We start from the raw sequence: 144,179 nt of genomic DNA, 5'->3' as shown, positions 1-144,179 counted from the left end.
ACAAGAAAGTCTGCAAGTTCTGCATCACAGCCCCCTTCTTCCCCTGCCCAGCTGATGGCAACACCCGACACACACTGAGACTGTTCCTTGTTTTAGTAAGAAAATACTTCCTTGTTGCCCTGAGGCACATTTAGCCTATACTATATATAATTTGACAGTAACTTCTCCTGCAAGTTGTACAAACAACTTCCAGTTCACATTGTGTTTATTTCCTGCCACAGCTATCTGTTGCTCATGGAAGCTAATGTTTCTTTGCGAGTTGTACAGCTGCTTGGTTTGGATACTTGGCAAGCTTGGCTATATTTTCTAATTTCATAAATCTCCTTTCCAGCCTTCTGTCTCCCCTGCAGCATTTATCTCTCTCCCTTATCCCTACAACTAGCTCACTAATCTCACCCATTCATTTCCAAATCAATATCAAAATCCCCATCCTTCCATGCATTTAACCCCTCTAGGGACTCTCTTCCCCTACACACTGGGCTCTGTTATGCTCTCTCCCTCACCCTGCTCCTCCTGCCCTAGCAGTACCAGCCTGCTCTCTGCACCCAAGCACAATCTCCCCTTGTTGAAGCAGCCACTGCTGGCTCGCCCACCCAAGCCATCTGGACCTGCAGCCCTCTGCTTCTCTGAATCCCATGGCTCTAGGAACTCATCTGCATGCCCTTCCCCTGACAATTAATTTCTTTCTGCCATCCACTGCTTTTCGGGCTGTAAATCAAAGATTACTATTGCTCTCTGTGAAGCATTTTAGGGAAGCAAGCTGGATTAGGCAGTCCGCAGATTGAGGTGAAATAATGTATTTTGTTGTCTTAAGAAGCATTTCACAAGCAGGTACTATATTCTGTACTAAGGGAACAGCTGATCAAACGGCAGATGTTATAAATATACACACAACACACAAGTGTCTAGAAAAGTTGGTATTTACAAGGGTTAAATCACAGCTATGTAAGACATAATTATTTATTTCCTCATATTATTTCCTTATTTTATGTACTTGAGATTTGCAAAGAGGAAATAAAAATGGCTGCTTCTCAATTTTGGGTAAATATTAACAAAACTCCTGTTTCTAAGGGTGATTATTATATGTAGGTGGTTTACTACAGTAAAAGTTCACAGCAGATAGTGCAGAGCAAATTCCTTTCAATACAAGAAAAAGAAATAAAGATCAAGGGAAGAGATAAAAGCAAGCAGCACAGAGACTTAAAGAAACAGGTTTATTATCACAAAGCACTGAAATCCTATTAGCAGCCTTGGGAGGTGACAGCAATAACATTGGACCCCAGCTTGTCATTTTGCCATTAGTTCTTTTTTATTTTTTAAGGTGCATTGGTCAAAAAGCTACTTTATCCTGACTTCCTGCAGGTCTGTGGTTTTTGTCTCCTAAATGCTCCACCAACTACCAAAGCAAACCAGTTTCCCCCAGGCTTGTGTGCATCCTCATCAGTTCAGAGCACACACAGCACTTGGTCCAAGCTGGGCCTGGCACAGGTTGGTGTACACCAGCCAGAGTGGTGGTGGAACATCACTGCTGTGCTAACCAGCTGCTGCCAACTGCTCAAGGTCACTTCTTCTGTTTTAATCCCTAGATGAATCACTAATTTTGTTCTCTATTCTACCTAGATGCTCACTTCCACAAAAATGGTAAGTTCATCTTTAGGACTTCCACTCCTCTTCCATGTGATGCTGCAACTAAACAATGGGCTTAAAACTTACTAAGCAGAAGCTGGCAGGAAAATGGACAGAAGGTGTTAACAAGATCCCCAAGGCCTTGTTCTGGCAGGAGGCCATTGTGCCACTTGGATGGCATCACTGCCTCGTGTTAATTTTAGTTCTCCCTGAGGAGGTCTGACACTGCAGTAGTTGTACCGTCCCTCTAATTTCCTTCCCTTCCATATACTCTGATTGTTCAATCAGAGTATATGGGAGGGAAGGAAATTAGAGGATCTTGGTTTGTGCTGCAAAGCAAACTACTGGAAGCCATATCTGGGTCTTGGCTCTCGTGCTGGATCCAAAAAATTACTTGCATTTAAAAAAATATGTAGGAGGACTTTACTCCCACATTGCAGTCCAATTCCTGCCTAGTAATTTTAAACTGGACAGGATCCCCCCAGCACATCTGCCATTTGCACAGACACTAGCAAATGTACCTGAATGGCATTTCTCAGCCCAGCTGACCTGAATACCAAAAGCTACATCCGTTCTAGGAAAACTTCCCACTTCTGGAACACTGGTGGAGGACCCAGCCCCATCTCTTTGCATTACTGACGTGAGACCTGGTCAGCCCCAAACCCTGCAAAGAGAACCAGAATGTATGCCAGAGCTGGGAGGTACATTACTCCTCAGCTAGATGTCCAGAACTGGGATTGGAGTTCCTCTCCAGGAACACAGTGTAGCATAAAACCTGGAGACACTGTGTGCTTCCTTAGATTGGCAGTTTGACCACTCTTTCCTCTCATCACCCTTGATATAATGCAGATGTTAACAATGCTTCTGACTTGACACTTCTTTGTCATCCAGAAAACAGCAGGGACTGCCCCTAGGCCTGTTTTGGCTGTACCTTGGCAACATTTCAGACTTTCACATGTAACATAAATAAAAAAGCATAGAAATATTATATGTTGCTAGTGACAGAAAAGCATCTGCATGGAGAGCAGGGACTCAAACCCCACATCCTACTCTGAAACCCAATGACGTAGCTGTGCCTTGTGCAATTCCAAGCAGCATCACTTTTCTGGCATTGACAAGAAGGAGGTTGTTTGCCAAAGCCCAATGGCAAAGTGGGCTAAACCTTGATGAAAGGCTAGGCAGACTCCCTGCTGATCCCTTTTTGTCACAGTCACGGAAAATCCGATAAGTAAATCGCCAACAACATGGACATTCGTTCCTTTGGTCTTTCCCAAGAACCAGTTCATCTACACAAAGCGCCAGGAAGCAGACAGTGATATTCCCCTGCCACATGGGAGTCAGCGCTGCATGTATCCAGCCTGCTCGCCACTTATTTGCTGCCTGAGAATATATAGTAATCCTAGCTGCTGTGTACTTGATCTTCTTCCAGGACTATTTACAGAGTAACAGAATTAGATCGCCAGTGTGCTTCAAGCACCAACTTCAGCAGTTATTTTCTGAGACTGCTGGCCTACTAGAATTTATATCCAAGACAAATCCTGCCAGTAAACTGGACAGAAGTATAGAATGTCATGTAAGTGATTTGCACACCACCTGCACAAAGGCCAAGAATGGGTTTCTCATTTACTCAGAGAGAAGGCTCATGAAAAGTTCCATTTCCTATTAATACTACACTTATGGGTGATTTTCAGTGACAGCTTTAGGCTCCCTGTTAGGCTGTTGGGTAGTGCATAAAAAACCCTGAAGAGCTTAGAGCACTCATTTGAAGCCACAGCTGCAAGGGTGAGTGAGAGATAGCAGCCTGATAGGGACACAGGGATCTCTCACATATCCTTATGTTATTTTCCTTGAAATTAAAATAAGTAGTTGTCCTAGTTAATAAGGTTTGAGTCAAACTTTCCTTTCGCCATAATGAAAGAACACTGCCATTAATCAGCTACTCATGTAACCATCACTGAAACCCTGGAAATTAGATCTGAAATAAGAAACAACCCTTATCAGAGTGCAGCTGTATTTTACTTTCCTGCAATGTAAATGCATTTTTTACAAATATGTTCCTGTATAATCCAAGTTTTACTTGTAAGGACTTCCTTCTGAAGTAATCAAACTTACATTCAAAGCAGATTTAAAAGGCTTCCAGAACACAAGCTGGGAAAATTCGAGCAAGACTAAAGCAGAAAGTATATGCATCATGTAAAATGATTTAAGGAAATGAAACAAGCTGTGCTAGAAAAACTACGACTAAGCAAGCTTTGTCCTTTAAGGATGTTTATGTGCTGCTCCATAACTTTCTCCTCAAACAGTTTCAGTGAAATAAACCCAGCTCCCTCCATACTCCTCATCTGCCTAATCCTCCACACCATGAGGGACAGCAAGCGGTGTAACCCAGACAGCCAGTGCTGAAAGCAATATTTGAGTGGAACTCTGCTCACCATTCCCACCATGGGGTACTCATTTGATACTCTCTACCACCCAGCACCTGATTTTCAGAAATGTTGTAGAACTGCCCTCAGCTTTTCAGATGTCTCCTTTTGTGCTGCTCTTTCTTGAAATCTGCAAACAGTTATTGGAATGGGAGAAATAGAAGTGCCATTAAAAATAGACAGGCATAGAACCAATGAGAGTGAAAATATCATTCTCCATTCAAAGATCTGGTTTAAAACTGAGCAAAAGATTGGTTATTTATGAGACAGGACAAGATAGGCACTCCCTCAGGTAAGAGACATTTTCAAAACACATGAAGAACAAGATCAGTGTTGCTGCTTAGCTTATTATTTTATGGACTGTACGGTGACCCCTCTTGTTTTCCTTTCCTTGACCTGGAAAACTGATATGATGATTATAGGATTATTCAAGGGCTTTGAATGTAAAGTAGCTTTTGAGGTTAGTGGGGAAGGAAGGAAGGTTATTTCCATGTATTGAACAGCTAGCTGCTGATAGATTTTCATTCATATGCCTAGCTACCTTAGAATTAATTTCTTGTGTGTATTTGCAGTCTTATGAGCTACTTGCAGCTTTTGCAGTACTAAGCTAAAGATGGGCCACAAGTATTGCATTCCAGAGAAATAGCCCCTGTGATATTTAGCAGCCAGAGTAGTTGTGTTGCCAGGCATGCTCTGTAGTGAAGTGATAGGCACATAACAAGCTGGCTGTCTGGCTGTTACATGCCACAGATTAGTTGTCATGCCTCGGTCAAAATAACAAAGTATGAAATACTTCTCTCTTTACTGAAAATACAACACATCGCAATGAAAGACCAACTTTTCTCCACTCTTACATCAGCAACTTCCATTATATGTTTTGCTTAGGAAACAGGCCTAACCATCTAACGATTTCTGCAGTATCTTATGTTGATAATTTTTTTTTTAAGTTGCATGAATTAAGGATGACACTTATATCTCTTCCATCACAATAAAAATTACCACAGATGAATGCTACCCATTCACTTTTATGAACTTAATGGCTAAGAGAGTTTCATCAATGTCACCTCATGCTGTAATTTGCATTTGGATATATTTGAGCTGAAATAGCGCTAAAATCATGAGTAACTAGGCAACTCCTCTTCATATTCTGGGGGTCTTTTTATTTCAGAACACATATACAGGATGATGCTAGTAGGCATACAACTGTAACAGAAAGACAGCTAGCCCCTTTTCAGATTCTATGAATGTGGCATCTCCTTAATTCAGCCTCAGAAACACACACTATTCTGCACCTTCTATCCAGATTTTTAGAAAATTGAATTAGGTGTGTAAAAATCAGTCTGTGGGTAAAATTCTCAAAGGTTGTTTTGAGATGCTTGGAGGAAACAAAATATCTACAGCATTAAAAAGACTGTTTACATTAGTTCTTTAAAATGTCCAAAATTTTCTCTTAAACTCCTGGAAACACAGGCATTTTTCCTCTTTGGATACATTGTACCTGAATTGCAAGATCAGTTAAAAGACTGTAATCAGTTAGAAATTGTATGAAAAGTAAATGAATTTTTCACAAACAAAATACCAAAACAAAACCAACCACAACAAAATCCAGAGGATACATTTAAGTTCACTGAATCCATTCTCTATGTGAGTTGTGAGCCACTTTTTTACTAAATCCATCATAAAAGGCTTTCAAAGTTTTTAAGTCATTATTGTGACACAGTTTTCCTGTTCACTTACGGTGCAAATATACCACAAATACTTTCGTTATATAGCTTGAACAATACAATACTATAATGGAGCCTTGTTTTGGGCATCTTGAGGTGGCTATCACTTCTTATCTACTGAGTCACTTTCCAGGTTATTAAAAGGTGAGTCACCAAGGAGTGCCTTGCAAAGACCTGAATTTTCTGTCACTGGTGGAAAGCCCTTTCCAATACCTGTCACAGTGGCAATTACAGAGTTGCAGCTGCAGAGACTGAGGACATAAGTTAAGAGAGGTCTATGAGAAGAGAGAGAACTTCTTTTTACAGGTCAATTACTACAGCTAGGAAAAACTTGACTGAGCCTGCAAAGCCCATATCCCTCAGGTCAGAAATTTAGGAACTAAATTAAATTCTAAATGCTGATCAGATATGAGGAAGATGCTGCCTAGTCAGTAGCAAAGGTTATTATTCTTATTGGTTTTATCCTCATAGTTGATGGAAGTAAAAAGGAACAGCCCAAACACAAGGAATAACTTTCCAGCTCTGGTTCCTGCTAGGTCTTGCACCCATACATTCTTCCTAGGACTAACTCTGAACTCAATGGAGTTCACCCACTATCCCAGTTCAGTGGGAATTCACCCACCATCCAGTCTAAAGCTGAATTAATATCTGAGCCTGCCACTATCTGCATCTACCCGTATTCCAGCAGGAGTGTATCTTCCTGTTAAAACTGGATTTCTACTTAGTTTTATGCATCTTTTTTATTAAGCTTAGTTGCAAACTTGCAAGGAAATTTTGTTACCTAGAGAACAGTGAGCATGAACCACAACAACCACTCAGTAAAAACAAACAATTTTAAATGGCAATTGTGCATGTTAAATTTACTTCATGTGTGGAAATTTTTGAGGCTGGCTTGACTTTTCACACACTCAAAGCTAAACTACACAGTGACATACTTGGGTAAAGAAATACCTCAAAGCTCCCACCTAGAAGTGCACTCACAGTCCCTCTGCCACTTAACCAAACTGTTCTTCAAAGAGTTGGGAAGGTAAATAGAAGACAGACACATTAAAGTGTTGGGATGAGATGCAGCCCCTCAGTTTTCAATGCCACTTTTCATGTTAACTGGGGTCTCCAAAATGGGGGTGAAGAGATTAGTTTCTCTCAAATTCACTGGCCCTTGTTTTTTCTGATTTTTCATCGGGTTTGGGGTTTTTCTGCATGTGGTTGGTTTTGGTTTATTTTGGGTTTTTTTTTGTTCTTTTTTCCCCCTCAGAACAACAGAGACTAGAGGTTATAGAAAACCCTTAAAAGATGCCCAAGTCTTCAGATTAGTTTTACTTAGTGATGAGAGATGTTTGACTGAAGGACAAGAGTGTTTGCTCAAGCACATCAGATCCACCACCCCCTGGAAATGAAAACAGCCAGTGATGGATTATGATTCTGCAAAATAAAATATCAGTAAAAGAATCTCTCTTCTGCTAGCATTTATTTACCAGCTCCTATGTTTTTGTTTCTGATGATGATGTGACAATGGAAAGCACACAAAACCCAAGCAGAATTGCTTCTTCAAAGCTTCCTGTTATGATGACATAAAATTCTACCTTGGTTGTAGGATGAAACTGGAAGGTGTTAATGCTGTAGGTAAAAGAAAAAGAGGCATGAATTACAGATAATGTGAAAAGAAGCCTATGAAATATTTAGCTCCAAAATGAAAAGTTCCATACTGATAGACAATTATTAAAGGATTGATGACAGTTCAGTTGTCAAAAGAAAGAAAAATCTGACATTTCATAAATGATACTCAAGCACATCCCCAGCCCAAAAATCTGTCATGTACACTACCAGATCACAGCAAAAATCTTTGAAAAGTATTTGTATTGGTTTGTATTAGTCTCCTTGAACTGGCAGCCTTACCAATGAATAGTTACATCCTTCTGCCATTCCATGGGATTTGAGTAATCACTAGAAGTGCTTTAGGAAGAACCCCTGAGGGGCAATGTAAAGGGTGTAACTTTTTCCCCAGCCTAAGAGGTACTTGCAGGAAGATTACAAAGACATTCTCCAGAGTACATGGTTTTCAGTTCACTAAGAACAGCAAAAAGAGAGAAGCTGCTGTCCCATATTAGGCAGAAGGGGCTGGAAAGTGCAGCATTTCAGGAGCATAGTTTGATGATGTGAAATTTCACAAAGGGCACAGATCCAATTTAAAAGTGATCATCCACTGGGACGAAACAAAATCGATTTGACATTTACCAGCTGCACCATAAAATTGACTGTTACTGGGACAGTTCACTTTAACAAAGTTAACCATCAACAGATTGCTATATCTGAAGGCCCTGGTGTACAGAGAGTAGTGTGCTTTTGTTGTATTTTTTTTAATACAATGAAATTTAAAGTAGCACAATAAACATGCATTTTGAATAAATGTTAATGCAGAGAACAGTGGATGACTTCTTCTCATGGAAAACTGTGTTATCCTTAATCATGATACGTAATTGAATTCTATTGGTTTCTCCTCTTAAAAAAAAAATGTAACTAGAATCAAGTGTGAAATAACGGCAACCTACATTGAAGCTTACCTGTATTGTGGCTTAAGAACAAACTTAACAGTAACATTCAGAACAAACTTAACAGTAACATTCAGTGAGTACTTACTACCAATATTTTAAAGAAAGCAGGAAAAAATGAAACAAACAAAGAAAAAGCCACTGGAGTTATAACTAGCATGCTGGCTGATTCAGCTTCCTCAGAAAATGCAGAAAGACTGGGGTTTTTTCATTTTATTTATTCAGCACAGGTCATGTCAATGAGACATTCTCTTGAACCAGAGAAACTGCAAGATAAAAGGAAACTATACTTCTTCAAAACATGGTGTGGGAGTCAGGAATCTACTAAATCCACCATTTGAAAGAATGTAGATTCTATTCCGCAAATGTTCAAAGCAATAAACTATTTATGGCTTCTAGAAAGAAATTAGAAACCTGAAGAGGAGTTAAAAGCTGAGTATTTAATTAATCCAGTTCTATAATGTTTCCTCTATTTACAAAATTGTTCCGCTTTAAATGCAGAAACTAAATAACCTTTTAAATGAAATCTTGATGTGGAAAGAAATGTTGAATGGCTCAGATGACAGTGCATTACAAAACCCATCTAGAGGGTCTTCACAGCTTTCCTGGGAAAATGGAGGGTCACAGTTCTGAAATCCTGGATGGAACATTAACACATTTGCCTTCAATAAAGACATGTTTCTAAAAAGAGCCGGGGTAAATGTATTATGGTGACAGGTAGAAAGCTAGGTATACTGGAGGAATAGCAAAGAGAAAGTGAAGGGATTTACCCCTCAGGTAAATGATATAGGAAAATATGTTTGGTGGCAAGGCTGCATAACTATGCATAAACCTGCCTAAACACTTGGTTAACATTACAAAGACAATGTTCCTTCTTAGTATTACAGGTGAGAGAGAATGAGTTTCTCTTTGACTTCTTAAATTTTTCCCATCTTAGAAGTAAAAAGCTGTGTGACAGCATACTGTAATTTTGATGCAGAGCAGTCTGACACATAAGACAGGCTATGATTCAAAATGTTCAGAGATATGAGCAGCTCATCTGTGGTCAAAGCTGTCCAGCATCATTTTCTCTCAGTGTGGACTTCAGCCTTCCATCTCTCAGACAATGTGAGTGTGACTTGCCCTATGTACTTTACAACAAATACCAAGTTGCATGTTCCATGTCCCATGCCATGAGTGTAGGCATATTATGCCCATCACCCTCAAGTAGTTTATTAGTTACCTCACCCATCAGAAGAAGAAAGAGATGCAGAGTGTGATGAAGTTAATTGGTGCTCATTTGGCAATAGTTACAAATTTTGCATCTCTAAACATTCAGCTAACATGATGATGAATGCAGGGAAAGAGTTTGTGAATATTCCATATTTTACCACTTAAAAAATACATACAATGTAATATTGCTTCTACTATAGACATAACCATTGTTGAAATGGATGAAAAATTCCTAAGTCTCCAACGTCAACACACCACAGGAAAACAAAGCAAATACGACTTCCATTAGGAAAGCTTCAGTGTCATTTATTTGCTTCAGTAAAATTAACATAAGATTTAATCAAGCAGACTTTGAAAGTAAACAGATGACAAATACGCAGCTCCTGTTCCTTGTTAAGCTGAATGTATTTTCATTGCTCCATTCAGATGACAAGCAGCTTTGATTTTCTCCTGATAAGCAAATGGCCACCTCTTGGAAAGAACACAGTTTTAAAGATTAATAGCTCACACACATATCTGATCTACTTTGAATTGATTATGTGTAGTTTCTTCAAAAACATATTTAAAGCTGAGAAAATATTAAGGTGAACATAATTGTACAAGCCAGAAGTGATGTTGATCAGCAAAGTCTCAGCAAAGTCAGAGATGTTAAATAAAATGCTTTGAGCCTCTTCAGCCTATTTTGAAAGAGTGAACTGAGTCACCCTGATAGAAGCAGAGTATTTTCAATGCTGTTTAAACAGAATTGATGGAACATCTCTGTGTTTTGAATGTGGGTGGAGTTATCTTCAATCTGTATTTAACTTTAATGCATTAAGATGATCTCTCATTCATACTCATCAAGAAAAAGAATGTAGCTGTCAGTCAGAAATCCCCAGAACAACAGGGAGAAGGCTGATCAAAACCAGATATTTCCCTTAAAACTAAACAAGGAACAATGGTAGCACATTCTGAATGGCTCTGAAAGGATGAGGGTTCTAAGGCATACATAGTAGTACGCCTTAGAACACTCATCTTCAGTGCAAAAATCACAATTTTTTTCTTAATAAGCAGCACTTCATGCCATTTGAATTTTTAGTTTTATTAAGCAGTGACTTAATACAAATAAAACTAATCTGTGGAGAGTTACTACAATTAGCCATCACCATTTTCCATTATAAGTGTTTGTAGGATTATCCATTCTTACCACTCTGGCTAGAGGCCAACTACCAAAGACAAATGCATTCAAGACAAGAAAATCCTAAGATATTAGTCCTTAGTAGTGCCTATTCCCACAGAACTTGATGTCCCACCAGGACTTTGGCTTCTAGCAATGAGGACATTACATAACATTCATTAACATCTTTCATTTTACTTAGAAAAGGTTGCTTCCTGCGTCTTTCCTAGCAGTATAGGACAGGTTTAGTATCATGACAGTTTGGACTTTGAAAATGCTTTATAATCTAAATTTATATTACAGGCAACTGCTAGATATCACTGGGGGGGGGGGTGGGGGCAAAGAGAGCCCATTCTTTCTAGACTGTTTTGCTCACAAATTCTTCTTCTCTTCAACCTTTCTCTGTTTTGTCAAGTTGTGCAAAAGACATTTTATACTCTCTCCCGTGTTCACTGTTCTGATCAGACAGAGTTCTGTATCCTATGGCCTCCTCACCAACCTGCTTCTGCAAGGATGTCCGGGCTTTAGCAGTTCTACCATATTTAAGCTCAGAAAATTATTTCCTGGGTGATTTATTTAAAACAGGCTTAAGCAGCATAGACTTGTCCCTTACTGACAGCGTCTCCTTTCTCTTGGCCAGCACTGCTGTCAGTTCCCCCATCCCCAGATTATTTTCTACCCTTTATTTTACTCCTCTCTTCTATTTCTCTTCAAGATAAACCAGTTTAGTTTTCAGTCTTTCTTCTCTTGTATTTTCCTCCTTAAGCATGTACCAGTGCTGTCACGATTCCATTTCCCACGCCACTGAATACCTTCTTTAATTTCATCAGTGGCTTTTCTTCCCCCCTCTTTTCTATAGGTTTGAAGCATCCTCTCCACCTGCACTCTTCTCTGTCTCTTCATGTCCTATTTCCCTTCATGGTTAGTAGAATGTTTTATCTGTTACAAAGCACCACAAACACTCAAGCTGCCATATAAATTACACAATGTGCCAATGAAAATAAAGGAAAGAAAATACTGCAGGCTGAATAGTCACTGCTCAGCTGCCAGAACTTTCCTTGTTCTTTTAGAGCTGTCGCAAATGCTGACTCCCATTTATACCCACTTGACTGACCTCCTGGCACTGCCAAAATGGTCTAATGTGGTTTAGACATAAATCTGAGTCAGGCCATAGTTTTCTGCAGTGCAATGCTCTCTCTGAACAGAGTCCTATTCAATGGGCTTGCGGCACGTGGGATCAGTGAGAGGGCTATCCACCAAAAGAGTAGGGCTGCACCTCTGTGTTGCACTGGCAGTTGCATGGATAGGATGGCTGTGTCTGGTCTGGGCCAGGAGCTGTTCTCCTGCAAGTTCTCAGAAGCTCTGCTACTTGTCTTGGAGATGGCAAAACTGTACAGCAGCATATGTCATATCAACCACAGCTCCCTAACAGACAGATTTTTTTGTTTTCTAACTTACAACTCACTACCATAGAGAATCATCTCTTCCAGCCTCCCCCTCTCAAGCCTTAATATTTCATCAAGCAAAAGATCTCCTGCATCCATCCTTCCAGTGTCCAGCAACAATGCCTTCTCACACTGCAGCAACTCAAGAGCTTGGGCAGATTGAAAGACTTCAGTGGATAGAGCCACTAACACCTCAAAACACGACTAACAGGACCCCAGCTAAAGAGTACATGGCCCAGACCGATAAAACCATGCTTGTGATTTATATTTTCTTTGAAATGTATCCAAAAAACTCTCAAAAGAAAACATGCTGTACAAAAATAGTACACATTTTGCTATGCAAAAATGGCATGCTCTACTTCCTATTTTAATGCTATTGGAAATCATCCCAGCTCAGCAACTCATCTCACAGGATAGAGATAGTGGGAAGGAGTCTTTGCCATGAGATTCCTTGTGAGGCCAGCTTTTCAGGCTGCAGAAAAGAACTGCACATTTGAATGTGAAATAAGGGTCTCCACAGCTGAGGTGTCCAGTGCTCTAGCTCTAACAGTCCCAGGGAAGCTACAAATGGAATACTTTTCTGAGCCTTGTCTTTGGGGTGCCCTTCTCATTTGGCTTGCAATTCTATGCCTTAACCTTTCCTAGTTAAAGCTCTTTTCCCAGATCTGTTTTCTTTCTATGCAGTCACTTAATATCTACCTGAATCTGAGTCCTGTTTACTTAGTTCTACAATAAAATGTATCCACTGCATCTTAAAGTGTGTGTCACCATAGCACAAAGGGGGAATTGCCATTGTTTTACCATAGGGGCAAAATTCTTCTTTCACAAGGAATAGCTTTTTCTTTTTTTTTTTTCCTTTTTTGTCTTTTCTTTTTCTGCTGCATAAAGCTAGACTTTTATTCCCTTAACTGACCATTAGGAGCATGCAGATTTATGGGATATACATCATGTATTTTTTACCTCTTGAGAGACCTCTTAAAGTCTCCATGATTATTAAGAACTAGAGGCTATATGAAATCACATCTCTTTCACACCTGAAAACACATCTCTTTCACACCTACTGTTGTCTTGTCCTTTTCAGAACACTTTGTGAATCCTAAAAATAACCAGAAATAAATGTCACAGGAATAAAGGTTTAGGGAACCTATCTGCCAGTGCAGTAAAGCTTGCTGCCAGTACTTGTTTGTAATGTAACCCTTCATTTTACTATTGTATTCACATCCTTACTTCTGATCCGTAAAAAATTATTCTAAATAATACTTAGAGCAACTGCATAAACTCCAGAGTACATCCAGCCATTCTTGTGAAGCCGTAATTCCTGAGATTAGCACTGCAGTAGTTACTTTTGCTCTGGGACAGGCACAGCCCTTGCAGCTTTACCAGAACTGGATGGATGTGAGCTGTTGCTTGAACCCTAAGCTGCTAGTTAACACTGCTCACCTGAAACAGTGAGCATGAACATTTCTTTCTCCTTTCAATCTGAAGTCAAAGAGATTACTTAACACACAACAGGGAGGCAGTGTGAATTAACCTGACTGCCTTGCCCCCAGATGGATTAGGCTCACTCACAAGATCAGCTGTAGAGACTATGAAGACGGTCTCTCCCCTTCTGCTCTCTGCCTCTCTGTACTCATCTTAGCTTGTATCTCCATGTGATTTGCATAGACCCCATCTGTTGTCTAGACAGCACCCAGGAGCTCAGAGCTGCCCAGCAGAGTGGTCTCTCTCCTAGCCCTTGGCTTCCAGAAAGTCTCACGAATTGGTAAGGTTGAGCGTTAAATAAGTGTCAAAGCCAAACGTGACTGAGGAGTTAGAAATCTGGGTTGGTTGTAAGCTGTGCTTAAGAAGGTGAATAAACTTGATAGGCAGTATTGTCACAAATTCACACCCAGCTTTTTATAACCTCATAAAATCTCTGCAAGATACGACTTTACCGTAAGACCGTAAAAGTGCCTAGATTCTGCATTCATCAGACAGTAAACTAAGACTTCCATAGGTTTGAGGTAACTTCCCAGACTTTTGGTGCTTAAAATTAACAGCACCTCAACACTAAGCTGCATGCAGTGCTGTGGAAGGACCATCATTCTCACCCACATTTCTGTCAAGGGAGACAATAAAATCTATGTGCCTGTCTAAACCACACAGTGAAACACAGTGCAAAGATTTTCAAAATAGCTTTAGGCATAATAACTGTAAGGCAAGACCTGTAGTCACTTCAGCACCTTATGTCAAGCATAGAAAATATCTTGGGTCCAGAACTACTTTTGGTAACTGCACTGGCATTTTTTTCTCAGCTCTGAACTGCTTGCACAGTGCCCATTGCACTGCTGCTGAGTGTGGACATTTTAGTGAAGACAGATGTGCCCCTTCCTTTAAGAGTGAGCTCCCATAGCAAGCACACCATCACCAATGACACCATGAAATGTGGCAGTCACCACTGTCACAAGCCTGTGATAATCCCCTGGTGATGCCACACTTTGGCTTACTGCGGTTCTGCCGGGTGACATAGATTATATTTACACTAATGGATTCAGACTTAGATTTGTAGTGAACTGATCCAAACTCATGAGTTCTAAATTTCCATCTGGCATTGCTGAAATGGAGGGCTCTGATGGAGTCAAAAGCAGGATGTCTACTGCTCTTATCAAGGTTTGCTTACCTGCTGCTCTTACCAAAGTGTTGATCACAGTTATTTGAGAGCTATACTGTCTTGCAAAGAGGTTAGATGCCCCTCTGAATTATCCCAGCAGGATCCTGAAAGTTACCCCACACCCCACTGATACCTGCATCATTAAATTCACCCTAGTATTCAGTCTAGTGGAAATGCAGCAACTTACATGCTGATGTAGTCAGTGAAGTAGACATTAATAATGCAGGGATTTTAGTTGGCATAACCATACCTTAACTTCCACAATATGTTGAATTCCCTGGAATTTTTTGACTTAAATTTTTACTAAGGTTCAGCCCCCAAAGAATAAATCATCTAAAAAAGATAAATCTCTGAATCTCCTTTTGTGCTTCAGGAAGTGTAGGGACCACCCCATCAATCTGTTACTGAGGAACAGTGAGCAAGACTACAGCCCCACTGCTGCTCAGGTGGAAGAGCCTGGCAACATCAGGTGTTAAGGAAAGGATTTTTTCTTTCTCTCCCTTCAAGGAAAAATCCATGCCTGATTGCTCATGAGTAAGTACCATCTGTCCTTACCCCCACTCTAATGCCATAGCTTCGTGCTGTGTCAAATAGAGCACTGCTCAATTGCCTGTTCACAGCAAGAGTATCAATATCATTAAAAGGTCTGCAATGGCCTTTTAAGCTCAGCACCAGACTGACAATCTATACCCTGGATTAATAACGTGCACAGATTTCAACATATGTCAACAGGTGGCAGATTTTATTGTTTCCAGATCTTCCTCATGATGGAGAGTAATTATTATGATTACATGTCAGAGATACAGCAGCATGGAGAGACACTATATCTGTGAGTCACTCACAGCAGTAGAGTTAGCAGAGGAACAGCCAGGATAACAGGATTAGCAAGGCAAGACAGATACATGCCTTGGGAGTTCACACACATGTTGTACACTCATTAGATGTCAAAATAGATAATAAAGGATTACATTGTATTAGAAAGATCAAGTAGGACTTAGGGTGCATTCATGTCAGCTGCACTGGTAAATTGATCACAGCACCCAGAAAGTACTTTCCTCTCTCCCCTAAAAAATGCATTTTTGCTGTAGTATAGTTAACTGAAAAGCCACAATGTCAAAGAGAGCAGCTTAGGCAAAAAAATTTATCGGGGTACATTTCTTGATGTCATGGAATTATTCAAGACTATTGGAGTGTATTAATACAGAAACATATTAGGGCTGTGCTACACATTTCCTACCTTCCATTTCCTAAAAGCTGGTATGAAAAAACTTTCCTTTCTTTTTTTTTTCTCTGTCTTGGAAAAGTTATTTTTCCTGTTAATAATTGTATGCCCAAATGAGGAGGGAATCAATGTGACTGAGGGGTCAGGAATCCCTCATGGCATCAGCAGACTGGAATCACTAACCATGCAAAGCAAATTCCTGAGAGAGGGAGAGGAATATGCATCAGAGTGCTTATTTTTTTTTGACATATACACCAAATGGCAGCTATGACAGGGCACTCAAAAATTTTCAGTCTCTGTTTCGTTTTTTCTTTTCTTTCAGTATGGCTGTGAATTGCACAGACTGCATGCTAGAACTGAACTACAGTTCCCTCAGGTTTTTCTCCAGTTCTGTTTTACAAGTCTCCTTTATGTTAATTGTGCTCTTTGATCATCTTTGCTGTATCTTCCTCTTGCAATTAGAAGCAAAGTGATACGACTAAGTCTATCACCATAATTATATTAATATTACACAACAAAATAATTGCTGTATTATAGTCAAACCAAATATGTGTATACAGTTCGCATCTCCCTGTTTTCTATCTGTTACATATCCCACTGCTGTGCTCCGCTGTAGTTCAGAGGCCATAAAATGGAAGCAGCACTGGTCAGAGACTTTGCCTTTGTGGAGAATGAAAAGGAAGTTTGAATAATATCAAACAAAACCAGCCTACAGTAACGCTCTGTCCCCAATGTCAGAGCACAATTCTTTGTGCTTTCTCCAAATAGTTTTAGAAATACATGATAGTGTTATTTGGTACATAAAATGTATGTTCTCAGCTAACACCCATAGAGCTTTCATGTCATGCATTTCTTATGTGCTGAGTATTCAGCTGAGAAGCGTGTGGTGTCCGTACCAGCTGGGACTACATGATTGTTGGTGCTCTAACTCAAAGCAATCTCATTAACTTTTCATCTCATCAAGAACTGCTCTGCACCCACATATTTCCTGTAACATGAACAATTCCAGTAGTTCTGATTCTAATGAGAAATATAACAAGAAGGGACAAGCTTTTTTCCTCCTAAAGCAGGAGGTGAGCAAATACATCCTCTCAGGAGCTTTGGCGATGTACTAGGAGGTTGCTCCTCCTCTGCGGACCACCTTATCCTCAACACAGAGTGAAATGTGTGAAATTAATTCAGTGCTCGTGCTATCTTTCACTCACACAGATAAAGTGGGAGTGACTCCACTGAAGATTTGCAGTTATAACATTAAAATAGAGAGGCGAGTTATTCCTTGGTTTGCACACTGCCCTGTGCTCTCTGTGGGAGAAACTGCTGGCCTGTACTGTCATGCAAACAGAATGCCAGCATGTCTGGTGGTTTTGCTGTCTGCCAGAGGCAGAGGCTGCATGATGAGGTACCTTTCACTGCACACCATCACTACCACTGGCTTGTGCAGAGAAGGATGAGGAGGAGAAAGACAACAACAATGACAAGGAACAGAAGAGAGAAAGAGAAGAAGGGGAGTAGGAATGGGAGAGAGAGAGCGGGAGGGCCTTTGCACACAACCTTTCTAAAATGTCACTGGGTAGGTTTCAACTGAACAGCACAAAAATAATCTAATTTCACTCCCACTCTAAGAGTACAGCATATATTATTCTCTCTCTTCATCTATTTTCCCTGAAAGCTTTCTGCACCCAATTGCATTAATGAATGCTGAACCGATGATGATGCAGATCAGATCAATATGGATGTATGTAGAATTAGGTCATTCTGATGGAGAGCAGGTCCAGATGCTCCAAAAGCACTCTGCCAGATGAGAGGCAGCAAGCTGAGCCCTTGTCCTTCACTTTCACTTACAAGAATTATTTTGAAGAGACAAACTTTTCCCGAAACTGAGCTTAAAACATCAGCACCTGGTACACCAACATGCCAGTTCTTGGCCCCTATCTGTAGCTGTTAAGACCTCTGGTGTCTAGGTAGGTGCTTCTCCTTACAAGCAAGGAAGAGGGGCAGTTTTGGGGAAAGGAAATATCTGTTCATACCCCTATGTGGGGAAGCAGCAAGCCTTCAAGACTGGGAGAAAAGCAGGAGTGAAGCTAAGGGGATCTGTCCCTGGACAGGTTCCCTGTTGCATCCTGTCTCCTGACCTCAGAGGGGTGGCTGCAAGGGAGTGCCAAAGGCTCAGCTATTGTAGAAAAAGATGTTTTAAACAGAGCCATCTCAGAGCAGAGCCATTGGGAGCAAGCAGGGATTGAAGAGCTTAGCTGAGGTGAACCTTGCTTCATTACATTTCTGTGCTAGTATTCTGTGCTTCATTATATTTCTGTGCTAGTATTTCAGGCACCTATCAGCCCAAGTTTTGATATTAAAGGCTATTAGGGTAGTCTCACTTCAGTGCCTGGTAAAGTAATGCAGAAGTTTATTCTAAGAGGTATTGAAAACACCAGAAAGTCAGCACAGTCTTTGGTCACGGCCAGCACCGCTTCATGAGAGGAAATTCCTGCTTATCAAACCTGAATTCTTTTTATGACAAGGTAATCTGCCTGGCAGATCAGGGGATATGATCTTTCGAATTTCAGTAAAGCTTTCAGTACTGTCTCTCACAGTGTCCTGCTGGACAAAATGTCTGGCACACAGCTGGATAAACAACCACATCCTGTGATGGGAGAGCAGCTGGTTCATGGGTCAGGCAAAAGGGGAATGGGGCAGGCAGTGAATGAGGTGACATGAGGGTGGTGACATGGCTAGGGGGGTTCCACCTTAGCTCTGAGCTCTTCAACATCTTCAGAAATGATTGGGTGCAGGACTGGGAGGGATATGAAGTTCACGGATGATACAAAACTGGGACTGTTGACTCTGGCCAGGAGGCCCTGCAGGGAGGGCAGGGCAGTCACCAACCCTATGAAGTTCAAGAGTAAGGGAAGGTGCCAGGTTCTGCACCTGGTGTGGGGCAGCCCTGGATGTACAGACAGACTGGGGAATGGGAGGCTGGAGAGCAGGGCCATGGAGAGGGCCCTGGGGTTCTGGTCCATGGCAAGTTGAACATGAGCTGGCGGTGCCCTGGCAGCCAGGAGGGCCACCCGTGTCCTGTGGGCATCAGGGACAGCATCAGCAGCTGGGCAAGGGAGGGGATTGTCCTGCTCTGCTCGGCACTGGGGCAGCCTCACCTCGAGTGCTGGGGGCAGTTTTGGGTGCTCCAGTGTAAGAAGGACAGTACTGAAGAGTGTCCAGTGAGGGCATGGAGGTGGTGAAGGGCCTTGAGGAGGAGCTGTATGAGGAGGGGCTGAGGTCACTTGGTCTGTTCAGCCTGGAGGCTGAGGGGAGACCTCCCTGCAGTCACAACTTCCTCGTGAGGGGAAGAGGAGGTGCAGGCACTGATCTCTTATCTCTTGGAGCAGTGACAGGACCTAAGGGAATTGCCTGAAATTGTATCAGGGGGTTTAGGCTGGATATTAAAAAAAAAGGTTTTGCACCCAGAGGGTGGCTGGGCACTGGAATAAGCTCCCCAGGGAAGTGGACGCAGCCCCAGCCTGAGAGAGTTCAACAAGTGTTTGGACAATGTACTCAGGCACATGGTTTGATCCTCAGGAATGGTCCTGGGTAGGGCTAGGCCTTGGACTTGATAATCCTTGTGGGTCCCTTCTAATTCAGCATCCTGTCATTCTGTGATTCTGTGAATATTTGAAATTTCTACCCCATCTAAACTCTCAGCAATGCAGACCAAATGGAAAGATGATACTACCAACAAGGGCTACCAGGTCACCACTTATTCAGGCCATGAACTTTGTTCTTACAAAACTAAGCAAATTTAATCTTGCTTTTGCTGGTGGAATATTAATTATCATACTATTTCACATCCCTATTTAAACAAACTCAGGCAAAGTTGTCCTGAAATTAAGAATGAGAATGTGAACTGCACATTGAATGAGTAGATGAAACCAGCAGAGACATGCATGATGGCATGATGGCTTTAAAAACAAACAGCAAAACATTCCTGCCTGTCTGGGGTGAGCAACGCAGCTTACAAAGTATTAGGTGGTCAGTATGAGACTGAAATTTGGTTCTAAAAATGCCTGTGCTAAGGAGGCATGAGTGGGCTGGGATTTTTCATTTTTAAATAGATCTTTTCCCCATTTGTAGGTTGGTCTCATTTTGCAGCAGCTATATTCTGCACCAACATGTGGTAGACCAAAGATTGTCTCAAATTCCCAGACACTGGGTTAGAAGAGGCCAAGATTGTCACAGAAGTGACAAGATTAGTGTCAGAAGATGAGGATTTGGTTGCCATACTTTTCAGCACCCCTTGTTACTTGAATCTTTTAAGAATGCTAGCATTTGTAAAAGCAGCTAATTCTCACCTCTTTTCCATAGCAATTAACTCCCAGGGAGAGGATCAGCTAAAAAGAGCCATGTCATTTTTTCTCAAATAGTTCTGGCTTACACCCTCCTGCTGGCAACATTAATGTCATCATTTGCTTTTTTATGAAGTGGTCAGGACTTCATCAGAGTGCCAGACTTTGAAGGAGGAAACTATGAAAATAAATGCTACAGTTATCAGACTGAGTTCAAATATGTGCCAGGTAGTCATTCAAGTGCTTCATGAAATGAATGCAATGTTTTAAAATCACTTCTAACATATGTGTCTGAACTTGTTCTGACAGCAGAGAAAAAGACTACGTGCATTTTTAAGACCAAAATCTTGCCCAACGTTAGCAAATACAAAGTGGTTGTATAAAAATATAAGATCAAAAGATAACAGCTACACTACAATGTGAAGGGCATTTCAGGGACATTATGCATCCCATATATGCTCTCTAGATATTTGATGGGAATCACAGCCTGCAGCATGGGCAAAGACAGCTCTCAAAGTAGTACCTAAGCTTATCTAATGACTTAGTACATTGCAACTACAGTTTTTGGTAGTTGCACAAAATTTCTGCTGCCTACAAGAAAACAAAATGTAAGGACACACATGAATGTGGAGATCACACTGTTCTTCTGGATGTTCCTGGGATCACACCATAACTGCAGGGAAGACAGAAACCTCCAGACTGTTTAGGGCATTTTTTCAGCTATCATTAAAACAATATCTATTTCTCAATATCAGTCTTGTTCTTTAATCCACATTTTCAACCTTAGCTCAAAACTTCTAAGCTTCAGCTTTTTTACTGCTTATATGGAATCTGGAAACTCCAAACTCACTCATTTTTATCTTCCAGTGTCCCTGGATGGAATACTATCTCCAGGTCAGTTCAGGGGTTTCTGATAATGTGTTTTGTGCTCAGAAGTGAAGGTCTGAGGTATGTACTGGCTAAGAGATTACTTCAAACCACTTTGGCAGAAAACCAAGTTCAGGTCTGAAAAAGGAATGTAAGATCCTTTCCAAGTATGTTTTTCCTGGATTGACATACTCTAGAATATCTGTAGAACCAAAAGTCAGCCTTAGATCTCATAGGAAATGCCAGAGGAACGAGTCCAGTGGATCTTAGCCTTTTCCAAATTATGTACCTTTTACTTTTAAAATTTAAATGTAACAGCAGAAAATACCACCTAATTTCACTCACATCTCTGAATGGGAATTTACATTTTATTCAAAAGAAATGCTTTACCCCAATAAGAGATCAACAGTATCTCGGAAACCCAAACTTAACAGAAGTCACAATAAATTCCATCCACTCTTCAGGCCTGCATTTTTTTTCCAAATCATTACATAATCCAAGTACCGATGCATCCGCCCTTTTCTTCTTATACTCACCAGTGGTCTCTCCCATCTGCAACAGCCACTCCAGTCCACACCATTTATCCCATCCTTCAGGTGTCACTTCTGTGCTCACTGTGCACACTGGGCTGCTGCCTTCCAGGAAGGTTCTAGTTACTGCCATTATTTCAGGCTACTGTCAGCATCAGATTTGTAGAAGCCTATCTTATACCACCATTTGGGATGCTCTGATCTTTACTGGAGACTGCAGATAGCAAAAGTGCAGCATACAGAAAGCCCTCTGACTGTCCCTGTAACAAGCCATGGCACAGCAATGGCTAGATATGAACCTCTGTTTCAAAGTAGGGTCAAAAGTAAAAGTTAACTTTGCTAGCTGCTTCTGTAGCTCCCTTAAGGCCTAACCTAAACACCAGTGGAGGTAATGGAAAACTTCTCATTGTTAGCATTTCTACAAATAAAAAACCACTTGCCATAACTACCTGTCTCTGTTCTCATATTGACTATGCATGGGCTATCATAAAATGACCACCACACTGCAGCACCTGACAGTTTATGTTTGTATTTCACATGTGAATTGTGAACATACTAAAACTGTGAACAAACTAAAACTTCTCCAGTTCATTCTCTTTGTAGCATTCTTCTTTGGTTCTGTACTTGTTGTGTTAGCCTATAGGTATTTGTTGTTTGCATATTTGTGTGACAGTTGCCATTAAAATCTTGGGCTCCTGTGGTTTAACAAGTAGGTCATGATCATTGATAACCTCTATCTTATTTAGGGAATAGGATCTTATTTTGCTTTTTTAATTAATCAGTAAAATAAATTATGAGTTGTGAATATCAAGAAAATATAAAAATAATGAATGCGTGAATGTCAAGGAAATGCAAAAATGACAATGCATTTATTTTGTATCAAATGTGATTTCCTGTTCTAATGACATTTACTTTTCTCCAGTCCAACACCACAATTAACTTTTGAACACAAGAAGAAGCAGGTGTATCAGAAGTATCCCAGGGTTTACTAAAAGAAAGGGGGAAAAATGCAGTTCTGCATGATTTAACAAGGTTGATGTGGACATAGCTATCATCTAGCTTTTGCTTTTTCTTCTGTGCTGACTTGTTCTTTTGCACAGTTTTACTGAATTTGCACTAAGTTTTGCATGTCAGCATGTTCCCACTTTGCATTAAAAAAGAGAAGCATTATGGGAGAATATCAGATGCGGAGTTGGATAAAACTTTTTTAGCCAAAATGTTTTTCCTGAATAACAGTGATTCAAATTTGTTTGTTTGTGTTTGTTTTGTGTTTTGTTGTTGTTGTTGGGTTTTGTGTTTTGGTTTTTGTGTATGCTGTTTAAGGAAAAAAAGTCTCAAAACTGAAAAAATGTCAGCATTTCAGTTTTGAGATTTTATTTTTAGTTTTCAGCAGTTGGAAATCAGCTTTAGTTTTACGAAAGAATGAATGAGGAAAAATAGTCCCTCCCAAAACCTAAAACTTGTTGTCAATAAAACATTATTATTTTTCCTACTTTTCATTTGTCTGTACATTTCATTCCAGGTTCATGCAAAATGAGCCCTGCAAATCAATAAATTCCCCAGATCTAGATACAGAAATTTAGTTAGCAGCATTTCTTTGCCAAAAACACCAGTTGTAGTTTGTGTGAGCATCAAACTCCTAGGTCATTTTCAGATAAATTAATGGTATTCTTCCAAACACTCTCTCTCTTTGTTCTTTGCATGCATCAGAATTTTCTTTCACATTGAAAATGTACATTAATTCAACTTGTGGTCATGAAATTGTGCAAAAAATTATGCTGATACAAGGCCAGAAAAGGAATGTAAGACTTTGAATCTACAGCAATGCAAATCTGAAGGTCTTGGTTGCTAAAAAAGGATGCTAGAATCATCTATTTTACTATTTCAAACCCTGGATCCAGCTCCTCATATCATAAAGGGTGAATGGAAGAATTTGCAAATAAAATTTGTTGGGATTCCCATGATAATATTGGTTGAAATAAAAATCATAATTAGGTGTCAGAGATGTATGAACATCTTTGTTTCATAAAATTCTTTTTTTTCCACCAAGGTATCAGCTGGAGATGTGAACGCTCTCCTTCTCTAAAAATAAGGACAAACCCTTGCACAACGATGATGGCTCATTGCAGGTCTATGTAAAGCCCTTTTGCTTTTCCAGGGCAGCGTGAGGGGTTCATGAACAGTGAAGGGGGAAATACCACCTATCTATACTGGCCACATCTAAGGTCAGCATCTGTGAGAGGCAAGTCACTTTGTGAAGGTGAGAAATTGTGACCCTTTGTGAAAGTTAAGAAGAGTCTGGACAATTTCCAAAGTTGCCTTTTTGTGAAAAATGTTGTCAATGCTTTGAGCATTACTCAATTTGTGGCAGCACAGAAGATGGCAAAGGCTGTTGAGATATTAAGGGTGAAAGGAAAAAGAAGTTCAGGTCAAGGTTCTGGTATTCAGTGCAATGATGGCAAAAATCCAGTCTTACTACATTCACACCAAAGTTATTTTTCCAAGGTATTTTTTGGTCCCATTTCTCCAAGTGAAACGAAAATGAACAGAAAAAAACCAAACCAAGCAAAAAAGCCCCCCAAAAACCAAACCAAGCAAACAATCTCCCCAAAAAAAAACTCATAAAAACTCACAAACAAACCACCACCCCCCCCAAAACAAACAATACCCCAAAAGATAACAACAAGAAAAAAGAAAAAGCAACAAAACCAAACTAAAGAACCCAACAGCAAACAAACAAAAACAAGACCAAACAAAAACCCCAAAACAAAACAAAAAATCCCCTGCACCAAGCCACAAAACAATATACAGGAGGTAATTCAAAGACAGGCACAGGCAAATGAGTGATAAAAAGTGGTAAAAAAAGATTATGTAAATCATAGAGTCATAGAATGATTTGCGTTGGAAAGGACCTTAAAGACCACCTATTTCCAATTCACTCACCATGGGCAGAGACACCTTTCACCAGACCTGATTGCTCAGAGCTCCAACCTAGCCTTGAACACTCCAAAATACGGGGCATCCAAACTTCTCTAGGCAATTTGTTCCAGTGTCTCACACTCCACATCTCAGTGAAGAATTTCTTCTTAATATGTAATCTAAACCTACCCACTTTCAGTTTGAAGCTATTCTCCCTTGTCATATCACTACATGCTCTTGTAGAAAGGTCCTCTACAGCTTTCTTGTAGCCCCCCTTAGGTGCTGCAAGACATGCAAGATGACTTGAGAAAAAGTGAATGCAGATATGTCAAATAAATGACAGCAAAGTACCTCAAGACACTAGAGGCTGGAGCAGCCCATGCTTTGCAGCGGAAAGGGTGAAGCATGAGCTGGCCTGATCCAGCTCAGTTGTGTGGCCGGGTGAGCTGGAGCTGTGATCTCAGAGCTGTCCTCGCTCTCGTGCCATTTAGACAGCAGGATTACTGGAAGTTTCTGCAGAGTGGCCAGGGAAGGGATCTTCACTCTCTGCACAGTCCTAAGCAGCCTAACACAAACTCTATGTACCAGCCACACAGACCCTACTCCACAATATGCACAATATGCAAGGGAAATTTTTCTCCTAAATGACTTTGAGCAACTGAACAACGATTCTTCTTTTCCCTCTCTTCATTCCTTTTTCTGTTTGGTTTTCTTTTTTGTGAATTAATGCTAGATTTATTGCCTTGGGTGAGTTTTTCAAAGCATGCACAGTTGGCCTAATCCTGTTGCTGTTGAAGCCACTGGGACTTTTGCCAATGCTTTTAACAAGAGCAGAGTTAGGCCAGTGCTGTCAGCTTTGAAGCCCCCGCTTTGTGTGTACTCATGTGAAGGTGGGGAACAGGGCGCAGATAAAATGAGAACTAGTCTAAACCTGGATCCAGCAAAGGAAAATAATGCAAACAAAACCCTTCCTGTGTTTCAAAGAAATTTCTTCATTTATTTCTTGCATCAGTCCCAAAAAGCATCAAATTGATTTTGTAATCAGCACCTGAACTGTGGGAATGTTTCCCTCTGTGGGGTTATAGCTTGTTTTAAGCTGATTTAATTTACCTTTTGAAGATAGCTATATTTCTGTGGAAAAGTGTGCAGAATACACCTTTTTTCTTCAAGTGGACCTATGAATAGTCTACTAGAAATTCATACTTAGTCAGGAACTTTAAAACCAGAAGGGATGGTCACATAGTTACACTGTCAGCATAAAACAGTGTATAAAGGTACAGCCAACAATTTCAATATTCACCCACAGCTTCTGTGTGAGTTATAGTAACTTATAGAATATTTAAGTGTGTGTGTTTTCAGAGCTATAAATAGGGAAATATATACATGATCTACTGGACTGGGTGTACCACAAAGAGAGAAAGCATTATCCAGACTGAAACAGGAAAATTATTGTGAAAGACAAATTAAAATGAAAGAGGAATTTCCCTGTTGTTGTTTTATTTCTGAACTTCAGTAATGTATTCTTGTTGCCTTTAAATTGATAGATTTTTTTTTTAAGTATTGATTTGATCTGTTACCATAGCTAGATTGGACAAAGATTATACTAATAAACACAAAATGTTTTCATAAGCTAAACTTCTTCATCTGCATCCAAGAGTAATACAAGAGGAGCATTTCTCCAGATAGTTTACTACATTGCCTTGATTTAGGCTGTGCCAAGAGAGATGATAAACATGCCTTAACTTGACTGAAACACTCTTGTGTTAACACTTGTGTGTTAACACTTCATTCAATACAGCAATGACAGTTTTTACAAAATGAAAAAAAAAACCCAACAAAAAACTCTAAAAATTTTTGGTTTTTATAAGCTACCAAATACAGGTGACTAAAAGATATTTGTTTTAAAAGCCCTCAAGAATCTTTGGTTAAAAAAAAAAAAAGAAAGAAAAAAAGCACAAGGCTGGATAATAAGCTTCTGAATCCTGGTCCTATGCTCTGTGTCTTTTTCAATGTCCAAATCTCATGATAGTTTGGTCATCTTCCTAAGCCTTTGCTGCTAAACTTAAATGACTGCTTAAGAAATACACTTTTTAGGCCAACAAAATAAAAAAACTGTGGTCTTCCTGGCAGTGGAATATATATCTTTTCAAAAAACTCTCCAGGTTTACCATTGAACAAGCAGTTAAAGTCTATTTTTTTTCTTCTTTTTTTTTTCTTTTAATCTTTCCCAAATCCCAGCAGGGGTGTAAATAGGGCTGGAGTATAATTTATACATATTTAGGCAAATCAAAGTTCATGCTCAGTTTCTTGTAATCATGGGCAAGTTTTCATGTTGTAGGAGCTATTAAACAGAGGTAAACAATCTATACCTCAGAAAACCCCTGAGGACAAAGTATTTGGGCACAAGAGGTATCATTCCCTAAGTGCTTATATTCCTGCTCCCATATCCTCAGCCAAAGAAATAGTGTGCAAATATTTCTTGTGGACACTATGCTATGTGGACCTTCACTTGACTCAGATGGTACATCACTGCAACTAAACACAAGAGGCCCAAAGTTTTTGGAAGGAGGACCGGGGACTAAGTGACATCATGAAGAATGTGCTATGCCAGAGTGGATTTTTAGAGGCTGAAGCTCAGGGTAATCTGAGTGTAGAAAGGAGGTATGTAAGTATATAAGAGGATGCATAGCCTGACAGGATTGCTTTGGAGGGTGGTGTACTGCAGTGGGAGCCAACTCTGATGCAACACCTGCACTGTGGGTTGGTGGGAATGTTCCCTGAAGATACCTGTCCCTAGAACCAAGACTAGCTTCATCTCAGACAAGGTCAGCCAAGTAGAGCAGAGAGGTGAATCAGTAGTCAATCTGTCTCAGCTATCTGGAATCCAAGGCTCTTGTTTGCTGCCTGGCCCCTGTTTATGTAATAATGTAAATGTAGCCAATATCATTATTGTGACTTTTGGGAAGAGCATTTAATTAGCAATTACATCATACTCTAGCATTGTACAGAAGTACTTAGTGTCATGCAAAATTTAAAAAAAAATATATTTCCTAAAAATCTTTCTTAGAATCACTTTCATGGTGTTTAATTGTATTACTGTCAAGACCATTCTCAGCCCTAGCTCTCAGATATCTTCTCTAACATCATTCAAGAGCCTTGAAGGGTGTCTCTTCGGAATGTGTTTCCTAGTCTATTTTAAACCACATTTTCACTTCTGCTTTAAATTTAGTATTTGACTGTGTTTCTTTAAAGGTTTTTTTTTTATGTGCTCTTCCTGTTAGAGCTTTGAATGTGCCTCTGAAAACCACTAAACAACAAAGTTGTTGTTGCCATTGCTGCTTGATCTGTCTGGGAGGCCAGTCCCACACAAACCTCCTTCTCTCTCCAGAATGCTGCATATTGTAAATACAACAACAACTTTCAGTTTAGTCAGAGGAGAAAAATGCAGTAGCTTTCTCTTCTTTCAGATCATGAATTAATTTTTTGTTTTGTGTACACCAGTTTCAATAGCTGCACAGTCATTTACGTTAACCAAAAGTCTTCAGCTATAACAAAAAACACACGGGATGTGGTGAGATGGCTTTTAAAACTTGCCTTTCTGGAACTGAACAGAGCATTATATTTATTGTGTTCCCAGCTTTTCATTCCTTTTTACACTTTTAAAGCTCTGCATGTAATCCCAGATATTTAGTAGAGAAATTATATTAAAAGGATATTTTGATCATGTAGCAGGAAGATGTATGTTTTCTGTCTGAGTCAGTGAACTCTGACACTTCACACCGTAATAAGTCTAGCTCTATTCATGTGACTGAAAAGAAACTCAGGGAAAGACAAACTAAACGAAGAGGAAAGAACAATATTATTCGTATTATAACTGCTCTCCAAATCTAAATCAAAAAGTATCCTTCCATTCCATAGGAGTTTTTGAGATATTGCAACATTTTTTCCCATGCTGAAATGGGAGGAAGAATTGAAGCGTTGGAAAATATAAAAAAATTAACAGCAAAAAATTAATCCAAATCTGGAAAAACAAGAGGGCAGGCAGTTCCAATTGTATCTGCCAGTCTGATATTACTTCTTGTTTCTGCTCAACTAATTGTTGCCAGCTGTCTTAATGTATGCTTAGAAGGTAACAATGTTTTAGCACAAAAGATATCTAACAGAGATGTTGGTGATGTTATTTCAGTTTTTTCAGCTCCAACTCAACTAGGCAATTAAACATGTTTTCAGTATGTTATCTCTTCATGCCAGAAAGGGCTGCAAATCAGAACTTCCCCCATGTACTTCTCTGATAATGCAAGTGAAAGCATTTTCACCAAGAAAAACTGCAGCTCTGAGGAGGGCAGAAAAAGATCTCTTGGACTTTGTGTTTGTGGAGGCAGTGGAATGGATGGATGGATGGATGGATGGATGGATGGATGGATGGATGGATGGATGGATGGATGGATGGATGGATGGATGGATGGAGAGAGGAAGGTAAGCAAACTACAGTTTATGTAGTTTCTGTAATGTGTTACTGTCTGAGGCTCTACATTGGGATGACCTCATGTCTTCCCATTCTCTAGTCAGGTAGAGAACTTTCTTTTAAACTGTGGTCAGGAACAGTCCTTATCCAAAACATTTGACAGAAATATAATTGGATATAATTCAGAGATGGGATTTTCGAATAATTCAGACTTTCAGAGAACGTCCTTCCAGTACATGCAATCAGATCCTGAAGACATGGGCTGGCCCTGACAGGATCCAGCATGTGCCAGGGGAGTGGCCCTGCAGGGAAGCTGGACAGCCCTTGCAACAGAACTTCCTTGCTACTAGGAATTTCAGGGCCTAGAGTCTCTTAACTGAGAGCCAAAATGTAGAAATCCAGGGCTTCTAGTGTCAGCAGCTATACGCCAGCTCAAACGTTTAGACTGAAGACATGTCCAGCCTGTCATGTAGCTTACCCCACTTATCACTGAAAGATCTCTTCAGTTTTTCAAATTAAAATGAAATGAAATTACTTTTAAAACAAGAAAGAAGAAAAGAGTCAGATCACCTGTACTCAACCACACTTCCTGCTTCCATAAAAAAGGCTTTTGGTGAAAAAACTTCCATCATTACTTCTAAGAAGAAGTGATGGGCTGTCTGCCCATGTGCAGTAAAGCTTTAATTCATGTTGTCATTCTTTCATCCTTTTTTGTGGGTAGATTTCTAAACCTGAGAGGTCTATCATCTACTATACTTGTGAGTCTAGATATTTTTTGAAGTCTGAGTATTGGATATCCAATCATCACTGATCAAATCCTGATAACATAGAGATCTGATTCTTTATTGTATATTGGCTTGGAATCAAAATAAAGGCGAAAAGGTGTATTTATTGTTACAGAGAATACACAATGAAGTGCAGTACTTAGAGGGAAACAGAATTAAAATCTTGAAGAGCCAATAGAATAGAGATGTAAATCACTGCCTCTCAGTACAGCCAGGCAATGCACAAGTATGGCTGCTAACAAAGCCCTAAAGAAAAATGTTTTCCTTTCGCACAAAAAATGCTTATGCCCAGTCAAGGCGCTTGGGCAGGGGAAGAAAAAAAAGGAATTGAAAGTTTCAAGTAAAAAGAAATTTCAAGCCAGAGTGGAAAATTTTTTGTCTGATAATTTAAAAATTTCCATGAGAAACAGATTTCACTGAAAAAAATTCCAAATCCACTCCCATTTCCCTGTTTGGTCTTCATAGCAAGCCATGCTGGAATTGACCTCCTAGGAGCTGAACCCCAGACTTCTCTAACTGCATGCACAGTAGTCTGCACCAGTTTAGGGTGATTTGCTCCTTTGTCCTGTTTGAAATGACTCTGTAATTTAAAGCTGTGAGCTATGGCTATGCTTGAATTTCTGCCAGCATAAACTGCTGTTATATACGACTCTTCTTCCTCCTTGCTTTAGAAAATGAACATATTCCTTCATAGTTTGTGTTTTTACAATGTAAAGCAAACTAGACTATTCTAGTGTCTTGTAACATATAATTTCTTCTTTCTCCTCTGTTCCTCTCCCACTATAATCCAAACTAACCTTTCCCAAATACAACATCCAAGTTTGAAATTAATTGTACAAAAGATGTTTCATCATAGAATTATAAAAAGGTGTGGGCTGGAAGGGACAAAGACTACCTAGATCCAACCCTCCTGACCTGGGCAGGAACACCTCCTATTAGACCTGGCTGCTAAAAGCCTCATCCCGCCTGGCCTTTAACACTTCCAGGTATGGGGCATTCATGACTTCTCTCAACAACCTGTTCCAGTGTCTTGCCTTTCTCACAATAAAGAATTTCTTCCTAATATCCAATCTAAACCTGCCTCCTTTCAGTTTAAAGCCATTAACCCTTATCCTCTCACTACACTCCCTTCTAAAAAGTCCATCTTCATCTTTCTTGTAAGCCTCCTTTAGAAAGGCTGCTGAGAGGAGTCTCCAAAATCTTTTTTTTCTCCCAGTCTGAATAAACCCAAACCCCTCAGTCTGTCTTCATAGGACAGGTCTCAATCCTTCTGATTATATTCATGCCCTCCTCTGGACCTGCTTCAATGAGTCCATTCCCTTTGCATGTTGAGGGTCTGTTACACAAAGGCTAAGCAATTTGGCCAGGACATAAAGCAGTTTGGCCAGGACATAAACCCCCTTGCATTCCACCTGGTCCTCAGACATCAAAGAGGTTGGGCGTGAATAGGCTTAACCTCTGATTATAACCCATTTGGTACTAGAAGTCTCACCATGTTCAATAAGAACTTGCGGCATCATAGACTCATGAATGGCAAGATTAATCAGTAAGAAACTTTGGATCCAGTCTCTTCAGTAAGAACTTTGCAACCACAGATTCACAAATACTGTGGTTTATTGAAGCAACAGACATACAGATTCAGCATTGTCGCTGCTGAATGCACTAGCTGCAATAGAGTCCTAATAACAATAATGCTGTGCTATTGGGTAATAGGAACAAACATCCTACTCAGAAGCTTAGGAAAAAGGTGGTGTTCCTTGGGAGGAGGGAGAGGAAGGTTGCCAGTCAGCTGTTGTTTAGGTGATTTTAAGTTTTTCTCCTAACTTAGGTGAAATTCCTACCCATATATACAACCCAGTCTTATCCCCTCCTTCTCTGGAGGGGATACAGCATGATCTAAGCAGACAGTTTGGGTAGTATGGTTATACAGATGGTAGTATGTACTTCACAATACTTACTAGTATTTGCAGGTTGTGTGTTTAAATGCTTAAATTCAAGGCAAGAGAAAATGGCCTCAAGCTGCACCATTGTCAAGCACTTGGACAAACTGTCCATGCAAGTGCTGGAGTCACCATCCCTGGAAGTAGTCAAGAAACAGCTGGACATGGCACTTAGTGCTATGGTTTAGTTGCCATGGTGATGATCAGTCAAAGGCCTGGATGATTTTGGAGGTCTTTTCCAGCCTGAGTCATTCTATGACTTTATGATTCTAAAAGTTACATTTTTGGTGATGGTGCCCTTCGAAGTTCCGATCACATGACTGTTGCATTCTGTGCACTTCATCAGAGCCATTGCCAAGCCTCTCTGCACAGGGCGTTCTCCTTCAGCCAGCCCATCCTTTCTTGATGTGCATTATGCAGTCTCCATCCCCAAAGATAACGTAGCAGGTACACAGTGTAGGCCATAGCCAGCAAGCCCTGGGCCTTGCTGGATCTTTCACCATCATTCCACGGGGTGCAGTGCTCCAGGTGGGGGTCTCACAAGTGACAAGTAGAGGGGCCTGACTCTAACACCATTCCATTTCTGATGGAGGTACTTCTAAGACACACCAGTAGTGTGTTTGCCCTTATGTCTGAGTGCATCACGTTGCACGCCTATAGCTCCTCTTTGCTCAACTTCACATTAAGCTGTTACTTTTCACAGGTCATTTTCAATGGATCTTTTTGTTATAGTCATTACAGGGTCAAATTCTTCATAATCCAAGTACAAACAAATTATTTTTCTTCTAAAAATGTGGAGTAGTTTGATCACAGTGTTTCTGATGGCATGAGGTGCTAAGAAATTTTAGCATGGAGTGATTTCCTGTGCTCTGAAAAGTACTCTGTGCCTTTTCCACATCTAGAAATCTTGAACAGTTGTGCCCAAAAAAAGTCTGTTGCAGATCACGTAATTTTTATTACTAGCTTCATATAATTCCTTTGGATCTTTTTGCGTCTGAGTCAGCTCCAAAAAATATTAAGGACATTTTGAAAAATATCTAATTTAAACTAACAAGGAATTATAGTAATTTCAGAAGGATCTCTTGAAATTTAACTTCTTAAATGTGAAAATCTTACAGTAAATTGACAAAACCTTTGCTTGCCCTTGCCACTGATTCTTCATCCTCATTCTGGTCTTTCTGGTGATTGGCATGAGACTTGCTAAAAACTTCATGGAATTGCCTTGCCTAATGCAGAGAAAACTTGGGTGCATTACCTCTTTCTCATCAACCAACACAACCTCTACAATTGCATTTTTAAAACCACAGCACTGAGAGGTCACTTTGCCAAAGGAGAATGACTGAGGTATTTGTCTAGGTTTCAGAATTGCCTGCAGTTAAACAATCTTTAATCAAAAAATACCATTCCAAGGAAAATGGCACTACCTAACATTAGGCATATAAGAATACAGAAAACATAGATGTATTTTGTAAACAGAAAATGAAATTTATGTATTTAAACTTATTAAACCTTTTGCATTTCTCTGTGAACTGAAAACTGTTCTTACTTTAAGTATGTATTTTATCTTGTTGCAGAAATGGTGTATCCCTATACATTTACTTACCAAAATCCACCTGTACTTATCACCTTCTGTCTCTCCACCAGATATATAATAAAATAATGAATCTTATGCAGTAAAATGCAAACAGTTCCAGAAACATGCTTATGTGCAAGTAATCTGGGCATTTAAATTTTACTAGATGATTATTTTTTCACTTCTAAAACTAGAGAACTGGAATGGATTTAGAATTTCTTCTCATGGAGTAGCATCAGGTGTTTGCACTGGTGAGGCCATACCTTGAGTACTGTGTCCAGCTCTGGGCCCTCACTACAAGGACATTGAGGTGGTGAAGATGTTGAAGGGTCTGCAGTAAAAATCTTATGAGAAGGGCTTGAGGGAACCTGGAGAGAAGGAGGCTCGGTAGTGACCTTATCACTGTCTACAACTGCCTGAAATTGTAGCTGGGAGGGTCAGTCTCTTCTCCTAGGCAACCAGGTGCAGGGCAAGAGGACATCAGCTCAACCTGCACCAGGGGTGGTGCTGCTTGTTAGGCTGGACATCAGTGAGAATTTCTTCATGGGAAGGATTGTTAAGCATTGGAATGGACTGCCATCCAAACAGTGGACTCGCCATCCCTGGAGGTGATCAAGAAAGAACAGGCTGGACATGGCACTTAATGCCATGGTCTAGTTAAGAGGGTGGTATTTTTAGAGATGGGACTTGATAATCCTGGAGGTCTTTTACAGCCTAAATGTTTCTCTGGTTCTGTGATTGTGTTGCCAACCCTGAGTGATCAAAGAAGGAGAAAAAGGGTGGGGGGGAAAATCCTGATCACAAAAAGCTGAAGGTGTTGGTAAAAACAATGAGAATTAAACAAAAATGCATGCTGAGAGCTGCTTATTTACCTAGAGATGTTTGGATTTGAGTGTTCCTCTTTCATGTTCTGTGCAATAGGCCAGTTTGTGGAGTTGTATTTATTTATGTACATATTTTTTAGTGAAAGATGTGATTTTGATGTAGTCATTAGCTCCTTAAGAGATATGTTAAACTGTGAGAACTGTCAAAATGGTGTCTAATTATCATTGATGTGAGGAACTTCTGACATAGAGAGTAGATTTTGGAACACATATTGAGGAACTTCTGACATTTAGAGTAGATTTTTGAAAGTACAGTAACAATTGCCTCTGAAACTTGTAGTGCCAGATTTAGAAAGACATATACGCAAAAATACCCGTGAAGTAGAACACTGAGACTGTTATGGAATGTGATGTGTAACTAGAAATTATGTACCTAGTGGCTCAATATGATGTCATGCTTTTCCTCCTAATAGCAGTAAGGTTGTCATGCATATGGGAAACTGAATGGGCTTCAGAAAAATTACCTCCACTGTTGACATGGAATAATTATTTATGGAGGTTGAAAAGCATGTCATTGAAGAAAACAGAGCTTATGAAACAAGCAGAGTAGTCCAACAAAATCCAAAGAGTCATACTATGATAGAGTCATAGTTTAGCTTTTGTCTTCTACATCTCCATGGTTTGGTAATCCCAAGATGTATTTCAAGTCATTCAGAACCACACAAATAAATTTCTGGATAATTATTATTAATTCTGAAATATAATTAATAAAATCAGGAAAAATGACAATGTTAAGAAAACTATATTCACACTCTACTTCATAGAACTGGGCCACCTTAGATTTAAAAATCAGTTTTGCAGCAAGAGCTAACTAGAAATATCAGCACAGTCTTCTCAGAGACAAACTACTGATTAACACTGAGTCCAGGATATTTAAATTATACTGGGTACTGGCACTTTGCCAGTACAAAACTGTGTCACTTGCAACACATATGTTTCATATTTCGTATATAGCCATTGGACAGGTGGTTATTTTAGTCTCACCTGAAAAATACTTAGAAGTAAAGACAATTCATTGCATGTGTTTCCCTGAATTCTGCCTGAGGGACAGAACAAGGAGTGCTGCACTGGCAAGCCTTTTTCAGCCCTCACCCTCAAACTCATTGACACTAATCAAGGAAGGGCAGCAAGGAGACAGATGATGAAAGATGTTCCCAGGCTCCTTCAAACTGATTTGGTTTAGAAACCACTTCAAAGGATGTGGTCAGGAGCACAGCTCTTGGTTTTACATCTGTGGAGCTGCATCTGTGAGGTCTCTCCTCCTCATTTTCTCCACTCTGTCCTGGGCTGTCTGATGAATATTGAACTTGGCTGCGTGGTTTTCTCTTTTACAGAAAAGGCACAATTACACTTTTTCTGTTTTTTTCCCTAAGTACCATCACAAGAATATTCTACCTGGCATTAAGTATGACATTCCAAACACAAAGCCAGCCACTTACAGCATTAATTTAGAACTTGTAATACTAGAACTTCAAAGGGAATTCCCATCCATTACAACTAATGAATGGGAACCACACTCTTTTGATAGCTCAGCGAGCTATATGTGGTTTTATCCCATAACCTTCCAATTGGATGCAGACTTCTTCATTTGGAATAAAAACCCAAGTATGAATCTTCAGGACATGTGAGACAGACTAAATCTCCTGTTGCAACTTCACTCTGCAGGGTCTGTTTTGCACACACTTTTGGGATTTTCATATCTCTGAAAGACCTGAATACTTAAGGGTTGCAACAATTTCGAATTCAGCTGGAGTCTGATATAGCTCTTTAGTTGAATGCTAAGCATTTTTGTCATCTGTGGGAAGGGTTGGTCTCAGAAAATCGACAGAGATGGAAAAAAATAAACTGAGATTCATTTATAGAGTTCTATTTTGGTAAAAGCCAGAAAGGATTCTATATTTCACCTTGTTTAGACTAGTTAATTTATAGGATATGGTGATCAAAAAGCAAGGTCTTGGATCACGGCATCATGCTCCACCTTCAGCTGCTGACAGTTTCGTCTGAGCAAGAACAGCATGGCATGGTGCAGAATAACAGCAGAAATGTCTGTGAGAGCTGGTCACATTTCTGCATGCATAGACACTAACCAGAACTGTACACATAGTGTGTTTAATTGTCACTGTGCTGCATGGTAACAGCTGATACTACTCAGACCTTCCCCTCCTCTTTTTGGGAATTTCCCTCGAGTGCACGGAATCGAATGCAATGGCCAAATACAGCTCAACTGTGTCTAACTCTGGTGTGGGTTAGTGACAATAATATTCAGGATATAAATATCCTAATTCTGGCTTAACCTTGGGCCACCAGACTGCATGACAAGTATGCAGAAGACCAAATATATGCTTGGAGGACGGTAACTTACAGCTGCCACAGTTGACAGGCATTCCCATTCAGAAAGCCCCTAGGGATTCACACATAGCTATCACACTACCTTCTGAAATACTGCTGGCAAGGACTTCAATTTTATGACCCCTGGTCTTTCTCAGGACAGTTGCACATCTGTCTTGGTATTTTTTTTTCCCACCATTGCTTGCCCTTTCTACTGCATGGTACTTTAAACTGTCAGTATTGAAGTCCTTTAAAAGCCACCTATAATTTGCAGCAGAACACAGGAGCTTTTCACAGGATTAATGACTTGAAAACTGTTAATGAATCTCATTAATAATTAGCTGGAAAATAATCCTGATATCATTGCCTGATTCCAGAAGAAAAGAGAAATTATACTTTGCTTTGTAGCGAGGAAGCTAGGTGAGGGAAACTGGTGAGGGAATTACTGGACTCCGCGAACACCTGCTGTTCCATCTGACAAGAAATATCAGAAGTACATGGATATTTATGAAGAAACATATAGAGTGTCATAGCAGGACTTAGAAAATTGATCAATTCTTTTTCATCACTCATTTTAGGCACACTAATAGTTATCTCACTCTCACTAGAACTGCAGCTGAAAATTTGTAGCAAGGAGGAATATCCTGCAAATGTTGGAGAGCAAGAACTGTTTTAGCTCTAGAAAAAGCAGCAGATGGAATGCACTGCATGAATGTGGCCAATAGATGCAAACCAAACCTTACAAATCAAACTAAGTATAAATAGTGCTTAAGAAATGGCACACACAGGGACTCTTCACAAATACTTCTCTAATTCTGGAAACCCCACAAGCACGTCCACAAAAAATAAACACTGAATGATTATTAGGAAAAACTCATCTCTCAATGAATTTATTTGCAAAGATCAGGCTGCATTGTCTGTCTTACAAATCTACTCATTACTTCATTCTGATAATATAATTATAAGGTTTTATGGTATTGGACAAGGTTAAATAGCTCTCACTTTATTTCAATCTACAAGCTGAAGTCAATCAACATGCCTTGATATGACTCCTCGAAATTCTTGATAGAACTGAATAATAAAGCAGAGGTAAATCAAACCTAACTACTTTAGCTCCAGCCAGTCTGTCTCCACTCAAAGCATCCATTCAGCTGGGAAGTACATCAAAATTTATAGCACAGACATTTACCGTGAAAGGCTTTAACACTAGGAGGAATCTTATACTCGTGCCTTGAAAGCCAATGATATGACACAGAGCCTATATTTGCACTGTCCTAGAGTAGTGCTCAGTACAGTGACTACAGCAGCAAGCAAAAGTATTTTTTAGGCTGTGAATGTTATTTCATCTGCGTACATTGATACTGGATTTGCTTTCCTCAAAGCTGAAAACAACAAAGCATCAGAAATGGTAACAGCTCTAGCCTTTTTTCTCTCTCCAACTGAGAGTACAGAATCCCAGAATACTGATGTCGTTCTCCATCAAAAAATTGGGCAACACATTCCTATTTCCAATATCATGAATGAGTGACACAGAGCAGAAAAATTCTTGCAGAGGGAATCCAGAGCAAATCTATTTCCCTAGACAATGAGAGTTCATGAAAATAATTGAGATTGTAAACATTTATGTTGTATGCAACCTCATTATTTAATTCTCAATATTATCAGTGATAATATGAAAGAGATGAGCATCTGAATTACTCTCTTAACGTGAAAAAATAATCATCTTCTTTGGACAAACTCTCACAGCTTCTTAGAAAGACACTTCTTTAGTGTATCAGAGAACAGAAATAAACCTCTGTTTCCTCTTTCAACCATAAGTCTAGTTACATTGCATTTTCCTGGTAGAAATGTACATGGCTAAAGCCATGCATAGGACATCGATATTCCACTGTGTTTTTCTTTATGTTTGGACAAGTGGAAATCAGGCAAATTAGTTCCACACTATTTTTTTCAGATTGGGGTCCAGATGTAGAAGACAATTGCCCAGCTGAGATTGGAATGCATTACCTTTTCAACATTTGTTTTGCTAACAATTTGTATGACAAAGCCTGAATGTAAGTAAGAGGGGAATCTATCCAAGACTCTCCATCCTCAATGAACATGCAAACAGGTAAACAACTTTACATTAATGTAGCAGAAATCTTCATGCATTCCTTAGTAATCAGCTGTCCTCATTGTTAAGCCAAAACAACAGCATATAGCATGTTTGAAATGTATTGTATGGTTTCACCACAAAGAAATACAATAGTTTTCCACTATCCTAGTCAAAATATTATTATTATAAGGATGTTATGACTGATTATATTACATCTTTCAGTGAGGGAGTTCTAGTTGTATTTATGTTGACCTAGCATTTCACTATTTAAAGGTTCTCTATGTAGAAACTCTTCTTGTTTTCTCAGGGCTTTTTTTTAATAACTAATTTAATTATTTATAATATTCATCTCTTTACTCTTCCCATCCAGAACAGTTCAGCATTTCAAAATCTCCTTGCCTTTTTCTCTCTAAGTTTGCTTCAGCAAATCTTGGAAATAAAGTTATGCTGAGAACTTAAAAGAGGTACCAGCTATAATGGACAGAAAGTTTCAGCTTGAGAGACCATCCTTTCAAAAGCAACTTCCCTTTCTGGCCTATATTTACTCTGAATAATTCACATTTTCCCTACCCTGGTGCCTTTGTCTTCTCTTATGTTTCCTAATTGCTGGCCAATGGCTATGCATTCACTTTTTGGGAGGGCTTTTAATCTGACATGACCAATGCATATTAAGAAAACAAGAAGTGAAAAGCTGAAACACAACACCATAAGGCAAGCTATGTGAAGTTGAGCATGGCCAGAATTGCTAAAATGGACAAGTTTATATTTTGATACAACTCCATTTCTTTGCTGAAGCAAGTGAGTGGGGGACTGGTTTTTATTTTCTTATAAAGCTTCTAGAGCTGAGAAAAATAAGAATTTCTTCTCTATTAGGTATTACAAAGTTGGAAGAAAATTATATTGCATGTTACCCCAAAATGTCTTCAGAAGTTTCAACATTTCTTTGGAAAGGGAAAATTCATACTGGATTTCATTCTGAAATGAGCTTTCATTTCAGATATTTAACTCAATTCCCAACAACAACAGAAGTAACCGCAGCTCTTAAGTGCTGCTCTGTGGGACCTAGCAAAGTTGAAAACCCTCCTGGACTGCTGATTTCTGGGGCAATATGCAGGACAGGAACTTTCAGGGGTGCCAACCCATTAAACCCTAGGTCACAAACCCGAGGATGCATTATAGGTGTATGCCAAGCATACAGCTTAGCAAACTGTCAAACCCCTGATAGAAATTGATCTGGCACCAGCCTTGGCAGCTCTCCTTGCAGAGAGTGTTCTCAGTTTGTCCCAAGATTCCCAGGTTAGTATTTTCTTGAGAGCTGATTTCATGCTGTTTAGTTCACACTTTTTAACAGATAAAGAAGATCCATTTGGACATTTCTGAGCAGTTCTAGCAAAATTTGTTACTAGGGTTACCAGTAACAGCTGGTAATGGACAGAACATATAATACATATATTCAACCATCAGTAACAGCTGGTAATTGTCAGAATATATATATACATAATATATATAATCAGGCATTATTCCCATTATCTCAGATTCCCCTGACTTTGTTTTTGGAGAATTCATTTTCACTGTAGACAACAAATCTGTTACCTGTCACATCCTTTAGTTCACAGTTCTTACTGAGCTTGAGTTCTGACTCACATCCATCATATTGCAGCCCCTTGCTTAATCTTTCCCAGCCAAAGATCTTTTTACTCACTAACCTTCCAGACTAATTCTGCTGTTTCTTGAAAGTACTAACCTCCCTTCTGGTTGTGAAAAAGTTTTTATGTTTTCTACGAAAGGAAAATTTGCATACAGCGAATTTGGTTTGCTAAGCAGCTAGTTTTAAACATACATTGTTCAAGCAATTCTAAAATATATTAAGAGATGCCTAATTACTTAAGATGTAGCTGAAGCTGCCTACTGTGCACTGTGTTATGTAGAACCATGCTCTGAACTGACTAGCATTAATAAAAGGCTGAGGCCCCCTGGGGATTCTAACAAACTCTTTCTGATCCACAGGCTGTCAGTGATTGACAGTGGTATGTCCTGTTTTTCCACACTAATGCAGGTTTTCTAGAAATCCTCACCTTACATCTTACCACACTTGAGTTTAATTTCCCAACACACCTCAACACAGGTGAAATAGCAAACATGGATTGCTCTCAGGTCTGCAGTTTTTTCATACTATGCATTTTCTGATGAAAACTTGACCTTATTTTTATTCAAACTCCTTCCTCCTCTGAAATATTTTGAAGGCCTTCTCTGCATACCTATTATTTGTCTCAGATGACCTCTGAAGTGCAGTAAGATTTGCTCAAACATATGCTTCATCAGAGGGTGCACCATATATATCACTTCTGTCTTCTGAAAATATTAACTTGAGATATTTTCAAGACTATGTGTTATTCTAGAGATTGTGTTTTGAAGAAATGTGTGAAAAAATGTCTCTGTGAAGGAAGCTGGCGGGTGTATTCATAACACATATACAAAGCTCAAACACCTGCAACTCAGATACTTAAGGTTTTTCAATAATCCCTTAGTAAATCTTGTTCCATGGGGCAAAGCTGAGCTACATTGAGTTCAACTTCCATATGCAGTCTGACAATACTGCTTCAAGAGAAACTCTTATCACATGTCTTAAATCAACATAGAGAAGCAGCTCCACAGGAATCTGTAAGATCAGAAGAATAGTTTGGTGTCACCTTGAGTGCTGTCAAGCACAAAGGATGACCAAAATAGATACAGCTCTGTTCCAGTACATTATGGTTACCAGATGTGACTTAGGAAGTATATCATAATATCTCATGACAATGTCTACCAAAGCACAAACAAGAGGAACCTTTCCCACCAATATATTATTACAACTCATTCACTGATTTCCCAGCTGCAACTGCAACCATTGCATGCTCTTACTCTATGAATAATCAAACTCTTGCCAATAAAAATACAGATCTTTATTAAAAGTGAATATATTGTTCAGTCGCTGCTGGTGCTGGTTTTAATGCTGTTATCTAATAATGGGATTTCAAATACAGGACAGGGATGATGAGTTAACTACATGTGGCAAGGTCTATTGCCAGGTCACAGCCAGGGTGAAAGGTTCTGGGGCTACGGGCTGGAGAGACAAAGGTCAGCCAGCAAAGGGCATGGTCACACGCAGCTCATTAGCCTCCTAGGAAGCAGCCTGCAGCAGCAGAGAAGGAGGAAAAGGGAAAGGGAGTTTCTAGTGAAATTCATAGGGAAAGGCTTGATCTTAAACTGTAATGAAGAGTTTCTACAGATTTTTTAATTGTTTCATGCTATTCCTAAATTAAAAATATGTTTAAACAGTACTCCTATCTTGCTGTGGCTTTCTAAGAACTTAGTGGCAAAAATCACAGAGAGCTATTTTTCCATATGGCTAGGAAAATACACAGGATGTTACAGGTTTCAGATCATTACCCCAAAATTTTAGTCTTCCCAAACTGGACATTCACAGTTATGATTAAAAAGAGATAGGAGGTATTGTATAGCAATCATGTCTTCAAGACTTGTTTGTTACAGAGGAGACTCTGCAGGTCTTCAAAGAATCAGAATTTATTTTCACCAAAGATCAAAGGTGTTAGTAGATTGCATCTAGATTTGTCTTGTAGACTGAGTTCTGGTGGTGGATTCTTCAGAGAAGAATGGATTCAGACATTTCCTAACAAGAATAGATGAAGGAACTGGCAGAGGTTGTGATTCCCTGAGAGAATCTGAATAATTAGCAGCAACTTGTTTTTAGTTGGTGTGTAGCAAGATCTGTAGCAAGTCACAGCATTGCAAGCAGGAGTCTGACAGATGCTGTAGCATGATGGTTGTAATGCATACACCATCTTGGGAGCCTGCTTGAGCTGGAGTACACAGCTGGAGTATAGGCGTATCATGCTTGTTTTCAACTATGCCATGCAACTAAGGAAAATTCAAGGGAACACTTCAATAAATGCCAGAGTTTGGCATCTACCAGTAGCACAGCATGAAGTATGCTGTAAGAACTGGAAGATAAAAGAAAAGGAGCTGTCTTCATAAAAGTCTGTGTCTTGTCTTTGCATGGGATTAAAACTGTCTTTGCAGGTAAACAGAGATGCATATTGAAAGTTGCTCCCAGCCATGTTGGTACAGACACAGTTGTAGAAAATATCTGCAACTATACCTGTAAAATAGATTATAATTTTGTTAGGAGTATGCTTTTATTGCAATTCTGCCTGAAATTAGTGTGAGAGCTTATGAAAGATAAACCACCTCATATATATAGTCAGTACCCACTTCACAAATACAGGCCCTTCTTGCTCGCTCCCTTTGAAATTCAGGCTGGTTTTCTGGTTTTAAATCACCTGCTGAGAAAAGACTTCAGCAAAAACTTCAGTGGTCATCTCAAGTCGTTTGCACATGCTTCTGTAGACGTGTGAAACAAGATCAGAGCCTATTTACAAAACAAAGTGGGGGACATATATGAAAGATAAGAAGCAAGAACCAAAAGATTTTGTTATCTTGCTCACTGACAAGAAAAGACTGTGAATCATCTGGGGCCTGGTTTAGAGCCCTCAGGCTATAGCAGAGAAAATATAGTTTTCTGTCTGCAAACTGTGAACCTGGACAGAAAAGTAGTACAGAAAGATTAATGCAGTTTATGTGAAACCAAAAATGATAGACAAATTTTAGACAGGAAAGAAAACCTGATCTCCATGCTTAACTTAAAGGCATTAAGGGCTTCTTATTTAAATATCAGACTATTTAGGAAAATAATTACTAACCCTTTAATGACAAACTCAGAGAGATATATTCAATTCTACAGGAATCTTTCAAGGAACAAGAATAGCTGAAGAAAAGGATAAAGGAATAACTCTGGTTGGTATGGAACAGAGCAAAGGTAAGCAGGGAAAGAAGGAAGCAGCATGAAGTAAAGAAAGCAGGATGGAGATGTGGTGGTCTACAGTATTTGGAGGAAAAAACTACCTTGCCCTGTGGCACAGGAAAAAAGGAGCAGCATCTGCAGTGTCTGTCGGCCTTAACTGCCATATTTGTGATTATAACACCTGATCAGCAAACCATTTGATTGTAGCTGGATTGGGAAAGCAGCTGCCGTTACTGCTGAGATAAGCAGCAGTACTCGTGTGGTGGCATGTGGCTGAGAATTGGCGAGGTGTGTGCTCTGAGGCCAGTGGGTAACTGTTGATAGGAAACCCACAAAATGAGAAGTGTTGCTGCAGATACCATCATAGCTGGCAAACAGAGAGTTTCCTTCTCTGCTGAGCAGCAGTGCAGTGTGAACCCTGATCATAGCACAACACGAAAACATCTTGGGCAGTACTGCTTTAGGATCTGAGTAGTATGCTGCCAAATAGAAAACAAAATTTTAGAGGGAATGAATCAATCCAGAATTGCCTTAACTTTGGTGGATACACCCGAGGCTAGTTTCAGTTGCAGTTCTGGCTCTGTAGAGGTTTTCATATTATGCATCCAAGCCCCTGATGAAGGTACTTTTTGTAATTGGTATCCTTGAACTACATGAAGACTGATTCCGGGGTTATTAAGTCCAATTTAAAACTGTCTGCTTAACTACACTGCATGCAGTAAGCATTATTACCCCAACCGTAGTACAGAAAACTCAGGTAAGGTACTGACTTAAACACGTCACTGAACCGAGCATGGAAGACAGCTGCTAGTTCAGGACAGAAGCACGGAGAGTGCAATGGCAAATGGATTGTACACTCTGTTTTGCAAGTGCCACTGGGTACACTGCCAGCTTGGAAACCCTTACCATACAAGAGGTATCTGCTCAGCTACATGGATTTGTCATTTGGAGGACAAGTAGCTGACATCCAGTACTAAGTTAACATTTGTCCACATAAGAGGATGTCAAGGGGTAATGATGCACATGCTTATCACAAGTGCTTATCACCAGTGCTTATCACAAGCACTGCTGATGATGGAGAAGTAGTAATATGTCTTTCCCATTCGGTTTGGTTTTGGTTGGTTTTTTTCTTTTCAGGAGGTGGGCAGAAAGAGAAGGGAACAGGACAGCTCATCTATGATTTAGATGAAAGTTCACGATTAGGGCATGGTTTTTACTTCCTGAATTGCATCCTGAGTTGTTTACTGGAATCAACAATATAGAAGAGATTGGAGAACTTGGGTCTTTCTCCAAATGAAGAAACTTTATTGTACTTGCAATTTTGCTGGCACAATTCCTCCATTTTGTCAGCTAAGTCTCTTACTGGGGACTGTATAAAAAAGAAAAGCATTAGAAAAAAATATGACTCTTCAAGCATAACAGGAGATGACTGAGGGGGAGAGAAATTTTTAGGAATGTTAATAATTTATATGTGACGTGAAGTGAGGAAGAACAATTTGTATTCCATTCACTTCTGCCTGAGCAAGCCTCAAGTTGTCATCCTGCTCCCTACTAAAATAAATGCTAAGTATTACTAATGACCAATGGACTTCATTGCTCAGAGCATTTGTGAAATCCAGTTTTTGGATCCACGGAGAAATGAAGCTGTATTTCTTTCCCAGAAAAAATTCCAAAGTTTTTCACCAAAAGAAGACTCAAAATCCTACTGTTACTAAAATGAAAACAAAGCTAAGGAATTTAAGTAGCTGATGAATTGTATTAATAAGCAACCAAGAGATTATAACACTATGACTGGCTTATGTGATGCATCGTTCATGCTCTTTCTGCAATTCTGCATTAAAATTACACAGCAGACAAGGAATGGTAAAAAGCTGACAGTACTGAGTTACTAAAGGTTTATTAACCTTTTCAACAGAAATAAAAATGAGTCAAATACTTGGAAGAAGGACTAGACATAGTGTTGATATAGAAGTATGATAAACAAAATGAATTTTGATGCTGGCCTTATCATTGAAGATCATGTTAAAATGTCATAGCACAAAAAAAAAAAAACAAAGAACTTGGAAGTTTCGAGTATAATTTCTTATAGCTACGTTTCAAAAATTTCTTGTAGTTGGGTACATTATAGTAGTCAAAATACCTCTTTAATAAGAGCTATTGAGAAAAACAGATTAAAAAAACATGAATAGAAAAATTTAAACGAGGTTCTCTCTTGATGAATGTATCTCTGGGCTTTGAAAATTTAAGACCTTCTTCTTCTTTAGGCAATGAACATCTTTGGTGGATGGTTCTATTGAAAGATCCAAAAGTGTTTCAAAGAACTTTTAATTTGAGTATTAAAAAGATTCAAAATACTTCAGCTCAAGCCACGTACAGTTACAGCTTAAAATACCCAAAAATGCAGAGACTAACGTATGCACTAGGGTAACTGTGGTAATTACAAAGAAACTAGCTAAGGGCTCTATACCTGGACTTCACATCGCTTACTTATCATTGCCTCTGTCCAGGGACAGAGTAATTAATGTGGATTTGGCTTGTGTCAACAAAGCAATTCATAGGTCATGCTGCAAGATGGATTCAATTATGTCCACACAGTTTTAAAAGGGTGTTTCTTTTGATTTCAGTCAGGAGAAAGAAGATGTGCAAATACTGAAGTCAGTTCTACTAAGGGTGGAGGTGAAATAACCTACCTAGTACAGGTTCTCTGCCTTAGCTACATATGCAAAGTTTGCTGCAACTCCCAGTTTAGATAACTTGGGCCCAGACAACCAGACCTGGAAGTACTTCAGACTCCTAGAGGTGATGAGAACTTATAAAAGTATCTGCAATCCATATTTATTGTCAAGACACATAGCCTCCACTTAGCCATGTAGGTCCTGCAGATCAATCCCCAAGTTTTTCACAGGGACTAGATTTGATGTAGCTGTTCTTTAATTATTTATTGATATGCAGAAAGATTGAGTTAATTTTGGACATTACCTCAGAATGGACTAAGCCAGGGACTCAACCCATTCATTGTTACTCATTCATTTGGGCAAGTTAAATGCAATAGATGCTGTGGTTTTGTATGCTCTCCGACAGCAACTGGATACATGCCAGTGACTTTAGTGGACGGGAAATTCACCCCAAATCCCCATTTTCCTGTTCCAGTTTCTTCAGTTGAATTTGTGAGCTTTACCTAGAAATTGGTAGGTTCTCGTTGACAACTGGTTTTTTCCATACAATGGAGATTATATATTTTAAATCCACCATTCAGATTAATACTCAAAGGGAGGATAAATGTATCACACTTTGCTGATAATGAGAGTTGCCTTGCCTTTTACAAACAGGGTTCAGCTACTGGAAGCATCCAAAACTACAAAGAGATATTTGCTGTAGAGCACCTTAACTGTTCTGGGAGCAATTACTTGTAATAACTGATGCCATATAGGACAGCTCACTCACTGATAGAAAAATCATTCCATTTGGGAGGCCAACAAGACCAACAGGCTTAGTATTACCAAAGGAACATACTGCCTTCTGCATCAATTTTCTCTTCTGTTAGTGATATCTGTAAGAGCTCAATGATGGAAGATCTTTCAAAAGCCTAGAGAGATTGACTTTCAAAAGCTATTTCAGCTAAAGTAGAAAATAATTTATTAAATGAAGCAAAAATAATTTCTTTTGGAACTTGCTGTTCACTGATGCAAAGGTTTCCAAGTAGTCTGATCCAGAAAAAAAAAAAAGATATTATAATTATTAAATTGGAGGTCACAGTTGTACCTTCTGGATTTTAGGGTACCTAAGACAAAAATTATTCCTAGTACAGTGACATAAAATATGAAGCTTTCTCACTACCTTATGCTGTGTCAAAACATGCTGATTCAACTAAAGCAAGATACTTTATTTGGACTTCATTGTGCTTCTGCAGTTTTCTACTGTAACTATTGGGTTTTGTACTAAGCATTTAATATTTACTATTTTCTATTTATGAAAAAAAATCCAAATTATAATAAAGTATTGTGACAACCACAAAATTTACACAGTGACAGAAGCAATCATCTGGGCTTTAAGACTTCATTCCACAAGAAATTGAATGTATTTTATCTTATTTTATTCTACAGTCTGATTCCCACCTCTCTTGATGAGCTGTGCTTCTGGCCTCTGGCCATCATTTTTTCACTGGGGATGTTTCCAAACTGACTTCAAGTCAGCGCTTAAAAAGCCATCTTCTAGTTGGTTGCTTAGTACATCTTGTTTTGTCATCTGTTCTGTAGTGAATAAAACTCCGTAATCTTACAGTTACCCTGCTGCAGAAAGGAACAAGCAAAAGTCCATTTTGATTTGAAATTGTAAATCTCCATTAATTTAATTTTTTAGTGCTAGTAAATGATAGGCATTTTTCAAACAAACTTTTTAAATAAGAGCAGCTTATTTTATAAGTGGTATTTATAGCATCTATCAAAACTATTGAAATCACATTCTTCCATCTGACAAGCTCAACATTCAATGTGTTCTGAAAACTGAACATATTTTGTAGCAGCTTTCTTCTACAGACTGAAAATGGAAACTCCTGATGATGGAGCCAAATGTGGAAAAAAAAATCTAAACAGAGAAGTATCTGCTCAAGAAGCAGTAGTAAATCTGAGACAGAAATACAGCCAGCAGTGGACTGAGATGTACAATGCTCTGCAGTGGGAGTTGAGATTTAGTGTGCCTCCATTGTATCTGAAAAGCATCCTTGCCTTTGAAGATGGGGTAAGGTATATTGAACAATCCAGGTTGGAGCCAACATCTACTCCTTATAAAGAACCAGCTCTCTATGCACAAATCCTGAGTGAACATTCATGGGATTTACCTTCTTCTCTATGCCCTGAAACCTTCCTGGCCTACAACCTGCACAGTGGGACACAAGTACAGTTCATCAGTCTCTCAGGTCCAGAGGTTTAATTGTGCCTTACCTATTTCCCTGCAACAGGATCACAAAGACCTGATACAATAGAAACTATAAACATATTTAGAAAATCAAATTGAGTTGAAGATACTGATCATTTGACGTTTCCGACTTAGAACAGAAAAATGCAACCAAACAGAAAACCTAGTCTTGGCACAAATTTGGTACCAGAAAAGAGAGTCTTCTATGAGAGGAAGGGAGGCTCTCTCTTTGTCCAACATTGATGCATTAAAAATATCTGTTTATCACTCAATGATTATTGTATCTGCAATTTGACCTCTTTTTTTTTTCCCAAAGCTGTAAATTGGCTTATAAGACTGAAGTAGTTGTGGGATAGCAGTTAGAAGTTGAGGTATATAGCACTCCCTAAATGACAGTTCTTTTTCCTTGGTTGAAAGATTTGCATAGATTTAATTGTACATGCTTGACTGGGATTGGATAAGTGTATTTACTTTCGTTCTCTTTTACTGAAATACTCTTAAAACTGAACATAGGGTAGGGAAGTAACATATGACTCCCTACCTGAAAGTTGTAATATTCTTTGGAGAAGCCGAAGTATTCTGTAGGAATTTTCTTGCTTATGTGGCTCTAGAAGTATCTGTCAATGGGATTTTTAATGGTATTTGCTAAAATGCAGAACAATGCATGCTGTGAAGAGAGAAAATGTTTTACACATGTACACCAGCGGGTGGATGAACTGTTTAGAGTCAACAAGAGATGAAAAGTGAGGGTATATATCTCTGCACACATACAGTTAATGTTCACAAATACCCTTCTAAGTGTTTCAGATGAGAGTACTTTAATTTATTTATAAACCTCATGTACTCTGGAATTTTATTAGTCTGCATTCCACTCCCAGGAACTCTTTGGAACAAGTTCCAAAGAGTTCCAGGAGTACAGAAAAACATGAAGGAGGCTGTTGTTTTGGACTGACTATAGAGGCTAGGAAGTCATGCCACCAAATGTGTGGTGCTACCCTCTGAAAGAGGATATGGTATTAAGTACCGGGGAGAACTGTTCACTTTGCAATTAGAGGCACAATGCAGAAAAATGTACATAAGAGAAAGAATGAAGCAGTTGTTAAAATAGGGTCTGAATAAGAGATACAAAAGTCTGAATAAGTCACAAAAGTTAGGTAGTAAAAGTGGGTGCTAAAAGCATTAAGTGGCATTTGTGACCACTTGTATGGAGCTAAGAAACCAGCTAAGAACCTAAACATTCTGGTTGTTGCCACTCTCATCTGTATGCAGAAATCCACCTAACAATTCAAGAACAAAACATGACATTTTTCTTGGACCTTCTAAACTTCTTTGAAATATTAAAAAAAAAAAAAAAAAAAAAAAAAATACCACAACCCCCCCCCAAAACCCCCAAACCCCAAAAAGAACCAAACAAACAAACAAAAAAAACCCCCACCAAAACAAACAAAAAAAGAATCCTAAACCAACAATCTCCCTTCTGCTACAATCCATGCTTGAATTTTTCTCTGAGACAATTGTTAAATTTCCATACCCGCATTTAATTCTCAGTATACAGTCAAAAGAGTACAATGGTAGAATTCCTTATCCAACAAAGAAAAAATAACTATTACTCTTTCCTCTTAGATCAAATTCTTAGGTAAAGCTTTATCATATTTGAAGAGCAGTGATGTTTAAATGAACAATCTATAGGCCCATTCTTCTGAAGCTACTTATCTCAAAATATAATTCTTCCTTACCTAACTACAAATGTTTTATTCTGAAACTCTCCCCAAGCCATTAATAACCACGTGTTGTGATGGCCAACAGCTGGTCTGGAGGTCTCAAAGTCATAGGTAGCCCTAATATAACTCGAGCAGTCTATGCCATCAGGGCAAAGAAGGAGTGTTTCCTCAGTGCCTTCCATCCCTAGGAGGAAGACACTGAGAATCTGTGAGACCAAAATTCAAACAACGTCAGCCATTCCCTGACAAGCATGAAAACAAGGCAGCTATTGGCCAGTGAGCTGGATGGTAACCTCTTGGACTTCTTACTTCTCTTTATCTGGCTACACAGCATGAAAATTACTTGTGGTTTTCAAATATCAAGAGAAATTTCATTCAGAAACAAGTGTGAACTTTATTATTCCTGCTACAAACAGATGATTCAGGCTGCTTCCATACAGCAAGGTTTACATGGTTTCATATCTGACAATAAAACTGAATCTGAGGACAATTAACATACTTGAAAGAATGAATGTTTACCAGGAGGTGTTTCTCAGCATTCTGTTTAGGATTCTTCCAATTCAGCAATACCTAGTTCCTGTTTATGTTTATATCTACACTTTGTCTGACTTCAAGCAGTTTAGGTCATTGCCGTGTATGTAACAAGCTGGCTTCTTAGAGGAAGATGGCTTTCTGGGTTGTTGGCAGCTTGCTGGTGTATTACAGTTAGTGAAGCTGAAGTACATCATTTGAGATGCAGAAACAATGGGTAACTCACAGGATCTTCATAGTGATTTCTTTTTAGAGCCAGAGTAGATACTATAAGCAGTAGAATTCACCATCCCTTTAAGGAAGAACTGGGCACTGCCATTCTTTGCTGTTCAGGTAGCAGCCATCACACACCTACTCAGAACTCACTTACAGCCTGCTCAAGAAAGGGTCACACTCATGGCTGTGTTCATAGCAATAGCCTGACTTGGCAATTTAACCATTTTATGACACTGATACAAGCACTGGTGTTATTCATACTGGAATGGACTAAAAATGCATGAACACTTCCACTGGACCTGCTGTCCTTGGAATGTGTGCTGTATTTAATAACCTCTTGGTGGCATGCTTAAGTCTCAACAGTCACCTATATCTCTATATATTACGGCTGAATTTATATGTATATATAATACTTACAGTTTAACTAGAATTCAGTATTCTCTAATGACCATCTCAAAACTCCAACCTGGCCACTTCAACATTTTCAACAGATCTTCTTTCAGTGGGAATTTGAAGAGCTTTTCCTGAAATTTATTACAGACCACAGTTTAAAATATTTTTGTGCCCAAAGAATCTCAGGTGATACCATTGAGACAGCATGAAATGCCACAAAATATCAGGAGAGCAAATGGACTAGCAATTATCTAATGCATTTTCCTGGTATCCAAATCTGCCTTTTGATAGTGCTAACTCAATAAAAAATTACTATACATAAACAAAGTATGGGCTTTAACTCTCAAAAAACTTAGAATTTCCTTCAAAGTGTTTTGCCTTGTTTGAAGAGGTTATGTGTGGGGTAGAGAGTTTGTATCTTACAGACTGCCTTAAAAATAACAATCCCACAAAATCATATCAACCAAGGCACTCCTAATCTATTAGTAACAACTAACAAAGTCTGAAGTTATATTTTCTATCTCAAGGCTTTGTACATATATCCATCCATGCAAAACCACTGTAATTACCTACAACTGACATGGGTGCAAACTGCATTTGCCTGAATGAGATACTCAGGTGCTCAGTCTGACAGTGTATCCTACACAATGCAATGTATAAAACTGGACATCAAGTATGATGACCAATTTACAAATACTAGCCCAAGCAAGACACTAATCATCTCTCCCTCCCTTTCATCTCCTCACTAAATATTCTACCTCTTCTAAATCTCTGTGCAAGTATTTGAAGGGCAGCAAGTCTGAGCCAGTTGTGAAGGATTAATTGAATTTACAGGGGAATGCGCTGTGTGCAACACCTCAATTAACTTACTTGTTAAATAGGTAATGGCACTTGACTGTTAAGTTGTTAGGGAACTTGTTAAATGGATATTGGTACTTATTTAAAGGATATGGTCTATGGTCTGGCTAAATAATTAGGACTCCAAAGTGTGTAGGAACATAAACAATATAATAGGCAAGGCTAGACGACAAAACGAGCCCTGCCTCCTCATTAGATACTTTCATCTATTTCACAGTACTTGAATTTGACACCATTTTTTCTCAGATTTGAAACATTGTTGACCAAGGTTGTGCAGCTGTGTATAATCTGTGCTCAGGACTATATCTGACCTGATGAGTTAGTTAGCCCTGCCTGGACAGCTCCACATGCAGCATTGGATCACATGCAGCATTGGAAAAACTACTTTCATCTTTGGGCAAGGCAGCTGGCACATATCTATTACCTCCATGGACCAACAGGAAATTAAGCTAATGCTGTCACAAAAGAAAAAAGCCATTTCAACAACATCGACATTCAGATTTCAATGTTTGAAAAGGGAAAAGATTCATTATTTGCACCACTGCCATTGAATAATGATGTCAAGTATACTATTGTAAAAACAAAGAAGAGAGAATGCAGGGATGATATATACCTGCCCCAAAAACCTTGGATATTCTTGAAATTCTCAATCACATTCAACATGACCTAACAAACCAATAGCTACCAGATGCTGACAACAACTGGAAGACAGTTCACCTATTACTTCACTTAAACCTGAAGAGTCAAACAATTTAAGGACAAGCAAAAGGACATGTAAATTTTAATTATACACCTAGACATGACCTGTAAGACCAAACTGAGACAAGACAGCAAAATGTTACCTCTTACAGTTTTTGAATGTTACCTTTGACAGTTTTTTGAGTTGACTTGTTTGTAACTTCCTTTAGTTTGAGCAGTTCAGCCATAGATGTGAACAGTGTGCAGCATACCACCCTGTAAAACTGTGCTCATTTTTGATAGCTCCTGGACAGGATAGTAAAAACTTTTGATGGTAGGTGGGATAGACAAGTGGCTGGTAAGGCTAGGCTTGTCGAGTTGGGTGAAGAGCCTCCTTCAAACTAGGCTTATCATTTGTGCCATCATAATTATTTCATACATTGTGCCACATTTGTCATCCTGTCTGCAAGGGCCCTCCAGAGGGTGACAGACACTGCCTTTGTATTTAAAAACAAAAAGGGGGAACTGTGATGGCCAACAGCTGGCCTGTAGGCCTCACAGTCATAGGTAGCCCTAACTATAACTCAACCAGTCGATGCTGTTAAGGAAAAGAAGTAAACATCCCTAGGAGGAAGGCGCTGAGAAGCTGGGAGATTCAAATTCAAACAATGCCAGCCAATCACTGACAAGCATGGACACAGGCAGCTATTGGTGAGTGAGCTGAGTGGTAACCAAAATTTAGTCAGTTGGGATCAACTGAGAGATTACTTGAAAACCATATAAAAGAGAGATATAAGCAATAAAAATTCACTGTTGATGCATGAACCGCATAGTGTCATGTCATGTCCATCTCAACTACAACAACCTGTGAGTCGAAGAACTTGAGTTCAAGAAATCTGGATGGTTGGGTATTGATCAAGGACACATGTCATTTTAAGAACTCTGTGTAAGAAACCTGGCACTCAGTATGTGGGAAGACTAATTCAATGGCCCAATAACCACTATATGGAGCAACAGCACTGGAAAGAAGAGGAGCAGACTTTGCTTTTTGGGATCATGTCTGCCCGCAGAATGCTGTCTGGTTTTTGTTTATCACATGTATAAAGCATTCAGAAAATTTGGCAGGATTTGGTGACTTCATTTGGTGACTTCAAAGTGAATTCACGTTGTGTGTTGTCCGTTCTGAATAGCTGTCAGTTCTTGGATACAGTTCCATCTTTTGTAGATATTTGACAGGAGGATGCCTAGAATTCATAAGTAAAAGGTACACTAAATAAAGTGAAATGAGTTGCCTATCTTGGAAATGTTATGCCCAGCACCGAATTCAGATATGCTCCACTGTTCCATATTATTAGTTAAGACTGGTCTTGAATTTACTTAACTGCAAACTTATCAAATATCAGTTCATCAGACCCTTATTACTGGCAAGGCAATAGAAATCCTGAACTAGTATTTTCACTGAGGAAAGAAGAAAGTGCATTTCCACAACAACGAATTAACTTTTGGCAATAGAGTGACATTGATACAAGAAGAGACAGAGACCATTTTCTTTCCTGCATTTTACTTTCTGATTAATGAATTTCTGACAGAAAGTTAGATAGTACTTTAATTTCAATTAGTTGTATTTTTGGTTTTGCATCAAAGAAAGCTGTAGGAGCACAGGGAAGTTGCCTCCAACAATATAATGGAAAGGAAATAGGAAAGATTTCTCAATAGATTATGTGGTCCAATATTTTGCTTCAAAGTAGGAGAAACATGATTCATTGTTCATAACTGATGTTTGTCTTTCATGTTCAATTAAATGCATGGTGGGACTTTAAGGAGAATAGCAGAGAGAAATGCTCTTCTCAGATGCTCTCTAAGAACCGAATTAGATTACGAACTCCACTGTAAATACCTGTCTTTGGAGAAAACTATATAATAAAACATTAATTTCATGTCTTAACACATCTCTTAATTCCTGTCATGCTTCTTTGGTCCATTCCCTTCCCATTCAAAATAATTCATTACTGAAGATATGACTCAGTTTCTCAATTTCTTTGTACTTTTCTTAGCAGAGTTTATGTCATATTCACCCTACAGATGGCTACAGAAATTGACAGACAGTAAAACCAATTTAAGTTCAAAGGGGAAGAACTCACAGGGTCTTTTTTTCTGAATCTATTTGTGGAGAGAAGAGGAAGGAAATATTTATTTTATGTAGCTGTTGCTACACCCAGCTTGACATCTTGCTTTGCTGTTGGTGTGTTACTACTTCTAGGAAAACTTCACCCACTGTCCACTATTTTTGGTCTTCTGGCCCTTCTCCCTGGACTCAAAAGATGCAGATTTCCTCCAGTATCTTCTTACATTGCTTATCACCTTACATTGTTTAAGTGCTGTAAGTTCATCATTAAGAAAGGAAAAAAAAAGAAAAAAAAAAAAAAAAAGCACCACGACTTCTGAATGCGTTTTGAAGCCTTCTTAAGTTAGCTACACACATGCAAAGATCTAAAATCTGTTAAAAACTGTGTTGCCTTCAGTCAGAAAGCTAACACTCATCTGAGCCGTACTCCCTACAGAATACAAACAAAAATTGTACTTGATTCTTCTTCTTCCTCTTCCTCTTCATGGGCAATTATATAAATCCTTGATTTTTTTTTATACATCTGAAAGCTCAGATGTTTATGGCTCAGTATTGAAAGTGCAGTACTGTAACAGTCAAATAGCTCACCACATAAAAAAATGTTTACCTCTTGTAATAAAACCAAGCATGTCATGATAAGGCCCCCTTGTCATATGACCAGACCAACAGAGAATGTGCTAAGCTGTCTGTTTTTCAGAAACACAATATTTTCCATGAACTTTCTTTCTCCTGTGTTAAGACTATTGGCATTAAATAGCTGACAAAATAGCTAATAAGGCACACTTAACTGAGTTCTTTAAAAAAATATCAAGAATACTGAAGCAAAGCTAACAATAAATATCTAAAATCTTAAAATTATTTGTTCAACCTCCCTTTCCTTCAGAAAGATACCATAAAAAAATTGTGTTTAAACAAGGAAAAGTTTTTTGATTTTTTCTTTGAAATTTAAATACTATTTAAATCCTTCAGACAAAAAGTAATTTATTGCATGTTGCACATTTAAAATGGTACTATTTGGAGAGCTGCTCCTACTCTCAGTAACAGTAAAACATCACTTCCTTCTCTAGCATTCAGTGAAGCAGTAATAAAACTTTCAATGCAATAACATACGATGCATGTCCAGCTATCATATTTATATCAGTACATCTATACATAGCATACTGGTAGCAATTTATTACCATTCCAAATTACTGTGAGTCTCAATGAAGGTGTTTATTTCCAATCTATGACTAAATAATTGGTATAGAAACCAATGGAATCAGCTTAGATTTGATGAGACCAAAATTTCTTAGTCTTAGCTGTACTGGTAAAAAATCTATTCTCACAAGTAAATAGACTGCAGGGGAAAAAACCCTTTCACAAGGCTATATTTAATCAGAACCATAAATAATGTGTCTTAGCTCCTCAGCCAAAGATGCATCATTAATGACATGACAGATTAAAGAAAAGGATATCACAATTTTTTTTAAAAATCCAGTCTCCTAATATTGGCCCAGGATATTTTCTTTCTGTCAATTTTTATGCAGAGGTAAGTGTGTAATTATTGACAGCCCAAGTCAATATTAATTTTAAAACTCTATTCTTTTCTGCAGTGCACAGCCTTACAAAATGGTATCATACCTTTGGAAAATAGGATTAATAGGAGCATATTCAGATGATGAAAAAATTCTCTTCATAAAATTGTGTAGGTGTAACTGCTTACCTCAGCAACTGTGTGTTGCCGGGAGTAGACAAACCAAGAAACTGCCTTTCTAAAGGGATTTTAGCTTGCATTTCTTTGAATAAACGTGATTCACACTGTATCTGTCCATCTGCAGGATAATGCCCAAAGATGATCTGTGCTTGATGTGCAAATGCTAGGTCTATCATTTGCATGCACAAGTGATATGCCGGGACCCATTTGCACTTACATATGTAGAAGATGACATTTGAAAAACTGGCTTCTAGAATCATTCAGTCTGTGAATGTTATGCAGCCATCTGTACAAAAGTAGCAACCAAATACTTTGCCATCAGCAGAGTATTGGCCTTTCAGATATTACGGGTTGAGAGCGGGGTTTTTTTGTGCAAACTTCATTCCAACCGAAAATTGTTTTTTCAACTACTTTTTAAATACAATGTTGGTTTTCAGCTCAATCTTCCTACCGTCAACATTGCCAAATTTGATTGATCTGATATATGCTAATGTTCATGTTCTGTGACTTAAATTTTCTCCACAGAACTAAGATCAGGGATTCTTGTAATACATCCTAGCAGTTCAGTGAGGGAAATGAGGGTCTGTAGCTTGTGACAGTACCTACAACTTCCATAGCATTTGGGGGAAAAAGGCCCCACCACGTTTCTTTTTCTTACTCCACTTCAGAAAACATAAAAAAGGAAAAAATTTATCTCTAGTCCAGCCAGTGAATCTGAAAATCCAAACTTGCCACATAATGATACGTCATTTTTCTAGGTGGGAACCATCCCAGGACAAAAGTCCTATTCAGAGAAAGTTTTTGGGACAAATTGTCAAAACAATTTCTTTGTCTTAAGATCAATATTAAGCCAGCTGCTCAAACCAGGTGCAAGCTGGTCAGCACTGTTTTCAGTGAAGCTCATTGCCACTTGATCAATGGGGTGAATGGACAAAGCACACAATGAGGGAGGCATGAAGGGCAAGACCTCAGATGATGAGAAGCACATATGGAATCCATGGGTCATGCACTATACAAAATGCTCAGTATGTTAAATCTATCAGAGGCTATGCTGTTGAGACACTACAGTATGTCCAGTTACAGACATTAAAATACACATGCTGCATGTTAGATTATATCTGACTCAAGAACCAAAACCAGGTGATAGCCAACGGGAGATCCCGTAAAAGAGTCATGAAAACAAGCATGTGGCAATATTCCACAATCTGCTGAAATAGCATACATGCCAGGACATGTGTTCTGCCTTCACACATTGTGCCAGAGAAGTTAATTGAAAAGTGGAAGTGACTTGTATTCATTATGTTACTCTGTGTAAATACTCATTCCATGTTATGCTTCCTCACTGTTTTATATGAGACCAAGATCATGTGTGCACATGCATATACAGATTGGAGACATGAATAGGAGATTTTCAGTGAAGTCTTTCAGCCTTTTGCTGGGAAAAAGAAAAGGTTTTTAAGTTTTCCCTATATCTTTAGAAACAATTTTGCTCTCAGCTGTAAATACTATCTATTGAATCAACCAGAATTTTACCCATGAATCAGAAAAAAACCTCAAGATTTTTTCTGATTCCAACCAATTCAGCCTAAGTAAATGCTCTGGCAGAGTGATAGCTTTCAGAAAAAAATGTTGCATTAGACCTTGCTTGCAAAACCTCTATGGAGAGAACAATGTCTATGCTACCTTTAAGAGCAGATATTTGAAATCTGCCTGTTTTTCACCCTTCTGTCCTTCTCACCTTGACTGGTTGTTTACAAAGAACAATGAAGAAATCTTGTCCCATTTTGGTAATGCTTTTTTCACCCATCCTACTTTCATAGCATTTGATATACTCTTTCTGATCCGGTGAATTATTGTATTTGATGCAAAACAATAGCAAATCAGGATCAAGAAGCCAGTGAACCTGGGATTTTCTTCTGTATATACTTGAAAAATGTATTTTGGTAAATTTGGTCCTCAAATTTGCATTACTAGAAACTATTTAGCAGAGCCTTTGTTTTGCTACCAGAAACCATTCTAAGTCAGATTTTGGCAATAAAGGTCACCCAATAGGTAACAGCTTCTATGAAGAATATGAAATCATTCCCTGCTCTTCAGGCTGGCATCCATTTCCATAGAAACAGAGGTGGACGTGGACCATTAGCATCAACGAGTCAAATTAAACTACTAGTGGTCAGATTTTTTTCACTAAAAAAAACATTGAATTAGCAAAAAAAGAGAGTTTTAAGATCACCCCTAAAAAAAGTATTTTAAGGTATTCTTCTGCTCTTGTCACACTGAATCTTTTGGAATGCAGTCACAAATCATTCAGAGCCAGCAGGGAAGCAGAGAAGGAAGAGAACTCCAGGTCACATGCAACAGCTGGAAGTAAAAAGCAAAACAAAACACAGATGACGTTTCAGGGTTCTAAAGCCCCCAGAATTAAAATGATAATTTAAAATTGCATTTTTTTAAACAGTGACTTTCTAATACCTTTTAACAACTGCAAAGAGACTCTTCAGGAATTCACTTATCTTGGAGAGAAGCAGTTATCTCTAGATCACAGGGATATTTAGTTACTAATCATATATTCTGTAATATCTTGTTTTACCAGTGCAGACTATCCCCTAATACATGAAATAAGGAAGTACAAAGTATCTTTTACTATGTAATTGCAAAATGCTGAGCTAGACCTAAGGTCTTTTGAGATTAGTGGTTAACAGCATGGTACAGATACTGAATCTTGCATCTCTTTTATTGTGGTGAAGCTCATTTTCCATTAATGACATTTGTCCAGCTTTCTAAGCATGAGAAGCTTCCTTTGTGGGAAATCAGGGCAATCAAAACCAGTCTTTCAGTGGCTGCTTTCAAGCCTAAGTGTGCATGTGCTGTGCTTTATTTGCACATAACAAGAAAAACAGTTTACAACTGTAATTTTTGCTCTTTTGTCTTTATATGCAGTTGAAAATCTATCTACCTGTTCTTTCTAGAGTTCATACCCACTGCACAAGGCTTTAAAGGCATCCCCTAGGAGTCTGTGCTGAAAAATCATCCTCTTATTTGAAGACATAGCAGCAGCATTTCTTCACAGCACTGTGCATGCCTAGGGCTCAGTAGCTTCTCCTCTCTTTGGATGAATTTCACTCCTCTCACAGATGGTTAAAGGGTGAAAATTACATGCTTAGTATTTTTTTTCAGGAATTCTGCCTTATTTCTACAGTGCATTGATATAAAGGTCAAATTCCATCAGCTTCTGCCAGAGAATTTTCTGAATTTTGTCCTTTTCTTTCCAGAACACCCAATTAAGCAGCACACATGCCTTTAAAATATTTCATCTTTTGGGGGTTTTGTTAGTTTATTTTCTTCCAAAGTAAATGTTACCTTTGTAAGCCTTTTGTTGATTTCTTTATTTAGCTCCATTATTTCAGCATTTAGTCTTCAGCAATGGGTTGAGTCCTTTCTTTCATTCTCCAAAGCTCTCAGGAGTGAAAAAGAACATCATGTTCCTGTGGACTGCCCAGGACACATGCTGCACAGCTGTGCCAAATTTGCAGCTGACCAATTGGCCTATGCTGCAAGACGAGTCATTTTCAAAATTTACAATCGTTTATTTTAATGCGTGCCAGATAGGCCGATTCACTGTGAGAATTCTTTGATTTTATTGATGCTTAGAGACTCATCCAGTTCCCAGTGAAGTCAATGGATGTCCTTCCAGTCCTTATAGCGGGACTTGGATGAATGTCTAAGCAGGCAGAACAGCTTCCTGTCACCTATTTTGCTCACTGAGATATACAAAAGCTCACCAATCCGTATTCTGTACCATCTTATAATGGCATTTATCCTGGAATTTGAAGGAATTGCATGGTCTTTAAAGGTAGCCAGCAAATTCAAGGGGGCCACTGATTTAAACTAATAAAATCCACAGTGATAAGCTTGTCTTGGAAAGAATAAAAATGCCATTATTTTTTTTTCCAAAAAGAATGTCTCTTTTCTAGTCCTAAGCCATGCTCAACTGAATATGGTGGCTTGTCTGGGTAAAGGAAGCACAGAAACAAGGAAATGGTAGGCATCTAATCTAAAATACAATGCTATGATTTCCCTAGCAGAATTTTTAAAAGAGTAGAAGCAGGCATAACTCAACCATAAAATGTTTTGATTAGCATTTTATGTCTGTAACTATTTCAGATGGAATATTTCAGTTTACAGTGCATATAAACAGACTTATGAAAACTAGAATTTACAGAGATGAAATCATAATCTGGAAGACTCCAAACCCAGATGACATTTGAGTCTGAAGCCAATATTAGCATCTCCTCTGCAGTGTAAAATCAACAGGGCAGTAACAATATTCATATGCTTACTTGTATGTTAGTTTACAAGCATAAAAAGCATATATACTCTACATGCTCTGATGCCATTTTCTGGAGCATGCAAAAAGAAAGAACAACTAGACTGTTCAGGGCTTTTTTTGCACCAATCTAGAAAGTTATTGGAATAAGTCTCCTTAAAACAAAAAGAGAGAAAATTGCCTATTGTAAGCACAAAGGTAGGTGATTTCTCAGGAGTGTATCTAAATTATTGTGACCTCTCAAGAAAGGTGTATAGTGGGGAAGTCTACAGGAATGTAAATGCTACCCTTCATAGAAGAATGGGAGAACCATTTAAAATGTTATTACACAAGGTGCTTGGGAATATCTATATGCAACAATTTTAGTATGAAGAGCATCAACTAGAATTATAACCGGGCATTTCCATTCCCACTTTCACTACAATCTAACATAATTGAAAGTACAAAACATTTTTCTACATTTCTGTAAAAGAAGTGAAACTCTATGAAATCAGTAAAGGGAAACACTAAATTTAAAGCCAAACAAATATAGAAGTAGTCATGTTAGACTGCAAGGAGAAAGGAAGAACAGACTTCCTCCCAGAAAACAAGAAAGGGAAGAATAAAAATCCATGTCGCCACAAATGTTAAAATTTTACTGTTTTCATACTAAAATGGTTTTAATTTCTACTTGTATTGTTTTCCAAAGAGAAAACAAAGTCAGTCATAGAGAGCTGACAAGATCATGTGGGACAGATTGACCGTGGCTGGATGACAGGAGCCACTCTATCACTCTTCTCCACAACTGGAAAGGGGAGAGAAAATATAACAAAAGGCTCATGGGGTAAGAACTGAGAAAGATCACAAACAGACTACTGTCATAGACAAAACAGGCTTGACTTGGGGAAATTAACTGAATTTATTACTGTTCAAATTCACAGCAGAATAACGAGAAGTAAAATAAATCTTAAAAACACCTTTACCCCACCCCTTCCTGCTTCCTGGGATCTACCTCCTCCCCTCCAGTGGTACAGGGAAATGAAGAATGGGGGTTATGATCACTTCATCACAGATTGTTTCTGATGCTTCTCAGGGAGAGGAGCCCTTCCCTGCTCCCGCATGGGGTCCTTCCACAGGAGAGAGTTCTCCACAAACTGATTCACACTTCTCCAGTGTGAATCATTGCCATGGGCTGCAGATCTTCATGAAGGTGCAGTCTTTCAAGAACAATGGACAACAGGGTCACAGCTCCAACCAGAAAACCTGCTGCTGCATGGGTTCCTCTATCCACAGGTCCTGCCAAAAGCCCATTACAGCCCAGGCTTCCCACAGGGTCACAGCCTTCTTCTGGGCATTTATCTGCTCCAGTGTGGGTCTCCTCCAGGGGCTGCAGGTGGATCTCTGCATCCTCAGGGACCTCCATGGACTGCAGGGGCACAGCTGCCTCATCATGGTCTCACGCAGGCTGCAGGGCTACCTCAGCTCTGGCACCTGGAGCACCTTCTGTCCCTCCTTCACCAACCCTGATGTCTGCAGGGCTGTTCCTCTTACTTATTCTAACTCTGCTCTTTTCTGAGCCGAGTTATACCTGCACTGTAACTTCTCTTTCGCTTCTTAAGTATGATATCACTGAGACATTACAACCTCCTCTGACTGGTTTGGCCTTGGACATCAGTGGGTCCATCACACTCCTCTCCATTCCTGCTCTTGCCAATCCTCAAACAAAAGAAGACAGCTGTAATGAGAAGGACCAAGAAATTACTTTTCATGAGTCACTATACCTGGGGATCTACAAAGTCTAGCTTTGTCTCTATAGGAGGGATGCAAAGATATGTAAATAATGGAAATCTGCCTCAGCTATTGGAGTTAGTGCAGTGGCTAGCTAAGACAGCACTCACCACTTACTCATACTACAACAACATTAATAAGGTTCGAGTGGACAGAAGTTTCACAATCTTAGGTGCTATGTTAGCACAAAGAAAGGCATCCTCCTATTAGATCAGGAATTGTTAGGTAAAATGAGTGCTTCAAAAATGTCATAATCAGTGAGGTGAAAGAGAAGAGCAGAGAGACAGCAGCTAGAGCACACCAAAGAAAGATGCTGAGAAAGAGGTCTTAAGTCAGTGTTTCTGCCTAAGAAAATAATGGCCACTTTTCTTAGATTGTCTATGGGCTTAGCAGTACATTTAGTCGTTTCAGCTCTCATCTGAACAAAAGAGTGGCTTGTAAAGGAGAAGATCATGAAAATGGCAGAGTGTTAAAATTATGTAGGTAGTACCGATGAGCATGCATGTGTATAAGGGGCAAGTCATGTCACTGTTCTTGGGTTTTGCTAGGAAGATTACTATTTTTTACTATTTCTTTACTGAGCACTACATCATCAACAGTAGTACCAAAAGACCTTGGGGGGTATTGCTTTAAATTCATTATCCTCTGCATGCTGGGATTCACTGAGTGAGATAGGTAGTAGATCCAGTATCAATGACTTTTAATTACTTATTGGAAGTATACATGTGGAAGAATGTTTCTGGACTACACATCTGACCAACAGAGCTGAGACTGCCGGAGCTGACCAGGGCTTCATTCTTTACTCTGTCTATCAGCTACACTGATTAAAAAGGAGGCTGCATAAAAATATACGTAAGGTATTGCAGCAGGCAGTGCTGGTGTTGAGGGCAGACCCCTGATTTGCCCCTGTAATCACCAGGTCTGATTTTCAACCACATTAGTGAACTTTCAGTGGAACCATGACCTAAGAGTAGGGCACAGAATACAAAAAGACATCTCTTCTGAAATCCTAATTAAAGTAGCAATAACACTTATATTGGTCATCAGGCACCTTTTTGAGAGTGTTTATTAAAAAATAGCCAAATTGCTCTTTTAGCTTGTTTGTAACAATGTGTCCTATTGAAGAAGCAATTAATGCTCTATTAATAAATGAATAAATGAATGGTTTAGATCTGAAATAATACTCTGTTTCATATGGGCTGGCAATCTGATTAGAGAGTTCTTGATAAGGTTCTTAGATACAGAAGAGGAAATTGTTACTAGATCCTTGTTCAATAATTTTTAGTTTCAACATTGCCTCAATAATATTCACAGACTGCCCACTGAAGAATTTCAACTCTCTTTCTCAGAGATAAGCACACCAACACTCAAGATGTTCTCATAAAAGATTAAAATTCCTTCCCATATCAACAACAAATTAGTCATTCATTTTCACATTCTTGCACACTGGAATCAGGAAAAAAAATTAACTACTGTTACACTCCATTTACAAGAGCAATCGTTTTAGTTAATTGCTATTTGAGGATGGCTTATAAACAAATGAGAAAATGCACTGTAAATTTTAGCACTCAAGTATATAAAGCGGATTCTACCAGGAACAATGTTAGCACTTAGTGGGAAGATGTGGGGAACAATCCTTCAAAGGAATAACTCTCAACACAAAAAAGATTTGCTGAAGACTTCATTTTCCTACATAGCATTATAAAAATGGATCAAAGTGTGTAGGATACTATTTCTGTGGTATTTAGTCCCTATAGGTATTTTCTCACCTCCTATAGCGGACAGTACTTTTATTTGTAGACACAGGAATATGTTTACATGCATTTGTGATTATTTAATAGGTCTGTGTGGTAATTTAATAATAAAATCCAATTAAATCTTGCCTATTGACTGGATGAATAATTATGCCAAGAATATTTAATATTTTAATTCATAACATTCCAGAAAGGGAATCCTTTAAACAGATTCGTCTGCATTGTTTTACTAACTCAAATACATAAACAGACTAATGGCTTCAATAAATACGTGCTGGTTCACCTTAGGTGAGAATCTACAAGTATGCTTCAATAGGACTCAACATAAGGACAGGGGACTACGTGATTTGATTCCTCTGTGTGACAAGATATGACAATAATTTTCTAAGTAAAATAACTTTTCACACAGGTAAAGTAGGTCCTGAAATTATAAGAAATATCCAGTGGAATGTACTCCATCCAGATTTAACATGCAAGATAGTGGACATATGAAAATAATCCACTCACAATTTTCTGGCATGACAGAGGGCTGCACCTGCTTCTTAGGGGTTTATATATATGAATTAAAAATTGTATTCAAACATTAAAGTTGGAGAATGTTCTTTTTTTCTTCATTATACATGAAACAAAGTCCTAATGGACTGAATTAGTGATCCATCACAGTACCCCACTAGGATCTTGTTCACCTTTTCTACAGATGAGAAGACTCTACCATATAAGCTGTAGCCAGTTGAGTTGGACATAATGGAATGCAAGCACAGAACTTAAAGATTTCTGCTCAGATTATAATAAAAATAAGGGCTGGTGAGATATTAGAACTGTTGAATTGGAAAAGTTGTAGACCTGCTAACTGAGGCCTATGTTCTTTGAGCACATATGGGAAGAAGAAATTTGCACAGTTATTCTACAGCTTTAACTGATAAAGTTAATATGCAAAGTGTGAACTTGCTGACCAGAGACGAGGCTCTGCAGAATCCCAGCAGGTTTCTCAGCATTGCACTACTCTTCTCCATTGGATCTGTGTACTTCCTGATGCATTATGGAACAGAAGCAACTGCCACTAGCTGGAATCTGACTGAAGGGAAAGCAGTGAGACTCAGGCATTTCATTATGGAAGTTCCCAACTTGATTCTAAGCCTGACTGTCCAGTCCTAGCAACAACCCTGAGGGATATCATGCATCCCTGCCCTGCCACACAGCAAAACTGATTCAAGGTCAAGGTGTGCAAGCCAACAGTGGTTTTCATGGAGAATGAAGCCACAAAAAGAAGGAGCACTCCAACAGTACTGAGCACAGAGGGAGGCACTGGTTGACCTAACCTTTACCTACTTCTCATCATACAGGTCTCCAGAGTGAGCCTCTTTTTGCAATGCCTGTTCAAATACAAGCATAGCAGGGGCTTGGATCCCACTTATGCATCTAACTACAGGATATAATCCAGCAAAAATGAAGAGCTATGGATCACATATATTACTGTGAAGACATCCCTGCAACAAAGCTACTATAGAGGTATCTTTCATCCCATTTGGAATTTGTGCAAGAAATTTTTTTTCTTTTTCTATAAGCACACTGGCCTCATCACCAGCATAAGCTAACTTAATGAGATGTCCTTTGACAGAGACAGTCAGGGCAACAAACTGAATATCCTGCTGTCTTCATGGAAGAAGGGTGAAGTCTTCAAGAAATACTGAGGCTCCAGAATTAAAACTCCTATTGAAAGGGAATAGGAGTTGAATCTCAGCCTACCCCCAAAAATTGCCTCCCTTTCTTGCCAAGGCTCACTGAGATTCCATGGAGCGGCCGTAAAAATGAAATTAGCACTGTGCAGAAAACAAGGTCACCAAGCTGAATGGAATTACTTCATTCCCATTGGATTGTTACATTAATGTATGGAACTCTGAAACATAGATGATTCAGCCTGACCCTATTCCTACTACAAGTAGTGGAAGCAAATTAAGGTTGCATTGTATGAAAGCAGAGAATTGAAATGTTCTTTAAAAAATTCAGTACATATGATACTGTCCAGTTTGAAATAAAAAAGGACTCCCAGTTAGCAGAAAAGACTATAGCTCCTTGCAGACTATAAGCTCCTTGACTTTTCTTTCAAATAAGGTTCTTTCCAGCTCCCTACTCCTTCACAGAAATGCTATTCCAGCATTCCTTGCAACATTTTGCAAACCATTAGCAACAACACATGTGCACACACAGAGAGAAACAATACATAGTGTAAGCTTTCAGTAAAACTGAGATATTTGACAGTGAATTCAACAGGCCCCATATTCTCTCAGCTCTCCTGATTTAAACACTGTAGAGCAGTACATGAAACACCATGCACAGTGTTCACTCAGACCTCCCTTTGTCTCTCTCTACTCAAAGAAGAAAAGCTCTACAAGGACAACTGCTTAAAACTTTTTTCAGAGATCAATGTCACTGTACCGCATTTTTCCTGTGGACCTGTATGAGCCATGGTTTTGCTCTCCAGCTTCTTCTATTTTCTTTCCATTTTGAGAGACCATTGTGGCTACACTAAGACACATAAATGAAATTTGAGCAAGACACACCACAGGCTCACTCAGATTGGAGTTTCTCTGTGTGGCACTTTAGTTATGAATCTATTAAGGCATCTGTGCTGAGTGAGCACTGTGAGAAGACAACCTTGCAGAGATACTGGCCCTACTTGGACCCCCATTTTCTACTTCCTGGACTTCCAGAAAAAATGCAGACTGTAGTCCTCAGGTGCTGTGGCTCAATCTGAGACAGGAGATTATCTTCCCACAGTTCAGGCCCTTGTCAGTAATTCAAATCAGACTCATACAAGAATAGCCACAGTTTCAGAACATGTCACACTGTTTTAATAGCACTTCCTCTCATCATCTTCCAAGAAAATGTTTTGCTGTAGCAGCAATTATTCTGTCCTGTGTTTAACCATGATGTTTCCTACGGTTACCTCACCATATCCCCCTGTTCCCACAGCCTATACATTTTGCATTGTTTTTCCTAAACTCAAGCCATCAGCATTTTCTGCTTCTTTTAAGACTTTCTAGAACAAATCACAAATGTCAGATTTTTTCTTTGTCACATTTTATGGTGGATACTGTCTCATCCCACTTCTGTACTGAGTTCAGCTAGTTCTTACATCCTCAAGGCTATCACATGATCCCTTTGAGATCTGATTTACGATATGACACAGCTGATGAACTACAAGTTCCCAAAATTGCTTTACTTCAGAAAGCTATGTTTAAGAAAACAGGACAGAGAGCAGTAGAGTCTCTTAAGAGGCTGGTGACCCTACCATAAGCCCCAGTTGCATCACATCGAGGGAGTACTTTTCAGCAGAAAATTGCATGAATACGTTGCCCTTTGTAACATAGTTTCTGCTTCAGGCAGCTGGCACACTCAAACAAGGATGGTGAGAGCAACAACATAACTCACTTTCATCATGTTTGCAGGAGATTATGGTATCTTTGCACCAGACACTGATTTTTGTTTGCCATCTAAACCTATACTTGTTCAAAACCAACAAATCAAATAAACGCCATACATCAGTAACAAATACTGCTGGAGACTACATGGCTTTGTTCAAGGTACATTTTCCTGTCTTGTGAAGGTTTTTAAGAGGTGCTTCTTTTCCCAAATACATTATGTTTCCTAAGTCATAGAAAAATGAAATACTTGTTCTCATATGAAACATGTAACAACAATGTACAAATTGGTGGGTAAAGGGTAGACACTACCATCCTCACCTTTGAATTTCCATTATTTTTCTTAGACTCAAAACCTTGCTTTAAAACTGCGGTTTGCTCTCCCCCTCCTCCAAGGTTCCCCCTGCTTTTCTTTGTGGCTTAACAGATAAAGTCAGAACAGAAGGAGGTTTCACCACTTTCACTGCATGTAGAAAACATTAAATAATTCTGTTATTCTGAGGCTTGCTGATAGTATGAAAATGACAACTGAACACCAAGGATAGCATTTTCTTTTTCTGCTAGTAACTGAGGGCTTCTCTGGTTGGGTTTTTCAGTTTAGTAAATTCCTGATGCAATTGTCTTGATATGAGCCTTTAAAAAATTTATTATTTTCCCTATTTTTTTCAGATAAAGTACAATTTAAGCATTTATTCCATTTATATTAGCTCCTATGCATTTGTAAAGTCCTATTTTTATCTCATTAAAAAGATTTCCTAGTAGTACACACCAAGTGAATACTCTTCTAGACATGTTGCATATAATATATTCACTCCACTACATTCCAAGTTGAAATGAAAGAAATTAAAATTTCATAGAATCACTGACTCACAGAATAATTTAGGTTGGAAAGCACCACTGGGGGCTATTCAGTCCATTCTTTGTAATTTGCTCCAAGCACAGCTAGCTTCAAATTTAGATCATGTAAACAGAAAAAGTTACAAACACTAATTGTTCTTATAATTGCTTATTTTACAGTGACATTCATTTAATAGCTTTGTGACATTTTTACAGTAAAACATATCTTTTTTTAGTACAGCAACTATGCTGTTGCCATAAAATGACACAAACGCCCTACTCAGATGGCAGGCACAAATAATGATCAGTTATACGTGGATATGTGTTGGTTGGTATGCAAGTGCACTGCGGAGACCCATGATGAACCATCCTGTCCTATAGCTGAAAGGTGGGACTGAAAATCTTCTGTTTGCTGTTCCTTTGGAAGAGGTGTAGGTAGAAATAATAAAGGCAATTTGCTGCCATGCATTTTTCCACAAAAAAGGGAAAGGCAAATGTTCACAGGCTTCTCAACTAACTGAGATTTAAGGAAGCCTGACTTTCTAAGGTGCAGCTTACAGCTCTTGCATTATCATTTTGAGCTTGTGCAAATGACAGCTGTCATGTTGTGTGATAATATTTCCAATTAAAAGCTTGAAATTTTGGGTCTGCACCCTTAGCAGTAGAATGCATTGATACATCTAATTAACCACATTGGAAATTTCTCTCATATTTAAAAAATAAGATAGCTCTGACCCATCAGTTTAAACACCAAGAAATCATTTATTTATTGCTGCAACAAAATAACAAACCAAACCAACCAAAAAACAATGCCCCAAAACAAACAAACAAACAAACAAAACCCCAACCAACCAAACAAAAAACCCTCCTCCTTTCCTAATCTAGGAAGCAAGAGGATACTAAATACACTTCTCTTTTGGCCCTGAATTCCTATTAGCTTCACAGGATGACCTCTAATTTTGTATTTGCTTCCTAGTACTGTAATTGCTGGATATGTCACTTTAGATGCATTTTATGTAGGAGCAACAGCACATGTTCCTGCCTGGCAGAATCTGGATTATTCATGCACATATTGCAGTGGGTTTCACAGGCTCTGCAAAAACACATCTAAATTGGCAAGCTTTCTGACGCGAGGTCTTGCATCTTATCCACTTTGAAAGAGAAGGGAGTGTACCACCTATCAAATATCCATACTGAGAAGTTCTGTGATAAGCGACTCCTCTGAATAATTGATTTAAGGATCCAGGATATCTCAGAAAATTGTAACAATATCTGACGCCTTCCACCTTGATGTTATTGAAGAAATGACACAACTCTTACTCTGTAAAAACTGATACAAAATGACTAAATGGTCTCAGCTGAAGTTGAACATCATCCTTTCTGAGCTTATTTCTGCAGAATTAAAATTTCCCAGAGACCAGGGTCAATATCGAAAACTACAAACAGCATCTTTAGGAAAACAGTTTCAATAGAAAATGCAGCTACAAATGACCCTGGATATTTAGGAACATTATTACATATGGAGGTCTTATTATTCCTAGTAGTCTTACTCAGACAGAGCTGAAATGTCAGTATAGATGTCAGCGCAAAAATGATACAGTGCCTGAGAAAACTTCTAAAATTTCTGTTCACTCTGCATCACTTCTCTACACTGAAGACATGAGTTTTACATGGCTGTCAAACCTGACTTTTCTATTATTTAGCATACAAGCACTGGAAAAGCAGAGGAGGAATTACTCATAGATTTCATAAAAAGCAGAATCTTTGTTTATGTAATTTTATATGGTTGAAAGATAAACACAGATGTTGCATTTGCAGATATTATATTTTTAACATTATTTTATCAATTATGCTGTGCTTCAGACATGGAAAAACATGGTATACTTATATTTCCTAATCCTTACAGATTTTAAAAAGTTTCTTGACAAGATGCATATTTTCATACATTTAGCCAAAATTATGACACTAAAGAAAAAAATTAAATAAAAAGTCAACTTTCAGATAACTGAAAGTAGTTTAGGGGGTTTTTTAAGCAAAATATTTTGAAGACTTTTCATGAATACAAAGTATTTCCTAGATGTGAATAGCACACAAAAATCTTATTTTCCACTACTTTTGTCTTCTAAAAATGTGATCTAAAGCAGACTGGAGAAACTCCTTGCTAAAAGATCAGATTGCAGAAGGAAGGCCCTCTTTTTTTTACAATTGTAGTCATCTGTCTTTCAGATTTTGGGTGGGAGTGGGGGGAGCAAATTTTGGGCCTCTTCTATTCTCATGGGAAAATTTATTTAAAAGAAAGTGTAATTTCTCAGGGTTTGTGCCTGCTTCTGATAATTTGTATATATGTCCACTTATAGAACTCCAGAAGGCCTCCAGTGGCCACCTTTCTTTGGCTGAGTCAGGACAACCAGTATCTCAGCCAGGCAGATACTTGACTACCTTCCTAAAAAACATTTAGTGATGGAGATTACATTGCCTCTTCAGGTGCATTGTATCTCAAAGAGTGGAAAACAGCCTTAGATGTCAACCATGACATGAATATAAAGTGGAAATATCTAAGGCAGATTTGTCTGATTAGCTGAGATATCAAAATTTATTGCTGATGTCAGAGTTTTGTCAGAGTTTTTTGGCCAGAGAGAAACCATTCTATCCTTCCCACAGAACAGAATAAATTCAAACCAAATCACATTGGGATGCCCAGCATGATTAGCATGCTGCTAATCAGCTTCCTTCCAGTTTTAAAATGAAAGTTGTCAGGCATACTTCTCTGATTCGTAACGAGATAGCAAGTTTTGCTTCTTATTTCCTGAATTTCTCTGTCATATTTTTAGCTCATTCTTTTCCCTTACATGCTAGAAAGCTTTTAAGCAGAGAAGGAACTTGCTTTTCACAGTAGTGTTTTGACTTCAGAAACACACTTAAAGCAACATTTCTGAAGAGCAATGTTTCTTTGTCCTGGCTATGACAAGAAAACATTACCCTTCACAGTCTTTGATGCTTGTCCTTCTTGTGATCCATTGTACCTATTTTGCATTTAATTCATGTCTACAATAACTATGGATAGTTTTTCCTGTTGTTTCTGTGACTCCCATTCCTTTGGGAATTTTACATGAGTCATTTAGCAATGTGTGCTAGTAGAACAGTATAACCACACTGTATGAAACAATTTTCATCTTTGGGAGTAAAATGGTGGGAGTAAAATGGATGTATGAATTGATTCTCCTCCTTCCCTGAAATCAGCTGCCTGAAAACCCCACTGATGCAGGATGCTATGATAATATGTAATAAATCACAGGACCCTATTCTGAACTTAGTAAATGGCATGTGCCATTAGCATTCATCACACCTAAGGTATATTCCAATAAAACTCCTCTGCACAGTCTCTTCCACCTTTGTCTATCTGTTCCAGGAGACCAGATTTGGCACTGGTAAAATCATAGAATTATTTAGATTAGAAAAAATTTTTAGGATCACTGAGTCCAACCATGAACTTAACACTGTCTATTAATCTAGGCATCTTACTTTACAAATGGACTTGCTTTGACATTCTATAAGAAACAGAAGGAAACCTTACTGCTTAAAATGTGTCAGTAAAGAAAAAAAATTGAGTTTGTTAGTTGAAGTGGAAGAGATCCTATACTCTGAATCTCTGCTTTCCTCACAAATCCTCGGATGAGAACGTTTTTTTCCTCTCATTTTCCATACTTTAAAATTTCCTTTGTAAGATCTCACTGAACTTTTTTCCTAAAGGAAAGGGAGCTTCCGTGTAGATCCTCTCCAGTGCGGCATGACCTTTACCACAGAAAGCTTACACAGGCATAAGATGCAAAGGCTCATATCATCCAGCTGCTACTAGTACTGAAAAAAAGGACCTGCTCACTTTTTTATTGCCTTCTCCTAAGCAGCTTCTAGCAGAAATGCTCAAAAGGTCTCCTGACATGAGACTACAGTTGTTTTAGCAAAAACATGTGTGTATAGCTTGTACCTTGATGATCTTGCCCTCTTACCCATATTTTACCCTTCTGTCTTCTGCTTTTCGCTGACCCTTGCCTTGAAAATCCCTCCTGTTTACATGCTGCCTCAATATCCTCCTCAACAAACCTAGAACAAATCAAACACACCTACATTCATTAAAGCCCACTGTAAACTTAATATGCAAAAGCTTTATGGAGTCCTTAAGACCCTCTGAAAAGTACCTGATAGAAGAAGGGACATGGTTTTCAATTTGTGCATTCTCATTTCTGTCTCCTGTCTCCTGTTGCTTTGCAACATTCCTAGGGCAAACCTTGTTGTGTAACTTTCACCTACCAAGATTAAACATAGGGAATTATTCCTGGAAACATTGGGATACTGCTGGGATCTATGCAGAAAGAGGTATGAAAGAGCTAGAGTGACCCTGAGACTGAAGTCATAACAGACATGACAGCAAAGCCAGCAAGGGAAGCATCAAAGTCACATGCCGCTATTGCCTACTCTTTCTCTTTTGGGTCCTTTACACTCTTTGATTGACAGAGAAAGTTAGATGCTCAAGGTGAAATCAAAAGTCAAGTTCAGGAAGAAAACTTGTCAAAAAAGCAGAGACCCACACACCCTGGAGGGGCAGAGGGGAAGCAAGGAGGTGGTCCTGAAACTTTCAGGAGAGACCTTTCCCTCCACTGAGGGACACCACGCCAGCAGGGAAGGAGCACAGACATCGACTGTAGCCCTGCATTTCACCTATGGGACAAGTCTAGTCTCACCAGCTGGGAAATACTACTTGAGAGATCTTTAGTTCCCCTAAATACCCATTGTTAGAACAGTGCCCAGGACTCGCATTCTAACCAGCTAGTCTGCCTAATCCCCTCCAAAATCCATGCTGTTTTTGCCTTCAGCAATACCAAATGCCAGAGACAGCAGTCTGGACAGAAGAAACATTATTTCTTAATTCTGCTTCTGCCTGCATTTTCAATCCCACAAACACACCTCCCTCCCCATCACCCCCTCCGATAAAAACCCTGTATAAGCTGACATTTTCCTCAAAAATGTTACTATTTACTATTTAAATTTTAGCAATGTTTTTACCTGGGTACAAACAACAGTCTCTACTCCAAAGGAAGTATCAATTTAAAAAACAATTCTGTGTCTTTAGTTTGCCTAAAGACACGGATGGTAAAAATGCCTTCAGGTAGACTATTGAAGGCATTTTTACCATCTTCCAGGGTCTGGGTCCTGGACCTTCAAGTATACAGCCTTGCAAGGCTCTTTCACACCCGTGGTGGGTCAAATCCAGACCGCCACCGACGGCGGAAGCCCCTGACAGCCCTCCCTATCGAGGGAGGACAGCTGGCTGTACTGCACGGCCCTGCTCCACACACAGCCAGGCATCCACGCCCCACGGTGGCTGGTTTTGTTCTGTACTTCACCAACTTCACAATTCACCAAGGTGACACACTGCCTTAGTACGGGGCGGGGGGCGAGAAGGAAGAGAGAGCAGGAAAATCCCCAACGAGGAACTAGGCAGAAGCACGTGCTCCTCTCGCTGCCGCCTGCCGGCCTGGACTGGCGTCCTCGCGCTGAGGCGGCGCCCGAGGCTTGCAGGCATCTCTGAGCGCCGCGCCCGAAGGTCGCCGACCGCGGCCCAAAGGCCCCTGGCCACGGCGGAGGGGGGAGCGGGAAACCCAGCGGCGCCCGAGCCCCGGACCGGGCTGTGCCGAGGCCCCGGCAGAGCGGGGGGCGGGCGGTGCCGCCGTCAGTCAGCGGCTGCGGAAGGCGGTGCCTGAGCGGGTTGGCGAAGGCGCCGGGGGCGGGGCGGGGGCAGAGCCGGCGGCGGGCACGGCAGCGCCGAGGTACTGAGGCGGCGAGCGCGGCTGGGAGCGCGGTGGACGGGCGCACGACAGAGAGTGGGGCATCGCGGCGGTAGCTGCTGCCCGGCGGTGGGAGGGAGGTGGTGACGACCCCGCCGCCCTCGCCCCCTCGCCGCTCCTGCTGCAGCTGCTGCTACCGCTGCTGCTGCTGCTGAGGTAAAGGGAGTCTGCTGCATCCGCTGCAGCTGGTGCTGCCCCTCGGGCGGCTGCCGGGGCACGGGAGCGGGGCGGGAAGGGGCGGTGCGGGGCCGTGCGGCCGCCCGGAGCCAGGGCACCGGCCGCCCCTGGGGGGTGACAGTCCGAGCGGCAGCGCCGCCCCGCGCAACTTTTTCCCCCGTGCCAGGGCGGGCCGTCCGCGGCGGCCGAGGCCGAGCCCCGAGGATGGTGCAGCCTGTCCCCTCGCGGCCGGGGACGGCTCGGCCCGGCGCTTCCTGGACGGGCAGGGCGAGCGGCGCGCCGCGGCCACCGCGGGGCTGCCCGGGAGCTCCGGCCCCGGGTGGCGTGGAGAGCCGGGCTGGTGCCCGCCCCGCGATACAGCCCCCCGGGTGGCGGAAGGAGTGTCCGGGGGGAGCGCTGGGGCGGGATCGATCGGCGCGGCGTCCTCTGCGCCCGGGGCTCCGCCATCGTCCCCGCGCCGCCGGGGAGCGCCGGCTCGGTGCAGCCCTGCCCCGGCGGTGGAGGGGCTGCAGCCCCCTGAGCGCCAGCCCCGGAGAGCGACTGCTCTGCGGCGGGAACTGCATGTCGGCGCAGGGCTCCGGAGTGGCTAACCTGCCGGCCTCTTCAATGGGACGGAAGTTCAGACTCTACTGCTTTCCTAAGTTTTTTAATTATCACCTCCCTTCGTCCATAGTTTGCAGCCTTTATGAGGTCTTTAAGATGTTTGAGAATGACATGTGGTGTACAGTGCTTAGAGTACTTATTCAATGTGTATGTATTTGGACTCGTTCAAAGACTTGTGATAGAATGTCCACAGATTCAAAATGATTATTTCAGACTGTAAGTAGTATAAAGATATTACTACGTGATACATCATGGACCTCACTTTCTTGCAGAAAATAGTGTTCTAATGTGGTACTTGATCGTCTCCTCTTGGAGAGTGTATTTCAGAGAAAGCTGCAGTTTGAGTCACAGGTGTGTAGACACCTAGTGGGGAGAAGACTTGGTCTCCAAGCAAATTTCCCTGCTTACCTTTTAATTCTCATTATTTGAGTGTCCCCCTGAGTATGTTAGTCAGCTCTTCTATCTACCTACCAAGCTTTTCTGGCAGTGTAAGGGAGCTTGTGTTACGTACTATTTCTCTAGGGATTTTTGGAATTATTATTAGAGAGATTGCGGTGCAAGGAAATATGGTTATTAAATTTGTTAATATAAAGGTGAATGAATTCTTTGCATCTTGTTCTAGGCATGCTGTACCAGTAACCAGCCCATCCCTCTGGTATCACTGTGCATGTATATGCAGTGTAGAAGTTTTTGTTCTCCAGCACCAAAGGCATGATAGCTTGTGTGGGAGGAAACCCTTGGGTACCAGTGAAGTGGGAGCCAGATGTCATATTTAACAGGGGAAGAAGGGGAGCATGAAGGGGAAGATTTCATGTCCCCTTCATTTTCCACCTAAATTTGTAGGAATGTCTCGAGTTTTTCTGTTGAATTTTAAATTTTATCCCTACTGTAAACCATTCTGCTGAGAGACCGGAATTCTGCCTGAACTCAGCAATCTTTTGGTGGCATCATGCTCTTAGACAGTAAATTAAATACAAATCTACGTTGATTCTCTCACAATACTTCTTCCACCTTTTCCATTTGACCAGCCAAATGGAAATCCAGTAATAAAATCATCTCAAATATAGGAGTATTTCTTCCCTGAAGTGTTTGGTTTGTTTGTTTTAATCTATTTAAGATGGTGTCCAAGTTATATATTTTAGAACCAGTCAGCTTAAGTCAGTTTGAATCAAAATGCCTGAATGTAGAGACTGTGTAATTTCAATTGGAGTAAAGGGAATTTTTTTTTTTTTTTATGCAGGATCTTAGCCAAGCACTCTAAGAGGTCATTTTGCATACACTGTGGTGTTACTGAGCAGGTGTGGAAAACTGGTGTTTGTCCCTGTGTTAGATCTAATGCAAGGCTCTTGAACTCTGAGTCTTTAGTTCATCCCTGAACCTGAGACATAGTAACAATAGAAAAAGGCATAAATCCAAGGAGTTCAGAATGGCTGACTCACAGGAGTGTCTCCAGGTACATGAACCATAGATCAGGAGGGCAGATCCCGGGTACTCTGTACTGAGGGTGGTGCTGATAAGTGAATATGAACAGGTACTACAGCTCTGAGCCCCAGGGAAACTGGATCTAAGGAAAGTTTGCTACCATAACTTCATTGAGTTTTTCTAACGGTTTGAGTTTTTAAAATATGCTTTAAAATTGTCCTAAGAAATTCTACTACAACATTTCCAGTTCTGTGTTTTCAAGAGGTGAATAAGAGCGAGAAGTATTCATTTTAAATATATGGCCATAAAGTTGCTATCATACATTTGATAATAAAAGATCAGAGGAGTAGGTCAAGTCAGTTGAATTATGCAGTGTTTAGAAGACTTCGTTGGCTGCCAAAATGCCCACAGGCAGTAGGAGTTAAATAAGTAGTTGTAGCAGAGCTCTTGTTGAACCTTCCTTAAAAAGAAAATAAATATTTCAGAGTATTTAAAGTAGTCAGAGTGGTAATTTTCTAGCAGGCTTTGCTGTGTGCATAGTTGGTTTTGATTGGAAACATTTATATTAATCACAACACTTGGATCAAAACTGTGTAAGTGCATTTTTTTTCCTCTTGCTATGTGAAGCATCCATGCTTTTGTAAAGGCTTCTCTGCTATTTAGTTGATACACTGGTACTTGTACTTTTTCCACAGTTTTTGTTGGTAAACTTTTCTCTGGTAGAAGAGGTAAAATTAAATATAAGTGAAAGTATTCATGGTAATTACAAAGTCTGTGATATTTGGTAGCATCAGTCAGGTAGGCAACATAGTTTGGTTTTTCAGAAGTGGCTGCAGAAATATCTAATTAAAACTTTGGTGGGAGCTGGGTGCTTAATACATATGGATAGATTTGCAAGTTGTTAAAATAAAAACTTATGTGCAAGCTTTTTGAAATAGGAAGTCTAATTCAGGCTCACATAATTCTTTCCTACAACAAAAACTGGTTGCAAGAGATGATAAGGAAGTTCTTCAAGAACTTAGCAAGATTTTCTTCTGTGTTCTGTTGGGAGAGATGTTGTGCAACATGCTGCAGGGACCTGATGGGCTGAAGAGGAGCCACATACAAATTAGGGATCAGGTTCATTCGCTGGCACAGAAAGCCCATATGCATTCTTTTAAACACTTAGCTTGTCAGTCACATTTCAAAGGACTTGATGACTGAGGCATTAGAAAAAAATGGTGTGGAAAAGAGCTGTCAGACGTTCCCTGTTCCAGCCCTGTCTACTGATGTCTCTTTACAGTGTAAAAAGGGAGTGTTTCACAAAAAAAAAAATTCACTAAATAGTATGTATTCAATGCAATTCTATGCATTGAATACATACTATTTAGTGAATATTTACCTGCTGGTGTTACACACCTCTCTCAGGTCTTTTATTCTTATGTAGTTTAGGACTTCTAGTGCAGCTTTGTGTAGTTAGTACTTTCTGGTTTCCAGTATAGCATTTCAAATTATGAATTGGCTTGTCTTTTGAGGTAGATGAAAATTAGTAACAGTTGAAATAATATTTAGAAAGCTTTCAGTGTTCTATATGTCTTCAAGCAACTGTTCTCTAAATAGATTTGGGTTTTAGTAATATTTTTTCTTTTACTTTATGGCTGGGCAACCTTGAGCTATAAGTTCAGGCCTGTGTTCTCTTGCCTTTAATGTAATTTAAGCATGCACCCTGATACTTCACTCCTGCTAGGGCTGCTTAGGTGGTCTGGGTGTGCCTGTTTCAGTTGCTGATTGTTTTTCTAGTATTATACCATAAACACATTACAAAACATCTGGAAGATGGGGGAGTGGTAAAGCCCCTCTAAAAAAAAAAAGGGGGGGGGGAATATGGTAGTCATCAAGTAAAAGTTTTTTTGAGTCTTTGGTTCTTCTGCAGATTATGAGAAGACACGTTCCTCCAAAAGATATTTGAAATACAGGCTTTACGATGGGGATTGTTGCCCATCCTCCCCCTTGTCATAAACAGGAGGAGACTGGATACCTCAGTGGTCTATGCTAATTACAGTAAGCTCCTCCTCTGTCTTGCCAGACCTTTTGTGGAGAAGGGGTGTGGCTGTCTGGCTTCGGGGAGATAATATATAAAATCTTGCTGCCAGGTTAGATACTGCACTGGAGGAATAGCTCCAGGGCTTAGCCCTCTCACCCTGAGACTTTTCAGTAGCCGTAAGTAACAGAGAATGAAGCATGCCTCATACTGCAGGGGTACAAATTTCGTTCAAGTAATTTGACATATGTCCTTTATGAAAATGCAGACATTAGGTGGAGATGTTTTTTGTGCTGTTGCTTGATTTTATTGTCACATAGTATTCTTGTGTGGGACACAGTCTTTGCCAGGGTTGCAGAAAGCTTAAGTCAGAGGTAGAATACCAAGTTCACACTCATCAAGCGAATGTGAAATGATTTCATCAGATTTCTCTTCTCTTTCCAGGAAAAGCATGTGTGCAGAGTTTGGTGGCAGAATATTTAAGGTATGTGGGCAGTCTGTGGCAAGTACATCTGAAGAAAGCATGACCAGCTAAAGAGTCGGCTGAACTTGTGTATGGAGACAAAAAAGTGCTGGGAAGCCCAGGAAAAGAACTAGTTGGAAGAATATTGCTAGACACAAAAGAATTGGAACACCTAACTTCTGCAACAGACAGTGACTAAGAATAAATACATTGGTAAAAACATCAACAGTGAAAAGGCAGACTGTGTTTTTTCATTATCTTTTGGATTTTATTACTTAAGAGACATTTTCATCATCCCATTTAATTCATCTTGAATTTCTCCGTACTTAAAACTATAACTGGACAATTGCATTTTAATACTGTTTAGTAACACTTTTGAATGTTAAATCATTTGCCAAGATGAGTGCTGAGGGATATCAATACAGAGCTTTATATGACTACAAAAAAGAACGAGAAGAAGATATTGACTTGCACTTAGGAGATATATTAACTGTGAATAAAGGTACCTTACTAGCACTTGGATTCAGTGAAGGGGAAGAAGCAAAGCCTGAGGAAATTGGTTGGTTAAATGGCTTTAATGAAACCACAGGGGAGAGGGGGGATTTCCCAGGAACTTATGTAGAGTACATCGGAAGAAAAAAAATATCTCCCCCCACTCCAAAGCCTCGTCCTCCTCGGCCTCTTCCAGTGGCACCAAGTCCTGCAAAAGCTGAATCGGAGAGTGAGCAACAAGGTCAGTATTCAGAAGGTGCATGGTTTCAGGTATTTTTATTTCACAGTCTTGTCTGAGTGTACTTTCATGTATATAGCACCTGCTGGTCAGCTTTTTTTTAGTGTGCAACTCATTTCAGTCAATTAAAAATTGTTTCTACATTGTCATGTTTAGCTCACACACTTTGTAGTTTTGTGGGGTTTGTCTCAAGGGACCAGTGACCTACTGTGAGGTACATCTCACAGGTTGGAAAGTCTGCTTCTAAGTCTCCGCTGTAAAAACTTAAGTGGAAAATGAGACGGTTAACATTTATTTTAGGTTTCTAAGAAACTGATGGAAGTATTTGCTTTTGTGATTCTTCATACTCACTATTGAGAAAATTCTCAGTGAGTCCAATACTATGCATTCTAAATAAAACTATGTTCTTACCACAAATCTCTTGCTAGCAGCAACAGATATATTCTGGTCATGGGGAGGTGTGTGGCGGGGGGAGGGGGGGGGGGTTACCTGGCATTAAAGGTAAAAATGAATATTTTGAAATTAACAATGAAATTATAAAAAAGAGAAATTCAGATTTTCAGATTTATAATTTTGGGGGTATGGCATGCACTAGAAAAAAGATACAAAAAAGGTTAAACAGAGGAAATACCTTCCTAAGTTGCTTTTTAACCTGTATTTGCAACAGTATGTTAGGCACAACTCGGAATTTTATCAGAACTCTTCTGTTAAGAGAAGAAACAAGTCTTGTCTTTTATAATTGGAAAAACTTTGGGGTAAAAAACCAAAAGAAACAAAAAAACTCTTCCTCTGAGTGATTTTGTCTCTTTTACCAACTGACATTCAGATAGTTGGGTTTTACAGATTAATAAGCCAAGTACATTTTAGAATAGTCTTTACAGCTTACTGGAGAAATCTGGAGTGGCTTATATTTCTTCAACTTCTAATGCTTCATAAATTCTATGAGTTTCTAACTGTAGGTAAGAAGAGTTATAGTGTGTGGTCATGATTTTCACAGTGACACCATAGTAGTGAATACTATCATCACACTTCCTACACAGAAATGTTTGCAGCATCACTTGCAAATTTGTGGTACCAGTTTATCAACTTTCATCCCTCTGTGCATATTATAAGTTTATATTCAGCTGTGCTGAAAACCAGCAAAGATAAGGGCAGAAATATACAAAAATGTATGTGGCAGCTAAATTAACGTGGCAGAAGCATTTTTAGGTTGGTGGGGTCTTAATAAACAGTGAATCTGCCCTGGTTTATACAGCAGTGTTCTGGAGCACTGCAGCAGGCGTGCTTACAAGTTTGCAGTGCCTAGATGTAAATCATTGTTAGGATAAAGCTGAGGGCAGATGAGGCTGTAGGGGATTTTAAGTTATACTGTCCCTATCTCTGAAGTCCTTGAACTCTTAGCTGCTAGTCATTAGAGCCTCATGTTTTCTCTTTCCTTGGCATCGTTCTGAAAATGGAGTATTTCCTTTTTAAAGAAAAGCTATTACATCTTTGATCATTCCTTGTATTTGATATTAATTATGCTGATCAGGTAACTGGCTGTTTTCTTAACTCACCTGTGAAGATAGTTATCACCATCCTATGTAACTGCAGAAGAAACATGATTTTTTGGACAGACACCTCAATGCTGACAGGTCATTTTGAGCAGCAGAGAATGGAAACAATATCCCATTCTTTACATGTGCATGCTGTAGTGAAGCAACCAGCGTCCTGGCTTTGATGTTTTTTGGTTTAAAAAGTAGCACTTTGTAACTTCTTTAGTTTCTGTACTCGTGCTTGCTAAATGCTTCTGTTCGCAGCACCATGCTGTGAGCTGGCCACAGCCCTGCATTGCAAGTCCAGGTGTTAATCTTGCTGTTTCCAACACTGCCCCAGGACTGTGTTTGTAACAGACATTTATGGGAGTTTCAGCTGCTGGGAGTTACTTTGGGAAATCCTGCTGCAGATTTGGGAGAGCTCTGCTTATATGTAACCTTCTATGTGAGATTGCCTTTAGACAAAGTACTATTTACATGCAATGTGTTTATTTTTAATACCATGGGACTCTGGGAATTGGAAACAAGAAAATGTTCTGATTTAACTGAGAATCTTCGTCTCAAAGCCTGCGCACATAATCCTGCTGTGCTCTAAAATGCTTAAGAACCAGCTTGCAGTCCAACCTTGTTTTCTTCTGATCAAAAAAAAAAAAAAAAAAAGGAGTTCCAATAGTTGGTTTTGAATTAAAGATTTTAAGCTTCATATAAGAGGCTAGACACATCCATAATGCCCTAAGACCAGGGATTAGACTCTTCTGAATAGAAATTTGAACTTCAGGCTTAATTACTATTAAAATAAAGTATGCTTTCCTAAAAGAAATTAGGAAAAGTAATTTTAAGTATTTTCTTTACAGATCTTTTTTCTGAAGAGATCTAAGACAGAGAGTGCTTTGAATCTTATAAACAGATTTGGAAATATGCTGAAAGAGTATTAAAAAAATCAAAAGGAAGGGGAAATTTTTAATTTAGCAGAATGCTACGAAAGTAAGCGTAAAACCAGAGGTGAGGGCAGAAATACAGTTCAGATAAAGAACAATGTAGCAATATATGTTTGACTTTCAGGCGGCTTCACTGTTTTTGTGTGTGTTATTTGGGGCAGGGAATAGCACAGTTAACATTGTCCAGCAGCCAATGTAATGGGCAGTGGGCCAAAAGATTCTTCCCAAAATGAGACTTCTCTTTACAGCCTTAGAGTGTATTTCAAATAAATTAATGTGTAGTGTAAAGCTTGCCTGACCAAATGCAGTCAAGTTTACATTTTCACTGCTTGATGAATTAAAAGTACTGTGGATTAAGATGACAAATTAATGGGGAACTGTAACTTCTTAACTGTAACTTCTTAAACATACCTCATTTATTTGTAATCTGTATCCTTTTTTAATTCTGTAAAGAGACAATTCTGTATGTTCTCCTGTTGCATATATGTTGAATAAGAGTATCGGAAACTTGTGATTTCAAAGAATATATATGCATAATCAAAGAAGTTCCTTTAATTTGCCATATACATAGGTTTATTTTTTGAAGAAAACATTTTTTAATACTTTCAATACTCTTTAACACTTAAATATTCACTCTGAATGGTTTTTCCCTTTGTCTTTATTAAGCATGATCACTTTCTCATCAATGTCCAGATTGCTTTGTATTAGATATAATTTGCAGTATTTAAGCACAATGCTGCCAGTACTCACAATGGCGCATTACTCGTATACAAATAATCATAGACCTCTGACCACACTTTGCAGTCAATGAGGCTGGTGACATGGGCAGAGCTGCTCATCAGGACTGTGTCTCATGCAGTCTTAGAAACAGGGAGCTTCCTAAATGTTAAAAGCCAATCTGAAAACCAAACCCCCCTTGCTGGTGGTTTTAAGTTCCATTGAAACAGTTAACTCTTTCCCCATATTTTTCTTTTATTCATCACTTATTTTAAGTTTCTTGATCTCTTGGTTAAGACAAGAATTGGCATTCCTTGGCTGAAATTTTAGGACTATTATATTTTGCCTTGTCTTTCCCTTGTTTTTGTCAATAAAGAACTAGATTTAGTCTGATTTTCTGGGTTGGTTTTTTCTTTTTTTTTTATTGCATCTGAAATTATATGAAAGGAAAAGAGAAACAAAAGCCCCAAGAAGTCTCTAGCACCTTCCAGTCTCAGGCCTGATGGAATGTCAGTGCTGTAGCAAGGCAGATGTAATTCCTCTCACTGTTGAGAGGTTCCAAGTGACCCAACATGCCACATTTTTTTTCCCACCAGGCAAAAGTGCCTGGCTGCTGCTGGGAGGATTGAGGTACTTGCAACAGTGGAAACACAGCACAGGGTCATCTTTATTCCCCCCATTAAATATCTGAAGTTTATGTGAAGGAGTAAAGATTTTACAAGACTGGGGTTTTTTCACTTGGAATGATTTTTTTTTTTTTTTAATCTAAGCTACATTAGGCTGGTTCCTCTCATCCCAGTTTTCCTACGTTCTTTGCAAATGGAAAGTACATAAGCTGTACAAAGTCCAGATACATTTTTCAAACGTTGATTCAACTCATCTGAGATGGCCATATACATTTAGAGTTGATTCATACAGTATAATTTCCCTACCTGTTTTGTGAAGGCTGATCTTAAGCAGACTTTGCAGCATAAAGCTTTGATTGATGGACTGAAATACCTACAGATTTAACTTGGAATGCTAAATTCTCACTTTGAAATGAAGATGAGATTGCAGAAGGGCAGACCAGAACTTTATATGAATAATTTGTCTGTTTTGATGTTTTGGCACTTCCTGTAACTTCCTGTATAACTTAAAAGGGTTGTTTATGTTGACACTTTGTTCTATTTCAGCTGATTTTGGGCCTAAAAATAATCTGAAGCTCTTCCTTCTTGTGGTGAAGCTATAAAACAGATTTTTTTTTTTAAAGTAACAGTCCAAGCTCTCTTTCAGTCTTCTCCTAGAACAGATACAGATCAGCAAGTTACACAAAGATAATGACACATAACATTTGGAAACTCTTTCCTTTCACCAACCAGGTTATGCAATATCTGATAGAGTTCCAAACTGACAGAGGGCATAAAACCGTTTGTGCATGGTTTAACTGAATGTGTTGTAGGATTTGGTTCTTTAATTTTGCTATAAAGCCAGTGTAGCAATCCATTTGAGAAAATTATTTAGATTGATGTATTGAGGGACTTAAGAGTGAGTGAAATGTGGTGAACCTAGAGCCTCCATTGGCAAGAAAACAGTCATCTTGCCTGATTTGGGCAAATGGAAAAAGGAAATTATGGGACGAAGTGATGAGTCACTATCTCATGACAAATACAAATGGTAAATATATTTACCATTAAGCCAGAGCCCTTGAATTCTTTCTTTTTAGAACCAGTTTGAGTATAAGCCTTTGCCCTGCTGCAGTTGTCAGAACTTCGTTGCAGTCATGAATTTTCACGTCAGCTGAATTTGACTTGCACTGAGAAATGGGGCAAGTTCCTGCCATAAAGCCTTGCAGGCTACTTGTGATAACATTTCTAGGCAAATTTCTAGCTGCCAGAAAAGTCCATGCATCTGAAAACAAGAGTCCTTGCCAGCTGCTTTATCACTGATGATGGCAAAGATTTTTGCAAGCTCCACTGAAGTGAGATAGAGCATTTTTTTTTTCACAGCAATAATATCAGGCTTGATAATAACTACAAAAGCCTTTGTAAGCACCACAGGAAGCACAGGGATAGGCTTTGCAAGTGCGAGTACGAACGCACGTGGATAGAGGGCCTGGGCACGTTCATGGTTGATGCGTGGCCCCACCTGCTGGTACGGGAGGAAGGAAGCAAGACGGAGGAAGGACCTTTAAACCCAGAGTCTTCCATGTTGCACTTTTATCCTCACTGGATAAAATTTAAAGTGAGAAAAAGCTTTTTAAAATAGTACTTTAATTGAAAAATAGACGTTCCTATGAAAAAAATATCACTTGGTGTACACAGAACCCCCTTTTAATCCTCAAAGGTGATCTTAGACTGAAAAGGCTTGTGTGACTGAAAGGAATCTTTTTTTCCTGACTGTAACAGTCTAATTAATCTAATAAAAAATTTTTAAAGGCCTTATTTTACACACTTTTGCGTTAAGGAGCTGAAATAATAAGACACTCCTATTTAGATGCTGTAACAAATATTTGTCAGTTTTGTGTCATACTGAGTTTAATATGCCTTTCTGTGATTACAAAGGTGGCACTGTGTTGAATTACTTTGCTTACATTTTCTTAGCCTTCTTTTATTCTAATTTAGTCTGCTAATACCTTGTGCTGACATGAAAGCTGGGGCAGATGTAAGGCATGGCAAAGGTGAATTAGCCTACACCTCTCATTGGAATCATCTTGGTCCTGTAGCTGTGATCCAGGAACATCTGAGAAAAACCTTCACTTGTTAGCAAATAGTTCTTACTTAGGCTTGCATATGATAACATCAGTTTGTGAATTTTAGCAATACATGGTACTAAGTGTTTGCCAAGAATGGATCATTCAGCACCCCGAGCAAATAACTGCGCCCGCTTAAATCGTTGTGTGATGCCATATATGCATCCAGATTTTCTTGTGTGAAAGAACACAAGTCTGTAACTGCAGCTGGCTGTGCACTGTTTCACATCTGCGTCTTACCAAAGCCACTCTCCATGATGAACATCCATGAAATCAATCTGAAGTCTGAAATACAAAGGACTTCTTTATTTTCATAGCTAAGAATGACAAAGGGAATTACACAATATTAAAGACATGGTTATTTTAACTGGAGAAGGATATTAAGTCCTGAGAATACTTTGGTAAGAATCTAAATGCTTGAGATAACTTAGAATTTCTGGCTTTAAAAAAAACCCAATCAGTAGTAACTCTGGTTAATAGTTGTTAACTTTTGTTCATGTCTTCAGCAAAATACATCTAAAATGTGATACTATTTTATGATAGTTTCATTAAGAGAAGGTGCATGTGTAGATTTTTTGTTAGGGTTTTTGTTTTTGTTTGTTTTCTTTTTTCCACTGTGTGGTAGAAATGCCTGCATCCTTGGACATTGCCTGAAATTTTTTCATAAAGTGTTAGTAGGTGTAACCTTTTGTACTAACATGACTGCTTTTTGTTCAGTCTTTTATAAATGCTGTGTGCTGCAGTCCACAAGAATTGCACCTAAATCTTGTTCCTTATTTTCACATGTTGACCCACTTTATAAAATAGTTTGTATGTAAGACAGCATTAAAAAAATTATATTTAAGCTGATGGCTTTTCAGGTAACAAGATCCTCAAGGCAGATTTTCAAAAACTCACTACTGCCCTGATCCAGGGAAAGATGTGATTGCATATGGTTTCTGCACTTCAAAAATATCTTTTGAGACTATCTTGTACTTCAAAACTATTATGTAAACTATGACATGAATGATGAAAAATATCTTTAACAGTTCAGTTAGCTGTCAGACAATTTTCTCATACAATCCACTAGGTCTCTTTGTATATGCTCCTCATCATTTGCTATATTAGAACATTTCCCAGAGGTCAGTGTCTGAGATAATTTCTTCTTTGGAGGTTGTGGATGTTGAGGGCAAGAAGAAAGATCTGCCTTTGGTAGGTATAAACAGGCCAGTTTCCATCTGTGCTGGCAAATGACTTGGTGGCATATGTGACGGGAAGATGCTCCTGCAGAAGGGAGACATCTTGCAGGAATGGCACTTACTTTGAGTCCATTTAGGGCTCAGCTATTGTATCTTCCCAGTAATATAGATGGGGTTAATTTTTGTCTGTGGGTTTTTGCCTTTTTTTTTTTTTTTTTTTTTTTTAAGTGTCTGTGTTTTAGAAAAACAAAGTTTACTCTGCTTTCCTTGAACATTTTGATGCTTCCCTGTAAAGCACATGCACAATTTAAGTTGTAAAGGTAGTGGCAAAAAGCCAAATTATTCCATTCAAGAACATTTCATTCAAGTGGTCTCTACCTTGCTCTTTCTCCTCTCTGGGGCTGTATTTGTTGGGTGCAGCATGTTTGACCACTCCGGTTCCATAGCCTCCTGCTCACCACCTGGGAAGGAAGGAAGCATAGCGCAGCCTGAGATCTGTAGTCTGAGAGGGAATGCACCTCTGAGCTGGTTTTTGCTGGGATTGAGTTACCACGACAACCTAGCACAAGGCATAGCTGCACCAGGTTTGTGTCTCTTGTTTACAGATATAACAGTGGAATTTGTTTGTTGGGGTCAGGAGAGAAAACTTCAATGCTATCACTGTTTTTCCAAGATCTCTTCATCCTGCTTGCATAACATTGGTAGATAGCAGATATGCATGGTGGACTATTCTCCACAAAGAAACTTTTGAATGGTACCCTGCAAATCGATGTTTGAAAGCATATTACACCTCCTCCAGCAGTCTCTCTCAAGGAGAAGCCTTTTTAGTTTGTGAGGTTACTTTTTTATTTCCCAGTCCTCTTCCTCTGGAGGTAGATGAAGGCACTTAAATTAGGGAATTAATGAAAGAAACCACTAATTATGCATCATGGTAGATAAGGCTGCACAGCTGTATGTGGTTTCATTATCTCTTTATCCAGGAACATTCCAGAAATAAGCAGTTAAGGGGAAAAATTTTCAGTCTTTTTTGTATTTGCACATGGTGTTCAGCACTGAGAGCACACATTCCAATCCTCTAGTGCTATTTTTTCATGCTATTTTCATTGCAATTTTTCATGTGCTGCGCATGGTGGACGGAGCAGGAAAATATCTCTTGTGTTTTCAGCCTTACCCTTGAATTGTCTCCTTGCCAAGACACAGCTGCTTGGTACAGGTGAGGAGCAACAAAGACCATGGCAAAAGCCCTCCATCATTTCCTCCTTTGCTCTTAGTTGACTGGTACATGCATGAGAGACATCTTCCCTGATGTGGTCTGCGAAGTGCCAGGACACGATGGGGTGCAGTGAGGTGTGATCTGTTACCTGGCCTTTCAGTTTCTGCTGGTATATGGGTATTCTGTGAAGGCTTATTTTAGGTACTTTGGAGTAAAATCTGTACAGATGTTTAAGTACAATTTAGAATATATTCTGGCCAGTTCAAATCTACTCAGTTTTTCTGAAGCCAGAATAGTGTAGCTAGTCAGTAGCCTAAATAAGAAATTTTCTTAATAAGAAAAATATTAAGGAGGGCTTTTTTGCTCCAATGAAAGCCTGTTCTAGGTATAAAAATTTTTCTAGTCATTCTTGTAATCTGGCCTGGTCAAATGATAGAATTTTAAGGAACACATTCTAAATGTTTGAATTCTCTTTGCTGTATTTATAATTAATTACTGTTGGTTGAAAGATTAGTGTGTGTTCCCTGCAACTTCTATGTTTTTCTGAATACCTCTTGGATCAAATTTAGTGCTTACAACTCTTAAAAGTTTCTGGTAGCCTGTAAAAACTTCAGTCCCCTACATGAAATAAGATATTTTCACAATTCCATTATTGTCAGGATTTGGGTATTATATTAAACCACTGGTTGAACAATGTTTACTACAGAACAACTAGCATAAAATCTTGCTTCTTAGCAAGTTGAAAGTCTCATCTATTTTTGATATTAAAACCTTCACTGAAAAAGCTAGTGGGCTTCTGGTGCCTCCCAGAGTGATTTAGGATGCAGGACTTTGAATTGCATGAACAGTTTATCAAAAAAGGGGAAGACAGTTACCAACTGTTATGCTTTTTCTCCAGATGTTTCCTCTAAGACAAATATGTAGGGTTTTATTATGACACAGTAAGAACATGCCAATTAGACGAGAATGGTTGTTTTGTTGGGGGGGTTTGTGTGGTTTGTTTTTTTTTAATTCTCAATGTCTGTTTGAACTAAATAGCCAGTCAATCAAATACGGTGGTAAATTGTCTAGTAGTTTGGATGGAACATGCCCATACTTGTTAATGTGAGCTGCTCTCTTCTAAACAGAGTATTAAAATCCTTTCTTCAAAATCCTTTTGGATGCAAACTAAAAATTATTGTAAAGTACTGATGTTCTTAAAAATGCTGTATATGATTTAGGGGTTTTTTTTGTTTACTTCAAGGACTTGTTCATACAAGAAGCCATAGGTTACTATTCTACTTTCCCTTGAATTTGTGGCAAAACCCATCTTGACTTCAAAACGAACAGGATCAGACCTATAGTCAAGATTTAGCAGCATTGGGAAAAATCCCATAGTTCTTAATCTTAGTTCTGTTTGGCAAAATTCACAGTATCTTTAGGGTTTGGAGCATAAATCTTATCTCCTTTTGGAAGAGATTCCAGTATACCAGAATCATAGAATATGAATGTACATGAAATACTACACCATAAACATGGGCGTAAAGAGCAGAGTCTGACTGTCCTTTCATAAATTTTGAATACAAGTAAGGGAAACTCTTGTGAGCATCTCTTCTGTGGTCCTGGGCTAAGGTAGGGCATGTAATTTCACCCTGTTATTCCTGTTTTGAGCTCCTAATTTCTACATTAATTTAAAGCTGTTACTAATTAGTCCAAACTGCTTCTTTTAGTACATATTCTGTGTAGATTACTTAACTTTTTATCCCTTTAATATCCATTACATGGTAAGAATTGTGAATTTAGAAGTAAAATGTTTTCATTTGGGAAACTACATATATTTAATTGTATTTGTTGATGACAGTATAGAAACTACTTTCACCAGGTTATTTTCATTCAATATATTCAGAACTCTTCACTGATACATGTTAAAAATTTGCTCTAGGGTGATAGATACTTTGGCACAGCTGATGTCTTCCTTAGGACTGCCTGTTTGGGTAACTAATGTGACAGTAATAGGGGTTTCTTATAATTGAGGAAGTGATATGGTGACAGTTTTATTTGTATATTCTGTTACTGTAACAAATTATTATATTTAGAATAAATACAGAGTTTTATCACCTTGATAAATGTGTGTATAGACCGTGAGCTACACACTACAGTAGGAGAACATTAAGATTTCAAAACTGCATCTAAATATTGTGTTTATACATAAAAGTACAACTTCTTTCAGTGTATACCATCTGATGCAATTTTTTTTTAGTGATATAGTTGTCCTACCCTTTCCCCTACTTATTCTTGCTTTGTTTTTTTCAAGGTCTTCACTGAAATAAAATTGTTTCATTCAGGTTGATCAGCTCGTGTTATTAAGCCACCTGTTCTTCACAGCCTTCAGCCTTCTCTCTGGAAACAGGTTTTTTCATCGATACTTGTGCTCTTTCCAATGACATGACTAATTAGTGTTTCATAGAACTTCATAATGACAAGTACTAACTCATTGTTAGGACACTGTTGTGAGCAAATAAGATTTGCTCACAACAGTGGTTCTTGTAAGGAATAAGGTAAACAAACCAAACAATTTAAAACAAACAAACAAACTTACTGCTTCAAGATAGCATAAGGTTAATCTCTTCACCATAGGAGGGCCACTTCAAAAAGGTGAACCTGGGGAGTAACTCTTAAAAACTCAACATATGAGAACCTTAGGAGTTACATTTCATTGAGATGAATAAAACCAAGAACCAGAAATGGATTAGGTTTGACTCTGTAAATCTTTATTTCTCCCAGGGAGTGAGTACCATATCCTCACTCCATGTCTGGCTTCAGTTACTATGTACTGGATGTCCAAAACAATTCCTTGTGGAACACATCTTCCTGCACCAGCTGGAATCCAAATATAAGCATCGAAATCAAAATAATTACTTGAAAATGAATGCACAGATTCAACATGTATGGTAACATAATTTAGTGTTAGCTTACTTGTTTCATGATTTTGCAAATCCAGAGTTTCAAATTCTCAGTACTTTGTTGTACATGTTAAACATGTCTCACAATAGAACATTTCAGTGACATATGTTTTAAGCACCTCTTACTTTGGGTTTTTATGGTGCATCTCTATTCGTTTTGAGGGGTTTTTGTTGTATCATAGTTGTGATTCACAACACAGGAATTTTTGCAAATGGTGACATTACATAGTAAATTACCATTCTTGAAACTTGATTTTTGCTCTTCTAATACTAATCAGTAACTTGCTTCCTTGAAAGACACTTTTGCTCCCATCTTTATCTTGTCACGTAGTAAAATGCAACCTTGCTTAATCAAGAGGTGCAGCAGCGCAATTTTATCCCAGTATGACAAAGTTCAAAGTTTTTCCTGGGTTACTCTGTTGCTAGCATCATACATTAGATTCCTGTTTCAGAAAACACTAGTTTAGAAAGTGGAAGTCAAGACATCAAGTGTGGATGACAGATGAGTAATGGGGGAGGTATGAAAAATATTCTTGACACCTGGAATGGTTATTCATTAACTTTCCAGATGCACTAGAAACAGAAAGAAACATGTTCTACCGTGGAGGAATCTATGCTGTCTTGCAGGAAATTTCTGCCAAATGGGAGAAATTGAAGGATATACTTACTCCATATGAAGTTTTCTGCACAAAAACCTTTTTGTTTTTAAGTTTTTAATTTTTCATATCTCTAGATGTTAATATAGAAATTGCAGGGTCATTATGTTTGAGTGTACAAACAAGACAGAGAACTCTGGAGACCCATGGCATTTGATCTTTGAAAACTATGTATGAATGCATGCTCCTCTGAAAACCCCAGATTGCAAAAATCATTTGTAGTGGGCTAGAAAGGTATTTGACAGATTATGTACAAGTACATACATGTGTGTTTCATTATTTGATTGCCTTAGGAGACTGGTGTTTAAGTTGGCAGATCTACTTACTAAAAGCAAAGCTCTTTGGCTGGCAGGAATACAGAATGCCTGAAGGAGAGAGTCCAAATGCTGAGAGCAAAAGAGAGGGAACGTGTAATGTGCAGAAAGCATGGGGAAGCTATAAAGCCAGCAGGAAAAAATAGACTTCAATATGGTTCCAATTTGTTCTGTTGGGCTCAGTTTGATAGCCATGCAGAAGTAAAAACATGAAATTCTCTTATTTCAGTATCAAGTTAATATTCTGAAAAATACTGTGTTTTCTATCATGCTAACTATTATTTGGTTACCTATTTGCAGCTTGTCAGAAATCTTTAATCCATGCTTATTTTCTGACTCAAATTTTAAAAACCATCACAGCTTGTTTTGGATATTTTACAGAACACTGTCAGACTGTGACATAAGTGGCCGCTATAATAGGCTATGAAACTTTTTTCTTGTCTTTATTAGCATGGCTCAAAACTACATTGTTGCCTCACAGTATATGTTAAATTTCTGCATTTAATTTTGTGATATATAATTTGTAGCTATTCTGGGAAAAAAATGAAATAACCCCCCCAACCCGGTCTTTATGCATCCAAGTTTAGAACAAAACTATCCTGCAATGTTTTATAATCAGCAGACAAACAAGTTGAGTATGTGTAGATAGAGAAGTCTACACCTGTGGCCTAGCACTTTCATGATGTCTTGCTCCTCAACCTCAGACAACACAGATTAGCATTTTGACTTGGTTCTTTGAGTTGCTCACTCCTACCTGAATGCCATTATAGAGTAACCAGCCACCTTGCTCTGTCTCCTAAGATTTACTTCTCAGTTTGAGAGCAAGGTTTGAAATATGGGAAGCTGACAGGTGAAAAGCAGACTGATGTACTGAAACAAGAAAAAGAGAAGCAGAAGGGCTGGCTCCCCTGAGAGATCAAGATCATGCTATTTGAAAAAAACCCCAACCACCTAAAAAGCAAAAATAAAAGGGAATTTCCCTTTAAATAAGGCCACAGTTTAGATGATTGCTCATACTGACACATCTAAAATATTTTAGAGACTACTAGTGGCACATTTACCATGAAAGACTAGAATCCTTTGAGAGGTAATAGGTCCTGCAATAAATAGGTAGCTGGTGGTAGCATAGCAGAGTTTAGATGAGTTAGACCAGCTGTCTCCTGCCATTTTTGAGGAGCTTTATCTTGTAAAATCCTCAGTAAAGTTCTCTGAAGTTGTCACATCTGAGCTATTTAGGAGACAAGTTTTTCCAGCTTCATGCAGGCAGTTCATGTGAACTGTGCTTAAAAACAAGGAGTCATATGCGTTTTAGAAAAATCAGGTCAGTTTAAAATTAATGTATTCCTCTTTTTTCTGTTCTCAGCAGGGAACTGGTTCTTTTGTAATGATTTTCCTTCTGGGAGTGAGATACCCTTTTTCCTTCTGGCATAGATGACATTTAAATAGATAGATAGATAGATAGATAGATAGATAGATAGATAGATAGATAGATAGATAGATAGATAGATAGATAGATAGATAGATAGATAGATTGAAAAGGCAAACAAAATGGGGAAAAGGTGTTCCCTTCTGTTAGAGACAAAAAAAGGTTCTTTCTTCTGGCAAAATGATCAAGGGATTCCTCTGGAGCACAATAACAAAAAGACCATAAATGTAAGACTTCCTTTCTTTTCCCTCTCTCTGTCTCTTGCTCTCTCTCTCTCTCTCATTCTCTTTCTCTCTCTCTCATTCTCTCTCTCTCTCTCTTTCTTTCTCTTTCTCTCTTTCCCCCAGCCCTTACACCACCGCACACCCAGTAGGATAGCAGGAAAACAAGCATGATATACCTGGCATTTTGACAGAATAGTCAATTCTCAGTCCTTGCTGGCCAGTGTGGAAGAGCACTTATTCCAGTCAGCCAGCAGCCTTTCAGCCTCTCAATCCCCCACCCATTTCTTAGTGAGTCATAGCTAGAAGGCCTTTTCACATGTTTGATCACATCTTGCTCAAGTCAGGAATGTATTTTCACTCCTTTATTGCATCCTATAAGCAACATTCCAAGTCAGTTGAGTGATTGTTGCTTTAAGCTCTGTACATATGTGGAAATGGAGATAAATATATAGATAGATAGTGCCACTACATTTTCAGATATGGATGGGTTAGAAGACTTTCTTGGCAGGAGCAGGATGGTGGAAAAACTGATTTGGATGTTTTATGTGTGTGACCTCTAGAAGAGCTGTACACAAGCAGTACTTAAATTCAAGACATTAGTTTTTCTTGTCATTCTCTTGTATACATTTAGTAGTCCTCTAAGTTCAGAGACAGCATTGATCCTGTTACCCATGAATTTTCTGCAAGCAAGTTGGAGAATGTCTACAGCACATTCCACTGTGCTGGAGTAGGTCAGTATAGGGCATCTGCTGAGTAGCTGAAGTAAGGAATGGAAGCAGTGGATCAGGATGCTTCTTGATCATCTCTTGGGTCTTTGTAGAGGACCTAAAAAGAGCTTCTGCTTCCTCATTTTTTCCATGAAAGATCTGCTTTTATTTGATTCACCTGAGCTAAAGATCACAAGGAACATGTTGTCAGTTCTTAACCAGATTTTTTTCTAGTTTTGCCCTTCTGTTGCTTATACCTTCCAAGATCGCTTATGAAATATTTCTTCAAGTTATTTCATCCTATTTGCTCAGTCTCAGTCTTGTACAATACACCACTGTTTTCAAGAGAGAGGTGGTTTTTTTTTGTTTTAGACCACAAAACATTTTAGCACTGAAAGGTTAGAAAAGGATTTCTTGGATTTGAAGTGTATGGGTTTTCTTAGAGAGGCTTTATATCTTGGTTTTGGTCTCTTTGCAAATGAACGCTCCCACTGCAGACTGAAATCCTGTTCCATACCTTCTTACCCTGACTTCAGTTAATCTTTCACTTGCAGATGGTGATATAAAAACAGCCAGTTTTTTCACGAGCACCATCTTTGCTGTCATTGTCAATTTTCTTATACACTTCCTATAAACCTTCCTATAGGTTTTATTCTATATGAATTTCATAACACAGTGTGATGGTCAGTACACAAATGAAGGTGTTTTGATAGTTAAAGTTAGTTAACCAGTTGGAACCCTGACAGCTTTGTAAAGATTCATGAAATTAATTCATCTCCCTAAGTGCTAAGGTCTGAATTAAGGCTACCTCAGCGTAGAAGTGTGAGCAAACAATTATTTATGAAAGAGAGATCTTTAGTACATGTACTTGATATTGTATGACATCTTTTTTGTTTAGGATCTTAGTAGTGTGAAATATATTGGAATAGGAAAATAACACTGATATTGCTATGTAGAGAAATCTCCACAGGAGTATGATATGGGTCAAAAAATCTTATAACATATAGACATGCAGTTGTATTCTTCATCTGAGGGTAAAGAGGATGGTGGGATTTCCTCTCTGTAGATTCAGTCCAGGATTTTCCTAATAAAATAATGTTTAATGTTGTTTCTGTATCTGTGTCAGATCACCCGATGGTTCAATGGCTGTAAGGATTAACCCAGTTTTACTTTCTTATAAGACTGCCTTTCAGCATTGTTGTAGTCTGTTGCTACAGTTACGGCTCTAAGCTTTTGATTTTTCTTTTTCCTTTTTTTTTTTTTTTTTTAGAGGAGGAAACATGTTTGATTTGATTTGAAACACGTTCAATTTTTGAATAAAAGTCATGGTGCTGGAGAGCTGTTGCCATTGTTTGCATTTTTTTTCTGGGTGACTGCTGTACACTCATTATTTTTAACTTTCTGTGTACTTACAAATGTTTCCCATAATTCCCAAAAGATGAAGGAGCAGTGTTGACTTTTATCTGTCAGCAGCTTCTGCCAGTTCTTTTATGTAAGTCTTCCAGATCTAAACAACTTGACTTCTCAAGCATAGTAATATGCATTATCTTTTTCTTGCAGCTGTGAAGAGCCTATTCTTTTCTTCTAGATTTCTTGTCTGTGGATAGTTTGACAGGGATTTGTTGGCATTCTTCTCCCATTAGTTTCTCCACAGCAAAAAGGTAACAAAACAAAACATTCTTTCGGAGCAAAACAACATACTGCCCTGAATTTTTATGTATTATGATTATTGAATAAAAAGAATATGCTTTAAATTCTGCTCTCCTCAAGCAGAGATGCTGTCACAAACCAGCATTTGCCCTGCATAAGAAACTTTATGTTACTGGAAAAAAGGACACAGCAATAAGGAATAAAGATCCTTTAGAGATAGGGACAACAGTGCTGCAGCGACTGTGGTATCTCACAGTGAAGATTCATCCACCTCCATAATCTGTCTTGGTTACAAAGAGCAGATGCTGCAGGAGCACTGTTTATAACTGTCACCATTTATATGGGGAAAGGGAATTGAGTTTAGTAGTCTGTGTAGGATAGCACCAGACTATCATATACATTTTACTACTTTTTAAAATACATGTTACTACTTTTTAAACGAAAATGGTTCCAGCACATGAACTTGCTCTGTCTATGAAGTTTTATCTGATAGAGGTCATTGAAATAGTCTCACAGTGGCTTTCCACTGGTTGGCCAGTACCAAAATTTTCAAGTGCCTCTTGAGATGGACCTCAGCATTCCTTCCCTCAAAAGATAGGCAACTGCCTCTTTCCTATGTGTCCCATGTTTCCAGGAAAAACCAAATACATATTTCCCATCCCACTTGCTAGGGAGAATTCAAGAACAAATTGTGGACCAAAGTACTTTTACATAGGAAGCCATTCTGAGATGAGATGATAGAAAATTGAAGTTTGAAGAGGAAAATAAACAGGAGACTATAAGCCTACTGCATGACCATGTGTTCTTGTATAGTCTGGATAATATTCCAGGTACTAAAATACTCAGCTCTTCAACTGAGTTTTATCCCTTGAGAGCTCTGGTCTTTGTGCACTGAAATGGGCAGTGTAATTTCATGGGGAAAATTCTATGTCATTACATGAAAAAAGACAAAACCATGAACTGAAATTGCACATGCAGCCTTTGTTCTTTGTGGTCTTAAGTTTTGAATGCTTGACCTTGGTGTTGGTCTTGATGCTCTTACAATATAGTTTTGTTAATGTGTTTGTGCAGTATGGCAGGCATCAGAGGGAGCTTTGCTGCTCATTCCTTATAGAGTGACCATAGCAAAAGTACCATGTAAAAATATTAGCATACATCTAGTCACTTGACAATAAATTATATTTTTAGTGAACTTGCACTCTTGCTTTGTTAAAAAAAAAGCGTTGAGTGCAGAAGTTAATAGAAATCATGGCATAAATATCCTTGGGAACGATGAGGTAGTTTGTGGGAAGGCAGCTGGCAACAGTTCTAAGGGAATGCTTAGTTAATCATAATGCCAGTGAGGGAGGTTTTGTTATGAGAACTATCAAAATTTTGTCTAATAAGGACTTCTATGTACCACCACTAAAATCTGAATGTTTAATGGCAATAATAACATTGGAGCACCCGGAACTTGATAAGTCACAAGATGCAGCTGCCAGTGGAATGTGCTGTTTGTCCTCACACCACCACTATCCATACTACACTTGAACATGCAGTGGTATATATTACCCTTCTTGTATGATTTTGTGTCAAACCACTGCCAGAAGCTGAAATTCTCATTTAGTGTCTCTGAGGAGAGCTAAGCAGGCCGAGTTACTCAAATTCTTGTAGATCTCAGTTCTTTTCTAGTCCTGGAACAGCAATCCTGAAGGTTCAGCTACTTCATTGACCCTGTCCTGTTCCTTCCTTTCTGTCATCTCTGTCATCATCTCCTTGCATGTGGTGATGCAGTAACTTGGTACCTACATCACAGCTTACCTCTCATCTGCTGGTATCTCTGACTGAAAACTGCTAGCAGAGAACCTCCAGATGTCCACAAGACATTAAAAACAGGTGTTAGCTTATTAAAATATTTTTTTTCTCTGTCATTAGAATCATGCACTGAAATTTAGAGATGTTAACCTGTCCTTCCGTTTAAAGTGATGCTGGTAGGGAATGTGAGAACACTATTACTGCTGTGCTTCTGCATGTCACACAGGGCTTAGGTTGATCCCTGAGAGCCTGAGAGTGAAGGGTAAGAAAGAATTATTCGCCAGTCTGCCACGCCTGAGAAAAGCATGAGAAGCCTCAAGCTGTGCCAATGCTCCAAATCATCTGAGGGAGCTGAGATGTTCCTCTCCTGGAAGCCAGCAGTGTCAAAGTTCCAGTGCTAGCCTGCTTGGTTTTCAGCTCCAGACAAGTCTATCCTGACCCATACTCTATCCACCTCAGCTTTTTGAGTGCCCCCTCTACTTAGAAGCAGAAAGACATCTTTTATTATGTTCTTGCTTATTTCTTATTTTTTTCTTTTTGTTTATCTCATGGAACCTTGAAAAAAGAGTTGAATAAGCAGGTGGTTTTCCCACCTCTTCCTTGCTTTTTGGGAGAGGGAATTTCTTTTGCAAAACTATGTATGCATTGTGTATGGCATTATGCAGTGTACTTCATGCCAGCACATTTTACTTAGTTAATGATTTTTTTTCCTCAGTACTGCTCATGTTTTCTAATCATGCTAATAATAGTTGTAAATAGTTGCAGCCATTAAATTCAATTCTGTTTGGAAAAAGAGTATTGCAAAAGCTCACCCATAGAGGGAAGCAGAATACTGTCTTTAACTATAGGCTGCTTTTAAAAAATTATCCATGTTTCAGATGAAGCCAACAAAGAACATCTGTTGTCTTAATTATAGCTTCTATTTCTAAGAAGTATGTTCTGTAGCAGATGAGAAAATGTCTGACAGCTCATAATTCATAAAGTTATTGAGATTTAATCTGATAGAATATTATGTACAGTGTTTCTTCCCCAGTACAGACATTATCACTTCCCTTTCAACTGATGATAGAAACAGGGCTTTATGAAATATTAAATTAATAAGTGTGAAACGTGATTATCAGCCACTATTGAAATTATTAAACTGTTACAAAGAAACATAGTTCTCTATACTATGTTGCTTTGTGGTTTTGTTTTTCTGCTTATCTCTGCAACTAAACTTTCCTCAAGCTGGACACAATCTCTTTGTTCTTTCTTTCCCTACCTTCATTTTGCTTTGTCTTAGAGGAATTCTTGGTTGATTAATGCAGCAGCTCTAGAACAAGTATTCATTTTTGTGACAGAGAAGGGTAAAAAGATCCTGGATTTCTTTCAGAGAATTGGTATCCTATTGAGTAAGACTTTCAATATCTAATCAGTGCTTTTTTCTGCCTAGTCCTGCTGTCTATTCTTTACAAATTATTTTCTTGTACTAATCTGTATTTACCAGGACTTTTTCACCCCTTTTCATATAGCTGCCCCTTGTTCTTTTTAGCTCTGAGAGAGTAGCTGGCACAGCTTTATAAACTGGGATGAAGAAAGGAATTAGTTCTCTTGGCCCTGAAAATTCCCTGCATAGTCACCATGCACATGATACTTTATCAGCCACATTGGTTGCATGTGTGCTGATAACCCTGGGAAGCATCTAGGCAAAGTAGGTCTCAGTTACAACATTGATTTATGCAGGTAACTTTGTCTTATTGAGAAACTATGTGTGATTAGGATAAAATGAAGTAACATTCAGTTTTTATTCTGACCCTTTTAGATTTAGTGGGTTGGACTATAAATGGCCCAGTCTTTATATACGTGTGTTTGCCCTTCTGAAAAACTGACTGCCTAGAATTATTCTGTTAAGCGTCACAATGGCAAGTTTTGTACATTTTTCTATAAAAGTCAGTTTGAGGTCCCTTTTTCAACTGTATGGGTTATATTGTTAGTACCTACCTTACACAGAGGAATCTGGAGACGTTGGCTTTGTTTTGGGTAGTAAACTGGGACTGACGAGTCAGTAAATCGTGCTTGTGAGAGCTGCTGTTGTCATCCTTTTGGAATAAGTCCCTTGGATAAATTGTTGTCACTCGGTGTTACTGATGTAGGATCACAGCAGAACTATGAATGCTTTACAAAGGTATTTGAAGTCTGAAAGTGTACTGCCAGAATACTGTTTTGCCCTTAGGGTTAAATATTGCCATTGATGCCCTTGAAAGTCTTTATTCAGATGTTCCATCATTGAAGACAGAGTAAAAAGAGGAATGACAGCAGATGTAATAAACTGTTTTCTCAGTACAGATCTGTATTTCCTGGCTAAAATCTTCGGTGTTCTGTTACAGGAAACATGTAAATCAAGTTACCACTTTGTCCTCCAGTTCATACCCAACAACTGTTAGCCAGTGGAAGAAGCAGACTGTCCTGGGTGCATAATATTCAAGGATTATAAAGTGGTAATATTTTCATTCTGCTTTGCAGTTATACCCCAGTAATTTAACGTCACTAGCAGGAATCATTTTCCATATTTCTTTTCATAGCTCTGGGGTCATTCATATCACAATAAATTCTGAGTCTCAGTCATTTTTTGCCTCCATAATAAATGGACTTCTTCTGTGCTCAAAGGCTCATAGTGTTGGTAGGCATGACCATTTGTTTTTCTAGTGCTGCAATACTCTTCACCTCTCTTCAGTTCTCCTGAATCTAGTCTTCTCTACTGCCGAGGTTTCTCTGATATTCTGAGTCTGCATCCTGACTGATGACATCTCACAAAAGTAAGAGACAAGTAATGGTTGGCAGATTTATCAAGCTGCTCGTAATGATGTGTCAAATTCATGGATGCCTAAGTCTCTCTCATATTTTTCCATGAATGGTATTTGTGTTTTAAAATCTTTCTAATGAATCCAGTTCTGGAGAAAGTGGTTGAGCCCTGGACAGCTCTTCCTCCTGACACTTTAAATGGTGCTTTCAACCTCTAGTAGCATTTAATTATAGCCGAATGAATTCATCTCAGTAGGGGTAAAAAGAAGTATTCTCTACCAACAGTTGCAGCTGAATTTGCTATCTGTTCCTTGATTTATTTGAGACACACAGTAACACTGACTTTCTTATCACTCTCACCTTTTTGTCTTTCATCTTTGCCCAGTGAAAACCTTTTGCTAATAGCAGTTGGGCAGTTCTGAACATTGTTCTTTTAGTAAATATAATTAGGTTATCTGAAAACACAAATGTCAAGGCAAGGTTGAGCTCTTCAGATCTCAGGGTGAGTTGCTCTTTGTTATTTAATTAATGCTAGACTTATCTTTTGTGTTGGTCTGACACTGAACCCAAAGTACAGATTTCTATGGAAAATTTCTCCAGAGTTAGAGTTTAGGGGTTTTTTAGCCTTTCATACTGTTGTACTGAAACTTTTTGCAGGATCTCACTACTTTTTTGGACTGTTAAGAAACGTTTAGTGGATCACAGAATTCCCTTTCACAAACTCTACTGAGAAGAGTTTCTTGTCAGTAAGGCTCCTTTCACTCAGACGTATTGTGAAGCTCATGTGGGCTTTTCTTCTCCAGCTTAATCCAGCTGGTGCTGAGAGGGCTGTGATGGCTGAAGCTCAGCATCTGTACCAGCTTCCACCACAAAGCCAGGAGAAGCTTCAGGTTGTGCCGTCATCTGTGTGATGATGTACCTCCTAGTGCTTTCCTCTTTTCCAGGGTCTGAATTTGTGTTTCTGCAGCATGGCTTTTTGGTGTGTTCTCAACACAATCTCCTCAAGCTCTGCTGTCTCATATGTGGGAGTCACTAGCAGCCAGCACCCTGGAGGAGTATGTGGGATGGCTCAGTACATACCACTGCGTGCAGAAAGGCCTGCAGAACTGCCAAACTGCCCTCATTTCCAATGCTTCTTCACTGGAATTCAACATTGTATACTGATAAGCTGTTGGATTCAGACATTATCCCTATTGAAATCCCGATTCTGTTTTGAGGAAGATGATAATAATAGTGGCACATTGTTTGAATTCCATTTCCCATACCTAGTGGAGTACCTAACTGTTGAAGTAATAGTATTTCAATCAAGAAAGTAAGCTCCTGTGTTTCTCAGAATTTTCAATAGCAAGCATGGGTGTTGAATATGTAGGAAACCCCCCACTGTCCACAGCTGGTAGTGCATTATGCTGATGGTGCTGCTGGCCTAAGTATTTCAAGTGCTTGAGCAGCCATCATTTCTTTACAGTTTGTTGGCTAATCTTGTTGGAGCATTATCAAAACTTGCTTGACCATGATCCTTACCTTTGCATTTCTTCCTCTGCATTAATTAATCTGCTTATGTTTAATATAGCTGATTTAAGTACTGGTAAACTGTTTCATGTCTGGAGTTATTGTATGACTTCCAAACAAGGGACTCGTTTAAAGCTATAGAAAATCATCATGTTAGTGGATACAGTTGTATCCACTAACATAAAGAGTATATCTGCATGCACCGTAAGTGTTATGATCATCTTAAGACCTGAGCTCTCAAATAGTGGACTTTTATATAGAACTGTGTTGTCATCAAAAGCGCAAAATGTGTGCACAAACTTTAATGCCATTTCTGGAAAATTAAGAACATTCATGGAGTAATCTTAACTCAAAATTAAATTCAAGTAGAGTTGGTATATACTTCCTGTAATTATTTAGAAATGAAACTCTCTTCATTGGTACATACTGTACATTTTAAGGGGTTTTATTATATATGTTTTTAAATTTCATTCTTCTTCTAGTGGTAATGAAAGATATGTCTCAGAATCATCTGAAGTCAAATTGCAGCTTTAAATTTCCACTTGTCATTGCCAGGTACTAACTCTATATCTTTTTACTGAGAACCCTTCCAAAAGGTGCAGCTGTGTACTGGTTTCATCTTGCACTTTGTAGCTGTGCTGCCAAGCCTCGAAAGTAAGGTATGCTGTCATCTCCCACACATTGCCATTGCCTTAGAGCTGTTCAGTCCTGTCTGTAACACGGCGAAGGAAGAGTTTGCAGATTGGAGAGAATCCTTGATTTGTGGTTCATCTCATTGATTCTCACTGTGGCAAGGTAAAAATAGAGTTAGTGGAATACCCAGTTTTTATCAAGTGTCATCAGAAGCTTCCTTACTGTCCGAAGACCCACTACTGAACCTAGAAAGAGGACAGTTTTGAGAACCATTATATTTTGGAGACCCTGGGGAAAAAAAAAAAAAAGAACAAAACAGAGGCATTTGGAGAAAAATATTGCTTTTAATGAAAAACTGATACAGGATTTTAGCAAAGGCATTTACAAATTTGCTCAAATCCTTTAGAGTCGATTTGGCTCTTCAAACATCTTTGCTGCCCTACAGCATTCTTCAAAGAAAAGGACTACTTTGATATCAGGTACTAAATGCAGGTTGCATATGAGTTTTTTTCCAGTTGTCTTTACTAAAACTGACCTATCTAAAAAGTCTTTCTTTCCCACTGTAAATCTTAACATGCATGCTGGGTTTTCTCCTGGTACACATAATCTAGAATCACAACTTCTTTAATCATAACTTCTATTCTGGCTCTTGGAGTAAAAAAAAATTATTTTTCCAGAAATTAGGTGCAGTTTTCTTAGTTTAGCTGCTGAGATTTCCCCTCAGCATTTTGAAACTGAAGTACATTGTTCCCAAACTGGGCTGTCTTCTCTATAAATGTAATAAAGGGGCTTCAGTTCTTTGAGTATTGATAAGTTTTTTTGATTTTTTTCCTGACTACATGTATCTTGTGAAGTCTTTTGCCTTTAAACAAACTCAATTTTCTATTTTGTCCAAAAGTTGGGAAATTTGAAGCAAAAGTCAGTATGATGTTATGCATTAATTATATTGGAGGTGACACAGTGAGTAGGGAATCCTAGAACAGGTGGGAGGATAAATGATTTTAATTTGTTCATGCTGTCTTCAACATGCTGATGAAGTGAATGTTTTTCTTCTACATTCCTAAGCATTGTAACTATGTGACTTAGATGTTTTCTTCTATGATTTAGGAGTTGCTGATAACTGCAGGTTTTGGATCTGGCATTGTGTGTCTCTCTGTTTTTTGTGTCTTTTTGCTGTAGAGCTTACAAGAGAGATGAATATCCTGAGTTTTCAGTCAAATACACAGATATTTTACATACTATGTATTTACGGAGGGGATTGTCATTCACTTGAAGTCTCATGTCGTATCTAAAAGTTCAGCAATGTCTTTGGCTATATAAGTTTCCAGTTTTGGAAAGGAATGGGATAAAGTGAGGAAGAGACATCAGAAATCCTCTGAACTCCTAAAATGCATATTTTAGGCTAGCAGAAAAGTTTTGGAAACTTTTCATTTTAAGCAATGTGGCATTTTGTTTGCATACACATGTTTTGTAGATATATTACAGATTTTGTGTAAATATAAAGAGAAGTCCTTAGTTTCCAAAATGCTTTCAATAAGTAAGAATATTACTGATTGATGAACGCAACAAAGAGATTTGTAACCGATTATGATACAAACCTCGTTTTAAGCTAAAGTTCTGCTAAAAGTGAAGATGAAAAGCATGGAGCACCAAAAACACTGCAGGAAGAGGCCCTCTCTGGTTAGGTAATTTTGGTAAAGTCTACAGAGACAAACTGTTTTCTGTATTGTCTTCCCCTTGTGAGGGGCTTCTTCCCCTGATGCTGGGTTCTCCTCTTTGCTTTCCTTGGACTCCATCCCTTGTGTAGAAAGTCTACATCAGTGGAAATTAGCATAATTTTTCCAAATAGACTTTGTTGATAGGTATTTGTTGATGTCCTGCCATCATTTCAAGGCACAATTTGGTTAATGGAAGAAAGCACTGTGCTGCTCAGTAGCCTAGACAGGCAATCCCTGAACTGCCAACCTGTCACTTCATGAGGTCCAACTGTCTGTCAGTTTTGACATCCATCCTCTGTCTCTATTCTTTTTTGTCTCTTTCCTCTGTTTCATTTTAGGCTGCTGACTGTGGCTGCATGCTGCCTCCATCTGGAATTAGGTTGTTCAGAGATGATGCAATTTTGTTGATGTTGTGAAAGAGGGAGGAATTAAATGTAACTAGCTCTCTCAGGGACCAGAAAGTTACTTTCATAGGTAAAAATATGTAAACTCTGTTCTTAAAACCTATTCTTGCTCTGCTACCATGTAAGGGATCCACTTTAACATTCTCTTGAGTCTGTTAGTATCTCACAATCTGAGAATTTTCATAGCATACCCTTTGATACTACTCTAATCTTTTGTTTATTATTTCAATAGACTTGTCCATATCATAAGATAGATACATAGTTTGGGGTTGAAAATAACTATTTGAATATTGCAAATCTGTTGGTCTGTATTTCAGTATGCCTCAGCAGAGGCTACTTAGAGTGAAGCATTTTCCATTTGAACCCATCTTGTGTTTATGAAGCAGATATAAAAGAGATGTTCTAAATGGAATCTGAAAGTGATTTGAAGATGGAAAGAGTGGAAAAGTTCACTTGCTCCCTGAGTAGCTTGTTCTGCATTAATACACATAAATAATATGCTTGCACTGAATTTAGCTTTCAATCGGAGTGTTATACTACGTCAACTATCTGGCAGAACTTTGGAGTTTATTATGTCTACTCATTGGCCTTTTTCAGCTCACAAAGGTTCCACAAAGGAAAGAACCTATCTTCTAAAAAACTGTGCAGATGATCCTTAATTACAGCGCTATCTGCTGTCTTTTTTTATATTATATGAGCCTATGTTTAGGTTTTTCTTTTTTTTTTCTCCAGGACTTATAATGACACTAGCATGTAAGCATGTTACTTGTCCTTACAGAGTATGGATCGGGTATTAGAGTTCCTTGGATCTGTGGGAATTATTCTTATTTTCCTCAAGTCATTAAAAAGCATCAGCAGGGCAGAGATCTGCATAGGCAACTCCTTTGAAACTCCTGAATGGCTATCTTGTAGCCTCCTAAGTTAAACTGTTACAACTAACAGATGTTATTCTAATTTCCTCAGTTATGAATGGGTTAGAAAAGTATTTCCATCATTTTGGTACCATAATTTTCTTTCTTTTTGCCAGTATGCTTCACTTCCATTACTACTATTGTCTTTCATTTCATTCCTCATCTCTCTACACTTCCAAACTCCTGTCCCTTCCTTGCTGTCCTGCTGTTTTTAAAATTTATGCTGGTTTTGACTGGGGTAGAAATAATTTTCTTAATAGTAGCTAGCATTGGGCTGCATTTCAGATTATTGCTGGAAAACATGCTAATAGCACAGGGATGTTTAAATTATTGCTGAGTGGGGTTTATACAGTGTAAAGGCCTTTTCTCCTTCAGACCCCACCTCACAAGTGAGGAGACAGGGAGTGCACAAGAAGTTGAGAGGCAATACAGCCAGGACAGCTGTCCAAAAATGACACAGAGACATTCCATACCACAGAGCACTATGCTCAGCAGTAAATCTGGGAGAAGAATAAGAAAGTGGGAGGTGCACAAAGTGATGGTGTTTGCCTTCCCAAGTCACCATTACCCAGTGATGAAACCCTGCTCTCCTGGAGATGGCTGAACATCTGCATGCCCATGGGAAGTACTGAATTAATACCTTGATTTGCTTTGCTTTTGTATGTGGCTTTTGCTTTCCCTATTAAACTATCTAAACCTCAATCAGCTAATTTTCTCACTTTTACTCTTCTGACTCTCACCCCTATCCCACCAGAGGAGAGTGCCTGAGCAGTTGTGTGGGACTTGGTTGCTGGCTGGGGTTAAACCACAGCAAAATTGTTTGCATTTTTATGAAGTTATGTAATTCAAAATAGGGTGAATTACCAGCGAAAACTGTCTGCTCTCTCTTTCTCAGTTGATTTGTTTTATGTTGTTAACATAAAATCTCAAAGTTTTTCTTTAAAAACTTTCTTCATAATTTTCTGGTTTTTTTCCTCCTTCTACATAGTTATCATCATAATTTTGTTTCAGTCTTCTGAAAATAGAGGTGGAGGGTGTGCATATATGTATTTATGCATATCCTTACCTTTGTGTATGTGTGTTCAAGAACTGCTCTCTGTCCATGGTGAGTTTAATTGAGCAGAGATCACCATTGCTTTGTCAAATGGCAATTTTTGCTTCAATGATTAATTTTTTTATCAATCATAATCCATCAAACTATGCCAGATGGTTCTGGCAGTTGTTTAATATCTTCATGTAAACATTTTTGTTTCCAAGTGTTAAACAGGACCATTCTAAAACTTTTGAATTATTCTTTTGGGAAAAATTGTGTATTTAGAGATAGATCTTTCCTCACAGAACCAGAACATACTTTTGAGAGTATGTTCTCTCCATTAAGAAACCAGATTGCATGAAAACTGACTTTGTATAAAACCTGTGTGCAGTTTTGTTTGAATCTGCAAAGTGTCCCTTTCCAATTATACTGATATTTATTCCTGATATTTAACCAGTCCACGTAGAAAACTCTTGCTTCAAGTAAACTATACTGTTAACAGTATAATGCTTGAAAATTGAAATGCACAAGAGTCACTGAGCTTGTGTATGAGTGTGAAATACTTGTTTCTACTGCTGTTTCAGGCCTTTTTAAGTACATCTTACCCAGGGGTTCAGGCACTTACAGAGAGTTATGTGTTTAATAGCTCCTTTACTTGGTGCACAGTGTATGTAAATATCTCAGACAGAAAGACTTTTTCTTTCCTTACTTGCATTGTATTTCTGCACATCCATAGACTGCAAACTTTTATTGTGTTTTCTTTTCCTAGACAATATGGAGAGTGAATCTAGAACTGAGGTCCCTGAAAGAAAATGCTATAAAAAATGCAATTGTCATAATTTTTATTCCATTTTTTTATGAAGTACAGAGTTCTTTCATGCAGCCCTGACAAGTTTGTTCTGTGATTAAAAATTAACTTGTTGCATTACATGTCATGATTTTCATAAAAGTAATTGCATTCATCTGCAGCTTGGCTTATTTTTCTTTTCTTTTTTACAGCTTTTTCACTTCCAGACCTTACAGAGCAGTTCACACCTCCTGATGTTGCTCCACCAATTCTTGTCAAGATAGTAGAGACAATTGAAAAGAAAGGTAGGCTGAAGAATGATCTACCAAAACGTTCTGTTGCTTATGTGAAGCAAGACTGCAGAACTAGATCCAGAGCTGGCATGTCCTCTTTCTAGAGCCGATAATGCATCACATTACTTAACATCCAAAATAACCTCCTATAAGGTTTTTTGCACTGGTTTTTGCTCATTAGTAGCTATTTGGACTGTAGGAAGAAAACCAAAGCTTACCTCAAATGGCATTTAATAATTAATATAAGTATTATTGCAAAGGAAGGGAGAAGGGTTGGTATTGTTTTGTTTTTTCTAACGAGTAAGCACCTTTAGTTGGTTATGTAATTGCCAGCATTACATTGAGTTGGTGGCACAGGGAAAAAAGTAATGTTTTGACCCCAAAGCAGGGGAAAAAAGAAAATAATAAAATATTAAAAGGTTTCAAGAACTGGTTTTATTCTTCAGGAGCCAATTCTTTATTGCTGCTCTATAGTGAGCCAGGTAGTGTTATTTTTATTCTTTTTTTCCCCTCACCTGCTTTCCTGTGTTGATGTCTCTCCAACCTTTTGAGGCTTTCCTCTTTCTTTTACGATGTCATACTTCTTTTGCACTATTTGTGTCTTCTTGGTATCTTCTCTGATGTGTCTTTCATAGTGCTGGTGAGGTAAGGAGCAGCTCTATGAGTCCTGCTCATTTAGGGGTCTTAAGCTGGGGGACAAGAGCTAAAGTGGTATTCTAATGAGAATCAGGCTGCTGTCCTTGTGTACATGGGTTCTGACATACTCCTCTGGCACTTTAAAAGAGGGTAAGCCTTTCCTGAAAGAGTAGAAGCTTGCTGATAACAACGTGGAGGGCCAGTATTTAGCACAAATGTGCATAAGGAGCTGCTGCTTTCAGGAGACACCACTGATAGTGTTAAATCGTCAGTGCTCTGCATCCCTGCATATGGTCTCTTTCCTCGTGTCTTCTCTATTTTCACTGATGTAGGAAAGTTGTAAACAATATCTTTAAAATGAAAGCACTTTACTGATGTCTTCTCTAGCAATTCAGGTGAATTATTAGACATATTATGTGATATATACAGATATTTTCTCTGACACCAGTGTGAATCTGTTTTCTAGTCCTGATCTTTTACAGTTGGCAGTAGACCATTCTACAGAATATGTGGGACTACTGGCATCTCTGATCTTCTTTGGCCATCTCTTTTTGCAGACACAGCAGCTTGAGTGCACAAAGAGGTGTCTTACAGCCTTAAAAAAAAAATCACATTCTGTAGTGTAGTAGGTGAAAGAATGTTGCTAGTTTATACTGTAAGTACTTATTGAACAAAACAGAAATATGTTGCATCAGGACAACAGTCACCAAAATATTAATATTGTCCTGAGCACATCCTATCAATTTTGTTTTGAAGGTCTGGACTACTCAACTTTGTATGGAGCACAAGGCTCAAGCAGCACAGTGGAGTTAAGACAAATTTTTGAATGTGGTAAGTACAGGTCTCTTCCTTAAAGCACTAGACAGATTTTGTGGTCAGACCACTCTCACTTATATTGTGCTGGTTCTCAATAATATGCTTTTAAAAAGGCATATATAAATAAAAATATTTTCTAACTTTCATACTTGATAAGAAAGTATTTTTCACTTTTACAAGTTGTCTTTTTTCATGGCTCAACTCTGCTTTTTTTTCCTAAGAGTATTTATTTTAATCTCTTGTTGTCTCCCTTGTTCAAAGACTGACAGTCTAGCTGTACTGGGAAAAATGTTTTGTTCAGAATCAAGGTAAAGATACATTACTCCTGAAAGGCTGCAGGTTATTATTTTGTAAACAAATTGCCAGTTGTTTACATACAGTTCTGTGGTGCATTTTTTTTGTCCCGTAGGTGGGGTGTCAATAGCAGCCCATTATCTACCTACTACAGAGTGATACTGGAGAAAGACAATTGAATTAATATTGTAGGCTGAGTTATCAGACAGTAAAATGCAACTACACCACATACCCGTTCAAGTTTCCTGAAATATATTTCCTCTTCTTTTTTTTGGTATACTTAATTTCTTCTTCAGGACAGACTATAATGGCATGGCATCACTGTTTCAGTATGAGAGTAGGAGGAGCGTTTGACCACGACTTGGCAAGCTGGGCTGCAATGTGTGGTGTGAGCTTTCATTTGTCTAAAAGAGTGCAAAAATACAAGGGGTAGAAAATGGAAGTGGTTGCATGCCTTGTTGCCAAAGGGACAAAGAAAGCAAACTCTCTCAGTGATTTAGTCTCCTTATTTTTAATAATTGCAAACATTAACAAAGCAAATAAGAGATTAAACTCTGAGTTGTCTGTTTTTTCAAAACAAAAGAGCATCCTGTCCTATGCTGATTGTTGTAGGAGTGAAGAAGTGTATGTGTACAAGCAGGGAGAGAAGAAAGGCATGTGGTGCTAGCAGCCTCATGATAGCAGCAACCTCTTCAGTGTTGTGTGGCACCAATGTGATTGCGTCTCTTAATTTTTCTGAATCCTTTCTGAAGTCTCTAAACTGAGCTATAATTTTCTGAAAGTTTATCTGTCACTTGAGATTAAAAACTCATGGTTTACGTGTATTCCTACTTAAAATGTGGTTATGTTTGAGTAACAGAAACAGAATTTTTCCCTTTAGTACTTCTCTTTAAGATAGGATTAGGATCTTCAACTCAGAGCTGGTGCAGTGAGTATCCAGGTGCAGGGATAGAGGCACATATCATTTCCTCTGCCTGCTCTCTTTGAATTTGCAGAATGCTAATTCAGAGAGGAAAGTCAGCTTTGGTCTCAAAGTTGTGAGCTTGCATTAGTGTGCTGTTCTGTTAGTGGTTAAAATGCTTTCCATTTTTTAATTGGATAACTGTCTGTTAGCATCAACACAATCCTATGTGGCTCCAAAATCAAAGCTGATTTACATCTTGTCAGCTCAGCAGATGGAAGAGTTCAGGTCTGTTTATGATATTACACCCAGAGAGTTGCAGAATAAGTATATTCTTAGTCATGTATTCATTATAATAATTTGGGACATACTTCTAAGAAATGGTCAACACTGAAGATGCATGATTTAACTTGGCTTATGAAATAAAGAACAGTCAGTAAGCAGCAAAAGTAATAAAAGCTATTTCTTTAAGAATTTTGGATTCTCTGACACATAATTGCTCTTGCAGAAATCATTCCTACACTGCAAGTTTTATTATCCCTTTTCTCTCATGCAAATTCTTTGGTGTCTGAGAAGGTTTGAGCTCATAGTGTAAGCTCTTTGTTGAGGAAAACGAAGGAGGTGGAGGAGCCCTAAGTTTCTCACTACCCCCTCTTGGCTGCCTTATTTCACAGTATTGGTAGACACACCACTTATTTGAGTCCTCTACCTCCCTGTTCCCTTTGTTTAAAGTAGACAAACAGACTCAATAGTTATTTTACCAAGAACCTTGCTTGATAGAAGGTTAATCAGATTAATGCCTCTAAATTCTTCTACAAAATATGGATCTTCTTGTATACACTTAGGACTTTACTGTGCCAGTTTCATATTATAGGATGAACCCTAACCTTGCTTTCACTAAATAAGGATTTCTGTATTTTCCCATTTTTTTTTTGCTGCTGATATTCTTTGCTCCAACATTAACAAGTAGTTTTTTATGTGACACTGCCAAACCTTATCCCAAGTCATAACTATTCTGTAAGGGTATCAAGTTTTACAAGATAAATCTCAACAGCTGCATAAAACACCAAGCATACAGTTCTGCACGTGTATATTTGTTTCAACTTACTTACATAAATATTTGCAGACTTGGATCCCCAAGATATTAATCAAACTTTTAGTCATAATAGATGTAGCTCCTTGTAGAGAAGTTGCATTTGGCCAATCCTTTGGTTAGTACTCACTTCTTACACAAAATATTTACACATAAAACAGAGACCTGTTAAAAATATTCTGATGTCCCCTAACATTGCCATGATGCAGCAAGTCACTACCGTTAGTCTGAGTTCAGCCCTGAATTTTATGTGACAGAAGACCACACACAGTTAATGGAAACCATTTGGTTCATCAGATGCCAAGGAACTGGGCATGGTGTTGAACTCTGTGTGTTCTTCATCTCAAAGATGTTTCTTGGGGTCTTACATTCTTATGAATTGTTCCCCATGATCCAGATATAAGTTAGCAATTTTGGCTTGTTATGAGCTTGTATATTTTTTCTACTTTCTGAAGTCTAAAAAGCATGTTTCTCTTTCCCTTTAGATGCCTCTTCATTAGATTTAGAGACATTTGATGTTCACACTTTATCAGATGCTCTCAAGAGGTATATCCTGGACCTGCCGAATCCCATAATTCCAGCAGCTGTTTACAGTGACATGATTTCTGTATCTCAAGGTATGATTATGACATTATTTCAAATGTCAAACAAAAAGGCTTTTATTAGAATTCTGGATAACTGGTGGTTCAGCTGTTACCTACAGAACAGCAAAAATTCTACACAACCTGGCAGCATCTCAGAAGCCATAAATATATCTTTACCCTTTTCTATGAAAGCTGTTTCAGTTTAGATCTAGACATTATTCTGCATTATTTGGTTACTTATTTAGGCAAACAATGTATAAGGGATAACACAGTTCTCTTCATTTTAGTAACTAGAAATACTATAGAAGAACAGGGCGAAAAAAATCAAGGACTTAACTGTATACAGAAAGCTAATTTTTAACTTTTTATCAGTGCTGACAAAGTAAATGTATTAGAGGTCATGTAGTGCTGTGTTACATTGGGGTTGCAGATTATGAAGTGAGAAGTACATGCATGTGAGATTCGTCATCTATAGTGGTAATTTCAAACAAGTACAGGTTATAGGCTTTCAGCACATGGGCCAAGTATTCTGTTATATATCTCAGGACAGGATATTGTTACTGGTAACCTTCAGTTAGAACAGCACCTGTGAGACTTATCTAGTGCATCTCAGAATTACCCAATCATGTGTGACGCTAAACACAAGACAGACTTCTACCAGTACACTCTGAACACATTGTGGTTTTTACCAAAATGCTTATCTGTTTCCATTTGACTTTCAAATACTCGTTCTTTACTCTTCCTTGAGCATTTCTCTTATTTTAAAAGAAGAAAGATATCCTTTGGTTCTAATGAAGGACAGATTTTTTTTTTTTTCTGTAAAATTGGTGTTTCTGAAGGAATCACATATTGCTGCATTTTACTTGAATGTTCCTGTGCTGGTTTCAAGAAACATTTATCTGTTTGCTTGCAGAAGTGCAGAGCTCAGAGGAATATGCTCAGTTGCTGAAGAAACTGATCAGATCTCCAAATATACCTCCTCAGTATTGGCTCACACTCCAGTATTTGCTCAAACATTTCCTCAGAGTTTGTCAAGCCTCCAGCAAAAATCTCTTGAATGCAAGGTCTCTGGCTGAAATTTTCAGCCCTCTGCTTTTCAAATTCCAGATAGCAAGGTATGTGGGTCATCTTTACCATATTTTGTACTGTAAATATGAACTAGTTATATACAAAATAAGATTAATTAAATATTTTTCTGACTTTATTTCTGATGTGAGGGCATTGTAGTAATTTTTTTCCATTTTTAAAAAATAATTAAAATAATCTTTTGTATTTCTCCTAGTTCTTACTGCCTAATCCATCTCTTGCAGCTCTGATAATACAGAACACCACATAAAAATCCTAGAGGTTTTAATCACAAGTGAATGGAACGAGAGACAGCCTGTACCAGGTAAAAAATATTTTTAATTTAAAAGTTATATGTTCTCTTAAATATTAAAATTCAACTTCATGACTGTAAATGCATGCAGTATTTTCTATTTAAATCAAACGTAATGCAAAACAAAGGTGCACAATTACAGAGCTAAGCAGAAGTTGTGTGTTTTATAGCGGTATGCAATGTTTGTTTTATAAGAAATAGTATTTTACATTAAAATCATTTTAGCACCAATAGTTTGTACAGCCTTAGGACTTTAGTTCTCTTTCAGTAAACAGCACATTGGATTTTGGGTTTTTTAAGACCTGTAAACAGGCAGAATGCATATCATACAGTGGTAGGGGGGCTTATTCTTGGGGTTTTATTGAGCTCTCAGTTTACTCCCAGGCAAATTTTCTTAGATTTGCTATACCATGTAGAGACATTATTAACATACACGTATTTTTTAATCCAGATACACAAATTATTTATTTATCAATATCAATAAATGATGTAAAAAAAATAAGGGGAAAGTTTCTTGTGTTAAGAGGAAAGTTCCATCCAGGAAAGTTAGTTCCTAATTGAATTGTTTCTGTAAGTTAACATTACAGAACTAATTAAGTCAACAAATAGTAAAGCACACCTCTAATTTATGGAAAATCCCTGGGTTTGAATCAAGTATTCAGTAGAAGCAAGGCAGAGTTGCTAACTATGTGCAAAGGAAATTATTAATGCAGAGAACTTTATGTATTAGCTGAAAGCAATTCCTTTCACAGCATATTAACAGAGAATAAGCTAATAAAGGAAAGGGTGAATAGAACGTGAGACATCTACACCTTTCCCACCTCTGTAGTCAAAGGACAAAATAAAAAGTTCATGGCAGTAGGATGTGTAGGGTTACTTAAGAACTGAAGAGCTAGAACACAGCAGAAAAGTGCTTTATTTCCTGTATTTCAGGTAGGCACATTTGTCCTGTTTTACTAAGAATCAGCAAATAGCTGCTAATTGTTAAAGAATTATTGTCTTTGTCACATGTTGCAAAGCTTAAAAGCAAAACAGATTCTAATAGTCTGATGCTAAAAGCATTTTTTGTCGTTACATGTTTGCAAATGCGTTGGAGTATGTCTAGAAGCTGGTTGGGCTGTTACGAAGGAAGGGTCAACAGTTCCTTCTGTTTCAAAGCAAGAATTTTATAAGTTTCATTTAAGAGATCACTTGGTTGCTTATCTGCCCAAGGTGCTTCATGTGAGGAAAGTATAAAAGTGAAAGGTGTTGATGTTAGAACTACTAATGAGGACAAGAAATCTAGTCATTTTGAGAGTGTCATTAAGGTGCTTGAAGAAATGCCATTATATCCATCAGATTTATATGATTTGACACTACATTAATAATTAAAATGGAACACCTGATTGTTTTTAATATTACTTCTGCATTAATTAATATAGCATGATGCAATAGTTTACTTTGACAATCCTAGGATTTTTCATGTGATCTGTTACAAAAACAGAACTCCTTCACTGTGCATTAAAGTCCATCATGTCTAGAAGAATGTTTTTTAGTAGAACATTTACACATATACTGATATGCTGGAAAAAAAACCTCAGATACAAATTTTCAGGCTTTGGAATGTTAGGTTAGCTAGTCTCTGCCCTCAGGTCTGTAAGGAGCTTGAATAATTTTCTGAAGTTGAATCTTACTAATATATTCTGTGAGTTTGCAGGATTAGGTCATGGGTCCATTTCCACACCAATATCATTCAGTGACATGAACATCTGAAGTGGTCTATTTTTATTGCTCTCATAGAACTAGAAAAAGCACTCTAAGATGTGTTTTTCAGAATTTTCATCTTTAAGATTATTGCTTTTTAGTGGCTTGCTTTTCCATAAAGACTGTTTAGATAGACTCTAATAAAAAGAAAATCCCAATAAAATATACCTTATTTATCATGTAAGTATTTTGAGAATTACAATCCTAAATAGAACTGTACAAGTGGAGAATTTGAGAGATCTTAAGCAGAAATTTTACTTATTGAAAATAACATCATGACAACTAAGTGATAACAGGGAAGCTAGTGTTGCCAGGTTTCTTCTCTTTTTCACAGGCTGGAGTGATGGCTTCCTTCCTTCTTAATTCTTTATAAGATGAGAACATTCTGTCTAAAACAAACTGTGCATGAAGTTCTAGTGGTATCTTGGGCAGTATATAAATACATTAAATGCGGTGTTAAGAGATAACCAATCTGAATAGCTGGCAGATCTTTGCACAGCTGTGGGGTTTTTTCTTTACCACATCACGCATTAATTATACTTCTTACCTGAAAACACTAGAAAGTAAGCAGCTGGACCTTACATCATACTGTAGTTTAAAATTAGTATCTTAAATTAGGCATCTTCAGTTGGACATCTTTTAGCTAGAGTGGTGCTTCTTGGATGTCATAACATGAAAAAAAGAGTTACTCCTAGACCATTATTTGACTAACTGCAGAACATAGGGATTGGGGTATTTTGTCTGTCATGGTGTTCATCAGCAAACTATAGATTCTAGTTTGTGGATTAAAATAGTGCTTAGTCCTACACAAAAATACTAAAGTTAACAGTACCTATTAATAGAAGTGTATATTTTTGCGTAGCAGATGAAGATAAAGTACTGTTGCAGGAGAAATAAGGCTAGAAAAAATTAGATCAGTTTTCTGGTTCTTGTCTCATTCTTCAAGTTTGTCAGTAGGAAAGACAAAAGGTGGTGTTGGTGGGCCAGGTAGGTGGTTTTTGTATGCCATCTGAACATCCCAGCTTGATGTACAGCTGCACAGACTTTAAATTAAAAAGCACAGTGAGAAACAAAGTACAAGCCTCTAAATGTGCTATCCAAAACAGTACTATTAGAAGAAAATATCTTACTTGTAACATATTTTAGCCAATAGTGCTGCTCAGGTCTCACAGAATCACACATCATAGAGACTTGTGAAGGTAAATAGTGGAAAATAGGCTATGTTAGGCTATATTTGTAGGTACAGAAGACTGGGGTAGTTTTTCACTTAATTGTCAAGGATCTTGGAGGCTCCTAGTTTTTCTTCCTGGAGTTGGCTTTCCCAGGATGAAGATCCCAAAGCTGCCCATAGTAGGTGTAGTAAGTGCTCAGAGCAACAGTGTCTGTTTAACACTCATAGCTGCAAAAGCAGGCCGCACAGAGAAAGTTGGGAAGTAATTTTGGGGGGGCAGTTTAGGGAGATAGGGGTCCTTTCTGGGGCTGGGGTGTGTGAGAATAATGTCTGTTTAAGGAAGGCAAAGAGGAAGTGGGATGTGGCAAGAGAGCAGGGGGATGTGGGGAGCTCATAGCACTGCTGATGAAAAGCAGAAGAGGAGCTACAGCAAAGAGCTGCCTTGTATCAATGAATGAAAGCCTCCAATAGCCTGTGCACTGACTAGAGCTGAGCTGCTTTGTCTTGGCTGTCTATCCCAGTTTATCCCTGTTTCCCAGGCTTGTATGTAACATTGTAAATAATAGCTCACACTAAAATACTGCAGGCTGAAGAAGTAGCTTTTATTACTTAGAGCATCGTAGGCAAGAATAAGTGAGGTAATAAGGCTGCCTTATATGTATCTGCTCACTTGGTAGGGATGAGGTGAAAGTCCTGGTAGCATCACCAAGGTGCAGAAACTTTGTTTTTGGCCGCAAAAAATATTCACAAGAGTGATGGCATAATAGCTAGAGCAGGGCAATGTAAAGGCTGATCCAGTTCTTCCTGGAATTTGATTCCTCCTCAAAGATACCCTGTGTTGTTACAGGCATTTAGCCTAAGACCACAGTCCTGTCAGTAGTGTCCTGGGGACATAAACAAATGTGTAGGAATGCTGTCAGTTGTCAAAACTTACCTGCATCGTGTCAGAGTCTCGGCTGGACTGCCAGCAGCGCCTAGCGGGGTTTGGAGCAGGCAGAAGGCTGCGAGTGCCAGGCGGATGCGGTGCCCACGGCAGGCAGGGGGGACCTTGTGCATCCGTGTCCTACCCAGCAGAGGGCTCCCCTTCTAAGCTAATAAAAGTCAGGCTTTATCCCTGACCTAACGGAAACCACAATGCTCGCCTAACCTCCGTACTTTGGAATGCTGTATCCTTGGCTTAAGTTTTCACACAAGCCAGTGCTTTATGTTTCTCAATACCTAATTGCAAGAATTTTATAAAAGTGAAACAATACGTACAACATTATTAGCATTTTTACAGATTGTTATGTCCATGTTCAGGTATGTATGTGTAAAACGCATGGAAGCATGTCAAACTTGATAAGTTCTTTTCCTGCTTCAGACATAATATTTTAGAAAAAAAAAAGTGCTATGTTAATAGAAGAACACTGTGAGTATGACTGCAAGAAATAGTAAGCTCCAAATTAAATGGGCACCACTCAAGATTTTGAAATTTAGATAAAAAGAAAAGACTTGGCAATATTTGAAAATACAGGTGTGTGCATGCCAGTATCTCTTTTTGACAAGACACTTGTATGTCTCCTGTAGGATAATGAGGAACTCATTATCTCTGTGTGGGTATCTGTGCCTTTTTAGTTGATAAAGTGAACCAAGTTTGCATTGTCTTTTCTCCTCTGACCATATACATCTGTTGTGGTCCTAAAAACCAAGAAATGTTCTCAAATCCTTCTGTAATTTTAACAGTAAAGAAGAATATCCAGTACAGTCTGAAGCTGAATTAGTTCAGAAATACAAGTTTTCACCTCCACTTGAAGTAGGCTGTACCTTTATGACTCTGCAGATTTAAATTATATTTAGAACTGACAACTGTTCAAGTAGACAGAGGCTAAAACTAAGGAAGCAAGGGATTGTTATTGGTGAAGCTAATCAATCAAGTGCAAAACATCAAAATGTACTTCAGGTATTTGGGATTTCATTATTAGATGCAAGTGGTGTTTCAGAGTGTAGGAGGATTTTGGTATGTGAAGTATTAGGACAAAAACTTTTCAATACTATTTGACTGCCTTAAGGAGCAGGAAGAAGATCTTAAAGAAATTCTAAGTGTTTTTATGAGAAATTCTCACTGTTTGCAAGAAGTGTAAGGAAAATATTAGTCCCCTTCTCCCCTTTTCTTAATGCGTCTGCTTCTCCTTTTACTTTTAATTTATTTCCTTTTGGAAGTTTAACTGGCAAAGAAGGTAACCTCTGAAGGCAGAGGAAAGTAGGCTCTTCAGTTGCTGCTTTGTTCCTTTAGCAATTTTGATCTCCACCAAACACTAAGGCAAGGAAAATGGATTTAACCTAAGCTCCTCCCTCTCTGTAAAGTTCCTTTTCCCACCTGCCTGCCCAAGAAATGAACAATCCTGATGTACTGGAAACCACCATGGATACAGACAGATTTTTTTTGTTTTTTTAAATATTTGTAGTAAATAGGAAATTGATAAATAGTCTCACAGCTTCAGACTAAGGGTCTTGAAGCAGCACCTATATTTGTGATGCAACATGAGCATGTACAAGGCGATGCTGTGCTTGCAAGCAGGCTATTTTGCCTGCACAAGGCTGCTTCTAGAGATGCAGCTCTTTTCAAGGAAAATTTTTATTCTGTTTTTTTCTGCAGTTAGCCACTTCCTGTATTTGGCTATTCATGTGCTTTTCTCATTTTCAATGCTGCATGCAGCAGACAGTGATAGGGACTATTTTAAGGCTTCTTACAATGGTCTTCTCATTTACTTAGCTAAAATGAGAAAGTTAGCTCTGCCTTGGCCACTTGTTAGTTGATGACAACTTTTACTTTGAATCTGGCTCCCATCCCCCAGCTGAAATTCCTGGCTCAGCAAATATTTGAACCTACCCAAGTTAATCATGAAACTGAGATCTTTATCTGAGAGGGACGTGCATGCTACTGAGGGTGGTGGTTTCTTTTTTTTTCCACAGTACTGAAGTCAGGTTCACGTCTTAATGATGAACCAGAGTAAGTGGATACCTTCTGCAGAGCACAGAGGTTTAAGCAGTTGAGAGAGAAGGCTTGGATTTTCTCACTGCAAGTTACAACTCTTTTAGGGGGTTTTATGGAACATTGGTTGGAAAGCAGAGCAATCTCTTTTTCTTCATTGCTTCAGAGAAGCTTCCTAGTAAATGGAGGTTTTAGGGTTTATTTTTAAGCAAGATTTCTATAAGAGGAAACCAATATTGGATTGTATTTTCGACTTTTACAAGAGTGATCATTTGTGATGCATAATTTACAAAGTAAGTGATTTTGAATTTCTCTGTTTTTTTCATCATCTTGTGGAAGTATTATACTGTAACTGATTATCAGGTAGAGCTTTAAAAGTCTTAAGATACAAGAATTCAAGTCTAGTACTTCAGTACCTCTCCAGGTTATATACGGAATAGGTAAAGCCTATCTACCTCCTCTGTCTTTTCTTGCCTGCAGGCTAGGCTAGTCTGAACTGAGCACTAACCTGATTATACAAGTTTGTTCACTCCTAGATTTGGCCACCACTGTAACTCTAGGGGAGTAATTTTTCCTGAAAGTCTTTATTCAATTGAATAAAAAAAAAAAATTACTGATCCCATATGAGACCTAAAAGCAGCAATGCAGTTTTTATAGGAAATCTTTGTAACTGAATTTAAATAATTACCTTGGCAAGTTAATTGGTTGGGTAGCAGGTGGGCTAAACCCTGAAGTTTAGCATTTAGATTTATGTATGGGGTGATTTTCATTTTGGAAATTGAAAGAATCTTTGGAGCATATCTACCTCAACAGGAAGGGGAGAGTCTACTTCAAAATGAAGCTTCTTAATGTACAAAGCAAACTAGCTTGCATCTTTTTGTATATGTTTGTACTCCAGGCATGCTCTTGTATGTTGATGCTTGTCTGAAAGGGGTAACCTGCTCAGAGGCACAGACAGTGGAGGGGTGAGGCGGGGAGGGCAGGGGTGAAATATTTGGAAATCATATAAATTGTGTTAATCTTTTTAAATGAGTATTTGTCAAATAGAGCACATTGGAGCTGTTCCACAATTTCTTAAGATGTAAGGCAGAGATAATTGCTACAGCTAGTTGTAGTTATTTTTGGTCTCTGGTTTTCTCCCCCTATAGATTATAGCAAGTATATTGCTTTACATAGCATTCTGCTCTGAAGTTAATAGTCTATTCTGTCCATGTTTCTTCCAATAGATCAGAGAGAGTTACAGACAGTGAGGAGGGAGTTAAGATAAAATATCTCTAAATGACTGGAGGATGCTGCTGACATAAAGACAAGGGGTGAAGGAGACACTGACAAGAGACTCTTGCTTTTAAAAACAATTACCTTGATAAATATATCAATGAGAATAGATTAGAGAAACTGTGTGAAAAGGCAGACTAAATCTTATGATGTCCTGACAGCCTTTTTATATTCAGCAAAACAATTTTTGAATGGCTGTTTGCTCAGTTATAACTTTCTTCCATTGTTTGAGTGAATCAGCTGAATGTAAGATTACAATATTTGGGGTTTAGATTTCAAAATTAACTAATATAGATTCATTTGCATAATGGTTATAATAATGGTAAGAGAGGAAGACATCTCTGCAGTAAGCACATTTATGTCATAATATAAACTCTATCATACTTATGTGCACATAAAAATAGTAGAAATATGCAGAGTTTAAAAACATAATCCAAATTTCATTATGTGGATGTAGATATCTCTCTGTGTGTTTATTTGAAATGAGTATGTAATGGATATACACACACAGTCATGCTCTTCTGTAATCTGTAATACATCTCTAATATGTGCAGTAGTTATAGAATCCTTTAAAATCTTTTTGAATAGCAAACTTAAGGCATTTAAGCAGGAGAATGCACCTGAGATGTGAGCAACCTGCTTCTGAAGGGAGCTGCCCTGTGTGTGAGCGTTGTGTGCGCCTGTGTCTAAGAGCTACGTGCTGCAGCATATCAGCCTTTTGTCATCCTGCCAGGATTGGACTGTACCATGCTGCAAAGTCAGGAAAATGAGCCAGGAATATGGGCAAGGAGAGTCCACTTGCTCCTTTTGCGTGTAATACCAGCTTTATATTGCAATTCTGCTAAATGTAGATTCTTCCCAAAACTGAAATTGTTTTAAGATTAATGTAGAACAAAATGAGAAAGCAGGAGTGGTTTGGTGACATTATTTTGACATGATTGGCTGAGGATTATGATGTAATAGGTTACAGTGCAGCCCCTTATAGGTTTTAAAATGAATTCCAAGACACCATTACAAAGACAGCCTGACTCTTTTCTTGTATCTGAGCTTACTCAGTGAAACTCATACAAATGTACAATACTGTTTGGAATATGGAAGAACTGGATATAGAATATCCTAAGACAGATATAAATTGTGGCACAGACTTGATGTTTTACATAGAAATGGATCCACCAGGTAAAACTGCAGTCTTATTATAGAAGACTTAATTAATTTTGGTCTTTATAATAGCTCCTGAAAAATTTTTACTGGATATGTAGGGTTTCTTTACTTTGTTATTGATACAAATAGTTTTCCTTTTTTCATAAATTAGAATAAAATTGTGGATTAGTGCATGGTTGTAGTAAATAGAATCTTAACATATTAAAATACCTGATTGCTTACTTAACTGAAGTTTTACTGAATTGACCTGTTTCTGTTTTGATTTTATTATGTCAGATGTAGTTTTAGTCCTGCTATTTTATCATGTAAAAATTGTATTTCTTTTATTACTATTTTTGCTCTCTCTGTTCCACACTGTGCCTAAAAGGAGATGCTGTAGTAACACTCATATTTCCTGAAACAGTGATTCCAAATCATTGGTTTGGTTTGTTTAAGGAAAAAACATTTTTAAAATCTAGCAATACTAATTGAATGCCTGTTGTAGCATCATTTTTTCATATCATATGAAAGTATTATGCTATCCTGATATTCCTTGCAACTTTAAAAACATTGTCTTTTCAGCCTGGTCATAATATACAGGATGGGAATGTTGTACTTAATGGAGAACTGAAAGAGCTGAGTTGATTTTTAATCCTGATTCCAGTGTAGTCCCCCTTTTTACTAAGTCAGTGCTGCAGTATCTTCTCTGGCACCCACTGGTATACATATGCAGCTTTGACATTGAAAAACTGACGGGGGGGGGGGTGTTTAATCAGTCCTGGCATTTGGAACACAATTTATTCTGTGGGATACTAAGATTAACACAAGGGATATTTGGGTCACAGATGGGTTTCTTAAATTGTTGGATCTGGTTTTTTTGGTTTTCTTGAAAATCATTGCACAGAATGCTGAGGATTTCAAAACCCTGATTCTTCTTCAAATATACTGTACTGCTATGGGTTTGCATCTTTTATTACTCAGCTTCTAGGTAAGAAAGCAGGAACATTCCTTTAAGATCATTACATAGAAGGATAAAAAAAAAGTGGCATGTTTGTTTTATTACTTGTGTTCACCCAGTGATGGTGAAAGAAGGTAAAAGCAAACTTCAGATTTTTTTTTTTCTCAAATGCTTTCTTCACAGGGGCAGGAGTTCAGTATGGTGTTATATTTTCCTTAAAATATATTATTGCAAGATAATATCATTTTTGAAACAGTAAAACTTTATTTTGAAATATTTTGTTTTCAAATTTCTTGATTCCCGTAGTGTCTTTTAAACTCTGTTAATGATGGACAACTCTATTTGGTAACCAGTTCTTTTTTTAACACACTCATAGAATTATAAAATTAATGTAATAATGTGTAATTTCAAGGAATATATGGTTATGTTTTCAGTGAGTTACAACTTTTCTTCCCCCCTTTCATTTGCAGCACTGCCTCCTAAGCCACCGAAACCTAATACCGTAACTAACAATAGCATGAATAACAACATGTCATTACAAGACGCTGAATGGTACTGGGGGGATATCTCAAGGTAAATCACCTCAAGACACGTATTTCTTTTGTTTGGCTTTGTGCTATTACTGCTGTACTATTCTGTGTATGTGTATTAGGCTTTGAGTAGAGAAAATTCGCAATTTTAAGAGCAATTTTATGATAGTTTCCACCATAAACATATTACAGTTAGCTTTATTCCAAATTGACTAAAAATTTTCTGGCAGTCACTAAGAATGTAGTGTGCAAAATGATTGTTCTGTTACTTTAAGACTTATATAAAATGCTAGCATGAAAAGATAGCACTAAAAAAAGGATTTTGTTCTTGTCTTTTATTCAGAACCTTAGCTGTAGGCACCATAATCAGCAAGTCAGACTAACAAGTGCCATATATTAGCAACATTTTTATCTGTACTATATATAGCTATATTAGACTGGCACTGACTGCTCCAGTTGCATAGGCTTGTATGAACAAGCAGAAAGAGCTTTGCATGAATAATAATTTTGTCCAGTAGTGAGAGCACAGAGTATGCCATTTTTTATCCCACTTGTTCTCTAACAATGTTAAATAAGGTAATATATAGTTGTATTAATATGGAGACATAGAAGGCTTCTAAACCACATTTACTTCAAAACATTTGAATTTGAATTTAGAGCACTGTGGAAGAATAAGTGTGTGAGAACTGATTGAAATGATTGGTTACTTTTGCTTTCATTTTAGAGAAGAAGTAAATGAGAAGCTTCGAGACACAGCTGATGGTACCTTTTTGGTACGAGATGCTTCAACCAAAATGCATGGGGACTACACACTGACACTAAGGTAAGACTAGTTACCCTGGGTCTGTAATACTTTATAGTAAAATGCAATAACTGCTCTTAATGTAGAGTATTCTTAGGAATACTTGAAGCATGGCTAACTTTTCAATATACTTTATTTGCAGGAAAGGAGGAAATAACAAATTAATCAAAATTTTTCACCGAGATGGAAAGTACGGCTTTTCTGACCCATTAACATTCAACTCTGTGGTTGAGTTAATAAACCACTACCGGAATGAATCTCTAGCCCAGTATAATCCTAAACTGGATGTAAAATTACTCTATCCAGTGTCTAAGTACCAACAGGTAATTTAGTTTATTTTCTTTCCATTTCACTTAAATACAGAGAAATTATTGTTGAACTTGCCAAACATGAAGAACTTCATTCTGTTACTGTTTGAAAAAATCATGTGGGTACAAAACCTGATATTTTTGTTTAAAACCAACTCCATGCTTTGCATGTAAATATTTAAAAGTTTAAATTATGCAAATATAATGTTAGGAAATAAACATCTTAATAATTATCCCACTCAATGGTGAAATATGTAATTTTCAGTGTAAAGCTAAATACTTGCAATGCAAATTTCCTTTTTGTCAATAATGTCTCATTTGCATATCATGCATTTAGTGCATATTGGTGAAAGAGGAGTCACATTTCCATGTAATTATTTAAACATTTTTAAGCAGTTTTATCCAGAAAAGCTGGGCAATATGATTGTTTCCTTACAGAATATCTTTCTTTCTGCTCATCATTCCAGGATCAAGTTGTAAAAGAGGATAGCATTGAAGCAGTAGGAAAGAAATTACATGAATATAATACCCAGTTCCAAGAAAAAAGCAGAGAATATGACAGGCTCTATGAAGACTACACAAGAACATCTCAGGTAAACTGGATTTGAACCAAAGGGAGAATGGAAGACTTTGCATATTTTGAAGAATATTATTGTGATTTTGTATTTTCATCTTCCTACTCCTCTCTTCCACCACCACTGCATTGCCCTGATGTGCTTGCTCAGAATAGTGCAATTGCTTACTCACGTTTGAACAGCCACCACCTAAACTAAGCCACCCTCTGCTCAAGTCTGACAGCTCCATCCAAAGCAAGTCTGATTTACAACTGTCTTAATTTACGCCACTTCTGCATACTCACCTCATCCAGCTGAGTTACAGTGTTCAAGGCACATTTTCAGGGAAGCATTGCATTTTATTTTGAGTTTTTGAAGGGTCTGATTTACCTATGCAGGATAAAGAGATGAATTGTGTAGACAAAATTCAGGAATGAAAAGCTGCCTCTTTCAGCTTAATCAATTATTAGCCATGCCTGGAAGTGACACTGAAAGTCCACTTTTAATGTCCCAGAATCAAGACTGCTTCTTAAAGTGTGCAGGAAATACACCTAAAAATAATTGAAGAAAATGGGAGAATTGCTGCCAACTTGAACTAATGTCTTAAGACCTGGCTACCAACTAGGTATGTAGAGGCAGGAGGGTAAACCACATAACCTCCTGAGACCTGTCAAGGCCACCTTTATTTCAGAAAGCCAGGTGTGCCTCTAATGACTTGAATTCATACAAAGGGCAAAGTGCACTGCCATAAGGTTCTAAGCATCAATTTATTTATCTAAAGCAAAGATTGTAACTGATTCTTTTTTTACCAGTTCTATTTCTTGATAAACCTCATCATGGAAATCTTACACAGTAACATTTTGCGCAGGCGTGTTGTCTCTATGCCATGAGGCTCAGCAGACAAAATATGTTTTGGTAAAGGGATATTGAAAGGAAATTCTCCTACAATATACTGAAGTGTTTCTGTGATACAAGCCAATAAATCTTCCCCTTTATCTGATAACAACTGCAATAACAATTATTTTATTTTCAGGAAATTCAAATGAAAAGAACAGCCATTGAGGCATTTAATGAAACGATAAAAATATTTGAAGAGCAGTGCCAAACACAGGAAAGATACAGTAAGGAATACATTGAAAAATTTAAAAGGGAAGGAAATGAAAAGGAAATACAAAGGTCAGTATTTGATTTTGACTATAAAATTGTATGATTTTTGAAAAAACAAACAATACCAAATATAAGTCTGCCTAAAATTGAAGCAAGATGATGACAAGTTTGAAACTGTTCAGTTGTAAAGAAGGAAGCCTCAAATAGGGTGGATGTGAACTGGCAAAATGTATAACTACATCTAGAGAAATAATCTGTTCTCTTAGGTGTCTACACCTCTAAATAGCAAACTATAAAGTTATGAATAAGATATCAGAGTGTAACCTACCACATTGTTCCATCTAGAATCATGCACAACTATGAAAAACTGAAGTCTCGGATAAGTGAAATTGTGGACAGCAGGCGTAGATTAGAAGAAGACTTAAAAAAGCAAGCAGCTGAATATAGAGAGATAGACAAGCGTATGAACAGCATTAAGCCAGACCTCATACAGCTGAGGAAGACAAGAGATCAGTACTTGATGTGAGTATCATGAATAGACAAATTTTGAGTTGTTTGGTTCTTAATGGTATCCAATTTTTGAGACTAAAAATTAATTTCATTTACAATTATTGTGCAGGTGGCTGACTCAAAAAGGCGTTCGGCAAAAGAAGCTAAATGAATGGCTTGGAAATGAAAATGCAGAAGAGTAAGTGTTGAAAGATTTAGATATTTCTGGTATTTCAAATCACCTAAATACAGAAGTGAGATAAGGCATATTTAAATCTTGGAACACAAAGAGGAAATCTCAACCCTAGGTCTTCAGTAACAAGGCGTGCTATTAAGACATGACAGCCTACATAATGCAAGTATTAGAAAGGATGCTGTCTCACCCTCTACGCTCCTCCTTTTTTCAGCAAAGCGCATATTCAAGTTACTGTAGCAAAGCACTGAAATGTAAACCTATATATTTTTTCTTACCAGCAAAATTAAGTTCATAAGGTGTTAGTACTTTAGAGAGATGTCGTACAGATGAATAAATTATTCAGAAGGTCTCTTAGGCAGGAGCAGGTTTTTCCAAATCTCAACTCTGGGTCTCATGATGTTATCCAGTATAAGGGTACCCACATCATTGCGTCACATTGCTGTTGGAGATGAGGAATTTGTATGTGCTGAGGAATATCCTGTAGTTTTGTGGTCTGTTTTGTTTTTCTGGAAAATAGCAGGGTAGTATTCTGTCATTTCATACAGTTGGTTTACTGTAGGTTCTGACAGAGGGTAGGCTGATAAATGCATTTCATTTCATTCCTGGAAGAAAAAGGCAAAAAGTGCTTGGGTTGTATAAACATAGGCCAAATTTAAACAAAAGCAAGACACAAAATAATATCTGAAGCACAGTAACATTGAAAAATTAACAAATAGAAAAATTAAAATTGTCTCAGTAGTATTTGTATCAACATTTTCCGCCTATGTAGTTTCTTGTGCATCCCTTTTATGCTGCCTGGTTGAATATAAAATGAAAGCAGCAGACTGACAATGACTGCAGTGCATTCTGCCTTGCATTCTGGCCTTGTCCATATCTATTTTCATTTGGCTTGGTTTATTGTTAATAAATAAATTCTTACTGTTATCCTAGAAATTGTGCTTATCACTGTGGTAGAAGCAGGAGATAAAAATGACATACACATTTTAAAGCCATGTTGGTTTCTCAGTCTTAGCACAACTCAAAGATGAGATGTAGTAAAATATGTAGGCACCTGTTCCCACTAGTGTTTCTATCACTTAGACAGTAGACGAAGAACACTCTGTGGGTTTAATGTAGCATCAAAATAGTAATGCAACTGTTTAAAGAAAATCTTCATTTTCTCACACTCTGGTACTCCTTGCTGGCAAGCCTGGTAACTGCTGAAAAATTAAACTTTTAGAATATGGCTTTTCTTCCGGAGTTGTATTGCAGGAAAAAATCCCCCAATATAATAAGCACGATGAAAACAAGAATTGCTATCTCTAGATGCTGGTTGAAAATAGAGCCACTACTGAATGTAGGTGAATGTCATGCAGGTCAAAAGAGTGAGGGGATAAAGGACCTGGAGATAGTGTTACCTGAAACAAAAAGAACTTTTTATGAAAAATAAAATTTTGTGTGCGATTGATGGTTTCTGTTGACTACTTTGAGAATCTTCAGAAAAACAGAACCATGGATGAGTGAGAAGTTATCTCTTCTTAGACCTAAGGAAAACTAATTAAAAGCCTATTACAGAGAGAATAAATGCATTAGCCTAACACAGACTTATTGCAAGCTGAACAGGAGAGGCAGAGCCAAACACTACAGGCTGTTGTGGGATTGGGGAGCTCTGGAACTGCAGAATTCCAAGGTGATACCCACACAGCTGAACCAGATGCTTCTTTTTTCATGGTGGGCTTTAGCTCAGAAGGTTCTCTGTAACTCTGAATCAGCTTTATAGTTGGTTGCTGATTTAGTAGAGAAGCATGTATTGCATGCTACTTTCATAATCTCATAAGGGGCGAGGGGGGGGAAAAGAGAGAGAGAGAGAGAGAGAGCACTCTACTCTTGCACCTTTTCACAAAGCCTATAAATAATTAATGTCTCCCTATGCAACTGCTCAGAGGTTCTCTAGGCAGCAGCTGTAGTTGATACATTGCATGATTTTTCACTGCTGACCAAGTGTTCTGCTCCTTGGAAATGAAGCTGACTCAGAGGGCACTGATTTTGTTGGGCTTGCTATTTACCAAAACAGTGAGCAATGGCAGAAGTACTAAAGTGCTCACAATATATTCTGAAAAATAACACATCATCTTTTTATATTCTTCCTAAAATTTACATGAGTGTTCTTCAAAGAAACAAGAAACAGAGCTTATATTTTACTTTTATCCAGTAGTTTAAATGGTGCAGTATTACTTTGTTTAAATCCTTAGTTTTACCAAGGTGGCATCCTGCTAACCACTGTAACATGGAATAAAGACTACTTAATTAATGGATTTTGTTCTGTGTTTCACAAACACATTTTTTCTTTCCAACAGCCAATACTCTATGGTAGAAGATGATGAGGACTTGCCTCATCATGACGAGAGAACGTGGAATGTGGGAAATATCAATAGAAGCCAAGCTGAAAATCTGCTGCGGGGAAAACGAGATGGAACATTCCTTGTTCGAGAGAGCAGCAAACAAGGCTGCTACGCCTGCTCTGTTGTGTATGTACCCTAACTTGTGAATGTTATAACCCACATGCAAGGGGCTATCTTCAGCTGGGGCAGACAGTGACTTGCATATGCACAGTTCCTCTTGGATCTTTTGACTTAGTAGCAGGTCAAGGAGTCCTGAGGCCATTCTTATTGCTGCTCCATTTCCTATACAGCTCCAACCTATGCCACTCCCACAGAGGAGCCTCACTCAGAGGAGAAACCAAAATATGTGTGCTCTCCTTTCTGTGCAGCTGCTAAGTCCTGCCTATCTCCTTCCTCCCTAAGCTAGGATGACATTCACAAATTTGGACTCGACATAGGTTTTTATCATTTTCCTACCACAAAATGGAGGAATTCTATGTACTAACTAGCATCTTAAGATGTATTGCTAATACCTTATTTTCTATCTTAATTTTACTATACACGGAAACTAAAGACTGATTGGTTTTGTTGGTTTCTTTTTTTTAGGGTGGATGGCGAAGTAAAGCACTGTGTGATAAACAAAACACCTACTGGGTATGGATTTGCAGAGCCATATAACTTGTACAACTCGCTCAAAGAACTGGTGCTACATTACCAACACACATCACTTGTGCAGCACAATGACTCTCTCAATGTCACGCTAGCCTATCCAGTATATGCACAGCAGAGGCGATGAAGATCCTAATACTCTGGGTTGTTTGTTGGTTTTTTTTAAAGAAATTATTTGGCAACATTGAGGCCTCTGGAGAGAAAAGGCTCCTTTCAGCTTTACTCAAGAATTTGCAGTATCAAAGCTAGTTGTCTTCAGATGGAACTAAAGATTTCCTCACAACTGCAGTGGGAGAGATCACAGTGTTATGCTGTGAATGTATGTTTGTGATCTGAAGTGCTTTTTTGGGTTTTTTTTTTTGTAATTATAAAAGAAAAACACAAGATAAAAATCCAAACCTGATATCCCTGCAGGGACATAGAGGCCTTTAAGCATGGTGCTTGTTTACGACCACTTCTGAAGCTTTACCAGCTAGAACATTGGATTATCCAGACACAAGGTATCAGAGGTCTGTGTCATTCAGTTATTGGAATTTCGTGGTCACAATCTGACTTGGAATGGTGTTGCTGCACTCAGTGGATCCAGACATACAGCATTGTGGTTCTATTTTAGTTTCTGGTGAATGATATGTAGCAGAGTGGCACTTTCATTTCTAAGGGACACTTTAAAAGGACTTCAGTTACAGCATGTTGCTCAGAGTAATTGTGATAGCAAAGTGCCAGGAAGTGTTTTGTTTAGATGATTAAAAATCCTGTTTTAAGAATATATTTAAGACTGAAGAAAACAGGATTTTCAATGGCATACAGTGTATAATAATGTACATAGTACTGGATGACTAACTGTCATTGATGGAAACTGTCAATACCAAACTGCTTTGTTTTTTCCTTTTCTGTTTGCTGAAAGCTGAATTTTTAGACTATGCTATGCAATACTGAATTTTCTTTAGGCTGTAGTCTCAAGCATATCTACAGATTAAGCTTGTTTTTCTTGGTTTTTTTGTCTTCTTTTTTTTAATTTCTTTTTTCCCTAAGGATATTCTTCCTGGTGATTACTTTTTGTTAATAATTTCCATGTTTGTTTAGGTTTTTTTGTTTTGTTTCATTTTTGTTTTGTTTTGTTTTGTTTTAATGTACAGGGAGCCAGCAAGAGTTGGCTTGAAAATTTAAACTATGAAATATTTTACAGTTTTCAGTGTATAGAATATTGAGCTACTAGCTCAAAGTTTAAAAAGTTCATAATTTTTTTTTTGACTAAATACTTTGTTGGGCAGTGCCTGATAAGCTTCAAAGCTGCTTAATTCAATAAAATTATATGAACATTACAAAATATCACTGAGTCCAACAATACTGTTTCAGAGATATCTTTAGAATACGGTACCATGCTACATTTGCATCTTGAAGCATTTTGGACTTCTATCATGATTGTCTTTGTATATGGAAGACAAGGAAAAATAGTGTATCCTTCTTTGATAAAGACTGCAGAAATAAATGGGATATTTGCTACTGCAGTGTAGAGTGTAGATAGTTTGGATCTCAGAATGAATCCACCTTCACAATAAATAAATGACTTTTTGACCTCCTGTGACAGAATTTTTGTCAGCCTGTAAAGGTATTTTCATTTCACATGAAGGAAGTTTCTCCAATCCGTTGCCTAGGTTTGTTTTTTGTATTAGTATTGTGGAAAAAAAAACCTTCCACCTCTACTGAGAACATTTGGATACAACATAGAACTAATTAAGGCTGGAAAATATATTTTTTGAAAATGATTAGGCTATGATACGTATTTTCAAAAGTCTGTAGGCTGAGGCAGTATCAAAGTGAACACTTCCTTAATTTTAGGGCACCAGAGACTTACAAAATCATGTTTCAGTTAAGGGAAACAAATACATAAATCTCACTAAAACAGTGTTACCCATAATCCTGAGATAGTTCACTGTCAATGGTTTGCAATGGTTATTTATTGTCCTGACCACTGAAGAAATTCACACATTGCAAATCAATAAAGTAATGACATTCAGAGAAATCTTGGAAAAGATTTGACTAAGTGAACGTGTGAAAATATTCTTCCCCCAAGACGCAAAAGATAAGATCTATTACTATTAAAGAGAGTTGCACACACAATCAAAAGAATGAGACCCATGGAGTTCTCTTATAATAGCTCTGGTTAGAGATCCTCGTGTTTTATTTCAAAGTACGCTTTATAAGCTATTGGAAATAATAATAAGAAATTTGCCAGTCTTCACTAATCGTTATATTATCTTTTCATTTTTACATTGTTAGTTCAGTTCTGAGGCTGTAAGATTTTTGGTTTTATTTTGACCTTGTGGTCTAAATTTTTTTTTTTTTTTTGGTGGGTTGCCTTTGCTTTCCTATAGGTGTATTTTCTTATTTATATCCGTAAACAAGATCCGACAAATACTGTTTCATGATAGTCATCACTTAGAAAATTATTCTGAATATTTTTCTGAATAGAAGTTTAGTCTTCATGCCTTCCCTTTCTCATTCCATACTTTTTTCAGGCCTGTAGGACCATGGGAATCTGTTATACTAATAAGTGGTTAATACCACAAAAAACACCAACAATAACTCTGGCATGCCAGTTATACTACTGGGTTTGAAGTAACAGATTAGTTCAATATACAGCAGTTTAACGCTTATAGCAATCCAAGATATTCTTTGGACATATATTAATTTCTGAATGTTAAATATTTTAAGAGTAAAATTGTATTTTTTCTCTGTAGGCAAAATATATGTAATCTGAATTGATGTTTTACGTAGCATTTGTCAAGAAATTTTATCATAGTTAAAGCATTTGGATTTAATTTTCCTCATATTAAGAAAACCCCTGCTATGTCAGTGGGCCATATCCTTAGCATGCCCAGCCCAGTATGGAATATAATTCATTCCTGTGTGCTGTGCAACTTCTCTTTGTGCGTGGCTGTAGCAGAAAAAAAAACAGTGTGTGTGCAGATTTGACACTTGCTTTTCTTGCACAAGCAGCAATGAGAAATTAGCCCTATGTTGTGAGGATGAATGCTTAGGGCTTCTTAAGGGGATGTTCTGCCTACACAGGGTCTGTGCAATTTGCAGGGATCATTTATGCCCTCAAATTGGCATGAGTGGGTTTTCTTTGGTACTTACATATTGTGTGGCCTCTGCATTTCTCTCCCTACTTAATGCACAGAGCTAAGTCCTGCCAAAGGCCCTATTCACTGCAGAGTTGTTTGTCTTTAATGTACCATATTGTTCACTCCAGTTTTGATCTGATCTCAGACTACTATATACAGTAAAAAAGCATGGGGATATAACTGAAGAAACACAGTGTTTTTCTGTATTTCTATTCATGCATCGTTTTTTTCATCGAATATAATCAATGGATGGGCTTTACTCTGTTACTTTTTTTCCTGTTTTTTATTTGTGTAACTTTTCGTTTTATTTTAAATCCCTGAGTTATGCTGCACTGCAGCATCTCTTTTACAAGGCCTTTGAAAGGCACGAGACATAGAAAAGAGAACGAAAACTCACAGGCAAAATTTAGAGTTTCTGATTTAATTCAGTTGAAATATGAATTTGCAGGTTAGGGATGCATATCTGTGCATACTCATACACACTTGCTGTGTTTATGTATGAACAGTTCCCAATATAGATACATTTTCACAGAACATGATCGTTTTGCTGAATTTAGTAAGTGATAACATTAACTTTGTTTAAAGACGCACACATGCACACTAGACCTTTGTGGGTGCAGCATGTTTCCAGATACAGTTAAAAAACTGAGTTTCTGTGTTGTTGGATAGTTTATTTAAAAAAAAAAAAAAAAAAAAAAAAGCTTGTCCGTATGGTTCCGTTATCTTGTCAAGCAATCTGTAAAACCAAATCTTCAGATTTTCTGTTTGGTGTCAACTGTTCTGTAGTGAAAAAATGGCTTTGTCTTGTAATTGGCAATGAAATAATAATGCTTGGGAAAACATTCAGATGCTTCTAATGGGGGAAACTGCCGATTTTCACACAGTGCTTTTGCTATGCATGGTATTAAGTTGGGAAAGTGAATCCTGATACTGTTTTTTTTCAGGGTCACTTTAGAAATGGGCAGTTCAAAGCATAATGCCTCCCATGGGACAAGGTTACAAAGTGCAACATCTTATGTAGAGTCATGTTCTGTTTACTGCAGTTGAGACTAAACTGTAAGAGTTGGTAAGGTTACATTGCACTTGTCCTGATGAGATTGCATTAGCTGCCCAAGATGCTGCTATTTTATTTTATTTTTTCTTCTTGTTTTTTGAAAATAAAGCTCTGTTCTGTTACATGTCTTTAAAACATTAAGATTGCTTTGTTTTAAAATTGTTGTTGAGGAGGTGGAGAGTAAAGCAGATTGTAAATTGCCTTTACAAGGCAACAGTGAAAACATGCCTCCTTAACATTTTGTTCAAGCTGTAGAGTTGATGGAGCTGTGTCTTGTTTTTGAGTTGCTTTAAAAATTGTAATAAGTCTTCAAGCAGAATAAAGGTTGTTTTGAAACTGCAGTTCACTTGTTGAGGCTTCAATAAGGACCGTGATATCTATTTACCAGCATCCTTGCCTAACTCTTCCTGTCAATTTGATGCCTTCTTTGAAAATGATACCCAAAAGCTCTTATTATTAGAGGAACTAGGGAGCAAATAATTTCAGCTGACTCACAGCCATTTTGTGTCTTGAACTGAATGAGGTAGTTGAGTAGCTCCAAAATAATCTCATCAAACAGTGACAAAATGACGGTTTTGCTCATCTCGTACTATTGCAAAAACAGGAAAATACTCATGAGTTGTGATCTGCCTCTTGCAGTGCAGATAAAGCTATGGTTCTTCTGAAAAATCAGTGAGTTTTGTCACTGATTTCCATGAAGCCGTCAGAATTTGCAATTGAAAGTCATTTACCAGCTTCGTGTCTGCATCTAACTGTGAAACCCAGCATAAGACTGAAGAGAGAGAGGAAGTTTGGGGGGAAGGGGATTGGACAAGGGCAATTGTGAATATTGTTTGCTCCCCCTCATTATTGGTATATGGTATCTGACTTCTTCGAGTTCATTCATATCTTGCCCAAAGAGAGGTCCTCCAGGAAAGTCAGCCAGCTACTCTGGAAGAAGAAAGAGATTCCTATTCCCATTCTGACCAAGGTTTCCATTCTAAAATTTGCTTACATATTGATCAAACTAATGTGGAAATATTCTTGACTGAGATATTCAGCACCAACTCGAACAATTTTTAACAACCACAACATTGTCACTGGCCCTTAGAGATTCTTACAAGAAACTTAGACTAAGGGCTATTACTGTATTTTTAGCCTGCTTAATAGCAAGAGGGGCTAGACCTCCAGCACTTGCATCTGTTGCAGTTTTTCTCAGAAGACTGATTTTTTTATACTGACACTGAGTTTATCTCACTCCTGCCCCCTGAACCGAAGTTGGGGACCACAAAGGCTTCTGCAGCCACAGAGTCATTATAGAAAAATAAGGTGATGTAGGTGGTGAATCATGTGTTATCTATCATCATCTGTTGGAGAGAAATTAAGACTGATGGATCATAATCCAGAAAAATCTATGGACTGGCAGATTTCCTGCCAGTATCATACATTGTATAGAAATCACTTGGCAGACTAGAAAAGTAATTTGCAAAAATGCCATTCTATTTTTACTGTCTGCAGACGAACCCTCCCCCATTTTCCCTCTCTGCTTTCTTGCTAAACTTTGATGGTCCAGAGTCATAGGAAAACTGCTTAAATCTATTTTTGTGAAGATACAAATGGATGTGATATTTTTAAAGGCTTGAGAATGCTCATGGGTTGGGATTTTTTTATCCCAAAGTTGCTTGACTCGTGCAAAGTTATGTGCAAGTAACTTCACACAAATCTCTTTATTTAAGCTGTGAAGCCAAAAAGGGGAGGGAAGTTTTGAAACTCACTGTTGCCATTTCCGTTTCTCTGGCTCCCAGGTCTGCAGCCAGGCACAGAAGGGCAGGGGCAAGCAGAGCAGTTCTTTTGAAGCCCTGGGCCACCTATCGCTGCTCATAATGGCCCTCCCAGCCATCATGGGAGCCAGTAGTCGCTCTTGTTCATATGGACTCTTTTGAAGTGATTGCTATTAGGACAGATCTAACATTTACCACAGGGGCCCCATTCCCTCACTTAGAGGGTGCAAACTGGGGAAATAAAAAACAGCAGGGACTTGCCAGCATCCCTGACTGGAAAGAAGGCAAAAAAATAAGTGGTTTTGCTTTCTCTGCAGGGCAGCTTGTGGGGGAGGGAGGCCAGAAATGCTTCCAGACAGATGTGGGCTGTGCAAGAGGCATCAGGCCTTCCCTATAGCCTCTGGGACAGCAAAAAGCAGGAATTGTGGGAACACCACATGGGTCTGGTGTCTCTTTTAATCCCTTTGATGACCTATGTCCTCAAGTACATAGACCACCAAAAAGAAATTCTGTTGGGACCTTCTAGATAAACAGATATTAATTGATCAGCCAGTATTTAAACTTTGGATAGTCTTTGCAGGGACAAGCCTTTTGACCTCTGATCAAGCAATGAGATAACCAGAAATGTCCTTTGAAAAAACGGGCTTTTATCCATGGCTATTCCAGGGTTTGTTTTCTGCCAGAATGACAGTACAAGGACACCACTTGTGCCATTCTGTCCTCTACGAAGAAACTACCTTTGCATACTAAAAATGGAGGCCTTTAGGGTTACTGATTTAAATGTGCAAATATTTACAGAAGTAAAATTTAACAGGGAGCATATAAAAGGATCTAAAGCCTACCATTCTCAGGTCTTCGGACAAAAAATATTGACAAAACTGGACACAAATACAGTTAATTCAGGTGATGATTTCACTGTCCTGTGTCTGGGATTCCTAACTCATTAGAAGTCCATAGCCTGAGGAGAAAGATAATGAATTCATACCTGAGAGCATTTAATCCTCTATAAATGTTTGCTTTCTACATGGTTTACTTTTTTCCCCCCAAATCTTGTGCTTGGTATAAAACAAATATTGCTGGATTCAAAATTTTCACATTTTTGTTCATATTGTAATTGGTGGAAGTCCTCCAGCAGTCATCCATGGGGTGTTAGGTAAAACAGACACACTGAGAGTCAATGTTTGGAGTCAATTCTGCAGGAATTCTGTGTCTTCTTTGTGTGACAAGGTCATCCATTACCCCTGCCTGTACAGTACCCATGGCAGTGGTTCATACTGGTGATGGCTTTCATGGGCCCTCATGCCTGTCACTGCACTCACTGCAATGAGAAGTAAGCTTTACCCATCTAAAAGGTATAGCAACTCTTAATAGCTTGCTTGTTGTACAGCTGAATGGGAGTAGAGACCTCATAGAGCATGATGTGGAAATACAAAATGAATGCAAATCAGCAGGTGTCAAAACTGGAGCTAGACCTGGGAGCAAAGGTGAGAGGAGCAGCTTTGCACCTCCCACTGCAGACTGCACTGTCCAGTTGCCTTCCACCCTGTGAAATCCATGCAGGATTTGCCCTGGGTAAATCTGGGTAAGGCTGTCACTTAAAAACATCAGCTGTTTGCTCTCTCATGCAATTTGCAGCTCTTCATTGTTTCAGAAAAACAGTGAGCTTGAACATTCAGAGGTGGGATTCATCTCATCTAATTTTAAGGACATAAAGAAAGGCTTGTCATCAAAGCTGTCTGGCAAAACTCTCTTCAGAGAGAGTCAGGCAACTCCCCAGAGTGATTCACACCACCTACCTCAGGTACTATTCCTAGGATGCAGTGAATCACTCTATGGAATTGTTCCATTGACTGGAAGGAGAGCCCAGGCAAATGGCTTATGCTAGATGTGCACCTTTAATGTGGCTATAGTTACATGAACTCTGTCTCTTCCCCACTGATAGGCAGTTCAGTTTTAGTCCTTCCAATACCAGCTGCAATGTCTTCTGCTCTTAGGCATAATGATAAAGGACAATTAATGTGAGTCTGGAATTTTAATTGGTTCGTAGAACTTGGGGTTTTTATAATAATTGCAAGGGTGATAGGTTCAAAGAGATACTGGCCCATATCTTCCTTGGAGATGTAATGCTGGTCTCCACACAGAGGAATCCAAATAAGCAGTAATGCCATGACACCACCGCCTTCTCTGACTGCTTCAGGGAAAAAGTCTTCTGGCACTGTCTCAGACCTGGCTTATCAGTACCTCCCAACAGCCTGTCTTTGGGAGGGCTATAGACCTGTCTTTTGAAGAATAATTTGGTCTCTTGCCAGCCGTGTGGTCACTGAAGAGACATGGATGAAGAAGATGCTGCTGTTTTTTCCAAGTAAGATCAGTTTGTTAGTCACCACATCTGTATTTCCTTTCTTATCCAAGGGAAATCTAGGGAACTTGACTTTCTTTCCTTCCAGTTGGTTCATAGCCAAGACCACAGGGTGGGGTATTGTGATAGTAAAAATACGATGGGAAGGACTTTTGTCAAATTACCTCCCAGTCAGACTGAGTTCTACCTCAGGGCAAGAGAACTGTGTGAAATCCCCCAGGCATCTACTACATGAAAAATTCAAGAAGGTCCTGTGGTGGTTTTTGGGTACATGAGTGTGTGCATACCTACTCCAGTTAAACCAAACCTTTCAGTGCAGAGTGTTCTACTGGAAAGAATCTGCAGACAGCCTGGGGAGTTTCTCCGAAACAGGAGATCAGGCCTTGAATAGCTTCTATGCCTAGAGCAGATCCAGTGTCAGGTCAAAAGCAGGAACATTTTGGGGAGAAGCTTCAGAAGTCTTGAGATGAAGGAAGACAAGCTGCTTTGCAAACAGTCTGTCGCTCTACTGATAAGAGGCAATGTAAACAAGAAGGCCAGGGATTGACAAACAACCCTTGAGCACCAGAATTTCTCAGGATAGGTCAGTAAAATCCTCAGTGTGGGTTCACAGCATTGCACCTCTTTATGGTAGGCACTGTAGATTTCTGGGCAAGAGCATATTGCTTCTAGGTGAAAACAGACTGACCTAGTTTGTGAGTGAATTAGTACAGCCAATCTCTTGCAAGGCTGTATTTCAGACAGAATGAGAGGACAAACCGGTTTTAAGGGAAAAAAAAAAAAAGCCACCTGTGTACAAATACACACAATTAAATGGCATTGTTATTTCAAAATGTCTTGATAACGTCTTGATCTTCATTACCAATAACAGTGTTACTAAAACTGAAATCTTGTCATGGCCTGTAAAATTTGCACTGTAATCTTGGCAGGCACAGATGAGTTAGGTCTCGTCCATGGCTCTCCAGCAGAAAAAATGCCTCTTATCTGGCTGGGCCACATGTACTTCCAGAAGGGTGTGTGCAGAGACCATACACAATTTGCCTGCGTGCCCTTCTGACAGCTGTGTGAGGCAACTCCTGAGAAATCCTGGCTCCAAATAGCCATTTCCAGATATGGGAGCAGACAGGAGAAAAAAGGGACTGTTATTAAAGTTTTGGTAGTAAGAATTTTCCTTTTGGTGTCACATACTGAAGAACACATCCTCTATTAAGATGGTTGGAGAGAGCTCCTTTTACTGGGGGAGGCGGTTAGCTGTGGCAATTACAAGAACAAGTTCTCCCTTATTTTCACTACACCAGTGTAGATGCACATGCTCCCTTCAGCATGTCTCTGTTGGAGACACAGCAACTGAAACATCCATGACCTAAGGCTCACCTGACATTTCTTAGTGGAATACACCCAATAAATAACATGACCTCACGTCAGAAGACAAGCTAACTTATGGAAAATGTCTCCAGATTCTTAGTCAGGCCATGCCAATGAATAGTATTCCTTTCAAAATGCCACTCTTCCCAAATTTCTGAAATTCAAGAATCCTTTGAAATTAGTATAAAATTGAGGAAAAGCCTCTGGAGAAGCCAAAGAAATCCATGTCAATGCCTCAGTAAAGAAGTAACTATGGTGCCCAAGTGAAACACATTGCCTTAGAGGTTTTCCAGATAAGACACTTGTGGAGCTTGATAGATCCCATCCCTATTGTACATATTTGTTTGAGGTTAGGATTTTTCCTTTTTTGTTTTCTTTCTTAGGGCATTTTCTTCCATTTTGTTGCCAAAAAGCAATAACGATTGGTACTTGGGAGAAAGAAAAGAAGTGACCCTGGAGAAGGGGGAGGAGTGCAGCTGGCTTTACTATGGTAGTTGAGGGACATTCTCCTGGAAAGGGCAGAGATATCACATGACTGGGGCTGAGGGAAAGGGCTGGGTACAGCTCCTAGCTCTGTCTTGCTCTCTCAGCATTTGGCAAAAGAGGTTGGGGTCACTGTCAGAAGAATTCGCCACCCCTGCAGGATTCTGTCTTCTGCTGCCTCCTACTAGGAGTGGAACTCTGCTCATAAGAGTGGCCATTGCACTGGGACATTATTAACACCATACCTCACCTGACAGGGGATCCTTTGCCATCTGCTCGGCTCCCTCAGGGCATCCTGAGCCTCTTTCCCTCTCCAAGGGAACCTCTCCCTGCCGTGTAGAGAAGCCAGGCTGCTGCTGCCCAGCCTCGCTGCTCCTCTGCCACTGCTCTGGGGCTTTTTTTCCACTACACTGTAGCCCCACACCCAGTGCCTGCCGAGGCCTCCTGCTACAGCTGCAGAGTTTCTGATATACCTCGTCTACTACTCCAGGACTTTCCTCATCCCTGCCGTTCCAGCTGCTGCTCCGAGGTCTCTGCTACAACTCATTACACTATCCAGAGGGGCACCTAGATTGGCTACCCCTGAGAATTTGTAAAGAAAACATCTTTTTCCATTCTTTCCCGTCTCGGCCAAGCCGCCATGACCGCGCGGTCCCCGAGCCCGCAGCACAGCGCCCCCTGCAGCCGCGGGGGAATCACCGCACCCCCTGCCCGGCGGGGAGCCAGCAGCGCCCCTGCTGTCTGTGACCGGAACTGCACCGAAGGGGAAATGGCTCAAACTGCAGGGAGGAGACTCCACTGGGTTTTCTGGTTTGTTTGTTGATATTGTTTGTTTGCCTTGTTATACACATACACACCAGTAAAGAAACGTTATTCCTTTTCCATGTCTTTGCCTGAAAACCCCTAATTTCAAATTTACAATAATTTGGATGGAAGGGGTCCTATTCTCCATTCCAAGGGAGGTTCCCACCTTCCTTGGAAGACATCTGTCTTTCAAACCACAGCGATATTTATTATTTCTATATCAGATCTGATATATTTATATCCAATCAAAAGACAAGGGCTATATTCTATTTGACTGTTCTCAAATTTTAGTGTTTTGGCCACTGATTGGGAAACCAGCTGAAGCAGCCAAAGCTACTCCCACCCATGCACCTGGGTTGTTTTCTGTGGCAACAGAGCTGTGAAGGAAGGTGGTGGCTGTCTTATGCCCTAATATGAAATCAGGAGAAACATGCCTGATCCAGAAATTAAAAAAAAGTACTCTCCCATCTGGTAATACATATGTAGTCCTTAACTGGTATGTGTCCATGCCCAATTCAACAGGCAAGTTTTCTTCTTTGAGCTGACATCTTCAGAGTTTCAGCACATAATTCACATCTGAAGTTTATCTACATTTTCATCTCTAAGGCTTCTGATGTAAACCTAGCTCTGGAGCTCTGAGAACTAGCTCCCACTGAGGTAGATCTGGCTACCATTCAGGTCACTATTCTTGGTGTTAAAGTGATTAGCCCTGCCTACCTGCTACACTAGAATATTTTAAAATGGTTTCTGCTTTCTTTACCAACATTTTTAAATGTGCCAGAACTAAAATCACTGGTCAGTCCTCCCAGTCTTGAAAACATGCATAGTCTGTTCAGGAGAAACTCTTCTCCTATCACTTCCAAGGGAGCACTATCAAAGTGCAAAAATTATGAGTGAGTGATGAAATTGCATAAGGGGTATTAATTTTAAAAAGCTTAGCAGAAGGAAAGTCACATTAAAACTTCACTCAGACAATCCCTTTCACACATTATTGGAGGAGCAGTTGTTCAAATGCTGTTCAACCAGCAAAACGGTGATCATCTCCATTAGGCTATTTATTTGACAACTTTTTCAATAATTTATCTAGATCTGATGATACTGCTTTTGTAAGTGCTTTTGTAAATTATCTGTCTTATGTAATTTTTCTGCCACAAGTTCCTGTCAACTGCTTTTGTACTAGTGTCATAGAAACCTTTTCTTCTTCTATGCCTGACTGATTGCACCTACTGCACCTGAATAATATTTGCAATGGAGAAGAGAACTTGTCTTTCCCAATTAGAGAGCTTGACAGTTATAACAGCTGATCAAGTTTCTTAATCTCTTTGTCCTTTGAATCTGAAATATAAATTTTGTTTATACATTGTTCACACATGGTGGATTTTGTCTTTTAAGTTCTTCTGCATGTTCATCTTCCTGTCTGAAAAATAAACCGGTGGGAGTGAGGGAGAGAGGGCAAATTGATAGACAGATCAGATGCTTGTCTCAAACAATCAGGAGCCCCACTCTTTCAGGATGGGGCAAGCAGTTGGTACAAGAGCAAATTTCAGGGGGTGGTGAGAAATTTTTCTCTTGGTGGTTACCTTATTTTGGAGGGTTCAACATTTTCTGTCTCTTGTTTCTTTGTGGAGATAGCTGGGGTGGGGTGTGTGGAGGAAGTGGCTTTTTTCATTAGTCATAAAGGCAAAGGGAGGTGTACCTTTCCTTTTCTAAAATTGCAATGCTTTTAAAAACTGGTTATATTTGTTTGTTGGTTTGGTTTGGTTTTTTGTGGGTTTTTTGTGTTTCTTCAGGCACACAGGACAAGTGAATAAGTAAATGTCACTGCTAGACCCTCCCTGGCACCATGATGACAATCATCCTGAAGACCCGTACAGACACACCTATTTTTTCTTGGGCTGGCAGTGGAACTTCACACTTCAGTGTTGCCTTATCAAACCTGAACCTGTGAGAAAGCCTTTATATGGAACCCATCCCAAAGAGGCTCCGTTCATAAGTGGGTAGACAACTCAGCTGTTTCAAAGATAGTGGGAGTCTTTGACTACATATCGTTGTTGTCTTCTTCATCATGCAAAAAAGCAGATGAAAAGCAGAAGAAAAAGCTAGCAAAAGTAAAGATAGCATGACTCTACTAATGTGGTCAAAGGTGTGGCATAGCTTCACTGAAAGAGGACACAAGTTAGACTAGGATGCTTTAGTTCAGCAAAGAAGCTGATGAGGAGGTGTGATAGGTACAACTTCTGAAAGACAGAGAGAAGGCGAACAGAAAATTTAGTTACTGCTTCTTAGAACACAAGGTCCAAGGGCATTAAACAAACTTAACAGGCGGCTAACTTAAAACACATGAATACAAATAATAAATACATAGATGCACTGTGAAATTCTTTAGCCTGGGAAACCATGAATACTGGGGGGTAATAAGACAAATTCATTGCAGTCAAATACAACCAGACAGCTGAATAAAAAACTGCTGCTACAATTATAGGCAGGAAAATCCATAGACTGCAGGTAGAACTGAAGGAATGATAAACCACAGAAGCTATTATAAAGGGACTAATCAGGTATCTAATAAAAAGATATTGAAATCATTCAGGCCTGGATGCCAAATTTTTTTAAGGTTTTAGGAATTAGACCCTCTATAGGGTCACCTGTGATTATCAACTTGACATAGTTCTACATTCAGAAATGTCAGGTCTTGATATGCTTTGCCATTTTTCCAGAATTTTGGTTCACATTTAGAATACATGGGGTTTTTTTGTTTGTTTGTTTGTTTGTTTTTCTTCCCAAGTCTCCCGGAGCTAATGACTGATTTAATAGAAGTTCTGGAAACATCTGTAGGAATGCATCTCTACAAGAGTCTCTGAGACTCACTTTCAAACACTTACTGCACACTGGAGTGTGCAGTAAGTGTTTGAAAGTGAGTCTCAGAGACTCTTGTAGATACCATAACTACACCACATATTTGGTGGTGTAGTTATGGTATCTGCAGAGTCTCAGAGACTCTGCAGATACCATAACTACACCACATATTTGTTAACATAAACAAATAAGGCAATATTCTTATTTCATTCTTATGAC

At 38.6% G+C, this 144,179-nt stretch overlaps 1 protein-coding gene and 1 long non-coding RNA gene across 4 annotated transcripts; one reads left to right on the top strand and one right to left on the bottom strand.

Annotated features, from left to right (window-relative positions):
- Positions 1 to 74,645: 74,645 nt before the first annotated feature.
- On the top strand, positions 74,646 to 134,674 carry PIK3R1 (phosphoinositide-3-kinase regulatory subunit 1). 3 transcript variants are annotated; one of them, XM_030236744.2, is made up of 16 exons: positions 74,646 to 74,826; positions 79,337 to 80,088; positions 108,096 to 108,188; positions 109,569 to 109,643; positions 112,402 to 112,533; positions 113,414 to 113,615; positions 113,811 to 113,890; positions 123,607 to 123,709; positions 124,391 to 124,489; positions 124,611 to 124,791; positions 125,244 to 125,369; positions 126,364 to 126,506; positions 126,783 to 126,959; positions 127,057 to 127,125; positions 129,459 to 129,629; positions 130,089 to 134,674. In XM_030236744.2, the coding sequence occupies exons 2-16, from the start codon at positions 79,755 to 79,757 to the stop codon at positions 130,276 to 130,278; spliced, it is 2,175 nt and encodes a 724-aa protein (XP_030092604.1). In that variant the 5' UTR covers positions 74,646 to 74,826; positions 79,337 to 79,754; the 3' UTR covers positions 130,279 to 134,674. The 3 variants fall into 3 exon arrangements, with proteins under 3 accessions (XP_030092604.1, XP_009096422.2, XP_009096423.1); XM_009098174.4 differs by lacking the exon at positions 74,646 to 74,826 and adding an exon at positions 79,015 to 79,071; XM_009098175.4 differs by lacking the exons at positions 74,646 to 74,826; positions 79,337 to 80,088; positions 108,096 to 108,188; ... (2 more) ...; positions 113,414 to 113,615; positions 113,811 to 113,890 and adding an exon at positions 119,732 to 120,056.
- LOC108963295 (uncharacterized) lies at positions 86,244 to 94,232 on the bottom strand. Its single transcript, XR_001991987.3, has 3 exons — positions 94,133 to 94,232; positions 87,560 to 87,642; positions 86,244 to 86,288 (listed from the first exon to the last, which is right to left on the bottom strand). It is a non-coding gene; the product is annotated as an uncharacterized LOC108963295 (long non-coding RNA).
- Positions 134,675 to 144,179: the final 9,505 nt, after the last annotated feature.

The sequence above is a fragment of the Serinus canaria genome, chromosome Z (assembly GCF_022539315.1).
Source record: "Serinus canaria isolate serCan28SL12 chromosome Z, serCan2020, whole genome shotgun sequence".
NCBI classification, from domain to species: domain Eukaryota; kingdom Metazoa; phylum Chordata; class Aves; order Passeriformes; family Fringillidae; genus Serinus; species Serinus canaria.
This window is presented reverse-complemented; position numbering and strand designations above follow the sequence as displayed.

What these genes read in the sequence shown, in the direction of transcription:
- PIK3R1 (XM_030236744.2), top strand. Translation starts at nt 79,755, where the DNA reads ATGAGTGCTGAGGGATATCAATACAGAGCTTTATATGACTACAAAAAA. An exon ending in ACTACACAAGAACATCTCAG is followed by an intron (nt 125,370 to 126,363) that starts GTAAACTGGATT and finishes TTTTATTTTCAG; the next exon opens with GAAATTCAAATGAAAAGAAC. An exon ending in ACAAGAGATCAGTACTTGAT is followed by an intron (nt 126,960 to 127,056) that starts GTGAGTATCATG and finishes ATTATTGTGCAG; the next exon opens with GTGGCTGACTCAAAAAGGCG.